Source organism: Eublepharis macularius, chromosome 15 (genome assembly GCF_028583425.1).
Source record: "Eublepharis macularius isolate TG4126 chromosome 15, MPM_Emac_v1.0, whole genome shotgun sequence".
Lineage (NCBI taxonomy): Eukaryota > Metazoa > Chordata > Lepidosauria > Squamata > Eublepharidae > Eublepharis > Eublepharis macularius.
This window is the reverse complement of record NC_072804.1, coordinates 27,045,847-27,187,841: the sequence shown is the minus strand read 5'-3', so window position 1 is coordinate 27,187,841 and position 141,995 is coordinate 27,045,847. Positions and strand designations below refer to the sequence as shown.

The 141,995-nt window shown below is 47.5% G+C and overlaps 3 protein-coding genes and 1 non-coding gene across 5 annotated transcripts; 2 read left to right on the top strand and 2 right to left on the bottom strand.

Annotated features, from left to right (window-relative positions):
* The first annotated feature begins 70,203 nt into the window (after nt 1-70,203).
* Nucleotides 70,204-76,960, top strand: RAB42 (RAB42, member RAS oncogene family). The gene is made up of 2 exons (XM_054999546.1): nt 70,204-70,462; nt 75,017-76,960. The coding sequence occupies exons 1-2, from the start codon at nt 70,242-70,244 to the stop codon at nt 75,438-75,440; spliced, it is 645 nt and encodes a 214-aa protein (XP_054855521.1). The 5' UTR covers nt 70,204-70,241; the 3' UTR covers nt 75,441-76,960.
* A 900-nt stretch (nt 76,961-77,860) lies between these two features.
* On the bottom strand, nt 77,861-90,531 carry TAF12 (TATA-box binding protein associated factor 12). 2 transcript variants are annotated; one of them, XM_054998679.1, is made up of 7 exons: nt 90,282-90,531; nt 87,465-87,552; nt 83,529-83,780; nt 80,976-81,053; nt 80,545-80,659; nt 79,454-79,542; nt 77,861-79,064 (listed from the first exon to the last, which is right to left on the bottom strand). In XM_054998679.1, exons 2-7 carry the CDS (start codon nt 87,531-87,533, stop codon nt 79,029-79,031), a joined length of 639 nt encoding a protein of 212 aa, XP_054854654.1. In that variant the 5' UTR covers nt 87,534-87,552; nt 90,282-90,531; the 3' UTR covers nt 77,861-79,028. The 2 variants fall into 2 exon arrangements, with proteins under 2 accessions (XP_054854654.1, XP_054854655.1); XM_054998680.1 differs by lacking the exon at nt 87,465-87,552 and having other exon boundaries at nt 90,282-90,521.
* A 387-nt stretch (nt 90,532-90,918) lies between these two features.
* LOC129343765 (U11 spliceosomal RNA) lies at nt 90,919-91,060 on the top strand. The gene has a single exon (XR_008598340.1). It is a non-coding gene; the product is annotated as a U11 spliceosomal RNA (small nuclear RNA).
* Nucleotides 91,061-93,093: 2,033 nt separating this feature from the next.
* LOC129342910 (discoidin, CUB and LCCL domain-containing protein 1-like) lies at nt 93,094-140,852 on the bottom strand. Its single transcript, XM_054998869.1, has 16 exons — nt 140,847-140,852; nt 139,756-140,086; nt 127,864-128,079; nt 116,721-116,858; nt 112,228-112,279; nt 111,344-111,416; nt 109,845-109,978; nt 109,216-109,253; nt 108,473-108,667; nt 105,634-105,752; nt 105,121-105,301; nt 103,760-103,852; nt 101,627-101,717; nt 100,603-100,640; nt 99,608-99,730; nt 93,094-95,595 (listed from the first exon to the last, which is right to left on the bottom strand). The coding sequence occupies exons 1-16, from the start codon at nt 140,850-140,852 to the stop codon at nt 95,060-95,062; spliced, it is 2,364 nt and encodes a 787-aa protein (XP_054854844.1). The 3' UTR covers nt 93,094-95,059.
* Between the last annotated feature and the right edge of the window lie 1,143 nt (nt 140,853-141,995).

Genomic DNA, 141,995 nt, shown 5'->3' with positions numbered 1-141,995 from the left:
CCGGAATCCCAGCTCGGTTCCGATGAGGAGGAGGTGGAGAGCTTTGGCGGCTACCAGTCGGAGTCCTGGTCCGAACCGTCGCCGGCTGAGGAGCTAGTACCATCTGCGGACTCGCCATTCGAGGACCTCCGCATCTACGCCGACCAGATGGCAAGGATGGCCAAGGTTCTCGAGATGGACATCTCTTCAGCAGCCCCGAAGACCAAGGACAAGCTCCTCAAGCGTATCTATGGGGATAATCCGGCGTCCGTTGGCTTCCCCATGCTCGAGGGTATTGAGGAAATCGTGGAGAAGGTATGGCAGGTGCCCTGTGATCAGCCTCCAACATCCAAGAGGATTGAGCAGCTCTACAAAATCAAGCAGGGCACCTGGCCGGCGTTGGTGAAGCACCCTCCACCTTCCTCCTTGGTCACAGAGGAGTTCAACCCCCGACGATCGGGTCACTCCTCGGTGCCTGCGGATAAAGAGGGCAAGAAGCTGGATGCCATGGGCAGGCGCCAGTACATCGTCGCTTCGCTGGGTCTGAGGATCGCCAACTACCAGACCATCATGGCAGGGTACCAGCTGTACCTCTGGGAGAAGTTGGCGTCCTATACCCGGGACCTCCCTCCTGAGCAGAAGGCTGTGGTGTCCCTGCTGCAGACAGAGGCTGTGAGGCTGTCTAAGCAGCAGATGAACGCTGGGAGCCACGCTGCTGACACTGCTGCTAGAGGGATGGCGTCGGCGGTGGTCCTCAGGCGCCACTCTTGGTTGCGGTCGACGGCCCTGTCCCAAGAGGTGCGTTCCAGGGTGGAGAGCATGCCCTTTGAAGGGGACTCGCTGTTCTCCAAGTCCACCGACGAGACCCTGAAGAAGAAAAAGGAGGACAGACAGACGGCGCGGTCTTTGGGTCTGGCTCCAGCGGACAAGCCCTCCTCCAGGTCACGGTACGCTCCCCGGTCTGGCCCTTACCATTACCAGGGCAGATACCATCAACAGCGGCCGGGCTACCAGCAGTATCCTGCCTACCAGCAGCGGCCTTACCCTCCCGCACAACAGCAGAGGAGGCGTCGGCCCTTCAAGCCTCGTCCGGCACAGCAACCGGCCCAGCAGAAAGATCAGCAGGGCGCCGGGAGGCAGTACTGACGGGTCGCGCCAGCCGTATCCCCGAACTTTTCGGACAGACTTAGTCCACTCCTCTCTGAGTGGGAGTCAATAACATCTGACTCATGGGTCTTAACTATTGTTGAACTGGGATACGGGCTGGAGTTTGTTGAGCTACCTAGATGCAGCTCACCCCTGACAGCTGTCAATAACACTATGGCCGAGCTGGATGCGGAGATCGTGTCGCTCTTGGCCAAGGGTGCTGTGGAAGAATTGCCCTATGAGGACTCTGTGAAGGGTTTCTTCTCTAGGTTCTTCCTGGTCCCTAAGAAGGATGGGGGCTTACGTCCCATTTTAGATCTGAGGGGCCTTAATGCCTTCCTCAAGGTGACCAAATTCAAAATGGTTACGTTGGCGGCTGTGATCGCCTTGCTGAAACAGGGAGATTGGTTTGCGGTTCTTGACTTAAAAGACGCATACTTTCACGTGGGCATACGGAAGGAGCACAGGAAGTACCTGAGCTTTGTTTACCGGCAAAGGGTTTTCCGGTATAAGGTGCTCCCCTTTGGCCTGTCCACTGCCCCACGAGTGTTTACTAAATGTGTGGCCCCTGTGGTTTCCTTCCTACGGGAAGAAGGCTGTACCATCTTTCCGTACCTCGATGACTGGCTCATCGTGGCTGAATCGGAGCCTCGGCTGGTGCAGGACATTGCCTTGGTACTTAGCACTTGCCAACGCCTGGGGCTCCTGGTGAACTTGGAGAAATCCAAGCTGGTGCCCAACTGCAAGGTGTCCTACATTGGTGCACTGTTAGACTCTGTGGAGGGTAAGGCTCTGCTCCCCTTGGAGAGGGCTCGGTCCCTAAGGGGTCTAGTGTCCATGTTTAAAAGGAACCGGTTCCAGTCTGTGCGCACTATCCAGTGCTTACTAGGGCATATGGCAGCGGCCACCTCTGTGGTGCCTTTCGCTAGGCTGCATATGCGCCCTCTCCAGAACTGGTTTGTGCGGAGGTACGATGCTCTGCTGCACCCTCCGTCCCTCAAATTCTCTATCCCGAGGGTCGTCCTCTCCTCCTTGGACTGGTGGCTGTCTGATGACAACTTGTTTAGAGGGACCCCTTTTGGGTATCAACACCATGACATCACGGTTACCACTGATGCCTCTCTGTTGGGATGGGGGGCTTACTGTGGTGATGTGTCTGTGCAAGATGTCTGGTCTGACAGGGAAAAGACCCTCCATATCAATGTGCTTGAACTAAGGGCCATTCGTTTCGCACTTGTGTCTCTTACAGCACTGCTGAGAAATCGTCAGGTCTTGGTGCAGACGGACAACACGACTGCCATGTACTACGTGAATCAGCAGGGGGGCACAGTGTCCATGGCCCTGTGCCGGGAAGCCACACTCACTTGGCAGTGGGCTATCAAGAACGGCGTGTCGCTCCGTGCTATACACGTGGCTGGGTCAGACAATGCCCGGGCGGATGCCCTCAGCAGGGCCCCTTTACTAGACCACGAATGGGAACTGAACGGAGAGTGCGTTGGGCCGATCTTCCAGATGTGGGGTCATCCAGTGATAGACGTGTTCGCCACTGCGGCGACCACCAAAGCCCACACGTTCTGTTCCAGGGCAGGGAGCGACCCCCTCTCTATTGGGGATGCCTTCCAGTTTACGTGGACGCTGGGCTTGCACTACATGTTTCCTCCGTTCCCCTTGATTCCCAGGGTCCTGTGCAAGATAGAGGAGGACGGGACGGACTGCATCCTAGTGGCCCCCTTCTGGCCACGGCAGGTTTGGTTCCCGAAGCTCCTGCGGATGTCCCAACGGACATATGTGAGTCTGCCCCCTCGGCAAGACCTTCTCCTAAACGGGAGCCTAGTCCACCACGATCCCAGGAAGCTGCACCTAACGGCTTGGCGGATCGTTCCTCCCCGATAGGCTTTACTGACGAGGTACAGAGGGTCCTCCTGAATGCTCGTCGGCCATCCACTAGGCGCGCTTATGCGGCCAAGTGGCACAGGTTTGAGCTCTGGGCACTTGCCAGAGGAGTGGTGCCCGAAAGCAGTCACTTGGGGGTTGTGTTCGAGTATTTGTGCCAATTGCGTGGCCTGGGCTTGAAGGTGTCCTCCCTCAAGGTACACTTGGCAGCGATATCAGCTGCTCACGCCCGAGTAGAGGGAGCTACGGTGTTTTCTCACCCACAATCCCGCCAGTTCCTTAAGGGCATGTACAATCTTTACCCACCTGTGTCGGCGCCAGTGCCTCAGTGGTCGCTGTCCTTGGTGCTCTCACGTCTCATGTTGCCTCCATTTGAACCTATGGCTACATGCCCCTTGGATTTGCTATCCTACAAGGTAGCATTCTTGGTGGCCGTCACTTCGGCCAGAAGGGTCAGTGAGCTGTCAGCACTGCGGTCTGACCCTCCCTTTCTTGTGTTTCATCCCAACAAGGTGGTCCTGCGTCCCTGCCTCGGGTTCCTGCCCAAGGTGGTGTCCGCCTTCCACCTCTCGCAGGAGATCTCACTGCCTGCATTCTTTCCTCAACCTTCCTCTAAGGGGGAAAAGGCCCTCCATTCCCTAGACTTGAAGAGGGCCCTGGCCTATTACCTGGATAGGACGAAGGGATTCCGCTCCTGTCCTCACCTGTTTGTATGTTTTGGGACCAAGGACAAGGGTAACAGGGCTTCCTCTCAGACCCTGTCTAGGTGGATTGTGACGGCCATTAGCAAGGCCTATTCCCTGGCAGGGGTGGCTTGCCCGCTTCATGTCAGAGCCCACTCCACGCGGTCCCAAGCATCCTCTTCGGCACTCCTCAGGGGGGTGCCCCTGGTTAACATTTGTAAAGCAGCCACATGGTCCTCTGCAGACACCTTTGTCAGGCATTACGCCGTTGATGTCAATGCGGAGCAGGATGTATCTGTGGCCAAGGCTGTCTTACACTCCCTTTTTTCCTGAGGGAGTTTTGGAATGACTTTCTTGGCGTACCTGTTGGGTACCCTTGAGTGAAAGTGTATATATGTACCTGGGGGTGTGTATATATGTAAATATTGAGTATTTATGTGTCCTTACACAGTATTTTTACATAGATGTATATATGCATATCTATTTATTGTTGTTCTTGTTTGCTTAATAAAATTGTGTTGGACTTCACCCCCGCCTTCCTTATTGTGTGAAGCTTGGTACACTCCCATGTGTGGAGGCACAGAAGAACGAAGATGAAAACAGGGTTAACATACCTGTAACTTATGTTCATCGAGTTCTTCTGTGCTGACACACAACCCTCCCTCCTACCCCGCTGTGAACTCCAATGCACGATTTTGTGATGGCTGTAACGGAAATTGGTGTTTTTAAGGTGTTATGGCTGAAGTGTGTTGGTCAAGCGGCGGCAAGGGAGAACTGAGGGAAGGGGCCGTTGGTCGCTGGAGGATCACGTGACCTCTGAAATTTCAGCAGATATTACCCACACGCTCCTGTAAGAGGGGTTCTTTGGTCTGAGTAGACTGATGGGCATTGTACAGACAATCAAAGCCAGGTGCAACAAGGATGTGACTGAGACATGATGATAGCTGACACCAGACACCACTCACTTGTTGACTTGAGCCCTACTTCCTGTGACCTCACTCTCACATTGGCTGATGGGATCTTGTAATACCCATATACTCCAGTTTCACTGTGGACTCTTTCCCTTGCAGGCCCCATCAAAAGGGGAAGCCCCCCCCCAAAAGGAGAGGGTCTCGATGCCAGGGAACTCTGGGAAATATAATTCAGTGGGATTTCTCCAACAAAAAAAGATCAACAAACTTGATAGGATTCATTAGGGAAAGTCAAGGGACCTAAACTGGTATGAAAACCAAATCAGTTAGTAGTTTGCACAGGCCCTTGGACATTGTGGAGGGGTAGTAATGGTTGGCTTTGACTAGAGCTTTTCTGCCAACTACTGAGCATCTTTGCGATGTAACTGCAGATCGAGGAAGGAACTTAGTTGGAACAAAGCAGATGGAAATGGCCGGCCCCCTTCTAACATACAGTCTCCCCCCAGCCAGCTTGATGCTGCAGATATGTCCTTGGTCATTGTGCAAGTTGGAGAGAGCAGGTGATTTCTACAGCTTTCTCCCAAAACGCTGACTGTTCCTGGGATGTAGCCGTAGTTCCAGAGGAAGGCCCTCCTTGCGGAAGAAGAGAGATCCTGCTATCTATCCTCCATTTCTCCCCTTTGCCACATCATGCTGAGTAACCACAGACTCATCCAGTTTTCCAACCTTTATCTACAGATGCCGCAGTTCCTTCAAGACATGGCCTCGAGTAAAATGCCTAAGAAAGGAAAGCAAGGCCAGAAGAAGACCCCTGTTAAAATCTCAGGGACAAAGAAAAGCCCTTCAGAACAAGCTGCCGACCAGACAGACCTCTGTGATCTGGAGGTAATTCATCTGTATTTCCTTTCCAGAAATGGAACCAGCAGAGATCATAGCTAAATTTATTTTTCAACAGCATCCAAAGAAATGATTGGTCTTTGGATTACACATTTAGTCCTGTAACTCTAATCCTCCTTTAGGAGCTTGTCAAGAGTTCCAGAAAATTCTCAACAACTGAAATTTGGCGGGAAGTGCGTTCCATGAGGCTTCAGTGACCTACGGCATGTATCTTCACTGTTGTGCCCTAGAGGGAACATACATGCTTCTGCCCACTCAGAGCCAAGCTACAAGTGACGCCTTACACAGGTTGCACACTTGTCAGCTTCCCTCAAGTTTGGATGGGAAATGTAGGCGTCCTGGTCTTACAGCTTGGCTCTCCATTACAGCTGCAAGACCAGGATGCCTACATTTCCCATCCAAACTTGAGGGAAGCTGACAAGTGTCCAACCTTCTGCCCAAGTCTCCAATCCTTCTGCCCACTCAGAGCCAAGCTACAAGTGACGCCTTACACAGGTTGCACACTTGTCAGCTTCCCTCAAGTTTGGATGGGAAATGTAGGCGTCCTGGTCTTGGCTCTCCATTACAGCTGCAAGACCAGGATGCCTACATTTCCTATCCAAACTTGAGGGAAGCTAATAAGTGTCCAACCTGTGTCAGGCATCACTTGTAGCTCATCTTTCAGAGTCAGCTTATAGAAAAGCAGGGAGGAGACTTGAACCATTAGGACTGGAAGCAGCCAAAAATACAACTGTCATTTTCCAGGCGCAAAAGGGATGGTGATTTTTTAGAACCTGTAGCCAGGAAATAAGGATAATCCCTGGCCAAAGAAAAAAGAAAGAAGGGATATGGAATGGTAGGGCTAATATTTTTCTCCTCTCTTCCAAAATGATCCACCATTGAAATGTCCTTCCACAGGTTCAGTCAATCCTGAAAAACCAGCCCGTAACGGACGGCAGTGTGACAAGGAAAGCTGCCCAGAAGAACCTGGAGGTGGTCCCGAGACAGTCTGTTGTAAGTTCAAAGCAAAAAGGGGGAGAACTGCTGGCATTTTAGAGGGAACAATCTCAGATGTCTCCTTTTTCTTAAAGAGGAGCCAAAAGAACCACCAGAAGTCACAAGCGCATGTCCCAGGAAGGCTTTATCTTTTTAAAAGATAAGCTACACTAACCTAATTGCCCCCGTAGCCAAAAGAAACACATCGGACCAGACATGAAGCTGACACTAAGATTTCTTCATTACAATCCAAATTGCCCAAAAGATCAAACGCTCCCCCTCTATAATGCAGGATCCCGAAGAGGCTGCCCCCATCCGCTCTGCAAGGCTTTGGGCAACGGACCCTGGCTCCAAGCCCAACAAACCTGAATGCCATGGCTTGCTTTTCCTTGTCTGCACCACACTTGGGCAGAGACACTCCCTCCACTGTCACACCATGCAGAGCGAAGGATTAAGCGTTGAGGAGCAGCCCCAAGCAAGTCCCACCCCCACCCTCTGCGACCACACTGCCTTCGCATCACACACCCATTCTTGCTATCCAACCCACCCCACTCCACTTGGCTGTTCCATGGCTTTGTAACGCAACCACCATACTCGAAATTGAAAGCTCAGAATATCTATGAGTTTGCAAGAACGCTCTAGTCAGCCATGTGCTTTGATTACAGAGCATCTACTTCTTGTCTCTTTCCATTTTAGACAGCCTCTGAAATTTCAGCAGATATTACCCACACGCTCCTGTAAGAGGGGTTCTTTGGTCTGAGTAGACTGATGGGCATTGTACAGACAATCAAAGCCAGGAGCAACAAGGATGTGACTGAGACATGATGATAGCTGACACCAGACATCACTCGCTTGTTGACTTGAGCCCTACTTCCTGTGACCTCACTCTCACATTGGCTGATGGGATCTTGTAATACCCATATACTCCAGTTTCACTGTGGACTCTTTCCCTTGCAGGCCCCATCAAAAGGGGAAGGGCCCCCCCCCAAAAGGAGAGGGTCTCGATGCCAGGGAACTCTGGGAAATATAATTCAGTGGGATTTCTCCAACAAAAAAAGATCAACAAACTTGATAGGATTCATTAGGGAAAGTCAAGGGACCTAAACTGGTATGAAAACCAAATCAGTTAGTAGTTTGCACAGGCCCTTGGACATTGTGGAGGGCTAGCAATGGTTGGCTTTGACTAGAGCTTTTCTGCCAACTACTGAGCATCTTTGCGATGTAACTGCAGATCGAGGAAGGAACTTAGTTGGAACAAAGCAGATGGAAATGGCCAGCCCCCTTCTAACATACAGTCTCCCCCCAGCCAGCTTGATACTGCAGATATGTCCTTGGTCATTGTGCAAGTTGGAGAGAGCAGGTGATTTCTACAGCTTTCTCCCAAAACGCTGACTGTTCCTGGGATGTAGCCGTAGTTCCAAAGGAAGGCCCACCTTGCGGAAGAAGAGAGATCCTGCTATCTATCCTCCATTTCTCCCCTTTGCCACATCATGCTGAGTAACCACAGACTCATCCAGTTTTCCAACCTTTATCTACAGGTGCCGCAGTTCCTTCAAGACATGGCCTCGAGTAAAACGCCTAAGAAAGGAAAGCAAGGCCAGAAGAAGACCCCTGTTAAAATCTCAGGGACAAAGAAAACCCCTTCAGAACAAGCTGCCGACCAGACAGACCTCTGTGATCTGGAGGTAATTCATCTGTATTTCCTTTCCAGAAATGGAACCAGCAGAGATCATAGCTAAATTTATTTTTCAACAGCATCCAAAGAAATGATTGGTCTTTGGATTACACATTTAGTCCTGTAACTCTAATCCTCCTTTAGGAGCTTGTCAAGAGTTCCAGAAAATTCTCAACAACTGAAATTTGGCGGGAAGTGCATTCCATGAGGCTTCAGTGACCTACGGCATGTATCTTCACTGTTGTGCCCTAGAGGGAACATACGTGCTTCTGCCCACTCAGAACCAAGCTACAAGTGACGCCTTACACAGGTTGCACACTTGTCAGCTTCCCTCAAGTTTGGGTGGGAAATGTAGGCGTCCTGGTCTTACAGCTTGGCTCTCCATTACAGCTGCAAGACCAGGACGCCTACATTTCCCATTCAAACTTGAGGGAAGCTGTCAAATGTCCAACCTTCTGCCCAAGTCTCCAATCCTTCTGCCCACTCAGAGCCAAGCTACAAGTGACACCTTACACAGGTTGCACACTTGTCAGCTTCCCTCAAGTTTGGATGGGAAATGTAGGCATCCTGGTCTTGGCTCTCCATTACAGCTGCAAGACCAGGCTCTCCATTACAGCTGCAATTCATCTGTATTTCCTTTCCAGAAATGGAACCAGCAGAGATCATAGCTAAATTTATTTTTCAACAGCATCCAAAGAAATGATTGGTCTTTGGATTACACATTTAGTCCTGTAACTCTAATCCTCCTTTAGTAGCTTGTCAAGAGTTCCAGAAAATTCTCAGCAACTGAAATTTGGCGGGAAGTGCATTCCATGGGGCTTCAGTGATCTGGGAAATATAATTCAGTGGGATTTCTCCAACAAAGAAATGTCAACAAACTTGATAGGATTCATTAGGGAAAGCCAAGGATCCTAAAGTGGTTTGAAAACCAAATCAATTAGTAGTTCGCACAGGCCCTTGGACAATGTGGAGGGGTAGAAATGGTCGGCTTTGACTAGAGCTTTTTACCATCTACTTAGCATCTTTGTGATGTAACTGCAGATCCAGAGGTAGGAACTTAGTTGGAACAAAGCAGATGGAAATGGCCGGACCCTTCTAACATACAGTCTACCCCCAGCCACCTGGATACTGCAGATATGTCCTTGGTCATTGTGCAAGTTGGAGAGAGAAGGTGAATTCTACAGCTTTCTCCCAAAACGCTGAGTGTTCCTGGGATGTAGCTGTAGTTCCAGAGGAAGACCCTCGTTGCGGAAGTAGAAAGATCCTTTGGTCTATCCTCCATTACTCCCCTTTGCTACATGCTGAGTACACACAGATTCAACCAGGTTTCCAACCTTCATCCACAGATTCCACTGTTCCTAGAAAACCTGTTCCAAAATGAACCGGCTAAGAAAGGAAAGCGCGGCCAGAAGAAGACCCTTGTTAAAATCTCAGGGACAAAGAAAAGCCCTTCAGGACAAGCTGCTGACCAGACAGACCTCTTGGATCTGGAGGTAATTCATCTTTATTTCCTTTCCAGAAACGGAGGAACCAGCACAGATCACAGCTGATTTTATTTTTGAACAGCATCCAAAGACACTATTGGTCTTTGGATTACACATTTACTCCTGTGACTCTAATCATCCTCCAGTAGCTTGTCAAGAATTCAAGAAAATTCTCAGCAACTGACATTTGGTGGGAAGTACATTCCATGGGGCTTCAGTGATCTGGGAAATATAATTCAGTGGGATTTCTCCAACAAAGAAAGCTCAGCAAACTTGATAGGATTCATTAGGGAAAGCCAAGGATCCTAAACTGGTATGAAAACCAAATCAGTTAGTACTTTGCACAGGCCGTTTGACATTGTGGAGGGGTAGCAATGGTTGGCTGTAACTAGAGCTTTTTGCCAACTACTGAGCATCTTTGTGATGTAACTGCAGATCCAGAGGTAGGAACTTAGTTGGAACAAAGCAGATGGAAATGGCCGGACCCTTCTAACCTACATTCTCCCCCCAGCCACCTTGATACTGCAGATATGTCCTTGGTCATTGTGCAAGCTGGAGAGAGCACTTGACTACTACAGCTTTCTCCCAAAATGCTGAGTTTTTCTGGGATGTAGCTGTAGTTCCAGAGGAAGGCCCTCCTTGCAGAAGTAGAGAGATCCTTTGGTCTATCCTCCATTACTCCCCTTTGCTATGTGCTGAGTACACACAGATTCAACCAGTTTTCCAACCTTCATCCACAGGTTCCACTGTTCCTAGAAAACCTGTTCCAAAATGAACCGGCTAAGAAAGGAAAGCGCGGCCAGAAGCAGACCCCTGTTAAAATCTCAGGGACAAAGAAAAGCCTTTCAAAACAAGCTCTGGAGGTAATTCATCTTTATTTCCTTTACAGAAACGGCGGAACCTGCAGAGATCGCAGCGGAGTTTATTTTTGAATAGCATCCAAAGACACTATTGGTCTTTGGAGGACACATTTAGTCCTGTGACTCTAATCATCCTCCAGTAGCTTGTCAAGAGTTCCAGAAAATTCTCAGCGACTGACATTTGGTGGGAAGTGCATTCCATGAGGCTTCAGTGACCTACAGCGTGTATCTTCACTGTTGTGCCCTAGAGGGAACATACCTGCTTCTGCCCACTCAGAGCCAAGCTACAAGTGACGCCTTACACAGGTTGCACACTTGTCAGCTTCCCTCAAGTTTGGATGGGAAATGTAGGCGTCCTGGTCTTACAGCTTGGCTCTCCATTACAGCTGCAAGACCAGGATGCCTACATTTCCCATCCAAACTTGAGGAAAGCTGACAAGTGTCCAACCTGTGTCAGGCGTCACTTGTAGCTCGTCTCTCAGAGAGTCAGTTTATAGTAAAGCAGGGAGGAGACTTGAACCGTTAGGACTGGAAGCAGCCAAAAATAGAACTGTCATTTTCCAGGCACAAAAGGGATGGTGATTTTTCAGAACCTGTAGCCAGGAAATAAGGATAATCCCTGGCCAAAGAAAAAAGAAAGAAGGGATACGGAATGGTAGGGCTAATATTTTTCTCCTCTCTTCCAAAATGATCCACCATTCAAATGTCCTTCCACAGGTTCAGTCAATCCTGAAAAACCAGCCAGTAACGGATGGCAGTGTGACAACGAAAGCTGCCCAGAAGAATGTGGGGGTGGTCCCGGGACCATCTGTTGTAAGTTCAAAGCAAAAAGGGGGAGAACTGTTGGCATTTTGGAGGGAACAATCTCAGATGTTGGTTGTTGGGGGTTTTCCGGGCTGTATTGCCGTGGTCTTGGCATTGTAGTTCCTGACGTTTCGCCAGCAGCTGTGTCTGGCATCTTCAGAGGTGTAGCACCAAAAGACAGAGACAGAGTTCTCTGTCTTTTGGTGCTACACCTCTGAAGATGCCAGCCACAGCTGCTGGCGAAACGTCAGGAACTACAATGCCAAGACCACCGCAATACAGCCTGGAAAACCCCCAACAACCATCGTTCTCCGGCCGTGAAAGCCTTCGACAATACAATCTCAGATGTCTCCTTTTTCTTAAAGAGGAGCCAAAAGAACCACCAGAAGTCACAAGCGCATGTCCCAGGAAGGCTTTATCTTTTTAAAAGATAAGCTATACTAACCTTGGCCGTTTCCAGATGGCTTACCTGCCTCTGGAACGTTGCGCCATGTTGCAGGGAAAACGTGAAATATCGCATTTTCTCGCGCGAGTTTTGCGCAACGTCGTGCAAAACTCGCATGAGAAAACGCGATATTTCGCATTTTCCCCGCAACGTGGCGCAACGTTCCGGAGGCAGGTAAGTCATCTGGAAACGGCCCTAATTGCCCCCATAGCCAAAAGAAACATTTCAGACCAAACATGAAGCTGACACTAAGATTTCTTCATTACAATCCAAATTGCCCAAAAGATCAAACGCTCCCCCCCTATAATGCAGGATCCCGAAGAGGCTGCCCCCATCCACTCTGCAAGGCTTTGGGCAACGGACCCTGGCTCCAAGCCCAACAACCCTGAATGCCATGGCTTGCTTTTCCTCGTCTGCACCACACTTGGGCAGTGACACTCCCTCCACTGTCACACCATGCAGAACGAAGGATTAAGCGTTGAGGAGCAGCCCCAAGCAAGTCCCATCCCCACCCTCTGCAACCACACTGCCGTCGCATCACGCACCCATTCTTGCTATCCAACCCACCCCAGCCCACTTGGCTGTTCCATGGCTTTGTAACACAACCACCATACTGAAAATAGAAAGAAAACTCAGAATATCTATGAGTTTGCAAGAACGCTCTAGTCAGTCATGTGCTTTGATTACAGAGCATCTACTTCCTGGCTCCTTTCATTTTAGACAGTCTCTGAAATTTCAGCAGACATTTCCGACATGATTTCATGCATATATCCCAACCTTGAAGTCCAGAAAGTTGCCCCCAGCATGAGAGTCCATATTTTGCCCCTTCCTATCAGGAAATGAGGGGAAGCATGAAGCTCTAATCTGCCTTCTTTTTCTTCTAGAGACCCAAGGAAACAAAGATGGGTGGTGGAAAAAAGAAAGCAAAAAACCCATACAGAGCACCCAGATCGCCTCAGCCACCGAGTCCCCCATTTCAACCCCCATTGTTACCTCGACAGCCATCTCCCGTACACCTTTTCCTGAAATGGTCCCCCATTAGCCCAAGACTCCAATCCCCAGTTCCCGCAGCTCCCCCAAGATCTGACCATATCCTCGGTCCATCCCCCCGACACTACTCAGCACCGATACATAATCGCAGTTCGTGCTCACTAACACCACCACCTACCAAGATCAGACGGACTAGCTGAAGGGGATGGCTTCGTTGAAATCCTTCTTGTTCCAGCAGAGTAAGTCCTACTCCTACTGCAGTGCTTGTTTATTGTTGTTGTTGGTATTGTTATTGTTATTATTTATTAATTCTCATTAGGGATAAGGGGAAATGGAAAACAAGTTTCAAAAATACCATACATTCTGCTTGAAACATCACTCTACTTATGTACATTTTCCAGGATTCATCATTTAACTGTGGTAACTAGTAATTACAATATTGCCATCATATAATTACAAAAATCGGGTCCTTATATTTATTTCTCATCCAGTTGTAGAATGGGGTCCATGGTGCAACAAAGTCTTCTTCCATTTGTCCTTTCATTAGTAAAGTCAATTTGTCTAGTTCCGCATTTTCCATAATTTTCATAATCAGCTCCTCCTGCTGGGGTATTGCTGGTCTTTCCCAATAAAACACTAGTAGAATTCTTGCTGCTGTCACTGCCTATATAATAAAATATTTCTGCTTGTTTAAGCCTCTTTCTCAGCAAATTTGCTCCATCTCTGCTAGTGTAACCTGTTTTGTTCAAGGGCAATATCAAATAAATACATTTATCTAATTTGAGAACTGGGAGAGTTCATGTCTATGACAGTGTGATTCCACCTTGTGACACTTGCATTTATAAAATATTACAATGAACAAACTTGAGAAAAAGAACATCTTATTTGGGACAATACAATAATAAAGCATATATAACAACAATCATGTAACAAAACAGGCCTGTTTTACTCAAGCAGACCCAGGTCTCAGTCTTTCTGACTTCTGTATGGTGGTCAGTCCCTTGAATTGCAGCACCTTGTAGCTGTGCTCTATGTTGAGATGCCTTCTGTTCTTCACAGGAGTCCTATAACATTAATACAGAGTTCAGAGAAAGGAGTGTTTCTGAGGAGAGAGTGCTTCTCCCTGCAGCTTCAGGCCCTCCAGTCTCTCAGGGAAAATTATACATATAATATCTATTTCAAATAGTCCCAACAATAATCAAATTACAAACTAACAGCCAATTAATATAAACACAATCTTCCCTTCCAATAATAAGTATAACAAATTCTCATACCTCTAACATTAATAGAGAGTTCATCAAAAGGACAGTTTCTGAGGAGAGAGTGCTTCTCCCTGCAGCTTCAGGCCCTCCAGTCTCTCAGGGAAAATTGCGCCTTTTTTTCCTTATAAGGAATACCCCAACTGTCTATCTCCCTCTAGTGGGCAAGGGTTACACTAGCAGGACCTGTTTTTGATTGTTTGGCAGTGGACCTCTTAGTCGAGAGGTTTCTTGAGGCTTTTTTCCCTGCTGCACGTGCCCTTGGTGTGAGGCCTGCCTCACCCCAGCCTTGCCTACCCGTGCCAAGTCCAGCTTGGAAACTTCCTGGCAATTTAAGGGCAGCACCAAGAGAAGGCGGAATTTGGGGAGGGGAGGGAGCTCAGCAGGGATGCTTCTTTTGTCAGAGAAAGAGAAGTCCTGGAGCACCCACTCTCTGTAGCCGTTCTAGGACTTTCATGTTTCATACTGTGCACTCCACCCTCCAAAGCGCCTTCTCCTCCTGGCCCAGGTTCTCTGTCATCCGGAGATCAAAGACTGACGTGAGGATATAGCCAGTGCAACATTCTTGCACCAATTCCTTTTCCGGAGTTGCAAAGCAGTGCCTGCAATGGCACAATCGATCAGGTCAGGAAGAGTGAATGAATGAGAATTCCTCCTCAAAGTCCGGACCACAGATGATAGCTAAAGCTAGAGCTGTCCTCCTTTCGAGATTTGTAAGATCTGTTCTCGGGCCATCTGCACGGATGAGCCTCCGTGGGGAAGCCCTGAGATTGTCAAGAATGGGACATGGTCACTTAAGATCAAGGATGGCCATGGATAACTTCTCTCATCTAACTTTGACCAAGGAAACTGTCCAAAACTTTAGTGGCAGAGATTTTCCCTTCTGCCTGAAAGAACGTTTCCTTTCCCCCGCTTTCGCCTCCCTGCTGCATAGGAAAACAACAAGCAGTGCAGAGTAGATCCAGTGACTAGAACCAGGGATAGACAGCTTTAAAAGGGGATTCAAAGATTTAATAGTGGATCAGTCTATCAGCGGCTACACAGTAACCAATCTTGAGTAAGAGGGGATCTGGAGGGGAATCTCTGCTAGATCTGGTAGCACTAAGAAAGGAGGTTTTGGCAAGTCTAAAACAAAGTTTATTGCCTTAGAACACACGAATGTAACACTGAAGTCTGCCCCTTTCGAGCACTTCTCAACCACAGAAGCTAAAGAGAACCAAACCCTAAAGGCACAGCTCTCTCCAAAGCTCTGTGTGCATTTCCCTGGGATTAGTGAGCAGGGGGGCTGCTGCCAGTAAGGGGGAGACTTCCTTCTGGGATAGCATGGGACAGGCCAGCCTGCTCTGGAGAAGGACTAAGGAGGGGACATGCCAATTGTTTCCGGGAAGAAGTTCAGTTCAGGTGCATAAGGGAACCTGGACTGGTTTCCCATAGGAGGGCAACCTTGACCTATGTCAAATCGCTTATCGCTTTTTGCCCAGAACTTCCCATTTAGGATGCCTTTCTTTAATAAAGAAAGTTATGAGCTGATCATCGCTCCTCCTTTTGCTTTGTCTATTTTTCAGGGCCATCGTTGAAATAAAAGCTTTAAAAAGTTTGCTGGGGTTCTTTGTACTTTTCACACTCGGTGCCTGATCTGGCAGGTTAGATACTCTGGTGTAAACAGTCTTCCCTTCTTATTCCTGCAGAGCACAAGAAATCAAAGAAGAAGAGCTCTTTTGTTGCTGCAGAAAATCAGCATTGTGCAGCCATTCTGCAGACAAGAATGACTTTCTCGGACCAATGGAGAAGGCAGGCAGGAGAGAGAGAACACACATTTACTCCCTGGAAGACCAATGGGATGAGCAGCATCAGCAGTGCCTGGGGGGTCAAGCAGGAGCGTTTCCATTTCCTCCCCATTTGGAGATCAAACTTTGGGACCTTGGATACTCTGACCTGGTGCCTTTTCACTGTGCCACTAATTCCCCTGCAGTTTCCTCTTCAAAGCTCCATATGCCAGGTGAAGGAAGCAGGGGTGGTGAGGGTGGCCTAATATGACAATAGTTCTGGGTTCAGGAATCAAAGGGAAGCTGGGGGAGAAAGTACTTAGGGGGGAGACAAGGAGAAACAAAGGATTTCCAGCTTCAGTTGTGAACATCCAGGTGGTTCTGGAGATAATTTGTAGGTGGCCTGGAGGTCATTGTAATTCCAGGAGTTATCCAAGCACCATCTGGAGGTTAACACCTCAAGGGGAGCTCTGTCTCCCCTTCGCAGTGTCGGATACCAGCTAATAGTAGCAGGGAAGGTAACAGTTACCAAATGTGCGAAGAGGTCCTGGTTCAGTGATCAAAGGGAAGCTGCGCAAAACTTGCGTGCACCTAAAGCCACCCGATGTGCCCACTCCCATCTCCCCTCTCCAATTCCCACTGTGCTTCCAGCTGGCTGGTGCGCGCCGCTGCTGTCTCCCCTCTCCAACCCCGGCCACCTTCCCTGTATCTCAAGTCGCTCAGCGCGCCCTCCAGCCATCTCAGCTCTCCAGCTGCCGTTGCCTTCCCTGCACCTCAAGCCGCCCAGTGCTCTCTGCTGCAGTCTCCCCTTTCCAACAGCCGCCACCTTCCCTGCACCTCAAGCCGCCTGAGGCACCCCCTGCCATCCTCCCTCTCCAACTCCTGCTGCGCCTCCAACCGCCTGCCGCCCCCCCCCTGTGGTTTCCCATCTCCAACAGCTGCTGCCTTCCCGGCATCTCAAGCCACCCGGGGCAGCCGCTGCCATCTCCCCTCTGCAAAAGCTGCCACTTTTCATATACCTCAAGCCACCCGGGGCGCCTGCTGCCATCTGCCCTCTCCAACTCCCATTGTGCCTCCCACCATTTCCCCTCTCCCAAACCCTCTGCTTTCCCTGCAGCTCAAGTGGACCGGCACGTCTCACTGCCATCCCCCCTCTCCAACCCCCTGCCTGCACTTCAAGCCGCTCTGCACAGACTGCAGCGGTCTCCACTCTCTACCCGCTACTGCCATCCCCCGCACATCAAGCCGCCCAGCATGCCAGCTGCCATCTCCCCTTTTCAACTCAACCCACACCACTTTCCCTGCACCTCAAACAGCAGGGCGCACTCCGCTGTCATCGCCTCTCTCCAACCCCCCCCCCCGTTCCTTGCACCTGAAGCCGCCTGGGGCGCCCCGCTTCCCTCTCCCATTTCCAACTCCATCCACCTTCCCAGCACCTCAAGCTGTTCAGCGCATCCTCTTGCTGTCTCCCCTCTCCAACGCCCGCAGCCTTAACTGTACCTCAAACCGCCTGGTGCACCAGTGCCGTCTCCTGGCGCCCTCCTTGTACCTTAAGCCGCCTGCTGTGCCTGCTGCCACCTCCCCTCTCCAACTCCCACTGCGCTTCCAGCTGCCCGGTGCGTCCCCTCTCCAACCCCCACTACCTTCCCTGTATCTCAAGCCATTCAGCACGCTCTGCAGCCATCTCAAATCTCCAGCTGCCCTTCCCTTCCCTACACCTCAAGCCACCCGGTGCACTCCGCTGCAGTCTCCCCTCTCCAACAGCCGCCACCTTCCCTGCACCTCAAGCCTCCTGAGGCGCCTGCTGCCGACCTCCCTCTCCAACCCTTGCTGCCTTCCCTGCACCTCAAGACGCCTGGGGCAGCGGCTGCCATCTCCCCTCTCCAACCCCCATTGCTTTCCTTGAACCTCAAGCCGCCCGATGCGCACACTGCCATCTCCCCTCTCCGAACCCCGACACCTTCCTTGCACCTCAAGCCACAGGCACATCGCTGCCATCTCTCCTCCCAACTCCAGCCACCTTCCCTGCACCTCAAGTCACCCAGCCTCATGAAGTTGCTGCCCTCTCCCTTATCCAACTGCTGCTTCACCTTCACCGCCTGGTGCACACCAGTGCTGTTTCCCCTCTCTAACATTGTACACCTCCCTCCACCTTAAGCCGCCCGGCGGGCCCGCTGCCCTCTCCCTTCTGCAACCCACACCACGTTCCCAGCACCTCAAGCCGCTCCACACACCCTGCAGCCATCTCTCCTCTCCAGCCACCACTGCCTTCCTTGCACCTTAAGCCGCATTGCCCACCTGCTGCCGTCTCCCCTCTCTAACCCTCACCACCTTCCCTGCACCTCAAACTGCTCCAAAAGTCCAGGAGCAGTCTTTCCTCTCCAGCTGCTGCCCATTTCCCTGCACCTTAAACCACCCAGTGTGGAGGTGTGGAGAGGAAAGGCAGGTATGGAGGTAATGGGGTTTTGGGGAGGGCAGAGAGGCAAGTGGGGTGTGGAGAGGAAAGGCAGGTAGGGAGGGAATGGGGTTTTGGGGAGGGATGAGAGTCAGGTAGGGTGTGGAGAGGAAAGGCAGTTAGACAGGGAATGGGATTTGGGGGAGGACTAAGAGCCAGGTGAGGTGCAGAGAGGAAAGGCAGTTAGGGAGGCAATGGGGTTTAGGAGAGGGGAGAGAGCCAGGGGGGGTGTGGAAAGGAAAGGCAGGGAGGGAGGCAATGGAGGTTTGGGAAAGGGTCAGAGGCAGGTGGGGGTGTGAAGAGTAATGGCAGTGAGGGAGGCAATGGGGTTTTCGGGAGGGTTGAAAGCCAGGTGGGGTGTATAGAGGAAAGGCAGGTAGGGAGGCAATGGAGTTTGGGGGAGGCTGAGAGCGAGGTGGGGTGTAGAAAGGAAAGGCAGGTAGGAAGGCAATGGGGTTTGGGAAGGGGTCAGAGGCAGGTAGGTGTGTGGAGAGTAATGGCAGTTAGGGAGGCAATGGGGTTTTGGGGAGGGCTGAGAGCCAGGTGGGGTGTGGAATGAAAATGGAGGTAGAGAGGCAATGGGGTTTAGGGGAAGGTTGAGAGCCAGTTGGGGTGTAGAGAGAAAAGGCAGTTAGGGAAGCAGTGGGGTTTTGGGGAGGGCTGAGAGCCAGTTGGGGTGTGGAGAGGAAAGGCAGTTAGGGAGGCAATGGGGTTTTGGGGAGGGCTGAGAGCCAGGTCGGGTGTGAAAAGAAAACGCAGTTAGGGAGGGAATGGGTTTTTGGGGAGGGCTGAGAGCCAGGTGGGGTGTGGAATGAAAACGGAGTAAAAAGAGAAACAATGGGGTGTTGGGGGAAGGTTGAGAGCCAGGTGGGGTGTAGAGAGCAAAGGCAGTTAGGGAGGCAATGGGGTGTTGGGGAGGGCTGAGAGCCAAATGGGGTGTAGAGAGGAAAGGCAGTGAGGGAGGCAATGAGGTTTTGGGGAAGGTTGAGAGCCAGGTGGGGTGTAGAGAGGAAAGGAAGTTAGGGAAGCAATGGGGTTTGGGGGAGGACGAAGAGCCAGGTGGGGTGTAGAGAGGAAAGGCAGTTAGGGAGGAAATGGGGATTTGGGGAGGGCTGAGGACCAGGAGGGGTGTAGAGAGGAAAGGCGGGTAGGGAGACAATGGGGTTTTGGGAAGGGTTGAGAGCCAGGTGGGGTGTGGAGAGGAAAGGCAGTTAGAGAGAGAATGGGGTTTGGGGGAGGGCTGAGAGCCAGGTGGGGTATAGAGAGGAAAGGCAGTTAGGGAGGCAATGGGGTTTGGGGGAAGGCTGAGAGCCAGGTTGGGTGTAGACAGTTAAGGCAGTTAGGGAGGCAATGGGATTTTGGGGAGGGCTGAGAGCCAGGTGGGGTGTGGAGAGAAAAAGAAAGTTAGAAAGGCAATGAGGTTTTGGGTACGGCTGAGAGTCAGGAGGGGTGTAGAGAGGAAAGGCAGGTAGGGAGGCAATGGGGTTTGGGGAACGGCTGAGAGCCAGGTGGGTGTAGAGAGGAAAGGCAGTTAGGGAGGCAATGGGTTTTTGGGGAAGGCTGAGTGCCAGGTGCAGTGTAGAGAGGAAAGGCATGTAGGGAGGCAATGGGATTTTGGGGAGGGCTGAGAGCCAGGTGGGGTGAGGAGAGAAAAGGCAGTTAGAGAGGCAATGGGGTATTGGGGAGGGCTGAGAGCCAGGTGGGGTGTAGAGAGGAAAGGCAGGTAGGGAGGCAAAGACGTTTGGGGGAGGGCTGAGAGCCAGGTGGGGTATAGAGAGGAAAGGCAGTTAGGGAAGCAATGGGGTTTGGGGGAAGACTGAGAGCCAGGAGGGGTGTAGAGAGGAAAGGCAGGTAGGAAGGCAATGGGGTTTTGGGAAGGTTTGAGAGCCAGGTGGGGTGTGGAGAGGAAAGGCAGTTAGAGAGACAATGGGGTTTGGGGGAGGGCTGAGAGCCAGGTGGGGTGTAGAGAGGAAAGGCAGTTAGGGAGGCAATGGGGTTTTGGGGAAGGCTGAGAGCCAGGTTGGGTGTAGACAGTTAAGGCAGTTAGGGAGGCAATGGGATTTTGGGGAGGACTGAGAGCCAGGTGGGGTGAGGAGAGAAAAAGCAGTTAGAGAGGCAATGAGGTATTGGTGAGGGCTGAGAGCCAGGAGGGGTGTAGAGAGGAAAGGCAGGTAGGGAGGCAATGGGGTTTGGGGGAGGGCTGAGAGCCAGGTGGGGTTTAGAGAGGAAAGGCAGGTAGGGAGGCAATGAGGTTTGGGGGAGGGCTGAGAGCCAGGTGGGTGTAGAGAGGAAAGGCAGGTAGGGAGGCAATGGGGTTTGGGGGAGGGCTGAGAGCCAGGAGGGGTGTAGAGAGGAAAGGCAGGTAGGGAGGGAATGGGGTTTGGGGAAGGGCTGAGAGCCAGGTGGGTGTAGAGAGGAAAGACAGGTAGGGAGGCAATCGGTTTTTGGGGAAGGCAGAGTGCCAGGTGGGGTGTAGAGAGGAAAGGCAGTTAGGGAAGCAATGGGACTTTGGGGAGGGCTGAGAGCCTGGTGGGGTGAGGAGAGAAATGGCAGTTAGAGAGGCAATGGGGTATTGGGGAGGGCTGAGAGCCAGGTGGGGTGTGGAATGAAAATGGAGGTAGAGAGGCAATGGGGTTTAGGGGAAGGTTGAGAGCCAGGTGGGGTGTAGAGAGAAAAGGCAGTTAGGGAAGCAGTGGGGTTTTGGGGAGGGCTGAGAGCCAGTTGGGGTGTGGAGAGGAAAGGCAGTTAGGGAGGCAATGGGGTTTTGGGGAGGGCTGAGAGCCAGGTCGGGTGTGGAATGTAAACGGAGTAAAAAGAGAGACAATGGGGTGTTGGGGGAAGGTTGAGAGCCAGGTGGGGTGTAGAGAGCAAAGGCAGTTAGGGAGGCAATGGGGTGTTGGGGAGGGCTGAGAGCCAAATGGGGTGTAGAGAGGAAAGGCAGTGAGGGAGGCAATGGGGTTTTGGGGAAGGTTGAGAGCCAGGTGGGGTGTAGAGAGGAAAGGCAGTTAGGGAGGAAATGGGGATTTGGGGAGGGCTGAGAACCAGGAGGGGTGTAGAGAGGAAAGGCGGGTAGGGAGACAATGGGGTTTTGGGAAGGGTTAAGAGCCAGGTGGGGTATAGAGAGGAAAGGCAGTTAGGGAGGCAATGGGGTTTGGGGGAAGGCTGAGAGCCAGGTTGGGTGTAGACAGTTAAGGCAGTTAGGGAGGCAATGGGATTTTGGGGAGGGCTGAGAGCCAGGTGGGGTGTGGAGAGAAAAAGAAAGTTAGAAAGGCAATGAGGTTTTGGGTACGGCTGAGAGCCAGGAGGGGTGTAGAGAGGAAAGGCAGGTAGGGAGGGAATGGGGTTTGGGGAAGGGCTGAGAGCCAGGTGGGTGTAGAGAGGAAAGACAGGTAGGGAGGCAATCGGTTTTTGGGGAAGGCAGAGTGCCAGGTGGGGTGTAGAGAGGAAAGGCAGTTAGGGAAGCAATGGGACTTTGGGGAGGGCTGAGAGCCTGGTGGGGTGAGGAGAGAAATGGCAGTTAGAGAGGCAATGGGGTATTGGGGAGGGCTGAGAGCCAGGTGGGGTGTAGAGAGGCAAGGCAGGTAGGGAGGCAATGAGGTTTGAGGGAGGGCTGAGAGCCAGGTGGGTGTAGATAGGAAAGGCAGTTAGGGAGGCAATGGGGTTTTGGGGAGGGCTGAGAGCCAGGTGGGGTTTAGAGAGGAAAGGCAGTTAGAGAGGCAGTGTGGTTTTAGGGAGGGCTGAGAGCCAAGTGGGGTGTAGAAAGGAAAGGCAAGTAGAGAGGCAAAGGGGTTTGGGGGAGGGCTGAGAGCAAGGTGGGTGTAGAGAGGAAAGGCAGTTAGGGAGGCAATGGGTTTTTGGGGAAGGCTGAGTGCCAGGTGCGGTGTAGAAAGGAAAGGCAGGTAGGGAGGCAATGGGATTTTGGGGAGGGCTGAGAGCCAGGTGGGGTGAGGAGAGAAAAGGCAGTTAGAGAGGCAATGGGGTATTGGGGAGGGCTGAGAGCCAGGTGGGGTGTAGAGAGGAAAGGCAGGTAGGGAGGCAAAGAGGTTTGGGGGAGGGCTGAGAGCCAGGTGGGGTATAGAGAGGAAAGGCAGTTAGGGAAGCAATGGGGTTTGGGGGAAGACTGAGAGCCAGGTGGGGTGTAGAGAGGAAAGGCAGGTAGGGAGGCAATGGGGTTTTGGGAAGGTTTGAGAGCCAGGTGGGGTTCAGAGAGGAAAAGCAGTTAGAGAGACAATGGGGTTTGGGGGAGGGCTGAGAGCCAGGTGGGTGTAGATAGGAAAGGCAGTTAGGGAGGCAATGGGGTTTTGGGGAGGGCTGAGAGCCAGGTGCGATGTAGAGAGGAAAGGCAGTTAGGGAGGCAATGGGGTTTTGGGGCGGGCTGAGAGCCAGGTGGGGTTTAGAGAGGAAAGGCAGTTAGAGAGGCAGTGTGGTTTTAGGGAGGGCTGAGAGCCAAGTGGGGTGTAGAAAGGAAAGGCAAGTAGAGAGGCAAAGGGGTTTGGGGGAGGGCTGAGAGCAAGGTGGGTGTAGATAGGAAAGGCGGTAAGGGAGACAATGGGGTTTGGGGGAGGGCCGAGAGCCAGGTGGGGTGTAGAGAGGAAAGGCAGTTAGGGAGGAAATGGGGTTTGGGGGAAGACTGAGAGCCAGGAGGGGTGTAGAGAGGAAAGGCAGGTAGGAAGGCAATGGGGTTTTGGGAAGGTTTGAGAGCCAGGTGGGGTGTGGAGAGGAAAGGCAGTTAGAGAGACAATGGGGTTTGGGGGAGGGCTGAGAGCCAGGTGGGGTGTGGAGAGGAAAGGCAGTTAGGGAGGCAATGGGGTTTTGGGGAGGGCTGAGAGCCAGGTCGGGTGTGGAATGTAAACGGAGTAAAAAGAGAGACAATGGGGTGTTGGGGGAAGGTTGAGAGCCAGGTGGGGTGTAGAGAGCAAAGGCAGTTAGGGAGGCAATGGGGTGTTGGGGAGGGCTGAGAGCCAAATGGGGTGTAGAGAGGAAAGGCAGTGAGGGAGGCAATGGGGTTTTGGGGAAGGTTGAGAGCCAGGTGGGGTGTAGAGAGGAAAGGCAGTTAGGGAGGAAATGGGGATTTGGGGAGGGCTGAGAACCAGGAGGGGTGTAGAGAGGAAAGGCGGGTAGGGAGACAATGGGGTTTTGGGAAGGGTTAAGAGCCAGGTGGGGTATAGAGAGGAAAGGCAGTTAGGGAGGCAATGGGGTTTGGGGGAAGGCTGAGAGCCAGGTTGGGTGTAGACAGTTAAGGCAGTTAGGGAGGCAATGGGATTTTGGGGAGGGCTGAGAGCCAGGTGGGGTGTGGAGAGAAAAAGAAAGTTAGAAAGGCAATGAGGTTTTGGGTACGGCTGAGAGCCAGGAGGGGTGTAGAGAGGAAAGGCAGGTAGGGAGGGAATGGGGTTTGGGGAAGGGCTGAGAGCCAGGTGGGTGTAGAGAGGAAAGACAGGTAGGGAGGCAATCGGTTTTTGGGGAAGGCAGAGTGCCAGGTGGGGTGTAGAGAGGAAAGGCAGTTAGGGAAGCAATGGGACTTTGGGGAGGGCTGAGAGCCTGGTGGGGTGAGGAGAGAAATGGCAGTTAGAGAGGCAATGGGGTATTGGGGAGGGCTGAGAGCCAGGTGGGGTGTAGAGAGGCAAGGCAGGTAGGGAGGCAATGAGGTTTGAGGGAGGGCTGAGAGCCAGGTGGGTGTAGATAGGAAAGGCAGTTAGGGAGGCAATGGGGTTTTGGGGAGGGCTGAGAGCCAGGTGGGGTTTAGAGAGGAAAGGCAGTTAGAGAGGCAGTGTGGTTTTAGGGAGGGCTGAGAGCCAAGTGGGGTGTAGAAAGGAAAGGCAAGTAGAGAGGCAAAGGGGTTTGGGGGAGGGCTGAGAGCAAGGTGGGTGTAGAGAGGAAAGGCAGTTAGGGAGGCAATGGGTTTTTGGGGAAGGCTGAGTGCCAGGTGCGGTGTAGAAAGGAAAGGCAGGTAGGGAGGCAATGGGATTTTGGGGAGGGCTGAGAGCCAGGTGGGGTGAGGAGAGAAAAGGGAGGGCTGAGAGCAAGGTGGGTTTAGATAGGAAAGGCGGTAAGGGAGGAAATGGGGTTTGGGGGAGGGCTAACAGTCAGGTAGTGTGTAGAGAGGAAAAGCAGTTACGGAGGCAATGGGGTTTGGGGTAAGGCTGGGAGCCAGGTGGGGTGTAGAGGGGAAAGGCAGTTAGGGATGCAATGGGGTTTTGGGGAAGGGTGAGTATCAGCTGAGGTGTAGAGAGGAAAGACAGTGAGGGAGGCAATGGGGTTTTGGGGAGGGCTTAGAGCCACATGGGTTTTGGAGAGATAAGGCAGTTAGAGAGGCAATGGGGCTTTGGGGATTGCTGAGAGGCAGGTGGGGTGTAGAGAGGAAAGGCAGTTAGGGAAAAAATCGGGTTTGGGGGAGGGCTGACAGCCAGGTGGGTTGTAGAGAGGAAAAACAGTTAGGGAGTCAATGGGGTTTGGGGTAAGGCTGAGCACCAGTTGCGGTGTAGAGAGGAAAGGCAGTTAGGGAGGTATTGGAGTTTTGGGGAAGGCATAGAGCCTGGTGGGGTCTAGAGAGGAAAGGCAGTTAGGGAGGCAATGGAGTTTTGAGGAGGGCTGAGAGCCAGGTGGGATGTAGAGAGGAAAGGCAGTTAGGGAGGCAATGGGGTTTGGGGTACAGCTGAGAGCCAGGTGGGGTGTAGAGAGGAATGGCAGTTAGGGAGGCAATGGGGTTTGGGGTACGGCTGAGAGCCAGGTGGGGTGTAGAGAGGAAAGGCAGTTAGGGAGGTTTTGGGGAGGGCTGAGAGCCAGGTGGGGTGTGGAGAGAAAAGGCAGGGACTCAATGGAGCTTTGGGGATAGCTGAGAGCCAGGTCGGGTGTAGAGGGGAAAGGCAGTTAGGGAGGCAATGGAGTTTTGAGTAGGGCTGAGAGCCAGGTGGGATGTAGAGCGGAAAGGCAGTTAGGGAAGCAATGGGGTTTTGGGGAGGGCTGAGAGCCAGGTGGCGTGTGGAGAGGAAAGGCAATTAGGGAGACAATGGGGTTTTGGGGAGGGCTGAGAGCCAGGTGGGGTGTGGAAAGGAAAGGCAGTTAGGGAGGCAATGGGGTTTTAGGGAGGGCTGAGAGCTAGTTGTGGTGTAGAGAAGAAAGCTAGTTAGGGAGGTAATGGTGTTTTAGAGAGGGCTGAGATCCAGGTGGAGTGTCGAGAAGAAAGGCAGTTAGTGAGGCAATGGGGTTTTGGGGAGGGCTGAGAGCCAGGTGGGGTGTGGAAAGGAAAGGCAGTTGGTGAGGCAATGGGGTTTTGGAGAGGGCTGAGTGCCAGGTGGAGTGTAGAGAGGAAAGCCAGTTAGGGAGGCAATGGGGTTTTGGGGAAGGGTGAGAGCCAGGTGGGGTATAGAGAGGAAAGGCAATTAGGGAGGCAATGGGGTTTGGGGAGGGCTGAGAGCCAGGTGGGGTGTAGAGAGCAAAGGCAGTTAGGGAGGCAATGGAGTTTGGGGGAGGGCTGAGAGCCAGTTGGGGTGTAGAGGGGAAAGCCAGTTATGGAGGCAATGTGGTTTGGGGGAGGGCTGAGAGCCAGGTGGGGTGTAGACAGTTAAGGCAGTTAGGGAGGCAATGGGATTTTGGGGAGGGCTGAGAGCCAGGTGGGGTGTGGAGAGAAAAAGAAAGTTAGAAAGGCAATGAGGTTTTGGGTACGGCTGAGAGCCAGGAGGGGTGTAGAGAGGAAAGGCAGGTAGGGAGGGAATGGGGTTTGGGGAAGGGCTGAGAGCCAGGTGGGTGTAGAGAGGAAAGACAGGTAGGGAGGCAATCGGTTTTTGGGGAAGGCAGAGTGCCAGGTGGGGTGTAGAGAGGAAAGGCAGTTAGGGAAGCAATGGGACTTTGGGGAGGGCTGAGAGCCTGGTGGGGTGAGGAGAGAAATGGCAGTTAGAGAGGCAATGGGGTATTGGGGAGGGCTGAGAGCCAGGTGGGGTGTAGAGAGGCAAGGCAGGTAGGGAGGCAATGAGGTTTGAGGGAGGGCTGAGAGCCAGGTGGGTGTAGATAGGAAAGGCAGTTAGGGAGGCAATGGGGTTTTGGGGAGGGCTGAGAGCCAGGTGGGGTTTAGAGAGGAAAGGCAGTTAGAGAGGCAGTGTGGTTTTAGGGAGGGCTGAGAGCCAAGTGGGGTGTAGAAAGGAAAGGCAAGTAGAGAGGCAAAGGGGTTTGGGGGAGGGCTGAGAGCAAGGTGGGTGTAGAGAGGAAAGGCAGTTAGGGAGGCAATGGGTTTTTGGGGAAGGCTGAGTGCCAGGTGCGGTGTAGAAAGGAAAGGCAGGTAGGGAGGCAATGGGATTTTGGGGAGGGCTGAGAGCCAGGTGGGGTGAGGAGAGAAAAGGGAGGGCTGAGAGCAAGGTGGGTTTAGATAGGAAAGGCGGTAAGGGAGGAAATGGGGTTTGGGGGAGGGCTAACAGTCAGGTAGTGTGTAGAGAGGAAAAGCAGTTACGGAGGCAATGGGGTTTGGGGTAAGGCTGGGAGCCAGGTGGGGTGTAGAGGGGAAAGGCAGTTAGGGATGCAATGGGGTTTTGGGGAAGGGTGAGTATCAGCTGAGGTGTAGAGAGGAAAGACAGTGAGGGAGGCAATGGGGTTTTGGGGAGGGCTTAGAGCCACATGGGTTTTGGAGAGATAAGGCAGTTAGAGAGGCAATGGGGCTTTGGGGATTGCTGAGAGGCAGGTGGGGTGTAGAGAGGAAAGGCAGTTAGGGAAAAAATCGGGTTTGGGGGAGGGCTGACAGCCAGGTGGGTTGTAGAGAGGAAAAACAGTTAGGGAGTCAATGGGGTTTGGGGTAAGGCTGAGCACCAGTTGCGGTGTAGAGAGGAAAGGCAGTTAGGGAGGTATTGGAGTTTTGGGGAAGGCATAGAGCCTGGTGGGGTCTAGAGAGGAAAGGCAGTTAGGGAGGCAATGGAGTTTTGAGGAGGGCTGAGAGCCAGGTGGGATGTAGAGAGGAAAGGCAGTTAGGGAGGCAATGGGGTTTGGGGTACAGCTGAGAGCCAGGTGGGGTGTAGAGAGGAATGGCAGTTAGGGAGGCAATGGGGTTTGGGGTACGGCTGAGAGCCAGGTGGGGTGTAGAGAGGAAAGGCAGTTAGGGAGGTTTTGGGGAGGGCTGAGAGCCAGGTGGGGTGTGGAGAGAAAAGGCAGGGACTCAATGGAGCTTTGGGGATAGCTGAGAGCCAGGTCGGGTGTAGAGGGGAAAGGCAGTTAGGGAGGCAATGGAGTTTTGAGTAGGGCTGAGAGCCAGGTGGGATGTAGAGCGGAAAGGCAGTTAGGGAAGCAATGGGGTTTTGGGGAGGGCTGAGAGCCAGGTGGCGTGTGGAGAGGAAAGGCAATTAGGGAGACAATGGGGTTTTGGGGAGGGCTGAGAGCCAGGTGGGGTGTGGAAAGGAAAGGCAGTTAGGGAGGCAATGGGGTTTTAGGGAGGGCTGAGAGCTAGTTGTGGTGTAGAGAAGAAAGCTAGTTAGGGAGGTAATGGTGTTTTAGAGAGGGCTGAGATCCAGGTGGAGTGTCGAGAAGAAAGGCAGTTAGTGAGGCAATGGGGTTTTGGGGAGGGCTGAGAGCCAGGTGGGGTGTGGAAAGGAAAGGCAGTTGGTGAGGCAATGGGGTTTTGGAGAGGGCTGAGTGCCAGGTGGAGTGTAGAGAGGAAAGCCAGTTAGGGAGGCAATGGGGTTTTGGGGAAGGGTGAGAGCCAGGTGGGGTATAGAGAGGAAAGGCAATTAGGGAGGCAATGGGGTTTGGGGAGGGCTGAGAGCCAGGTGGGGTGTAGAGAGCAAAGGCAGTTAGGGAGGCAATGGAGTTTGGGGGAGGGCTGAGAGCCAGTTGGGGTGTAGAGGGGAAAGCCAGTTATGGAGGCAATGTGGTTTGGGGGAGGGCTGAGAGCCAGGTGGGGTGTGGAATGAAAACGGATTTAGAGAGGCAATGGGGTTTGGGTGAAGGTTGAGAGCCAGGAGAGTTGTAGAGAAAAAAAAAAAAGGAGAGTTGTAGAGAGGAAAGGCAGTTAGGGAGGCAATGGGGTTCTGGGGAAGGTTGAGAGCCAGGTGGGTTGTATAGAGGAAAGGCAGTTAGGGAGGCAATGGGGTTTTGGGGAGGGCTGACAGCCAGATGGGGTGTAGAGAGGAAAGGCTCTGTGGAAAAGAAACGCAGTTAGGGAGGGAATGGGTTTTTGGAGAGGGCTGAGAGCCAGGTGGAGTGTGGAATGAAAACGGATTTAGAGAGGCAATGGGGTTTTCGGGAAGGTTGAGAGCCAGTTGGGGTGTAGAGAAGAAAGCTAGTTAGGGAGGCAATGGTGTGGAAAGGAAAGGCAGTTGGGAAGGAAATGGGTTTTTGGCGAGGGCTGAGAGCCAGGTGGAGTGTAGAGAGAGAGGAAAGCCAGTTAGTGAGGCAATGGGGTTTTTGGGAGGGGAATGAGAGGAAAGGCACTTAGGGAGGCAATGGGGTTTGGGGGAGGGCTGAGAGCCAGGTGGGGTGTAGAGAGGAAAGCCAGTTGGTGAGGCAATGGGGTTTTTTCGAGAGCGCTAGGAGCCAGGTGGGGTGTGGAATGAAAACGGATTTAGAGAGGCAGTGGGGTTTGGGGGAAGGTTGAGAGCCAGGTGGGGTGTACAGAGCAAAGGCAGTTAGAAAGGCAATGGGGTTTTGGGGAAGGTTGAGAGCCAGGTGCCGTGTAGAGAGGAAAGGCAGGGAGGTTTAGGGGAGGGCTCAGAGCCAAGTGGGGTGTGGAGAAAAAGGGAAGTTAGAGAGGCAATGGGATTTTGGATAGGGCTGAGAGCCATGTGGGATGTAGGGAGGAAAGGCCGTTAGGGAGGTAATGGGGTTTTGGGGAGGGCTGAGAGCCAGCTGGGGTGTAGAGAGGAAAGCTAGTTAGGGAGGCAATGGGGTTTTGGGGAGGGCTGAGAGCCAGGTGGAGTGTGGAGACGAAAAGCAGTTAGTGTGGCAATGGGGTTTTGGGGAGGGCTGTGAGCCAGGTGGGGTGTGGAGAAGAATGGCAGTTAGGGAGGCAATGGGGTTTTGGGGAGGGCTGAGAGCCAGGTGTGGTGTGGAAAGGAAAGGCAGTTAGGGAGGGAATGAGGTTTTGGGAAGGACTGAGAGACAGTTGGGGTGTAGAGAGGAAAGCCAGTTAGGGAGGCAATGGGGTTTTGGGGAGGGCTGAGAGCCAGGTGGGGTGTGGAAAGGAAAGGCAGTTAGGGAGGCAATGGGGTTTTAGGGAGGGCTGAGAGCCAGTTGGGGTGTAGAGAAGAAAGCTAGTTAGGGAGGCAATGGTGTTTTGGGGAGGCCTGAGATCCAGGTGGGGTGTCGAGAAGAAAGGCAGTTAGTGAGGCAATGGGGTTTTGGGGAGGGCTGAGAGCCCGGTGGGGTTTGAAAAGGAAAGGCAGTTAGTGAGGCAATTGGGTTTTGGGGAGGGCTGAGAGCCCGGTGGGGTGTGGAATGATAACGGATTTAGAGAGGCAATGGGGTTTGGGTGAAGGTTGAGAGCCAGGAGGGTTGTAGAGAGGAAAGGCAGTTAGGGAGGCAATGGGGTTCTGGGGAAGGTTGAGAGCCAGGTGGGTTGTATAGAGGAAAGGCAGTTAGGGAGGCAATGGGGTTTGGGGGAGGGGTGAGAGCCTGGTGGGGAGTTGAGAGGAAAGGCACTTATGGAGGCAATGGGATTTGGGGGAGGGCTGAGAGCCAGCTGGGGAGTTGAGAGGAAAGGCACTTAGGGAGGCAATGGGGTTTGGGGGAGGGCTGAGAGCCAGGTGGGGTGTAGAGAGGAAAGCCAGTTGGTGAGGCAATGGGGTTTTGGAGAGCGCTGGGAGCCAGGTGGGGTGTGGAATCAAAACGGATTTAGAGAGGCAATGGGGTTTTGGGGAAGGTTGAGAGCCAGGTGGGGTGTACAGAGCAAAGGAAGTTAGGGAGGCAATGGGCTATTGGGGAGGGCTGAGAGCCAGGTGGGGTGTAGAGAGGAAAGGCAGTTAGGAAGGCAATGGGGTTTTGGGGTGGGCTTAGAGCCAGGTGCCGTGTAGAGAGGAAAGGCAGGGAGGTTTAGGGGAGGGCTGAGAGCCAAGTGGGGTGTGGAGAAAAAGGGAAGTTAGAGAGGCAATGGGGTTTTGGGTAGGGCTGAGAGCCATGTGGGATGTAGGGAGGAAAGGCAGTTAGGGAGGTAATGGGGTTTTGGGGAGGGCTGAGAGCCAGGTGGGGTGTAGAGAGGAAAGCTAGTTAGGGAGGCAATGTGGTTTGGGGGAGGGCTGAGAGCCAGGTTGAGTGTAGAGAGGAAAGCCAGTTAGTGAGGCAATGGGGTTTTGGGGAGGACTGAGAGACAGTTGGGGTGTAGAGAGGAAAGCCAGTTAGTGTGGCAATGGGGTTTAGGGGAGGGCTGCGAGCCAGGTGGGGTGTGGAGAAGAATGGCAGTTAGGGAGGCAATGGGGTTTGCGGGAGGGCTGAGAGCCCGGTGGGGTGTGGAGAAGCAAGGCAGTTAGGGAGGCAATGGGGATTTCGGGAGGGCTGAGAGCCAGGTGGCGTGTGGAGAAGAAAGCCAATTAGGGAGACAATGGGGTTTTCGGGAGGGCTGAGAGCCAGGTGGGTTGTGGAAAGAAAGGCAGTTAGGGAGGTAATAGGGTTTTGGGGAGGGCTGAGAGCCAGGTGGGGTGTAGAGAGGAAAGCTAGTTAGGGAGGCAATGGGGTTTTGGAGAGGGCTGAGAGCCTGGTGGGGAGTTGAGAGGAAAGGCACTTATGGAGGCAATGGGATTTGGGGGAGGGCTGAGAGCCAGCTGGGGAGTTGAGAGGAAAGGCACTTAGGGAGGCAATGGGGTTTGGGGGAGGGCTGAGAGCCAGGTGGGGTGTAGAGAGGAAAGCCAGTTGGTGAGGCAATGGGGTTTTGGAGAGCGCTGGGAGCCAGGTGGGGTGTGGAATGAAAACGGATTTAGAGAGGCAATGGGGTTTTGGGGAAGGTTGAGAGCCAGGTGGGGTGTACAGAGCAAAGGAAGTTAGGGAGGCAATGGGCTATTGGGGAGGGCTGAGAGCCAGGTGGGGTGTAGAGAGGAAAGGCAGTTAGGAAGGCAATGGGGTTTTGGGGTGGGCTTAGAGCCAGGTGCCGTGTAGAGAGGAAAGGCAGGGAGGTTTAGGGGAGGGCTGAGAGCCAAGTGGGGTGTGGAGAAAAAGGGAAGTTAGAGAGGCAATGGGGTTTTGGGTAGGGCTGAGAGCCATGTGGGATGTAGGGAGGAAAGGCAGTTAGGGAGGTAATGGGGTTTTGGGGAGGGCTGAGAGCCAGGTGGGGTGTGAAGAAGAAAGGCAGTTAGTGAGGCAATGTGGTTTGGGGGAGGGCTGAGAGCCAGGTGGAGTGTAGAGAGGAAAGCCAGTTAGTGAGGCAATGGGGTTTTGGGGAGGACTGAGAGACAGTTGGGGTGTGGAGAAGCAAGGCAGTTAGGGAGGCAATGGGGATTTCGGGAGGGCTGAGAGCCAGGTGGCGTGTGGAGAGGAAAGCCAATTAGGGAGACAATGGGGTTTTCGGGAGGGCTGAGAGCCAGGTGGGTTGTGGAAAGAAAAGGCAGTTAGGGAGGTAATAGGGTTTTGGGGAGGGCTGAGAGCCAGGTGGGTTGTAGAGAGGAAAGCTAGTTAGGGAGGCAATGGGGTTTTGGAGAGGGCTGAGAGCCAAGTGGGCTGTGAAGAAGAAAGGCAGTTAGTGAGGCAATGGGGTTTTGGGGAGGGCTGAGAGCCAGGTGGGGTGTGGAAAGGAAAGGCAGTTAGGGAGGCAATGGGGTTTTGGGGAGGGCTGAGAGCCAGGTGTGGTGTGGAAAGGAAAGGCATCGAGGGAGGCAATGGGGGTTTGGGAAGGGGTCAGAGTCAGGTGGCGATTTGGAGAGGAAAGGCAGTTAGGGAGGCAATGGTGTTTTGTGGAGGGCTGAGATCCAGGTATGGTTCTGAGAAGACTGCAATTTTATTAGCTGACTCTGATGTTAACATATCCCACAAAATGGCTTCATATTCCCAGGCTGCAAAAAAATACGGGCTAGTGCTGTGTTTAAGGGGTAACATTTATATTGTACATTGGGGTTTTATATTGTCTTTACTGTATTAACTGTTTATACTTTTATTGTTGTATATGAATTTCAAAACAGGAAATGATTTAATGGCTGTATCTATTTTTAAATTTTACTGTTTTGACCATGTATCTAGTTTTAAATTTTAATACTTTTGACCATTTCACTCAAATTTATTCAAGCTTGTGTTTCTGTTTTGTTTGTTGTTTGTGATTTGTAATGGCCTATGGCTGAATACAATAAACTTTCTACTATATTGACCTGTTAAGAAAAATTCATAAGCCTGGTGGGGTGTGGAGAGGAAAGGCAGGGAGGGAGGCAGTGGGGGTTTGGGAAGAGGTCAGAGGCAGGTGGGCGTGTGGAGAATAATGGTAGTTAGGGAGGCAATGGGGTTTTGGGGAGGGCTGAGAGCCAGGTGGGGTGTGGAGAGGAAAGGCATTTAGGGAGGCAAGGGGTTCTGGGGAGGGCTGAGAGCCAGGTGGGGAGGGCTGAGAGCCAGGTGGGGTGTGGAAAGGAAAGGCAGGGAGTGAGGCAACGGGGCTTTGAATCGGAAAGCGGAGCGCCGCATCTCCATGGGCCTTGCAGGGCGGTGGTGCTCCGCTCGCGCCGCCTTTTCCCAGGCCTGAGGAGGTGTAGCACCGCTGCCCTGCGAGGCCCCTGGAGCCGCGGCGCACCACTCTCCTCAGACCCAGGGCGAGATGCTCCGAGAGGAGCGCTGCCACCCTGCGAGGCCCTGGGCCTTTGCAGTGCAGCACGCCCGGCTCCGGCAGGCCTGACACGGCAGCAAGCGCTTCACCCTCGCTACGTTGCCCCGTCCCTGCCGAAAGCGGCGTGGCTTGGCTCTGGCGGGGGTCAGAGGGCGACAGGCTTCTCTCCCGCCGTGCCTCCCCTGAGGCTTGCTGGCACACTGCCCTTGCCACCCTTCCCATGCCGCTGCCACCGGCCTCCGCCCTCCAACTGCGCTGCGAACCCCGCGGCAGCTAGCGGCTCCCTCCGAAAGCGGCCTTCCTTCCGCACTTTTATGTTGGTGCGCCCCGCGCAGGCACACCAGCATCAATGTGAGTCGTGGGGCACATGCTAAGGGAATTATATAGTAGGATTCCGGGGGATCTCCATCTGCCACCTGGAGGTTCAGAACTGAAGTGGAGCGAGATCTCTTCCATGGTTCAGATACCAGCTAATGGTGGCAGTGATTCGGAGGGTTACTTAAGGTGTCAACAGATCCCAATTCAGTGATCAAAGGGTAACAGGGGCAGGAAGTATTTAGTGGGCAAACCAGGAGGAACCAAGGGTTTCCAGGGCCGATTCCAGACGGCCCTCCCCATCCCGAAACGTCGCGCGTCGTCGCGCGGAAAACGCGAAATACGTTTTCTCGTGCGAGTTTTGTGCGATGTCGCACAAAACTCGCGCGAGAAAACGTGGTATTTCGCGTTTTCCGCGCAATGACGTGCGACGTTTTGGGATGGGGAGGGCCGTCTGGAATCAGCCCAGCTTGAATTGTGAGCATCCAGGGGGTGGCTAGAGAATTCCAGGAACAAAAACGGACCTTCTGCTGCCACAGATCACATCCAGAGAGAAAATGGCTGCTCTGGAGGATGGACTGTACTGCAGATTAACCTGCTGATCTCTAAGCCCTCAAACGCCAACCCCTTCAGGCTTCACCCCAAATCCTCAGGCATTTCCTAACCTGAAACAGACCACCCTATTGCCAACCTTTCGGATGGAACTACCTGGAGATTTGGGAGTGGGGCTGGGGCCTGAGGAGGTCAAGGCTTAAGGAGGGGGTTCATTGCAGCAGGCTATAATGCCATCTAGTCTACCCACAAAAAGAGCCATTTTCTTCAGGGGAGCTGACCTCTGTGGCCTGGATAATGTATATAACTAATAACAAACCTGGGCCGATTCCAGATGACTAACCTTAAGGCGCTTCATGCCGCCCTCTTCCGGATCGCGATGGGGAAAATGCGAAATATCGCGTTTCCTCGCGCGAGTTTTACGTGTCGTTGTGCAAAACTCGCTGGGCGGCTGGAGGCACAGCAGGAGTTGGAGAGGGGAGATGGCAGTGGGCGTACTGGGCAGCTTGAGGTGCAAGGAAGGCGGCAGCTGGAGAGGGGAGACGGCTGCTGGGCACGCAGAGTGGCTAGACGTGCAGGGAGGTTGCCGGGGTTGGAGAGGGGAGATGGCTGCAGGCAGACGGGGCAGTTTGAGGTGCAAGGAAGGCACCAGCTGGATAGGGGAGATAGCTGCAGGGTGCGTGGAGTGGCTTGAGGTGCAGGGAGGGTGGTGGTGGGGGGTTGAGAGGGGAGACGACTGCGGGTGGCTTGAGATGCAGAGCGGCTTGAGATGCAGGGAAGGCGGCGAAGTTTGGAGAGGGGAAACGGCTGCGGGCTCGTGGAGCGGCATAAGGTGCAGGGAAGGAAGTGGGTGTTGGAGAGGTGAGATGGCAGCGGAGCGCCCCAGGTGGTTTCAGGTGTAGGGAAGGTGGCGGCTTTTGAAGAGGGGAGAGGGGAAACGGCAGCGGCAGCCCCGGGTGGCTTTAGGTGCTAGGAAGGCAGCAGCTGTTGGAGACGGGGAAACCACAGCGGGGTACACCAGGTGGTTGGAGGCGCAGCAGGAGTTGGAGAGGGGAGGTGGCAGCAGGTGCCTCAGGCGGCTTGAGGTGCAGGGAAGGTGGCGGCTGTTGGAGAGGGGAGACTGCAGCGCAGCGCATGGGGCAGCTTGAGGTGCAGGGAAGGCAACCACGGCTGGAGAGTTAAGACGGCTGGAGGGTGCGCTGAGCAGCTTGAGATACAGGGAAAGTGGTGGGGGTTGAAGAGGGGAGACAGCAGGGACCCGCACCAGCCAGCTGGAGGCACACTGGGTGTTGGAGAGGGCAGATGGCAGCAGGCTTCCCGGGCGGCTTGAGGTGCATCTAAGGTGTCAGCTTTTGTAGAGGGGAGATGGCAGCAGCTGCCCCGGGTGGCTTGAGGTGCAGGGAAGGCAGCAAGGGTTGGAGTGGGAAGACGGCAGCTGCCGCCCGAGCCGCTTGAGATGCAGGGAAGGCAGCAGCTGTTGGAGAGGGGAAACCACAGCGGGGTGCGCAGGGTGATTGGAGGCGCAGCAGGAGTTGGAGAGGGAGGATGGCAGGGGGCGCCTCAGGCGGCTTGAGGTGCAGGGAAGGTGGCAGCTGTTGGAGAGGGGAGACTGCAGCAGAGAGCACTGGGTGGCTTGAGGTGCAGGGAAGGTGGCCGGGGTTGGAGAGGGGAGACAGCAGCGGCACGCACCAGCCAGCTGGAAGCACAGTGGGAGTTGGAGAGGGGAGACAGCAGCGGGCACCTTGAGCGGCTTGAGGTGCAAGGCAGCAAGAGTTGGAGAGAGGAGACGGCAGTGGGCATGTTGGGTGGCTTGAGATGCAGGGAAGGTGTCAGGGTTTGGAGAGGGGAGATGGCAGCGTGTGCACTGGGCGGAGGTCAGAGAGGGGAGACAGCAGCAAGCTCGCCAGGCGACTTGTGGTGCAAGGAAGGTGGTGGGTGTTAGAAGGGGGAGCGTCCACAGTGTGCGCCTCACGGCTTGAGGTGCAGGGAATGCGGCGGGGGTTGGAGAGGGTTACTTAAGGTGCCAACAGATCCTAGTTCAGTGATCAAAGTGAAGCCATGGAAGGAAGTACTTCGTGGGCAAACCAGGAGGAACCCAGGGTTTCCAGCTTGACTTTTGAACATCCACTGGTGGCTGGAGAATTCCAGGAATGAAGGGGGTCATAGGGTTTACAGAGTGTCTGCCTTAACATATCGTAGTGGTAGCTATGAAGCCCTTATTGCAAGAGATCAATTGTCCGTTTTAAGAAAAATACTTGCTTACCCTGACCTCATTCCCTAATAAAAGGAAAGGCTTTCCTTGGTCCTCCAGGGGGAATCACTGTGACTCTGCAAACTGCCAATTAATACAGCAGGTCATCTTTCCGATTGCACTGCCAGAGCCAGACCTGTTCCGGTTGTCATCAGGTGCCATTCTTGTCTCATGCCTGCAGCCCTAGCTCCCAATCGTCTCAGATCTTCTTGCTTCCACCCCTCATAAGGCCATAAAAAAATTCAAAGATGATAAAGTCACTGCCATGTCCTTGGGGTATAAACTTTCTTTCACCTGATCCAAAGAGAAGCAGACCTCCTTCTTGGCCTTATGCTCCTTAGAATTGCTACCCTCAGTATGGTTTCACCAACCTCACTGCTCTTCTCCAAGTGCTCGTCCCTCTTCCTTCTCCTCTTCCTCTCAATCTCCTAGGAAGTTTTTCAAGAGCAAGCCAAGGGACAGCCCTTGCTCCCCTAAGCCAGGACCCTCCACAAAGGTTTTTGACAACCTGTCTCCCCTCATCCTCAGACAGCCCAGTTTCCAATCACTAGGAATAGGAGCAATCTCTCAAGAGCCATGGACTCTCTCGACTTCAAGGCATACTGTATGGAGTTCAAATTAGTTCCCCCGAACTTTCCACCCTCACCGATCTGCCTTCTCCTCCCCCCTCCTCTGCTTTTTGCAGAAGTTCAGTCTTTGCTGTCAAAAGATGCCATAAAGGAGATTCCGCCTCCTTTTTTTGACAGCATTTTCTCTCATTACGTTCTCGAGAACAAAATAGTCAAGGGGTTCCCACCCTCTCTTGGACCTTCCAGCATTAAATCAGTTGACAGTTTCAAAAAGTTTTGTATGTTGTCCTCAGAGATGTTCTTCCATTACTCAGTGTTCATTCTTGGTTTGTTACTGTGGACCTTCCAGCATTAAATCAGTTGACAGTTTCAAAAAGTTTTGTATGTTGTCCTCAGAGATGTTCTTCCATTACTCAGTGTTCATTCTTGGTTTGTTACTGTGGACCTTCCAGCATTAAATCAGTTGACAGTTTCAAAAAGTTTTGTATGTTGTCCTCAGAGATGTTCTTCCATTACTCAGTGTTCATTCTTGGTTTGTTACTGTGGACCTTCCAGCATTAAATCAGTTGACAGTTTCAAAAAGTTTTGTATGTTGTCCTCAGAGATGTTCTTCCATTACTCAGTGTTCATTCTTGGTTTGTTACTGTGGACCTTCCAGCATTATATCAGTTGACAGTTTCAAAAAGTTTTGTATGTTGTCCTCAGAGATGTTCTTCTATTGCTCAATGTTCATTCTTGGTTTGTTACTGTGAATTTACAAGACATTTATTTTCATGTTTCAATAAATAAAGAGGTCATGTTAGATAAATGCTGGAAATGTAAAAAGCATGAAGGATCATTGTATCATATGTGGTGAACATGTGAAATAGCCAGACAGTTCTGGGGAGATATTATAGAAGTAATAAATGAGATATTGCAGATTCAAATAAAGAAGAACCCAGAACTATTGCTATTGAACTTAAGCATGGAAGATGTTCCTACTCAATACCGAACATTACTATTTTATATGACGACAGCAGCAAGACTTTTATATGTGCAAAAATGGAAGGTACAAGAAATACCAATTATTGAAGATTGGATGCATAAATTGCTGTACATGGCAGAAATGGATAAAATGACAAGGAAGCTGAGAGATCAGAATCCAGTGAAATTTTTTACGGACTGGGGAAGATTGAAAACATATTTAGAAAAGAAGTGGGACGTAAAGGGGGAATTATGGCAATTTGAAAATTATTAGAATGGATTTGTTATTAGAAGAGATAGTCTTACAATATGAAGTGAAGTATTAGCTAATTGTTAGCCCAAATGTAAGTGGACTTAGAGTTAACAGATATTGTTAGAATTACTAATGTAGATATTTTATCCGACTGTTAGTTAGTTTAAATTTAAATATATGTGGAGCTAATATATAGTAATAGATAATAGATTTTAAGTTTATAACAATATTTTTGAAGTTAATAGATAGGGCTTAGTTGAATAAAAGAGCAAGTAAACATGAGATAAGGAGTTATAGAAAAAGGGGACAGATTGGGAATAGATTAGGCTATAGGGTTGGAAAGCTGTTGGAAGTCTTGGAAAAGGTGGGGGAAGGGTGGGGGAAAGTATAATGAGATGCTATTTGAAAGTTGTATATTAATATTCTCACCTAATAAAAATTTTCTTAAAAAAATAAATAAATAAAGAGGTCATAAAGTTCCCTGGTTTCCATTGTGGGGCAGTACATGGTCATCCCGTTCGGTCTCACCTCTGCCCCCAGAGTATTCATGAAATGTATGGCAATTATCAGACACATCAGAGAGAAAGGCTGCCCAATTTTCCCATATTGCAACGACTGGCTTTACTAGCACAGTTTGGGGAGGAACATCTTCACCACATGTCTGTAGTACTCCACCTGCTGGTCTCCAGGTAAATCTAAAGAAATCATCTCGTACACCACAGCAAAATGGGCAGTTCTAGACTCCCCAGTTCACCAAGTTTCTCCCACTCAAGACAGGGGCCATTTCCACACGGCTTACCTCTGCCCGTAATGACCCGGTAGATTGCGCAAAAAATGCAGAAGAATGCGTTTCTCATGCGAGATTTGCGCGACGTCACGTCGAGACGCCTTCTTTACCTTCACAAGGTCCTGGGCTGCAGATTCAAACAAGCAAATTGCATACAACAACTGTTAGGTTTTAGGGCATTCCTGACTCTCATGCCCTTTATGGCAAACAAAGACCACCCAATTTGAAACTAGTTTGTCAGGACCTTCCATCCTCAGATTCACAGCCCGTACAAGCGGCTTTCCACCCCCAGATCCATTCTCCAGTCTCTACACTGGTGGACCAAGCAGCAAAATCTCATGATGGACACCCGATTTGGCTCCACCCTCCCACCCACCCACCCTACAAGTGTCGCTGAACGCAGATGATTCTCTGACAGGATGGAGGGCTTATATGGATGAAGTCCAAGTTTAAGAGAACTTGACCCCAGAGGAAGCTTTTCTCCACATCAGTGTATTTGAATGAAGGGGAATCAAGTATGCCTGGCAGGTGTATCTCTCCCTAGTCTGCGGCAAGCATGTTCAAATCTGCTCTGCGAGTATAGTGTCCATGCACTGTCTAAACAGATAAGAAGCACAGTATCTCTGTTTCTTTGCTCCTCCTTATTTGAGAGTGGGCAATTCAGCAGTAGGTGACCCTAAAAGCTATTCACATAGCAGGTCAGGAGAATTTTCTAGCAAATGGCTTCAGCCACTCCAAAAGGTGCAATTATAAATAGTCCATCCAGTCCACATTTCTCCATTTTAGAGAGAGTCCTCTCTCTCTAAGTGGATTAGGTTCTCCAACTGGATTTCTGAACCAGATATCAACCATGCGACATTCTCCTTATTGTCTTCCACTACTTGTTTGCTTTGATACAAGATCAGCTTAAAAGAACCAAGAGGGCCCGATTCAGTCCAGTTTTGGGCCCAAATTGGCCCACTGCAGAATACAAGAGTGCACCCCAGGAGGTGCATTCCCTTGCTTCCCCCCCCCCCTCGCTGGCCAGGCAAGCGGGAGCACGGGGAGGAGGGTGGGAGTGGGGGGATTCCCTCCCCCATGTAGCGGAGGACTGGCAACCCTATTGAGAAGTCTGCTTCCTGAGAATCCCAGTTTGTAGTTTATTTTGAAAATGCTGAAAATGCTAGCTATTCTGGCTGGCAAAGTATAGGCCTATTGAGGGTCGGCTTGGTCACCCGAAGCTCCCTCCCCTTACTGTTTCCAGCTGACTCTAAGGTAGTGCACTAAAGAAGTTCTATTTAGCCCATCTTGCATCCAGGTAGCAGAAACACGGGTGCGGGTTGGCTTGGGCAGGCCTTGTCTGATGTGGGCATGCCTTGTGAAAATTCATCAGAGAATGAAGTGGCAAGTGAACAAAGTCACTGTGATGTAGAGGCTGCAACTGCCAATTGAACTGAAAATGAAGGTGCAGCTCCAATGGTCAGGAGCGGCGCTTGGATTTTCGGTGGCCGCAGCCAGCCGGTGGGCTGGGCGCGCGCACACATGCACGCGCATGCACAGACCAGCCTGTGTGATGACATCACATGTGACATCATCACGGGGCGCACCCCCCCACTACCCCAATTGCTGCAGTGGGTGGCTGGGACGGGGCGCAGGTGGCCTCCCAGCTCTCCCGCTCGGTTGCTCTGCACCGCCCCAGACACCTGCCCACAGCTGCTGCGCCCGGCTGGGGCTGTGTGCTGGTGGCGGCGGCAGCACAGGGTGGGAGGGCTGGGAGGCTGCAGCTCTGTGGTGTGTGCTCCCGCCCCCAGCGCCTCCTCTGGCACGCCCTCCGGTGCCCTGCGCCCTGAGACAACTGTCTACCTGGTCTCAATGGGCGCGCCAGCCCTGCCTATGGTGAACAACCAAGCTAATTGGGAGATTCATCCACTTGGATCTCCCTGCTCCTCAGGGGATGGAAGGGGAGAGGAAAGGGAAGGGGAGAAATAGAGAGAGCCAATGAGCCCCCTCTCCAAGCTTCCCAACCATGCCCATCTTTTCCTGGTTATCCTTCTGATTTTCTGAAACCTCAGTTTATGTATTGGTCAAGCTTCTATCACAAACAAGGCTCCTGAAGTCTGCATTGTCACTGGTTGTTTAGTGCCAGCAGCAGCCAATCATAATAATAAAGACCAATCACTAAGCTGTAAATACGTTACAATGTATATAGCTGACGTAAACAAGGGTTTCTAGTTAGGTGATTCTTATCGGGTGTTAACAAAGCTGGGGGCATGGTTTGAGGGGTTGAAGTGTATAAATATTTGCAGCTTGCCCCGTGTTTCAGTGATGTTCCTGCTGAATAAAGAGCTTGTTGAAATCACCTTAGAGTCTGAACCCACTACTTAGCACTCAGGCATGTTGATTTCAAACATAAAACACTTATACACCAATGATGACGGGGCACACCCATTGTGGAAATGGCTTGTGACATTCTTAACACTCAGTGAAATGGAAGCCTGTCCCAGGCATGATTGGGCTCCACCCCTCTTATTTTGTCTGTTAGTTGTTTGCACCGAAGAGGGTGTGTGGTCCCTTTGGTCCATAAGCCTGGTGCCTCTGAGCATGTGCAGAGTCTCTCCTTTTATATACAGACACACAAACACACATATAGGAAGTTTCCTGAAAAAGTAATTTATGGTTCAAATTCCTTTATGCATTTGCAGAGGGCTTCTCCCAAAGTCACACACAAGGTAAACTTTTTTTTCCATTCTGTAAACTGCCCCAGGGCAGTTCACAATATCTCTGAGAATATGCAGACTGACTTTATCCTAACTATTCTTCCCCCTGGGAAAAACTGGATTCTTATTTATACTCACAAAATCTTCTGGGATTTGGAGGCCTAAATTCCAATTCCTTCTTATCCAAGAAGCTTCCTTGGCCAGTCATTTAACACCTACTTCAGAGGGTTGTTGTACAGACAGACTGGGAACAGGTGCAAGGACGGCCTTCTAGGTTGCTTTGAGGTCTGGGAGAGAAGGGTGGGGGGAGTGGATAGATAGGTAAATGGCTTGAACCAAAATATCGACAAGAGCATTATCTCCATATCTCTTTAGAGTTCAGATTAAAGTCTAGCCAACCAAAAGATTAGGCGGGGGCATTTTTCTGGCCCTGTATTTATTAAGTATCAGGTTCCAGATTGTAGAATGAAAGCTGCTGCTTTTTTCACTTCTGATTGCTTTTGTCAATCTGAGCCTTGCATTCCCCTCGGAGTCTCCCTAAACAAGACATTTTACATGGGGACGCTCAAGGGTAGGGAGATGCAATGTTAGCCAGGAAGAGTAGTTTCAAAAGACAGAGCTGGCAGAGATTGCTCCTCAATGGGTTTGTTAATTTCATCTTCCCCTCTCTGAAAGGGAGGTGAAATTGATAGAGCCTTCCCAGAGGTGAAGATGAAATTTACAAGCTCTCTGAGGAGCGATCTCCGCTGGCTCTGTCTTTTTAAACTATACTACCTGGCTAACATTGCATCTCTCTAAACCTGAAGATGTCTTGTGTAGACTCTCAGTTTAGCTTTGCCGTCTTCATTCATTCATTTGTTCTTTCATCCATTCACGTAGATCATTGTTACTTTGGTAACAGATCAATGGTGCAGAGACATGGGAACAGGAATTAAAATGGGCCTAGGATATTTAAGAATGTGATGCCTAATAATGCTGAAATCAGAGATGCGTGCACGTGCATGAGTGTCAAGTGGCATCACGTTGCAGCCAACTTATGGCAACCTCATAGGGTTTTCAAGGCAAGAGGCGAACAGAGGTGGTTTGCCATTGCCTGCCTTTGCACAGACTTCCTTGGTGGTCTTCCGTCCAAAAATATCAAGATGGGTGTTGGCTGCGTAGGTGGTGGATAGGGAATCCCCAGCTCCCACCTTCCACTCCCACCTCCGGTCACCTGGCCGGCAAAGGGGGAACGATCCTCCCGGGGTGCGGTCCCAATCTGTGCACCATGCTCCCATGTACCGCAGCAGCCAGATTCAGACCAAATTGGACTGCTCTGGAGTGCAGCAGTGGCCAAATCTGGCTGTTGCAGAGTACAGGAACACTCCAAGGCCTCTCATGCTGTCCAGCAGCACTCCCATGCACCGCAGCAGCCCAATTCAGCCCCCTGCAAAGTATGGGAGCACTATCAAGGGCTGCACGTGGCCTGCACGATGACATCACTTCCCTGAAGTGACATACACACAATAGGAACACTAAAGTTAAGTGTCAGACCTCCCAGCTCCCGCCCGTGGGGTAGAGGGACCTGTCAACCTAGTGGTGGGATTACCATATAGTTAAAGAATACTGGTGCTATATGTAGAATAATAATAATACAAACAATAATGATGAAGCCATTCAATTTCTTCATTGACAGTATGGAAAGATTTCCAAAAAGCAATGAACCCGACATCTAAGACAGCAAATTTATTATAGCAGCCAGGATTATAAATTGCTACCTTTTGCCAAAGAGGGAGGTCAGAGTGGGTAAGACCAAGGGGATCTCGTTATTGGATGAGTTTTCAAGATTTCAATCACACATCAACAAAGGGATTCAGAAAAGTCTCAGATACAGGTCCTTTCTTGTTCAGGGTTGGTCCCCTTTCAATGGGTTTTGGAAGAAGAAATGTCCTGTAGAGATTGTCAAGGAAGGAGTTTGAAACTTGACACAGATTAAAAAGAAATCTCTGAGAGCCAAGCTACAAGTGACGCCTGACACATAGGTTGAACGCTTGTCAGCTTCCCTCAAGTTTTGATGGGAAATGTAGGCGTTCTGGTCTTGCAGCTTGGGACTCCATTTAATTGAAGTTTACAGAGCAGCAGTCTATGGAAGGGAGAACATGCAGTCAGGAGGGGAGTGCAGGCATTAGACTCTCACCGGGCGCCCCCCTTCCCCTCCGGTGAGTGTGAGTGGGGGGTTTCTGTAAACTTCAATTAAATGGAGAGTCAAGCTGTAAGACCAGGACGCCTACATTTCCCATCAAAACTTGAGGGAAGCTGACAAGTGTTCAACCTGTGTGTCAGGCATCACTTGTAGCTTTGCTCTGGGTCACGGAGATCACTTTAAGGCCTTTAGGTAATGGTAGTTGTTTGTGTGTGCCTAAGAGGTATGGATGGGGTTTTGTCGCTGTAGTGAAATGTAGGCTGTCTAGATACCCCCGATTCAATATAATGTCTCTCATTTCTTAGGTTTTCTGTGCCTGTTCCTTCCTAGACCTCCAAGGTGATCTTCTTTGTACTTGTTGAACTCATGTGCTTTGCGGCGGAATGGGCGCTGGCTCTCAGTCCGGGCAACTGAGCTGCTGTCAATGGCCTGCACGCCCCGCTATCCGCCTCCCACCATCCCTGGTGGGCGTGGCTCACACTCTCCGTCACTGCCACCACTCACTGCTTTGTACACCGCCTGACTGAGGGGCAGTGAGACCCCTCTGGCTGAATTTCCTTACTGGGAAATGAATTGCCCAATCTTTGGTTGGGCCCTGGAGAACTGGCAACCCACCAAGGTCTGGCCTGATCAGTTTCTCCCGGGCTCCCTCCCTTCTTGTAGCATGCCAAGTGGGGGAGGTTATGTAGTCAGAGCACCACAAGGTTCTTTATATTCAAAAAGTGTAATTTAATAACTATATACAGAGCACTTGCACACAAAGCAGGTAAAGGAACAACACATAGGGGTAGCCCCCCCCCCCCTTTTCAGAACCCCTAGGGCAGAAAATCAAACTGAAGAGAACCGCCATCTACTTTCCCTACCACACTGTTCCCTACTCTACCTTAAGGGGCTGGGGGTCTCAGGGAAGGTTCCCCCTTCCTTTCCTTTCTGCTGCCTCCCAGGCCCTCCACATTTAGGGCCCAGGCACCCGGGTTTCGCCCAGCAGCAGGAGCCTCTCCTTCTTCAACCAAGAAGGTGACTAACTCCCCCTCAGGATGGGCTGGGTATTTCTATTCAGGCTCCACCCCTTATTTTTCCCGCACTTCCTTGGCCCTGAGGCAGCTGGGAGTTGTAGTCCAGGAAGAAGGGCATCCCACACCAAGACTCCTGCAGGCCCCTCCCTGGCCCCACAGCCCACCAAACCTCATGGGGAACATTCCCTTTTTCTTAAGACAGATCAACTGCAACCAGCGCTCATCTCACCCTTGGTAACCATTTCGTTACATGCTTAATGGAGGATTTCTCCCTATGAAAGGGAGGGATTACTTCTCTTCCTGCCTTAAACTACAGGAAAGTTCAAGGCTCAGGAGTGGCCCTTCCCATTTTGGAAGGGAAATGGTAGCCAATCCTGCGAAAGAAGGCAGGGATCTGGAGAGAGACCTCTGCTAAATCTGGTAGCTGTAAGAAACGAGGCTTTGACCAATTTGAATCCAGAACAAAATGTATTGTCTTAGAACATACCAATGTAACCCTGGAGTCTGCCCCTTTCGAGCCCTTGTCAACCACAGAAGCTAAAGAGGTCCAAACCAGCTTCCTTAAAGGCAATGCACCATTACCGAGACACAATGCCCTCTTCAAAGCTCTGTGTGCTTTTCCTTGGGATTAGTAATCAGGGGGGCTGCTGCCAGTAAGGGGAAGCCCTCCAGGTGGGGTAGCACGGGACAGGCTGCCAATGCTCTGGAGAAGGACTAAGAAGGGGTGTGTAAAGTTTTTCAGCAAAGAAGTTTGGTTCAGGTGCTTAAAGGAAGCTTGACTGGTTTCCATTAGCACAGCAACCTTAACCTCCGTCAACATGCTTATCACTTTTTGCCCAAGAACCTCCCATTTGGGATTCCATTCTTTTCACGAAGAGAGTTATGACCTGTTCTTTGCTACTCCATTTGCCCTGTCTATTTTGAGGGCCACCATTCATATAAAGCCTTTAAAATGTTTGCTGGTGTTCTTCGTACATCTCAGACTCAGAGCCAAGCTACAAGTGACGATTGACACTTGCCTGGCAAGTGAACAGACCCACGTGTATTCCTCCCTCTTCACTTGCCCTCCACTTGCGCTCCACTTGATTTGGGCAGCTCCCATGGCAGATTGGAGGACTTGAAGAGAGCATCGTTGGCAGAGTGGAGGGCCTGACCCTGGAGCTTCCAAATCCTAACTGTAAACTGCTTTCTTTATTGTTTGGACATGGTCAAAGTGATGAACTGAGGGAAAGAAGCGATTTTTTTTTCAAAGTAAAATTGTGTTGCTGCTTAATAGGCTGGCTGTTTGTGAGAGGCTGTGGGCATGAGAAGGAAGTTGTGTAACTCCCTCAGGTCACATGCAGTCCTATCCATGTGGGGGGGGGGGTAGAAAAGCTGATCAGATAGGGCCTGAAGGTCACTAAGGGAGAAAAAACAAAGGAGAAAAGTTCCACTCTGAACCAGGTTTATCTATTTTCAGCCTGGACGGCTACTTGGGGTCCCCTCCCCCTTTCCTTGTAGAGGGTGGGAGCAAAAACTGCTTACGATTTCTTTCTTCTCCAGCTGCTCCCTTCTAGACTTGCTCTTTGCAATATTAAGCTCATAGCACTCACACGAGGAACATGTTCTTAATGCAAGTAGTTAAACGGTAGCATTCGCTGCCACGGGATGTAGTGAGGGCAATATGCACAGAAGGCCTAGAAGAAGATTAGACGCATTCGTGGAGGAGAAATACAAAAATGGCTTCTAGACATGGTGACTTTGTCCAGAGGTAGTCAAGCTCTGAATACCGGAGCTAGGAAGCGCCTTCAGGGCAAGTTGGGCTTGGCTTCTATGCCTTGTTCATCGACCCTGCGGGGGAAATGGATGCTGGACAAAAGGGATCTTCTCTGGTCTGAGCCAACAGGGCTTTTCTGACTCCTTAGAGGTCTACATGGCTGCATCCAAAATTCTCTTCCAGATTAAATAAGAATTGAAAAAAGGCTAATGACAAAAACTGCAAGGGATTCAAGTAGCAGAGGATTTAAACTTTGGTTCCTGTGGAATTGGTATAATGCAACACCGGAGGATAATGAGAAGTAGCAGGAGCCGGTCAGCAGCAGAACAAATTCCAAGAACAATAGACGTTTTGTTCAGTGAAATTTTGGCTGCTCATCATAAACTGCAGTTGTTTGGGGAACTGATCTGAGGAGGCAAGCCAGCTCCTCCTGGATTTGCATCTGTTCTGAGCTTCCCGCCTCCTTCACCTTTGTGCACTATCAAAATCTGATACATAGGATTGTTTGTTGGGCAAAACAGGAGAAGTTGTGGGTGGGGCAGAGGGGTTATCACTTTGAGGGTGGAGACCTGATCCAATCAAAATCTCCTGCCAGGCTCACTTGGAAAGCTGCATGGTCTCAGTCTGTAGCCCCACGCAATGGCTTTGCCTCCTGCAAGAGTGGAACCCCCTAAAATGGAGACCACGCTTGCAACGGCTGCAGCCTGCAACCTGAATGGTAACTGGCACTACCAATTCCGCATCATCCTGTTGGGCGATGCCACCGTGGGTAAAACATCTCTGGTGAGGAGCTACACGGAAAGGTGCTTCCTGCCGGATCCATGCCCCACCGTGGGTGTGGAGTTCTACAGCAAAATGATGGAGCTACCACCGGGCATCAAGGTGAAGCTACAACTGTGGGACACAGCTGGTCAAGAAAGGTTCAGGTAAGAGGAGACAAAACCACCACCCCTCCGTGGCACCAGACTGCTGCAACAGTAGTTCTGGGTCCTTTGACTTTGCTATGCCCTTTTCTTTTTTTAGGATATAGACTGTTGGTGTATGTTTTTATTGTCATGTTGTTTTATCTATAAGATGCAATATACAAACATATCGTTACAATTTCCAACTTTTTCTAACATATCCAAATTGTACTTAATACAAATAAACTATTTACATCATTTCTATTCTTATTGTCCTCATTGTGTATATATATATATTATTTACTATAAAACTTAGAAGAAAAAATAATACAGAATAATTAAAACTATATTTATTTAACTTTATAAGCTTAAAGTTGTTCAATATGTTTTAAGGGGGTTGAATATTATTGACTGTAATGAACTCAAAAAAGGAGAGCCATTTTTCTAGAAAATTTGTTGAGTTAGGAAAGTTTACTGCTTGGTATATTTTATCATTTTTCTGTTCTAGTATGAAGTGGTCCCAGATTTAAAGACCTGTTGGGAGGGTTATGTGATTTCCATTTAGCTGCAATTACACTTTTAGCTGTGACTAGTAGATTGTTTATGAGGTCATGTCTGATTTGGGGAATTAATAAGTCGTTCCATTGATTGAGGAATATTGTTTCCGGTTTGAAGGGTATTTCATATCCTGTTATGTCTGTCTTGTATTTGGCTTATCACTTCTTTCCAAAAATGTTCTGTGTTTTGGCATCTCCACCAGTAATGAACAAACATGCCAACTTCACTGCATCTTTTCCAGCAAAGTAAGGAATTTGTTGATGAAATCACTGACAGTTTTCTAGGGGTGAGATACCGGCTGCTTCCACACACGTTGGATAATCCACTTTCAATACTCTTTAGTGAACATTTGAAACTGATTTTCCATGTGTGGAACAAAAAAATCCACTTCAAAAGGATTGCAAAAGTGCATTGAAAGTGCATTATTCAACGTGTGTGGAAACGGCCACCATCTGGTTATTATTTTGTATGTGTCATGCCTTCTTTGAGGGCTTTCCCTTTAAAGTTAGCAATTACAACTGATCTCGCATCCAGACTACAAGAATCATTTTCCCTGAAGGAAATGGTAGCTTCAGTAGGTGGTCTCATCATATCCATGTTGATCTCTTTCCATTCTCTGCAATCTCCAACTTTCCCAGGCACTACCCCAAAATCTCCAGGAATTTCCCAGGATAGAGGTGGCAACCCTATCACCTTCTCTCTCCACCCCATGAACTAAGTAGTACAAATCCATCATCTTGCCCTGCAAGGCATCTCTGCCCACCCAACCATGATATACTGGGGTTTTCCATCTCTATATTAAAATAGCTCGTCTCGTTCCTTTAATCCCACCATGGTGAAACAGCAGGGATTCTAAGTGATCCCCCCTCACCCCACCCCCCAGTCCCTACATGAATTACCTCCACTTTTTACTTCCATGCTCTGGTTGCCTCCAAACCTTGTTTTATTTTTAAATTTTCTCTTTCATCCATTATAGTCAGCTCTTTAATTCTGGTCATTCTTAAATAATAATCTTTGCATCCTCTTAAGGATCTCAGGGCTGTGTATGGGGATTCTTCCATTTCATCCTTAAAACAACCCTGTGAGGTAGGTTAGTCTGAGAGAGTTAGAGTGCAGTCCTGAGCAGATTGCATCCTTACAACAGCCCTATGAGGTTGTTTAGGCTGAGAAAGTTAAGGGGCAGTCTTAAGCAGAATTATACCCCTCGTCTTAGGATTTCTTTGTTGCCACATTTACTTGAAAGAAAGACAACCCTGAATGTAAAATGACCCCTTAAAAATTATACATACACAAAACAATTATTATTTGACATGACTGTCGCTTGTATTCAAATTTAAGACAGCCTCCTGTAGTTTATTTAACTTCATTTATACCTCCACCTTTCTTTCCAATGTTTTAAGGTGGCTTACATCATTCCCCCTCCTCCATTTTATCCACACAACAACCTTGTGAAGTACGGGTCAAGCTACAAGTGACGAATGACATTTGCCTGGCAAGTGAACAGACTCACGTGTATTCCTCCCAGTTCACTTGCCATTCACTTGCTCTCCACTTGATCAAATGGAGAGCAAGTGAATGGCAAGTGGAGAGGGAGGAATACACATGAGTCTGTTCACTTGCCAGGCAAGTGTCATTCATCACGTGTAACTTGACCCTAAGTTACGCTGAGAGAGAGCAACTGCCCCAAGGTCACCCAGTAAGCTTCCATGGTAGAGTGAGGATTTGAACCTGGGTCTCCCAGATCCTAGACCAACATTCTGCTATACCAAATTGGTTTATTTATATACTACTTTCCCACAAAAAGACCCAAGGTGTTTTACAACACAATAAAATATAAAATCAATACAAGGCAAGTGTGGTGGAGAGTGCCCTCAAGTCATAGCTGATTTATGGCGACCCCTGGTGGGGTTTTTGTGGCAAGAGACTAACAGAGGTGGTTTGCCATTGCCTGCCTCTGCAACTCTGGTCTTCATTGGAGGTCTCCCATCCAATTATTAACCAAGGCTGATCCTGCTTAGCTTCTGCTAGCCTGGGCTATTCAGGTCAGGCAAGTAAGATAAATTGAAAAATCAAGATAACCATAAATATAAATACATTACAATAGGGATCAATAACATAACAAAAATGAATAAAATACAATATCCCACATAAATAAAATACAGTATTCCAAAGAGGGACTGAGCATGTGACTGTCCCAAGGTCACCCAGTGAACTTTCAGACTTAGCAAAGATTCCAATCCAGGATTCAATGGTTCGAGTCCAACATACTGCCCCCAAACAATCTAAATTTAATAATATTAAAGTCCCATTGAAATTAATGATACTAGTTAGCTGTAATTAATGAAAGCCCCATTTGTTTCAGTGGGAATAAGTGCAGTTAACTTAGACTGCATGTCCCCCTGCTGTGCCACTGGCTTTTAATGAGGTGGTGTGTTGTACAGATGGGCCTCTTTAGAAGGAATGCAAAGGTTGGAAGAGACCTCCTCATCCAAAGGTTCCTGTCACATCTGCGAGGAAGCAGCCCCAGCTATCTGCTGCAGGCCTGTGACTAGAAGCATAAGAAGGATAGAATCATAGACTTGGAAGGGATCTCCAGGGTCATCTAGTCCAACCCCCGGCACAATTCAGGAAATTCACAACAACCTCAGAATAACAGAGGCAAAGGAGCGGCCTGGGTCAGAACTGCACTTTCTAGACACAAGGGTGCTTTTCACTGATTACACAGAGGTGGGGAGTGTTTGGAGCAGAAAATGAATAGGTGGGAGGGGTTTTTTTTTACACCCCCCTCATCCCACTTTTCCATTCTACACTGTTCCACGCCACTCCTAGGCCATGGGAACTCCCTGTTTACTACCTAATATGTAGATCTGCTCTTGAACTTGCTGCCATCACAGCAAATTCCAGAGGACTCCCAAGCAAAGAGCATTTAAGGTCTTTAAGGTGTCACATCTTCGTTATTTTAGGTCAGGATACTGAGAATCACCTGATCGCATGTTGCAAAGTTGCAAATGATGACAGGCTGCAACTTTCCTCCTGCAAACAGCCACAGTGTGGTATAGTGGTTAGAGTATTGATCTGGGAGGCTCAAATCCCCACTTGGTCACGGAAGCTTGCTGGGTACCTTGGCCCAGTCACACACCCTTAGCCTAACCTACCTCTCAAGGTTGTTGCAAGAATAAAATGGAAGGAGGGGAGAACATCAACTGCTTTGGGTCCCCATTGCGGAGAAAGGCAGGTTTTAAATGAAGTAAATAAAACAAAGAATTGCCTAGAAGTAACAGGCGCTCACTTGTATAGAAGCCTGTCCCAGCAGACGTGTAGAAGAATCACTCCGTACAAGAACATTTTCACCCACAGCATTCAGGCTTCTTATGAAGTGCACTCTGACTCATTCGAATGTGCTACCTGACTCCTCCATTTTGCTGCAACAAACCAGTCGCATCTGGAATTTTCACCCCCAAGAATCTCCTTGTCTCTCTCTGGATCTGTAGACCCCGAAAGGCAGCTATAACACTCGCACACCAGAGATGAGATTCATTCTTTTGATCTTTCCTTTGGTTGTCGGTGGATCCCAGGAAAAAAGGCCAGGAAAAAAGAAACGGGTTGGCATCAGAAGGTGGGAGACTCAGGGGCCACGCAGAATAGTGGGAAGGGAGCACACTTTGCATGTGTTTACATGGTGCTGTGGGTGGTAGAAGGTGCCCTCAAGTCATAGCTGACTTATGACGACCTCTGATGGGGTTTTCATGGCAAGATGCTAATAGAGCTGGTTTGCCATTGCACGGCCCTGCAGCCCTGGTCTCCGCTGGAGGTCTCCCTTCCAAGTACTGAGCAAGGCCAACCCTGCTTAGCTTCCGAGGTCTTGAGCAGATCAGGCCTGCCTGGGCCACCAAGGTCAGGGTGTGGGTTTACATCGATACACACAAATGCATGTAGGTACATAATACCTGGATATAATTCATGTCTTAGTGCAAAGTATCAGATATTAGCTGGGCAGGATCAGGAAAGCAACCTGTCTTTAAAAATGTCATTCTATGTAACTTTGCAAGTCATTCCAGCCTGAACACTATGCGCTCCAGTAACTCCAGTCGCGTCTGCAACTGACGCTTGTCCTCTCATCCTCAAAAGCTTACGCCAGCATAAAAAGTTCTGAAAGGGTGCCACCAAAGTACTATTTATTTTTGCTGCGAGCCACAGACTCAGCCAGGTATTCTTCTGGAATTGTTTTCTCAAGCAAAGAGGAGTAATTGCTGTTGAGCTTTGTGTTGTGTGACTGGGATGAATGTTGTGCAGAGTCAGCGGGGTGGAGGTTGAAGGTTAATCAGCTTTGGTTTCTTGTCTGTCTTTTAAGAAAATCTCCAGAGAAAGGGATCTCCCCCCAGGGGCCAGATCCCTGATGCGCTGGTATTGAAGATCACCGTCGCTGTTTGGAACAGGCACTGCTTTTAATGATCTCAACAGGAAGGCAACCCAGTCAGCTTTTGTTCCTGCAAATACCCTTACTCTATGCAAATAGTAAAGAGTCCAGTAGCACCTTTAAAACTAACCAACTGTCTACTGCAGAGGAGTTAGCTGTGTTAGTCTGTAGTAGGAAAATCAAAAAGAGTCCAGTAGCACCTTTAAGACCAACCAACTTTATTGTAGCATAAGCTTTTGAGAATCACAGTTCTCTTTGTCAGATGCGGGATTCTCGAAACTGTGATTCTCGAAAGCTTATGCTACAATAAAGTTGGTTAGTCTTAAAGGTGCTACTGGACTCTTTTTGATTTTGCAACTGTCTACTGGACTCTTTACTGTTCTGCTACTCCAGAGACTAACACGGCTAACTCCTCTGGGTCTATGCAAATAAAGGCATTCTGTTCTGACCAACCCTTCTTTGAAGAAGTTTCTGTTATCTTGTTATGGGTGGGGTGCAGCGTGATTCATACTCCCTGGCATGTATCTTATGCAGAAATTTAAATCAGAGGTGGGCTGCCTTCACTCTTATGCAATCTACATTTTCTGGGCCTGATCTACTATTGTAATGCAAGTCTCATTGTAACCAAAGTTTCTTAACAGTTGAGGTGGAATTCTAACTTAGGAAAGACAGGTCCCCACAGGTTGTATGAAGCTACCACTATAAATATGCCACAATCCAGAGTGCCATAAACACAAAACAAAAATTGGAAATAAGTGCAGAACCAATAACTTCGTAAAAGAAAAAAAATTAAAAACTAAATCGAAGTTTTCTAAACATTTCTATTGTTTTTCTGTTAACGCAACACAAGTGAGAAATTTAATGGGACTTCAAGATAATAGTAACTAGGTATACTAGCCCTAGTTATACTAAAAGTGTAACTAATCGCTGGCTGTATTCACATATCCAACAAGCCAAAGAACGCAGCTCATTTGCTGTGCTTCCTTCCTCCTCCATTCATGGGCGAACCGCACCTGATAGCGTTCTGCTTTTAGGAAACCTTCAGTTAAATTAATTCACCACGATGTCTGAATGTAGATACCTGAGCAAACTGGAGTTTGTTTTGGCCCCACAAACTGGGATTCTAAACATTGTTCTTCCGTTTTAGAATCCCAGTTTCCAATTCATCCAAGCGTTGCTGTGACGCATTCAAACGTCGCAGTGATTGAAGGCTTCCTGAACCAAGAAAATTTCAGTTGTGCTCTAGGTGCAAAAGGAAGCAGGAGGGAGTGCGCAAGCACGGCACGCAAGCTGTTCCTTCGCCCAGAGATTTGTTATAATGTCTGAATTCAGCCCATGTTAAACCATACCATTTACACACTCTTACTGGATCAAAGCCAGGGGCCTCTAATCCAGCATTGCTTGTAACAATGCTAGGAACGAGCTAGATGTCCATTTGAAATTGAGCCGATCCTGATCCAGCCTTCTCCCTATCCTTGGTTTAAACATGCGCATGTAGCACACTATAAACCACATGCCATCAGTGGCTTCAGTCAAATGGCAACACCTTGAATCAGGCATTAATAATAATAATAATAATAATAACAACATTCAATTTATATACCGCCCTTCAGGACAACTTAATGCCCACTCAGAGCAGTTTACAAAGTATGTCATTATTATCCCCACAACAATCACCCTGTGAGGCAGGTGGAGCTGAGAGAGCTCTTAGAGAGCTGTGACTGTCTCAAGGTCACCCAGCTGTTTTCAAGTGGAGGAGTGGGGAATCAAACCCGGCTCTCCAGATTAGAGTCCTGGGCTCTTAACCACTACATCAAACTGGCTCTCATTAGGAGGACTTGATTCCTTTTACAGGTCTTTTTAACAGTGCAGAGGTGTGTGTGTGTTATGTGCTATCAAGTTGCCTCCAACCTCGGGTGATCTTATCAATGAGAGACCTCCAAAACATCCTATCATTAACAGACTTGCTCAGATCCTGCAAACTGGAGGATGTGGCTTCTTTGATTGAGTCAAGCTATCTAATTCTGAGTCTTCCTCTTTTCCTACTGCCTTCCACTTTTCCTAGCATTATTGACTTTTCCAGAGAATCTTGTCTTCTCATGATGTGACCGAAGTATGATAGTCTTTCGTGGTTTTCTGACTGAAAATGTCCTGAGTCAGTCCACATTAGTTCACTCACATCCAACGCAATGTTTAAATGTTCCATTTCTTGTTTTATGATTTCTAGCTTACTTGGTTTCATACTTCTCACGTTTCATGTTCCTATTATGTGTGTCACACAGCTTTGAATGTATTTATTCTTTGTCTTTACTTATTTATTTACTTCATTTATATCTCACAATGGGGATACAAAGTGCCTTACATTAGTCTCCTCACCTCTAGTTTATCTTCACAACAACCCTGTAAGGTAGGTTAGGCTGAGAGTGAGTGACTGTTCCAAGACCATACAGCTTAGCAGAGTGGGGACTTGAACCTGGGTCTCCTAGATCCTAGGACAACACTCTAACCACTGCACCACACTGGCTTTCACTGGTCTTTAAGAGAACAAGCTCCCCAATCTTCTCACTAAATGGCTGCCTCAAGGAAATGAACTGAATGTCTGTTAACCTTTAAAATGCAGAGATTTTTACCTACCCGGGAGTGATTATCACAAGATTGCATGTCCTGTCTGCGGGGGGAAGTGCCATCAATTTCATAACTGACTTATGGTGATTTCTATTGAGGTTTTCAAATCAAGAGACTAACAGAGGTGCTTTGCCATTGCCTGCCTGTGCATAACAACCCTGTTCTTCTTTGGAGGTCGCCCGTTCAGTTACTAACCAAGGACAACCCTCCTTAGCTTTTGACAAAATCAGGCTTGCCTGGGCTATCCAGGCCAGGGCATGCCTTGTTGAGATAGTCTATATTACTTGGCATTTGTGGAGTCTGTATGCCATTAATGCTCTAGCTGAGGATAACACTTGGGAGTAAGATGTCCAAGCTATGATTATTCATTTAATATATGCCTGCCTTTCTCTTGAGCATTTCAGGACCCTGGGCGAGTTGGAATTTCTTTCTATGAGGGCATCTCCCTGCAAGGACTCCATTGAACATGCAGGGCTGGATAACACTCACCTATCACATTTTTATCTTCCTCTTACTCCAAAGAGCTCAGTGCAGTATACATATTCTTTCCCTGCTCCCTTTTTCATCACATGTAGTTTACCCTGTCAAGTAGATTAGGCCAAGAGTGACTGGCCTAAGATCACTCAGTGAGCGTCATCATGGCAGAATGGAGGCTGGAACCCAGCTTTCTCCTGTCTGACTCATTGTACATTGCGCCTCACTTGGCTGGATTAGAATTCCTAACTGTGGTTGCTTCCACACACGTTGGATAATCCACTTTCAATACTCTTTAGTGAACATTTGGAATTGCTTTTTCCATGTGTGGAACAAAAAATCCACTTCCAAAGTGCTAAAGTGCCAAAGTGCTAAAGTGCATTGAAAGTGCATTATTCAACGTGTGTGGAAATGGCCTCCTTTTCTGCTATGTGTAATATGATCTACCCCGCAGTTAAAGAACCCAGAAAGGAAATGGCTGAAGTAGGAATGTCTGCTGTGATCTATTGTTGTTCAGTGCCAATGGGTTCCATGTTGCCCCAGAATCTCATGTGGATACTTTGCTGCAGAACAATGCCTGGAGATGGATCTTTTATATTAGGACAAATGGCTTAAACCAAGGCTCTATGATCTCTAGAAAGCAAGTCTGATTGACTGTTTTTGCTTTTGTTGCTAGGTCCATCACCAGGTCTTTCTATCGGAATGCGGTGGGTGTGTTCTTGGTCTTTGATATGACCAACCGGAGATCCTTCGAGAACATCTTTGAGTGGCACAACGAAGTGACCACTTGCCATATAATGGAGAAAGTCATTTTTCTCCTGATTGGCCACAAAAGTGACCTTCAGTCAGAGTGCAAAGTCTCCATTGAGGAAGCTGAAGGGATGGCCACTTGTCTAGGAACTCGCTTCATTCGAACCTCAGCAAAGGACAATATCAATGTGGATTTGGCTTTTGACACCATGACCAACGCAATCTACGAGGCTCTGAAAAACAAAGAGATTGACCTACAGGAAGGATGGGAAGGCATCAAGGTCATTCGTAGAATGTCAACCAGCAGTCGCTGGAAGAAAAGGAGGAAGCAGAAGCCAGAAGAGAAATGTCAGTGTTAACAAGGTCACAGATGGGGATATGATTGGGAGAAACAGTCCTTTTGAGGTTCAGCAACCTCCGAGGGTTTTTTTGCATCCTGGTCCCTGTCAGGCCTTGACAAATTTTCTTTGACTCTAGGAGCCAACCCAAAAATTGAGAAGCCAGACCCATTTTTCAGCCTTCAGGGTTTTGTATTTGAATAACTATATTTCTAATTATTGCTACCACAAAATCTAATCCTAAACTCTTCAGTTTCTCATAATTTTAAGCTGTAACACAATTATATAAATAAATATAGAGAAACCATGTTTATCATCCCCAGAATAAAAAGTTAGCATTCAACCCTAACCCAGCTTCTCCCCAATTTTTCATAACTTCACTGTTGCTTTAAAAATCTGTTTAATTGAATATCAGTCTAATAAACAATTGGTTAAGAAATTAATTCATCTACCACCACTTAATGGTGTAAAATTAACATATAAACAACAATAACAAGAACTTCATGCACATGTATTTCTATGTCATACAGCTAAACATATTCTGATGTGACTTGATATGTTTGTACTTCTGCTGAGGATCACTGAAAAAGATAATGATACAAATTGTTGTTGGATTTAATAGGTGCTTAAGGTTGACAGGCCTGTCATGGCAACCAGCAGGGATGGCTGGGGGGAGATGCAGCTGTAAGATATAATGTGATATCACTTCCAGGAACATTCCAGAAGTGAGATCACACCTGTCTAGGAAATACCAGAAACTCTATAGTAAAATCATAGAGTTTTTAGCAATTCTTAGAGAGGACTGACATCACACTATTAGCCAGATGGCTATCTTTAGAAAAATTCTCCTTCTACTGCACCAAGTGCCAGTGGGAAACAAGAGTAACCTATGTCACAGTGAAATTTCTAGGTGCTATGGTGATTTGGGGCCTGGGAAGTGTCAAGCCCACCTGAGGTAACAAGCTACAGAGAGCCAACTGGCTTGGGGAACCTGATAGGGACTCCCAGTGTAGTTTCAATGCCCTTCCAACTTGATCCAGAGGGAGTGGAGTCATGGTTGCTCTTTGGTTCTGAGGATTGGCAGGGGGTCCTGCCGTAGCAGAGGATGCTGCAGTAGAAGCAAAAGAAAGGAGATGTTGCGTTAATGTTGTAAAATGTCCAACAGATCTGAACAGTTTCATAGTCTGAAAATGCCACTGACGATGGACTCTGAGTGGTGACAAATCCCTGCCAATACCCACTTTAATATCTGGGCATATTCACCACAAAGATCAGGGCCATCTCACTCCCCGTCTCCCCTCACAGCTAAAGAAAAGGTGAGCTGTCTTGGTTCCTGGTGATGTTTCCTGGGCCGTCGTCACACGGGCTTTTATTTAGCGCTAAAATGGTGCTATTTCCCAGCAAACACCCACCTTATTCCAACACTGTAGCGATTTTCTCTCTTCTGCTTTGTGCTTGATAGTCACGCTATTTTGTGCCTCGGTGTGAATGCCTCACATCGATGTATTTCACCTGGCAACGTCCTATGCCCTCCCTTCAATCCCAGAATCCATTTCTTCCTGCAACTCCCCTTTTTTTTATTTTATTATGTCCTTATAACGCCATAACGACATAACACAATGCAAACTTTCTGCTGAAGTAAAAATGACTCAATCGCCATGGCAGAGTCTTCAGCGATGGGGATCACGTCAGACAGGGAGTTTTCTGCGGGCAAAGGGCTGTTTATATAATTTCAAAGTTGGAAAAACAAAAAGGTCATAATGTTTTGCTCTAACGGAATGTTTATATGCTGTTATTCCGTTATAGCGGAATTAAACGCCAGAATAATAAAAAAAATGTGGAGGAGCTGCTTCTGTGCGGTTAGAGAGAACAGAACAGAGTGCTTCGGTGTGGACAGCTGGTAGCGCGAAGAGCCGTTAGGTGACCCAAAGAAACGTTACTGTGCCGATAACAGGTAGAACGCTATATGCTGTAAATTTAACGGAAGAGATGCCCGTGTGACGACGGCCCTGGTGTCAATTTGCTTCTTCCACAGAGCAAAGAGCTTTGTTTTCCTGAATTAAAGTTAACATGGCTGGTAAACGTAGTAATTTAGGTTAATAAATAAGCTGGGAGGCTCAGATTTCTATGTTGACAGAGTTTTACCTCAGGACAAAGGTACAGAAATAAAAAATAGCATCTTTCACTTGAATTGTGGTAATCTCTAGCGATCAGTTTCTGCTCCACTTTTTGCTTGATATCTTTGGATTTTATATTAAACTATATCCATCACTTTTCGTAAATTTTGTTTTTGGTGCATTCACAGTATTTGTATGTCTGGTAGTAAAATGTACTCAAGACAGCTATAAAAGAAACCTCTCAGCGGCCTAAGTTGACCCCTGGCAGGCACATCAAATCCATAGGAAGCCTGGAAACCCAGCAGTTGGGAAGCTTGGCCTCTGCAGTTCATTTACCCTTTTAAAAATCATATTGAACAAGCAGGGGACCTGCAAGTAGTGGGGAGCATCTGGTTTTTCCTCTTTCCTGTCTCTGGAAGCCCCAATATCCTGTCCCCTTTTCCTGCTTCCTTCTGTTTCCAACCTACCCACCCACCCCACATACACACACCACCACCACCACCACCTTCCCCTCTTTTCTATCCCCTGGCAGCCTCACCCTGTGAAAACTCAGTTGCCTAGTCATGGCTGAGCAGGGCCCAGTTGCATGGTGGGGAATCTGCAAGGACTTGAGCAGAGTACCTTGCTGGATCTCCTGTGTCCCCTGTTTCCTCCTGGCAAGCCCCCATATCCCCAGCTTTCTCTGCTTCCTTCGCTCTGTCTCACTCACCAACTAAACAACTTTTTATCTGCTTCCCATCTGCAGTCATATTTATTTACTTCATGTATATCCCACCTTTCTCCCCCATGGGGTCCTAAAGCATCTTACACCATTCTTTTCTCTTCCATTTTATCCTCAAACTACCCAGTGAAGTGTGTTAGGCTGGGAGTGCGTGATGGTCCAAAGTCACCAAGTGAGCTTCCGTAGCAGAGTGGGGATTTGAACTGGGTTTTCCAGATCCTAGTCCAAACCTGCCAAGGTCCCCTTACCCTCCTGGCAGGAGGTGAGGGACCTGGCACTTACCAGGGATGATCCTCTCCCCTCTTTATCATCACAAGTAGTTCACCCTGTCAAGTAGATTAGGCCAAGAGTGATTGGCCTAAGATCACCCAGTGAGCATCATGGAGACAAGAAACCATCTTTCTTATTGTGTACTGCACACCTCACTTGGCAGTGCCAGAACTTCTAACTCCAATTTAGGCCCCTGTAAAGTGCAGAAGCATGCCCGCTGCCAGGCATAATGGCATCTCTTGAGGAAGTGATGTCATCACATTTAGTGGGAGTGTGCCCACTGTGTGCCGGCCTTGGGAGGATTTTTGCCTCCCAGGCCTTCCCTCCCACCCCTCCACCCCCGCCAGGTGAATGGTGGTGGCAGGCAGAGTCTGGGAGCGAGAGATCCACTGGGGGTCTGGCAGCCCTGCTGTAATCACCTACACCACACTGGCTTTTAATAACAACAACATTCCGTTTATATACCATCCTTCAGGGTGGCTTAACACCCACTCAGAGCGGTTTACAAAGTATGTTATTATTATCCCCACAACAACAAACACCCTGTGAGGTAGATGGGGCTGAGAGAGCTCCTAGAGGCCATGACTGACCCAAGGTCACCCAGCTGGCTTCAAGTGGAGGTGTGGGGAATCAAACCCAGCTCTCCAGATTAGAGTCCTGCGCTCTTAACCCGTACACCAAACTGGCTTTTGTGATGATGGCTGCTGTTGAACAGTAGCAAGCAGCCAGGCCTTGGTAAGTCATGCAAGTTGGGTGGTAGCAAGTAGCCTGGTGGTTGCTGCTGACCCTGGCCCTAAGGAGTCCTTCCTCAAAGGCCAAAACAACTCTGGAAAGGCTCTGTCCTCTCCCTCTCTTTTACTAGCAGAAATCAAGGCTTGAATACTGGCAATACTTTGGCGGTTGCCTAGCAGTGGCCACTGAGGGCATCTTTTCCCTAAAGTTTTAGGTTCTGCTTTTCTATTATTTGGGGTGGGGGGTGGGGTGGCCTGCCAATCTATTTTTTTTTAAGATTTCAGATTTTTCTGCAAACCTGGCTAATTTTCCAGAAAGTTCTGAATTGTCTGTTCATGGCTCTGCTCTCCAGGTTTAAGTATCCAGAGATTTGGCCATGTTGAGAATTAAATATATTTATGCTGATCGCCATAATAAGAACATGCTGTCAAGTTGCAGCTGACTCATGGTCACTGCAGTTCTGGGCAAGACATAAGCTTAGGTGGTTTGCCATTGCCTATCTCCACATAGCAACCACGTCCTCCTTGGTGGTCTCCCATCTAAGTACTAACCATGACCATTCAGGCTGCTAGATTATTGCCATATTGTATAGTTAAATAGCTAGCTAGTTTATACCAATTACAAAAGCAGCAAGCTAGGCCACCCACTGACACAGAAGGGGGAATTACATACTTGGGAGTTTTGTTATGAATTTTGCAACCATTACAGTCATAAAAAGTAGAAATTTGGTTTAAACAAAAAAAAGTATGATGGCAGAAATTCTGAAGAGTCCTGCATCTAATAGTACATACATTCTGTGTTTGTTCTACCACTTGGTGTGGGATGATGTCTGCTGTCATAATCTGTTTTGTTTAAATCAAGTTTCTAGTTCTTACGACCACACACATTGCACGATTCATGCACACCACAGAATTCAGCTTTTCTTGACATTTGGTTACTTAGCAGAAGTTTTCAAACATCACTTTCATCCTTGTGGCCCAATCCTGCAACCAGGGCTCATTTCGAGGGGGAACGCGCCGGAACACAGTTCCGGCAGTTCCCCAAAGCGGTCACATGTCAGGTGGCCCTGCCCACCTGACTCTCAGCCATTTTGGGCCCATTTCGTCCTGGATTGGGGCTGAAACTGCCCGGATCGGGCTTCTGACGGGTGGTGGATCACTTTCCTGTTCAGCAGCAGCCCAATCCTGGGCCGTTTCCAGACGGCTTACCTGCCTCTGGAACGTTGCGCCATCTTGTGGGGAAACCGCGAAATATCGCGTTTTCTCACGCGAGTTTTGCGCGAGATATTTCGCGTTTTCCCCGCAAGATGGCGCAACATTTCGGAGGCAGGTAAGCCGTCTGGAAACGGCCCTGACCATTTTGGGCCCCTTTTTGGCCATTTTCAGCCCTTTTTTGCCATTTTGGGCCCAATTTCAGCCCTGAATGGCCTGGACTGGGTCCAAAGCAGCCAGGATAGGTGATGTCAGGGGGTGTGGCATATGCAAATCAGTTATGCCAATAACACATTTCTGGTGATGTCAAGGAGCGTGGCATATGCTGATATGCTAATGAGTTATTCTAATGAGTTCCTCCAGCTCTTTTTCTACAAAATGACCCCTGCCTGCAACTAACTATAACTAGAGAAGGTAGTGGTTCAGTGAGGTTATTCTAGTCTCTGGGCTTCAGTGGCCTTGGTGGGTTACCTTGAGATGCTAATGTATGCTTCAAATGCAAAGCTACAGCTTGTTCCAGTCCCCACCCTGCCCCCAGTCCTTGAAGGAAGAGGCATTTAGGACTTCTGCTCCACAGTCTGGACATAGGGGGTCAACTAATCCGTTTTCTAAGAAATGACTGGTTTCCCTTCCTTTTCTCTGATTGCACTGTCAGGGTGGGTTTTTCCCCTTCATCGGGGTGTTCTTTCCCACGCACTGAAAGAAACAGAAGAGTGATAATTTTTTTAACTTATCTGTGCCTTTGAGGAAAAGAAACTTGCTGTGCCGTGGCTTGAAGACTTCTGCAACATCATGCTTGCAACCAATTTTAACTGGCAGTTTCCAGCTGTTTTTCTTTTCTTTTCTTGGTTCCTCAGAAGGCAGATTCTCTCAATGCTGTCTGTAATTATACCAATGAGAGTGCCGGCTGCCCCCTCTCCTGCGAGGCAAGCAAATGGCGTGAGCGCCTGCGCTGCCCTTTGCCTGCCCTGCGGGACGGGGTGCGCGGCAAGCTGGCTGCCCCCTGTCCCGCGGGGCAAGCAAAAGACAGCGCGGCTGCCCATGCTGCCGCCTGCGCGCTCCAGCAGCTGGGAGCTGCTCCCGGCGCCCCCTCCCTGGTGGCGCCCGGGGGCAGACTACCCCCTGCCCCCCCTAGATCCGGCCCTGTGTGTAAATCAGACCAGAGACGAGTGCTGAGAGCACTTCAGAAGCCAGCACTTCTATAACCGTCAACCCTGATGGGTTGCCAACAGTTGCAATGCCACATAGTTAATATCAACAAGACCTTCAATGAGGTAACAGGGAAGCTTCGTCAAAGAAAGGGTGAGAATTAACAACTGGGTTCCCAGAATTAGTAATTTATTTTGGCTCATGTAATGATTTTGTTTAAAGCTTGTCTTGGACCATTATTACAACTCCTCCGTACGGCACCTTAACCTTTTGCCTCAGGAGGACCTTTGTCACAAATAATATACCTTTTTTCTTCACACACGTCGCTTCAGGTGCTCTCTACTTCACCCGGGCTTTTACCTCAAGAACACCTTTCATTGGGAGTTTGAATCTCACTGCGAACATCACCTGTGGCATTTTGCCCCCTGTGTGTGACCTTTTCTCTGCCACCAAAGGCTTTTACCTTCTATCTCTTCTGTTTAACTGGTATTATAGGAAGGATTTGCTATGGGTGATAGTATACCAGTTTGGTGTAGTGGTTAAGAGCACGGGACTCTAATCTGGAGAGCCGGGTTTGATTCCCCACTCCTCCGCTTGAAGCCAGCTGGGTGACCTTGGTTCCGTCACGGCACTCTCAGAGCTCTCTCAGCCCCACCCACTTCACAGGGTGTTTTGTTGTGAGGATAATGATAACATACTTTGTAAACCGCTCTCAGTGGGTGTTAAGTCATCCTGAAGGGTGGTATATAAATCTGTTGTTGTTGTTGTTGTTATAGTATGACAGACAGGTCAGTGCATGTGAGGATAAAAAGGATCCTTTTTTGCTTAATCAGAAGTAGAATCTATTTATAAGTTTAAGAATCTATTTATAAGTACGTAAGCATTATGGTTGCAGATAAGAAAATATATTTATTTTATTAAAACAATAAGGGAATACAGAAAGAGAAAGGGGAAAGAGACAAGCAAGACAAATATGAAACTGTGTGCTACAAGGATTATTAAAATACAGAGTACAAAAATCATAACCTTTATAGATATTAGAATAATAATTAAGCCTATTTAGTGTATATTTTTCCAAATAAACAACACGTACAAAATTCAAACCTATTTCTACTCCTTATTTAAAATAAAATAAAAAGCTCATTTTTTCATTATTACTCCATCTTATCATGACCTTTTCTTAATAATAACAATAACAATTATCAACAATAAACAATGCTTATTACTTAATATAATGTATATTACTTGATATAATTGCCATAACCTTTAAGATTGTTAAGGTAAAGTAATATTGGGAATTCTGACCTGTTTCTACTCCTTATCTTAAAAAACAAAAAAAAATCCTTATTTCCCCATATTTATCATCACTTTTATTTATGTATTACTTAACAATAACAATGTTGACTTTTTGCCCTGGTTGCAGAGTCTTGATAAGCATATTGGTTTCAGGTCCATAAGCTTGATGGTTTCAAAAAATAGTTGTATCTTCTTAAAGGTATATTCACAGACCCAGTCACCCAAGAGTATTTTCCACACAGATCTTCACTAACAGAATAAACACTCCTCTCAGCCACACAGACAGATTCATTCAGGCCTTTTCACACGGTTTGCCTGACCTAGACAGAATAAGCTCTCTCTGAGATACACAAGACTGATCCAGGCCCACACAGATTGTTTGACTTAGAAGAAATAACTTGCTCCTAGATACACACAGACGGCTCAGGCTCCACAGAGACTGCCTGACCTAGCCAGAGTAAACTCTTTCCCTCAGTACTCTGACTAAAAACTGTGGTCCGCTCTGCCCCCAAAGGTACCCCTACCATGCAATCACAGCATGTGTCCCTCACACAGCCAAGGCAGCCCCCCTCCCTCTCACATCAGAGGCCTGCATTTAGACTTTCAAATATTCAAATCCACCACATGCAGAACATTACAGCTAGGGTTGCCAGCTCCAAGTTGGGAAATTCCTGGAGATCTGAGGAGTGAAACCTGGAGAAACCTGGAGAAAGTGGGGTTTGGGGAGGGAAAGGCCCTTGGCATGGCATAATTCCATAGAGACCATCCCCCAAAGCAGCCATTTTCTCCAGGTGAACTGATCTCTGTGGCCTGGAGACCAGTTGTTATTCTGGGAGATCTCCAGCCACTACCTGGAGGCTGGCAGTCCTAATTACAGCTCATCTACCCTTTGACTGTCAGCAGCGGCAGCGGGGTCTGCATCTGTGTCTTCCAAGAGCTGGCACCCCTAGTTGTTAAGAATAAGGTCAGCTCCTGTCACAGGCGTCCTAAGGGGAGGAACTCTCTCTCTCCTCCTCTTACCACCAATTTCTTCAGTTGTCCTAAGCTTGTATTAAGTACCACTGAACTGCTGGCTGGGTTGAGGCCTATTCTTAGGAAGGAAGGAAGGAGGCAGAGGTTGTCAGGCAACCAGAGAATCCCTCGACTATCAGGAAGCAGTTGTGCAGACCATTTTACCAGCCACCTAGCGAATGCTCCATGAAGTAGAAACCTGGCCACGTGAAGAGAGAAGACAGAAGAGCAGCAGCCCCAAAGGTTTGTCTACACTTCTAAATTGTCCAATGCGCTTTGTTCCCTTCTGACCCATCTTGCTCTCTTATGGAGATACTGTGGAGGAGGACAAGCACCGATTTCTCTCTCTTTCCCTCTTGGGATTATTTGTGTAAATTTTTAGATTGGGTTGCTAGCCCCACGGTGGGGCTTGGAGTTCTTCTGGGATTACAACTGATCTCCAAACTACAGATATCAGTTCCCCTGGAGAAAATGGCTGCTTTAGAGGGTGGACTATGCAGTATTATACCCCACTGAGGTCTCTTCCTTTCCCAAACCCCACAGCCAAATTCCCAGTAATCTTACAACCCAGCAGGGCTTTTTTTCAGGGGGAATGGAGTTCCGGCACCTCTTGAAAATACTCGGCAATAGTGCTTGAAAATAATATGATTTCAAAGAATCCCATGTGTTTCTTCCTCATTTTCCTCTTGAGAGTTCCGCCATCTCTTTTCCCAGAACCCCCCCCCCTGCAACCCAGAGTTGGCAATCCTAATTGGAACCCAGAGACCTGTGCTACAAGGAGAAGTGCATTCCTTGGGCAGGAGACTTCTCCTGATGCAAGATGCTGTCCAGATAGTGGAACTGATCTGCTTTGTCCAATCCATTATTATTTAATATTACTTGCTATTTGTGTTTGTTTATATTATACAACCAGGAACTCATAAGAACTTGCAGGGGACATTTCATTGCCCCTCCCTCACTATTATTCTTCTGCCTTTCTCTTCTGTGAAAGCTCCCCGGCCTCTCCCTTTTCCTGCCTCCTCTCCTTCCCACCTTGGGTTGACAGGTGTCCATTCCCCCCCCCCCCAAACAGTCCTTTTTTGGCCAGATTGTCCAGAGGAAACAAAGCTGGGGATCCCAGGTTCCCCAGTGGGAGTGGGGGATCACCAGCTCTCACTTTCTGCCCCCTGCCACCATTCACCTGGCCAGTGGGGATGGAGAAGGTGGGGGAATAGGCCTCCCAGAAACACTTCTGGGGCAGCGTGATGACATCACTTTGTCATCATGCAGGGGCTGGGATGCGCCCACACTTCACAGCGGGCCGATTGGGGCCCATTCTCCTTCCCATCTGCTGCATGGCATGTGCCTCTACTCGCCCAACTGCCCAACTTAACACGCACCTGGGCAGTGGTCAGCAAACCACCCCACCTGGCCTCTTGCACTTCAGTGATGACATCATGGAAGTGACATCATCACACTGGGCTGGGACTGTGCACACGGGTGAAGAATAAAAGAAAGGTAAGTATCAGAGCCCCCATCCAATTTGGGGAAGAAAGCCATCTAGCAACTCTATTTCCACCCATGGGCTAATCTGCCATACCCCCCTTCTATTTTTCCTGCTTCCCTACCCCTGGCAATCTCTCCCTAGGAAAAGTCTGGTCTAATTGCACAGTGTTGGCTGCCAGGTCTGGCCCAGTTGCATGGTAGGGAGCGTGGGAGTGCTTCCAGGAGGGCCCTGGAGAGCTCCTGTGCTTCACAGCAGGCCAATTTAGCCCCCAAATGGGCCCAGTTCGCCCCCAAATGGGTCGGATTCAGCCCACTGCAGAGCGAGGAACCACTCCCAGAGGCAGCACAATGTCCTGTGGCACAATGCCTTTCTTGGAAGTGATGTCGTTGCACAGCCCAGGAGCAGCACAACAACAGCGGGTGCTGAGTCTTCCACCTCCCGCTGGGAGGGTTAGGGGACCTGGCAACCCTAGCTAGAGTTCCCAGGTGCCCATTGGTGGCAGGCAAACTCCTGGGGATTTGCCCCCTCACCTCTGCCAGCGATCAGTGGAAGGTGGCAACCCCTTCTGAGGTCGCCCGCCACTGGCAGGCACCCTGGGAACATGCATGGTGCGTGTGCTCCCAGGGAGTGGGGCATGGCGATATCACTTCCAGAAGTGACATTGTCATGCCAGCTGCAAGAGCATTCCTGCGCTTTGTTTGGGGCCAATTTGGGCCCTAAGTGGGCTGAATCAGGAGCGCTCCCACAGTGACTTCATTGTGCAAGTGCCAGGGCATGCGCATGCACTTTGCACATGTGAACAGCCACACAACCAACACGAGGTAAATGCCAGCCCCTCTCTTCCCGCTGGGGGGGTATAGCGACCTGGCAACCCAGGGGAACCCATAAGGTCTTGCGAGGGGTACCTCAGTTTCCCTTGTATCCTCTTTCTCATGCTATTTCCTCCTGACAGCCCCCTGTAACTTCACCTATCCTTGCTTCCTTCTCTCCTTCCCAACCACCAACCAACCTATGTTTTATCTCCCTCCCCCCATATTCAGCTATTTTTATTATTTATTTCATGCACACCCTGCCTTTCTTTGCAATGGAGACCCAAAGTGGCTTTCATCATTCTTCTTTTGATTTTGTCCTCACAACAACTCTGTGGGCAGGGGCAGACTGGGAGTGGAAAACTCTGGACAAGGACCCCTCCTCCATCAGCCTTGGCCTTGCCCCACCCCCCCCAAGAAGAGATGGAGACAGGAAGAGGCAGTATGCCTGATACTTCCCACCAGGGCTCATTTTGAGGGGGAATGCACAGGAACACAGTTCTGGTAGTTCTCCAAAGAGGTCACATGTCAGGTGACCCCCGCCCACCTGATTATCGGCCTTTTGGGGCCCGTTTTGGCAAGGATCAGGGCCGAAATTGCCCGATTTGAGCCCAAAATGGCCAGGATCGGGCCCAAAGCAGCCAGGATTGGTCCCAAAATGGCCAGGATCAGGCCTCTGACAGGTGGTGGATCACTCTCTCGTTCAGCAGTGGCCCAATCCTGACCATTTTGGGCCCCTTTTTGGCCATTTTCAGCCTCTTTTTGCCATTTTGGGCCCAAGTTCAGCCCTGAATGGCCAGGATTGAGTCCAAAACAGCCAGGATAGGTGATGTCAAGGGGCGTGGCATATGCAAACGAGTTATGCTAATGAGTTCCTGCAGTTCTTTTTCTATGAAATGACCCCTGCTTCCCACTCTACCAAAGTGGGAGAGAGATAAGGAAGAAGGAAGAGGAAACCTGCCTAACCCATTGGCTGGTTGCCACCAGCCCACTAAGAAGCAGAGTTCCCGCCAGCAGCTCTTGTGCAGAGGAAAAAAAATTTAAGGCCAGCATGGTGTTCACCATTATGTCATTTCTGGGGAAAACCTAAAAGTGATGTAAGGTAGCTTTTCACCAGAAACGGTGTTTTAGGGAAGTAGCAGCACACGCAACATCACGATCCCTGAGATATCTGCCTCCAAATCTCCATTTCACATTACCTACTTCTGCCCAAGATGCTGGAGAGTTAAAGTAGGTGATGCTGACCTTGGCACCCCAATGGGTTGGCTCAACATAAGGCAGGTTAATGTGTGTATTTAGGGGAGGAAAGTCAGTCACAGGTTCAGTCTGTGACACCTCCTTTTAAATGATCAAGTAATGGGGGACGTGAAGGACTTCAGCCTGCGACCCTGGAAGCTACTGCCTGTCCAATACTGACCTCGATAGGCCAAGGGTTTGACTCAGGTCAGGTAGTTTCATGTACTCATATGACAGAGAAAACATCACCTGATATTTTTCTGCTCTTTCAGAAAAGCACCAACAGCAATCTTATCACCAACTTTCTGCATTCTTTTTGCTCTGCTCTGAAGTGAACGTAAATCTAAGTTACTTTTCAGGTCACATTCCTAAAAAAAAATGTTGAAAGAAAATATCTTAAAACACCTGAAGTTTGGGTGAAAATTTAGCATTTCCCTTGCAAATTAGAGAGGGATTTTTCAAAAGGAAGTGCTATTAAGGGCCCCAGGAGGGGCAGCCTTCAGAACTCTCCTGCTTTTGCCTCTTTCACGCTGAAGATAAAAACCAGCTAGGTGAGGTAACGTAGTTAATGCTCCAGTAAGTCATCCAAACACAGCCATTTGAATTTGCCTTGTACTAACGGCCAGGCTAGAAGTGACAAATTACACTTGAATGACAAGTGAACAGACTCACATGTATTCCTCCCTGTTCACTTGCCCTCCACGCAATTGCATGGAGCGCAAGTGGAGCGCAAGTGAACAGGGAGGAATACATGTGAGTCCGTTCACTTGCCATTCAAGTGTAATTCGTCCCTTCTAGCTTGGCCCTATGTCACACCATTAGCCACCTCCTCGGAGTGGCAGCAGTTTTCCAGGGTCTCAGGTGGAAAAAACGCCTTCCCCCCAAATGTTAATTGGAGATGCCAGAAGTTGAACCTGGGGCTGTCTGCATGCAAAACATACTAGAACACCACTCAGCACAGTTTCAGAATCTTGGGCAAGAAAAAAAGAATTTTTCCCAACACAAGATTCTATAGCTGGAAATTCCAGAGATGGAACGCGAGACCTGCGGCACACACACTTACCACTGAGCCACAAATGTACGATCTCCGCCCTCCCACCCTGGCCCTGGCTGAGATTTCAACAGGATTTGAGGAAAGAACTTCCCAAGCACCATCTTCCCCACCGAATTTAATCAGTCTGATCTTTTCATTCATAAGGATGAGGTTTTCCCTCCCTAGGATTAAAAAAAAAACCCACACATATACCACCTATCACATTTATATTTTGCTATTTCTTCCAGGAACTCAGCAGTATACATGGTTCCCCTTTCCCTCACAGTAACCCTGTGAGGTAGGCTAGACTGAGAGGTCATCCAGTGCACTTCTTGGCAGTGGGGAGATTCAGTTCCAGCATTAGATCCACCCACCACCGCACCACACTGGCTCTGATGTGCTTTATTAAGAAGGGGAGTTTTCCTCACGAAAGCCAGGCAAACGTTTTCCAAGCATATAGTCTCAAGGATATTATTCTTCCCCAAGAGGAGGAAGGGTGCTCACAGTGAAATGTAGGTGAAATGTGCTCTCTCTTCCTAGCTTTCTCCTTCCTTAAACACTGCACAATCAGGGTGGGGCTGAACAGGGTGAGTACGAACATCCCAGCTGGCCTAGCAGCTGCCTGCCCGAACATGGAATAAAATGGCTTTCGGCCCCAGGCTGTTGCTGGGAACGGCTGTTTCTCCAACACGCCCCAGCCAGTAGGATTCCACTTCTGCCACAGCTCACTTTCTACACTTGCTGGGGCTGAACCATCTTTCTTGGGGGGGGAGTGGCTGTGGTTTGCATTTGATCTCACTGTGATGAGCTGTTCTGCACCTTCCTTTTCCCAGCTCCCAAATGGAAGCAGATTCTGTCTGGCATTACCAATTCCGGATTATCATGCTGGGTGATTCCACCGTGGGCAAGTCCTCTCTCCTGAAGCGCTATGCTGAAGGGGTCTTCCTGGAGTCCACAAGCCAAACGGTCGGGGTGGATTTCTACGTTCATTTTTTGGAGGTCAAACCTGGCCTGTGCATCAAGCTACAGTTTTGGGATACAGCTGGACAAGAGCGGTTCAGGTGGGTTTGGAACAAATGTGTGTATGTGTGTGTGTGTGTGTTTTAACCAATGGTAATATGGACTCCAGAGATGCCAACCGGCTTAGTCAGCTCTTGGAAGCTTTCGAATTCCACTCAGCCCTGATTCATGCAAGAGAACAAGATATCCAAATGGGCTCTTGTTTCAGATTGGGGTGTTTGTCTGTCTCACTTTTTTAAAAAAATGCTTCTCCACATAAGAACCCCCCCCCCACTGCAACAAACACACCAGGAAGAAAGGCTCTAGCTGCATGGTGCTAGTTTTCCAATTACAGGGAATAATTAAAGTAGGAAAATGTTATCTTTCACCCTGTCTGAAGTGCTAGAGTCTATTCTATCATTTCAAAACAGCATATGTTATACTAGGCCTGAGGTGGAAATTTGGTGGTAGAATGTTGTGGCTGTAAAATTATTTACCTGCTTCATTTATACCCCACCTTTTCCCCCAATAGGCAACCAAAGCAGCTTATATCATTCTCCTCCAATTTATCCTCACGATAACTCTGTGAGGTAGGTTAAGCTAGGGATTTGAACCTGGCTCTTCCAGATCCTAGTCTGACACTCTGACCACTACACCATTCTGGCTCTCTACAGGAGAAATGCTTCAAACTGCATACAAGATTAGAATATTCTTTTGCTTAAAATAAGCTCCATGTAAATCGAAAACTAGCACAATGAGAAATGTTTATCCCCATTCCTTTCATTAGCTGTTCAAGTTTTCTATTTGCAGAGATTTTTTTCTTTAACATACCAACACATTCTAAAATGTTATCTCCCATGACTTCTCCTAGCAGTCTAAAGTGGTGAAGTTCATGCCACCATCTCAGAGCTAAAACACATGAGATGAATTACACAAGGATGCTCTAGTGAAGAATGTTGCAATCAGGGGTCATTTCATAGAAAAAGAGCTGGAGGAACTCATTAGCATATGCCATGCCTCTTGACATCACCAGAAGTGTGTCATTAGCATAACTGATTTGCATATGCCACACTTCCTGACGTCACCTATCCTGGCTGTTTTGCACCCAATCCTGGCCATTCAGGGCCAAAATTGGGCCCAAAATGGCAAAAAGGGGCTGAAAATGGCTGAAAAGGGGCCCAAAATGGGCAGGATCGGGCCGCTGCTGAGTGGGAAAGTGATCCACCACACGTCAGAGGCCCAATCCTGGCCATTTCAGGACCAATCCAGGCTGAAACAGGCCCAAAATGGCTGAGAGTCAGGTGGGTGGGGCCACCTGTCATGTGACCTCTTTGGGGAACTGCTGGAACACATTCCCCCTCAAAATGAGCCCTGGTTGCAATGTTAGCCAGGAAGCTGAGTTTTAAAAGATAAATTGGAAGGCTTTGTCAATTTCCCCTCTCTACAGAGCCACCAAGATGGCTCCTCAGAGGGCTTGTTTATTTCATCTTTACCTCCCAGAAGAGGAGGTGAAACTGACAGAGCCTTCCTGGAGGCCAAGATGAAATAAACAAACTCTCTAAGGAGGCATCTTGGTGGCTCTGTAGAGAGGGGACATTGACCAAGCCTTCTGATCTGTCTTTTAGAACTCGGCTTCCCAGCTAACATTGCGACTCCCTTCACTTGACCATCCTCGTGTAATTCGTCTTGTGTGTTTTAGCTCTCAGATCTTTGCCACCTCAATCCATTTCTCCTGAACATGTGACCCCATCACTGTGGAGATTGTAGGAAAAGTCTACTCCTCCCATCGTCAGGGTGGATAAAGTAGGCAGGTCTGTGGAAAGTGGATGCAAGATGGATGGGTCAGAAAATCCATCTGAAGATTTTGGGAGTCAGACAGCCTGAGGACTTCACTAATAAATTGCCTAGGGGCTGCCCTCAATAACATTTACACACAATTTATTCAATGGGCAGAAAGGTAGCGGCTATCTGCCTGTCACCAGCAAGTCTGCCTCCTGGTTTGCTTTGACTGAACTGTAACAGCATCATGTAGTACTCAGAAACACTGAATTGCTCAGTGGAAACAAGCCAGCATGGAATATTGATAAACAGCACACATTTGATACAGATGTGAGAAGTCTGTTTTGCTGATAAAAAGCCTCAGGCAGGGAAGCAAGGAAAAGACATATACTACTGAAAGCAAAGGGGGTAGGACCAAGACTGAAAGATGAGAGAGCAGCATGTAGAGGAGTGAAGAAGTGGAGAACTAGGGGATGACCAGGGAGAGGAGGCAGAGAAAAACAGCATGGGATCAACCAAAGCTGCAATTCACGTTGGACTTAGGCCTGGTCTACCTGTGCAGCAAAATGAGCTTCTAGAATCGTGAAATGATCAGTTGTGCCACTGGAGACTGCAGGTGGGAAATGCTATATTTAAATGCTCCTCATGCATCAGAAAGCAAGATTTTATTTCAGTCTCCTCCTCCCTGCTCTGCTAGCTTTCTTCTTGCAAGATTTTCCAGAGGGGAGAATTAAAAATTGTGATCCCCGTAGTCTGAAATAACAAAGCCCATTTTACCTTCTCAGGACTCTGAGAACTCTTTTACCTTCTCATTCTGCTGCATGGGTTGAAAAGGCCTTAGCAGCCCCTATCTGTTTGGCAGGGACTCCATTGTATGAGTTTAGAAAGACCTCCCAGCCTGACTCATGCAAAAGGGCACAGGTAGCCAGGTAGGGTGACTCACTTAAACATTTTTTTCCAGTGAGTCCAAACTGGCTAAAGAAGTGTGATTCCCTCGCCTTGAAGGTTGGTGAGAACTCAAAACACATCTTGCTTGTGAATAGCACTGGCCGTCTGGAACTTACTGCCTAGAGAAACCCACTTAACGGCTTCTTTCCAACTTCCATTTGCTACCTTGTCAAAACACGGCCGTTTTGTGAGGCTAGTTTAGCTGATTTCCTGCTAGAATGTGGTATTTTGTGCTCTTTTAAAATACTTTTTATTCAGTTGGCTTGTCTATTGCTTGGTATATGCAGATAGAAATGCATTTTTCATAAATAAAGTATTAGCTGTATGTGTGCAGATATACATGATCAAACTTCCATCTGCATCCACCTTGGGGTGCCGCATTTTAAGACACATGTAGACAAATTGTAATGGCTTTGGAGGAGGCTAACAAAAATGGTTGGGGGTCTGGAAAACAAATCCTCTGAGGAAACATTGAAGTGATTGGGACTGTTTAGCCAGGAGAAAAGCGAGGTGAGACATGATCTCCCTCATCAAATACCTGAAACCCCCTAACAATATGAGTGCTTTCACAATGGTGCCCATTACACAGGGGGATGCAGTAGGCTCTACTCCTATGGAGATCTTCAACCAGAGGCCACACAGCCATCTGTCAGGGGATATACTAGCTTTTGAGCAGGGGATTGGATCATATGGCCTCTTCCAGTTTTTGGTCCTTTGGCAGCTTATGAACCTTCCTCATATAAAAATGACCATCTTGGCTGTGTATACAAGACTAAATCCTCCCATAGTTACCTATCCACCAGTTAAGATCAGCTTCCAAGCCCTGCTTCACATCCCCCATCTTCTGAAATAAGGTGGGTGATGGACTCATAGAGGAAGCAGTTGGTTCTTTGATTGTGGAACGCCTGCCCTGAAAAAGTTTGCCTGCTCCCAAACTGTTATCTTTTAGGTGATAGATGAAGGCGTTTTTATTTAGCTGGGCCTTTCTGTTGTTTTATTGTGGTGTTATGGATCTGAAGCAAAAATCTTTTTAAAGGCAGAAATGGTTATTTACTGCTATTACGTTTACTATTTGTATGCTAGTATCTATTGTTCTATTATTTCATACTTTTTTCATTCATTTTTAAAATCAATATTAACTGAGAGCCAACGTGATGTAGTGATTAATGTCAGCCTATGACCTGTAAGACCCAAGCCTGGCGGGTGACCTTGGGCCAGCCATTCCCACTCTTTCAGCCTCTGTCACAGAGTTACTGTGACGATAGAGATGAGAATAACAGAAGCCACTTTGGGTCACCATTGAAGAGAAAGCCAGGGTATAAATGAAGCAACTAAATAAAGCAAAATATTTTTAAACTGCAATAAACTCGCTATATTGCAAAGCAGCAAATACATAGCCAATGAGGCATAATAGATAAGAGAACTGGAGTTAGGCCAGAGGAGGCAGGCAGAGGTCAAATCCCACTCGACCCTGAAGCTCACCAGTCAGGTGACTTGGGCTGGTCAACTTAACTTACCTCCACTGGCTCCTGTAAAGATAAACAAGTGGGTAGAACCACATGTGCTTAGGGTTGATTTTCAGGAAGCAAAAGGTCACAGATGGGGACCCCAGCCCCAACCTACAAACTTCATCAGTTAAACATTACTTGTGTGTCTTCCACTCTGGTTTGGATGGCTGCAGAATAAAGAAGGAGCTTTATCCTTGCTATTACTCCAAGAGAAACAGTTCAGGGGACTACATGGCTCATTTGGGGATGACTCTGTCACACAAAAAACAGCCCTTTGCCTACTCCCTTGATGGATAAAAATTTAAAACAAGACGGTTATTTTTATGGAGACACAACTGAGAATATAGATCCTTAACCAGAGGTTCCTTTCTTATGCCGTAGATCTGTGACGCGTTCATATTACCGCAACTCAGCAGGCGGAGTGCTGATGTTCGACTTGACCAACCGAGCATCTTTTGAGAGCATCAGGAAGTGGCACCAAGAAGTGATGGAGACCATCAAGCCTTATCACATGGTCTTTGTGCTGGTTGGCCACAAGAGTGACCTGGAGGCTGAACGCAAGGTTGGACGGAAAGAGGCTGAGAAACTGGCTTCTTCGCTGGAGGCAAAGTACATAGAAACATCAGCAAAGACCAGCCAGAATGTGGAAGAGGCTTTCCAGATACTAACCTCAGAGATCTACGAAGCACTGAAAAGTGGGAAGATGAGACCAAACGAACAGTGGGACGGGGTGAAATGCAAATTACCACCTGATGCACAACCTAAGGTGCAGGAAGAAGGGAGGAAGAAGAAATGCTCATGCTAGCAACAGACAAACATTTCTGGGAAACCACGCAGGAGTCCCAGGAGACCATTTTACAGTGCCACTGCCTATTTCTATCGAAACCAACAACAGTTGTGGACAGTGTCCATCCTAAGATCCTCAATTTCTTGTCAATAATCCAGGATTTGGGAGAGTAACACCCCAAGCAAAAAACCAGAACATTAATCTGATTAACATTTGGGTGTGACAATGACTGCAGTGTCACTCCTGGGCATATTGCACACCTCTGGAAATATGCTGCGTTTGCTCTTGAGCCACCCCATGAAGTGCCTTCACCTGTCCCAACTAGTTTGCGTCTATCCTGCTGGGTTGAAATATGTGCAGCTGTTATAGGCTCCTTACCTCTAAGAAGCATGCGATTTCCCCATCCTTCCCAGAACACCAACCTAATTTCAGAACATCCTTTTCATTAACAGATCGTAACACATCCAACTTCCCTGGGTTTAACTTCTGGCCAGCAGGTAGCAGAGCAAACATATGGCAAAGTCTTTGGCTTGCCACATATCAGAACAGAATCCTTCCAAGTCTCCTGCTTGCTGTCCAAGAATTAAGGCTAGACTATCATTCCTGTGCCTAGAAATAAATTATCATCAGCTTTCTAAACAGGACTCTCAGATAAAGGTCAATGCCATTTCACTGTTACGTCTCTGCCTTCGTTGTTTTTAAGGAGATATTTGTCTTAATATTAAATAGGATAAGGACAAGGATTGTTATGAAGCACCGCAGAACCAGGAGCATTTTAGGCATTCCTAGCTGAGCTGGCTCTAAAAATCTTATTTACAGCCTAAACAAATGATAAAAGAAGCATCTTTTCCTCTATTTGGACGTGGCTATGACTAGCTGTTCCCAAAGCAAAACCTTTAGAACTGACAGCTGGCCCCTGCTTAGTTGTCAGGTAAGATATCCCCTTGCCAGTTATCTGAATTGCTGTGCTGTTGGAAATCCCCATTATTAAGCAAACATTCTTACTGTATTTGCAGCCATGGCAGCATGAAAACAGGGAACGACCATTATAGGGAATACACTAGGTTGTAAAATAACAACAGAGGTGGAGTCGTCCTAGATTCACCTTTCCCACAGCACTACCTTTATCTCCACTAGAAATATATTAGGAGTCCTAGGGCCCATGTGGATTTTCAAACCGGGTTGGGGGAGGGGGGCTTGAATTTCCCAGCTCATTGCAACCCCCTCAACCCCCCAGTCTGTAACTTCTGGGAGACAGGTGTTAATAAGGGACTGCAGGAGGGACAGGAAACACAAGGTGTGTCTGATATATTATGCCGGCCATTGGTTGAATACAACCTTCTGTAGCATTTTCAAATCAATACTACAAAGGGGCTACCAGCTGAGTGGAGCTATTCGTTCAGAAACCAAGATTCTCTGCCCAGTCACATGGGAGTAAACAGCACCACTGCATACCTGTAGGATCAGGTTGCATGACACAAGTACTATACGTTAGGCAGTGTATTTTTGCATTAAAAATCTGTATTCTACAATGTAAATTGTGTTTATCTCTACAATGTATGCAGTTTGTGGGGAATGTCTTGAAAACTAATGGGAGCCCTGCCAGAAATCCCATCTTAAAACTTCACCAGTATCTCTGTCCTCATCTAGATCGCACAGGCTAGTCAAATCTCAGAAAGCTAAGAGCACTTGAGCATCCTCGTGTAATTCATCTCGTGTGGTTTAGCTCTTAGACAAGGGGCTCGAGCCCTGGTTTTCAATAGATGAAAATATAGTTAACATTGAATAGGTTACCATCATTCTGAAGTTTTTCTTTTTTGTCTTTTGCTTTTGGGATGGAAATCATCTCTTTAACTTCAGCACCATTTTAAGTGCACACGGCCGCTCCCGAAGAAATGTATTGCACCATACCCACAGAACTCTACATGGATCAGATCAGGTGGGCCTCAAACTGAGTTTTACACTAGCACTACAATTAGGATGAGAGTTTTGCCAGCTTCCTAAAAGTGAATGCAGGTAGGAAGAGAGAAACATTTCCATACACCACTCTGTGCAACAACTGCCACCTAACAGATATGCACTCAATGGGAAGGCACAGCCAGCTCCCACTGGAGGGACACGGGGGCAATCGCTGGTGATTGCAACCCTGTAGATAAATATCATAGAGGAAGCAGAACAAGGAAGATGGAAAAGTTTGGATGCAAAGGCTCAGCAGGACTGCTCTTGCAAGCAAGACCCAGAGTCTTAAAAACAAAGCATGGACCAGCATGGAGAGTTCTCTCCTGCAGGGACATTCACTGTTGCTTATGCTACAAAGACCAATGCGGCAAGCTTGGTCTTTATAGCACTGATAGCAATTTCTTATTCAAGCATTAAATGCTCCTGGAAAGCACTGTGGCAAAATTCATGCAAAAATAAGTCTTGGCTTGAGTTCCAGACAGCATGCTAGTACATTTATTACCGTAGATTCAACTAATGGAGAACTTGCATGAAAAAAAAGAAACAAACTCTCAGGCCTGTTGCAGCTGCCACTGGAAGGCAGAAGGCAGAGCTCACCCACAACAGAACCTCAGCTACAGAAGATGTAAAAACCAGTCATTCAGCAGCTGAGCATCTTTCCCCATCATCTCTGATCATTCATAGGGCAGCCCTGGGAGGGTGAAGCACGAAAGGAAAGTCTGAGGATGTGTGTGCAGGGGGGAAAAGGAATTCAAAATGCTGAACAGCTTCCCAGCTATATGAAAATCTGAGGCAGCGGTTTTCTAACCCTATTTTTACACTTGAGTGTACTTCTGATTTGAGATCAAACACTGAGAGAGAAGGTTGGTGGACTGTTTGAAACCATTTCCCACCCTGTTACAGGGGAGATGAACAAGTCACAAAGTGTTGATGGCCCACAACATCCATACAGCCTTGATCTGATTTCTTTGCCAGTAAACAGAAGCTGCTGATTAAAAGGGTGTGTGTTAGGAACTGAACTATCATCCTAGCAGGCCTTTTACCCTATGCCTTATTAAAATTAGATCCTTTGAGATCAAAGCTGCTGTAATACAAAACAAGAGATTCAACTTCCTTGCTGCTGGATGTTCAGCCTCAAAATACGTTTGTTTTGAAAACAATTACGAAGAGAGGCCTCGTTGCTTGCTCCAGCCTGATGCCCTAAGTAATGTGTTTTTCCACAATTGGTGCCAATACTGTAACCTGATTTTAGATTCATAATCGCTTTACTCATAAAACAAATCCAAACATTGACATTACAAAGAGTTAAAGATAAACGAAAACATCTATAGCTGCTTCTAATACTGTTCCCCCAAATACAAAGATTATTTGTCCCTTCGAAAATCCAGGACACCATAAACAGCTTTTGAACGCAGAAAAAAAAAGTTGGGTGTTTCAAGAGACACTGGTGTTCTTTGGGGAAGAGGCAGACAAGGCTAATGGTTTTGGGCAGATCTCCCCTCCAAGTCAGATGTTGCTGCACTATTAAATAGATGCTTCTCTGTAAAGCATAAACCATCCCATGTCGTGGAGATGCTGCATCTCGAAGCAGATTTCTTTTTTCAAGTCCCAGAAGAGCCATTTTTATCTCCCTGCCTTTCCCAGGCATTATTTCTTGGTTGTCTTGCGTATCAGTGCCATCCTCTGAAAAGAGAAAAATGAAAGTGCAAGTGAGGAATATGAGTTCTCAGCAAGACACTTAGGACACCAAAACTAGTCTTCACCTCCTCAATATCCAAATGCCTCTACAGCACCAGCCGTAGCAGTTATCAAGATGTAGCTGGGCTGGAACAGAATGCTGGCTAAATGGGCTTGAACGGTTGTAGTCTCTACCTTGCTTTAGAGTGGGCAGAGGACCTACACCCTGCAGCGCAACGGTACCTTGGATTCTGAACACACTGACGGAGCTTCTCATCTACCCAGAATGGCCTATGTGCCAGTGTCTTCTGGCACACACATGCCTGAACTCCCACCTGAATTTTCAGAATGTATCTTCAGGTCACATGATTAGTCTTTAGATAGTGGATCCTTACCTGTTTATGAGCTTCGGTGGTGCAGGCTTTCTTATATGGCCTGATTTCTTCAGAACCAAAACCAGGGATCCACATATTCCACTGGCGCTCTGTAGCAAAGCAAAGGTGAGAGAAGAGGCAATAAGCAGGTACACAAATAATTGTAGATCAGAGCATCATTCCTCAATTCCTCACTATTTAGGAAGGAAAAAGCCCAAAGCACCTTCAGCTGCCAGGGTTATAAGAACTAAATGAAGTGAGAAACTCAGATTAAAAGTTCATTGTGGCAGAAGCTGGCTTTACATTTAAGTTCATTGCCTTTTTGCAGGACCTGAGAGGTCCCTGTAAGAGATAACGGCTGTTATGTTCCTGGGTTGCAGGGTTGGGCAACATCTCTCTCCGCCCACAGGGGCAAGCAAGGTGAAGGAGGGTTTCTTCTTTAAGCACTATAGCTGTGCAGTGAGAATCACTGTGCTGAAATTCAGTCCCTCAGTGCTGGTGAAGAGGCGTGGAACCATGTAGGAAGGAGCACTGCACCCGTGCTTCCCACCCACATGACCTTCCCCATCCCAGCTGAGCAACAATTGGGGGGGGGGGAAGGTCAAAACCATAAGGGGATTCCACTTACTCCTGCCCTTCAAGAGACAGACAGGGAATAGTCGACATGTGTCTGCACACTCAGGCTGCTCGATCTACAGACTGCAACATCTCTACAAACTAAGGCCCTCTTCCACCTGGATTTTGCCTGGATCCCCAACCCCTCAGGGTTTTCCTTCATCTATTTAAAATGGCACTAGATTCCCCCCTCCATTTTTGCTCTACTTGAAGGAGGAGCCAGGTACCTTCACAACAGTGATCACGCAGAGGCAGTCATTTCCCCCACATGGCCGCTGTCCCCACAAATCTCCTTGTATGCACGCCATGGTTTGCTGCATAGACTGGACTATTGTGTCCACAATGTTTTATGAATGGGATAGAAAGGAAGACTGCAATGGTCTGGAGACACAGCTCGATTCTTCAGGAGGCGCAAATGATCATCACAGAGAGGGACGGCAGGGAGTGCTTGACAGCCAGGTGGCTGTAAATCTTTGCCCTGGCCCAGAGAAGCTTACCGAGGTGCAACTGGACATCTTTCACTTCCAGGGTGTTGGACTTGCGGTGCCGCGCAAGTTGGCAGGCAGCTGTCACTACGCTTTCAATAAAGTCATCCGCAATCTGCAGCAGCATCTGTCAAAAACAGAGGAAGGAAGAAGCCAGGTGCTTTCAGTGGTGGGTTTGAGCAGCAGACATTAGAGGGATGGGCTGACATTTCAACCACAGAAGTTTCTCACTGTACCCAGAAAATTACACCAGTATTAAGAGAAATCTCTGTAATTTCCCACCACAGATACTGCTAATGAGTACATGTTAATAACCTTAATCATCCCATCTGATCAGTACAAACAAAAGACGAACAGTCCAATCCTACCAAGGATGGATTAGTGTGTGTACCAAAGCCTCTGTGATTCCTCAGGACTGACCTCTAATTTTAACAAAGTCCTACCTCCTCTACATCTTCATCCAGTTGCTCATTTGGATCCACCTCTCGGACAAGATCCTGCAGTTTCTTCTTGGTTAATATCTGGAGGGATGGGAGAGATCACAACAGCAGTCATTACATCAATAGGTATACTCAACCCAAGCTATAAAAGATTAAACTGTTCATAAGCAGAAACAACAATTGTTAATGGAAACAACGGATTGTGAAGTAACAAGCAAAGTGAAATATTTGGGAGTTGAACTGACTGCAAAGAATATAGACTTATTCAAAAACAACTATGAAAAACTATGGACTCAGATAGAGAGAGACTTGATCAAATGGAATAGTCTGAACCTGTCATGGTTGGGCAGGATTGCAGCAGTTAAGATGAATGTGTTACCAAGAGTAATGTTTTTGCTACAGACAATACCAATCATCAGAGACTCTAAACAATTTGAAAAATGGCAGAGGAAAATATCAGATTTTGTTTGGGCAGGCAAGAAGCCTCGAGTGAAAGTAAAAGTTTTACAAGATGCAAAGGAAAGAGGCGGAATGCAACTGCCCAACCTGAGACTTTATCATGATGCAATCTGCCTAGTTTGGTTGAAAGAGTGGATGACATTAAAGAACAAGAAACTATTAGCCCTAGAGGGATATAAAAAATTTTTTGGATGGCACGCATACCTATGGCATGACAAAGTAAAGGTCAACTCGATGTTCCTGCACCATTTTGTACGGAGAAGTTTATATACAATCTGGAAGAAGTATAGAATTTACCTACAAGAAGGAACCCCCTTGTGGGTGGTTCCATATGAGGTGATAGATCCGAGAGCTGTTGATAACGAACAACAATGTTTAACGTACAAAGAAATAACTAAAACTGAAGTATCTAAACTTAGAATAAAGACGCAAGAGGAACTATCACCTAATTATGACTGGTTCCAGTATAGACAGATTAGAGACTTATACAATTCGGACTCTGTAAAGGGGGGCATACGAATAGAGAACTCGGAACTAGAGCAGACCCTTCTTAAAGAAGATAAGAAAAGAATATCCAAGGTATACCAAGTACTGTTGAAATGGTATACCGAGGACGAGACAGTTAAAACACAGATGGTGAAATGGGCTATAAATTTTAATAAAGAAATAACAATGGAGGCATGGGAATACTTGTGGAAAACTACAATGAAGACAACGACATGTACTAATATTAAAGAGAACATTTACAAAATGATATATCGTTGGTACATGACACCAAAGAAGATTGCGCTAGGGAATTTGAACACTTCTAATAAATGCTGGAAATGTAAGAAGCATGAGGGCTCCCTCTATCATATGTGGTGGTCATGTGAGGTAGCTAGGCAGTACTGGGGGGAAATAATAAGAGAAATGAGTGAAATTTTACAGTTTCAAATAAATAAGAACCCAGAACTCCTGCTACTAAACTTGGGAATGGAGGGAATTCCAGCCCATCATAGGACATTGATATTTTATATGACAGCAGCAGCCAGACTTTTGTATGCGCAAAAATGGAAAGTACAAGAAGTGCCAACTATTGAAGATTGGATCTACAAATTGCTGTACATGGCAGAAATGGACAAGATGACAAGAAAACTGAGAAATCTGGACTCAGGGCAGTTTAACACAGACTGGGAGAAGCTGAAACAATATCTGGAGAAGAAATGGGAGGTGGGAGGAAAACTGTGGCAGTTTGAGAACTACTGAAGTATAATAAAAGTATAATAGAGGGGGGTGACTTTACCGGGGGAGGAAGAGATAAATGTGAATTTATAAGCAGTTAGATTAACAGATTGATATATATATAGATATATATAGGTTAATAGAATGCACCAAACTGAATGTACAGAAGAGTCAAATTGATTGACTATGTGATGAGCTATATAGAATTACCATAAAAAGATAGAATGAGTAATATATAGAGAATAAGTCAAATTGTTTGATTTAAATGTAAGATTTTTATGGTTTATGATATATAGGTTTATGATATATAGAAATATTTAAAACTGGAAAATGGGATAAATTGTTTATCCAAGATGGAAACAAAGACTTACAGTTTGGGTATATAACAAGAAAAGTAGTTAAGGATGTACTGCTTAATATAATGGAGAATGTATATCTGTTTTAGATAGAGGAATTTAATAGAAGCAAGGGAAAAGGGACAAAGGGTGGGAAAGCTGTTGGAAGTCAACAAAAGGGGGGGAAAGGGAGGGGGTTAGAAATGAAAAATTTGGGGAAAATTGAATGTAATGTAAAAATAACGGATCCTAACCCAATAAAAATTTTTTCAAAAAAAAAAAAAAAAAGATTAAACTGTTCTGTGAGATATATGCACTTTTGATAAAGATAAATGCCAACTAATCCCAGAAAATACGCTAGGAAGACAGGGATTTATTTGGTACAGTACACAAAACAAAAGCCGTCTTCAAACAAAGATTTAGTTACCATTTTAGGTTGCAGGACATCAGGTACACTCAAATGCAACCAACTAATTTAATTCCTCTATATTCCTCCCTCCCCTCCGCCTCTTGCTTCTCCAGTACCTGAAAATGAAGTTACCTGGTTGCTTTCAGGGCTGAGACGCCCCCCGCTGCTAGGAGTCCCAGGCATCTTTGCCACAGTGGTATTGTTTGCCATGGAGCTATGCGGGGGAGTACTAGCGGGCTCTGGCTTGATCGAGGAGAAACTGGATAAATTAATCAAGGTAGATGGACCAAACTGGTTCATAATCTGCTGGGCTTTAGCTTTCAGGTCATAGAGTTTGTCAAGGTCTTGCTTCTTCTTGGGAGTATGAGGGCCCAAGCCAATCAGCTGCAGGAAAAAGCAAAACCTCCATGTTAAAAACAACAAAGAAATGTGTTTAGAAGGTGGGGGAGAAGGTCTAAGATTGTCTACTTTAGGCTCTTCCTGACGTCACATTTTGGAAACATGAGTATTGTTACTCCACCGATGGATCCCAGAAATCCATCCTTAGTCACTCAAACCAAGCATCCAGGGCAACCTCCCCGCTCCAGTATTTGGCTTGCCCCGAAACAAAATGTGAGGTGCCAGTTGATCATCAGCAATTATTAGCTGGCCACTGAAATATGTGGACACCCCCTCTCCTTTGTGCAGTTTTAAGGGAATGAAAAGGATAGTTTCCCCAACATACAGCCAATGCTATCTATTCATTTCAAACAGAATGTCCAGCCATCTTATAGTTTGGCGTTGTCCACACAGGGAACAAATGAGGGTCTGTTCTTACAGTGTAGTGATATATTTTCATTAAACCATGCCACTCATTTGATTTCATTTTAACTCATATGATCTCTCATTTCAGTCACATCCCCCTTATGTACAGTACAGTACAGACAACTGGTTAGATAAAAGATAGCTTCTCACACTTCACAAATGGCTTGGATTCTTTTGGTTTATATGTGAAGATGGTAAGTATCTTCTATGAACAGAGGAACATTTGAACCTCTGGATGAGGTTTTCCAATCCAGGGATACACCTCGTCGGATTAATATGCTCCCTGATTCCCAACACTCCATTTCTGGAATACTCACAATTCCACAGCAACATTACTCTTTGGTTCCGTCCAAAAAATGTTAGACAAAAACTGCTTCAATTGGTTTCAACAAGACCTTGGAATTCAATGGTTTGTCTGGCAAGCTCATAAGCCAGGCCTTGAAAGATTTTCTTTGGCTTGCAGTACCAGCCCAAAATTTTAGGAGCAAGACTTATTTTTCAGCCTCCTGGATTTCAAATTTTAAAGACCACATTTTCCTAATTATTGGTACCACAAAACCTAATCCTAGCTTCTTTTACAGCTTCTTGTGATTTTATTAAAGCAATGTGCCAAAAGTGTTGCAGTATATAAAGAAATAGATATACCTTTGGCTTAAATTAAATTTTAATGAGTCTGGATTAACCTCCTTAATTCGTTCAGCTAAGTGAATGCAATTGAAAAGAAATTACAACTCTGGGTTTGTTCTTTTAGCTTTATGCCGTCTTGGTTTCTTGAGAGCTAAAGAATTAATCAAGCAGCAAACTGGGATACTGGCCTCCAAGATGACAAAGCTTGGGTACATTTCTAACCAGTAGTAGGTAATCACAGCCAAAATTTTGCACTGGTAAACTCTCTCTACACTAGAATATCCTAAATACTGCAGAGCCCTCACTTCGGCTCACTTTAACATTTTGCCCTCCACTCTACCAGAAGGGAGATACTTACATATTTCCTGCTCCCTGCACCTTTGTGTTTGCCAACTGACCACAGTTGAAATAGTGGACAATGGAAACAGAAAATAAATAAATACAGGAATAACGCTGGTTGTCGTCATTGGAACAAAAAGTTAACCTCTGACCTTACCCTAATCTCCCCCCCCCCTCCGTTTCTCTTAATTTCATTCCATTAATACTGAAGCCAGTAAAGAAACCACTTAGTTTAAGAAGTGAATGTAGCCTCTACTGGTAAAGGTTATAAAGTTAACATATAAACCAGCAATGACAAGAACTTCACGCACATGCACATATTCCTGATGTGGACTGATTAGCTTCATACTTCTGAGGATCACCAAGAAACACTTTAATGAAATTATTCTTGAAAATACTAGGTGCCACGATGAAATTTCTAGGTGCGATGGCAACTGGTGCCTGGGATCTGTCAAGCCCTGTAACAGGCGATGAGAAACCAGTTTCCCAACAAAATGGAAATCTAGAAGGGAACTAAAGCACACAGCAGGTGGACCATGTATGAGTCTGATGCTCACGTAGCACTGAACCGTGGTCTGGAGTCAAAGTATTTTCAGAGGTGAACACGACTTACTTCTTTCTGCACCTTAACGTGTAATTCAATCATATGCAATATGGTAATTTCTCTTATTCTGCTCTGCAGCTTTACTCACAATTTTCTCCCAGCGCACACCCTTAATGTATCAACACTCAAACATATACTACCGCAACAAGGTGATCAACATGAAGCATTTTTGATATATTCACTTTGGAAAAAAAAAAGAAAAACGAGGTTTCTGTTAGTGCTAAGCCACCGAAAGCACACACAAAAAAGCTTAGTGGCTCAATCCATGTTACAATCATGCACAATTCTGTTCAACACATTTTGGCAGAAAAATCCATGCTGTATCAGAAAGCCCAGGTCCCGAATTATCACCGCTTTCAAACAAAGACAAATCCCTAGCCTTACAGGAAAATCTATGAAAAATAGCCTGCTCTAAAGGTAAAGGCATAGAGAGTAAAGTGATGTCGGACGGGTGCTCAGGACCAAGACCTAGATGAGGATTCTGTTCCCTGCCCGATCAGTGCATAAACTTGTACTATAGGCGACTGCTTCAAGAGAACACTCCCATTAGCCCGAGAGTCATATCCCCTTCACCTCACTCGCGTGGAGTTACTGTGCAGTGGAAGGGATGGCACGCCAGCAGCATTTCCCTCTTCAAACAGCTGGCAAATGTAGAGAACGAGGATCATCTAATGCATACCTTGGGGACGGCACATTTTCAATCAACACCAACTGAAGTCAATCACTAAAGCTGGATCTTCTATTGTCCCAGTTATATTGTCATTCCCTTATTTATTTTTAACACTTTCCCTTTCTTCTCTTGCCACTTCAAATCTTGTCAAACTTTTTCCCCTCTGCTCTTTCTGCCACGAATCTGTCTTCTGTTGCAGTTCCTGCTTCTGGAATTCTTTTGCACCGTCTCTGCCCTTTTCACTTTCAAAAGTGTCACTTTTTCTTGCAGTCTTTTAAAACCAACTGAACTTTCCCTCTCCATCCTTCAACTCAACTGTTTTCAATTTCTCTCATCCTCCTTCCCTCAATAACCTCAGGAGAAAAGGAGAGGCTGACTGTTAGGCATATGCAGTTGTTTTATGATGTTTATTGTTTCAGATTTCTAGCTTTCTTTGTATGCTGCAGAGTACTAGTTGTGGTTGAGGGGCAAGACTGAAAATAAGCAAATATCAGGATAGGGACTAAGTGTAGTTACTGGGCACTTGTATACAGTGCCTCGTTTCTGGATTAATCATTATAAAGCCAGGTGAAGAATGCATTACTTTCCACTGGACAAGGGCCAACTGTAGAACATTCAATATCCTCCTATATCTTGGCAGAATAAGAATACTGTCATCAAAAAAGGACAGCAAGCCAGGACTTTGACATTTTCCAATAAAACAAAGACAAAGAAAGTCTAATTTACAGGACTAAATATTCTGCAGAGAACTGTTTTATGTCTCCACACTTGCCAGTTAATGCCTTAAATTAACCATTAGGTAGAACATATTCACAAACTACCTCCCAAAGAGGGCAAATGACATTCTGACAAGAATTTTAGAAACTTTACAGTGAAAGGCAAAACATTCTTACGGAATCTCCTTTACCATCATCACACTTCAACCCTGGCAAACAACCAAACCAAACAAGGTTATGCCGGTCAGCAGCTTCTCACAATGATGCTCACATGCCACATCGTGGTGAGTTCAAGCCAGCTTACTTACAGCTATTTGAGTATCTAGATCTTTAATTACATCAGGAACTGCTGTGGGACCAGTAAAAGGAGAGGCCATTGTAGAGGGGGAAATGTTCCTGCAAGTAAACAGTCAGGGTTAACTTATAGACCTTTCCTGCAGCAAAGGCCTGTACCTCTTGCAAGCCATTTTATACTGCTTGTCATACAAGACCAGATGCTTTGAAAGAAGTCCAAGTCACCTACAGTTAAATGGTCCATGAGCATCTGGCCCCTCCTCCCTCCACATGGAACATGATGAATAATTCCATTTATCTGTGATGAATGAATGCAAGCATGCAGTTTAACTGGAGCTTACTTTCCACCCAAAAACTGGGGACTCCAAATCAGGATTAAACTTAGGTGAAGAATTTTAGGAGAAAACCCATTCAAGTTAACCATGAATACAAATTAAGGCACATTGATTAACCGGAACTGGTCTTGAACCATTCATTGTGAACTACCCAGGAAAGGGAGTGGGAAGGAGATGCACACGAGCTTAGCAGAAGCCAGGTACATTTTATTTAACCATGGATAAACTTGACATCAGTACAACCACTACTGTGGGCCAAACTAGATGTGATGGCATCCTTGTATCTGCTACAGGGACGCCACCACCATTTTAAAGTGATTTAAAAATGCCACCAGGTCCTGATTCTGATCAGGCCCACAGAGTGGTGAGCTGATGCACTCATATCCCCCCACCCCTGGTATTTTAAAATCACTTTAAAATTTGTGATGGTCCATTTTGGTAGACATTAGAATGCTGTTGTGTCTAGTTTTGCCCTGTTCTCTAATTAAAACTGAATATATTAAAACAATTGTGAAAGTGATTCAGTTATGTCTTCTTCACCTCCATCTGATTCATGAAACATTTTGCACAGTGCCATTGATCTGAACTGCCATGGCAAAAGATCTTAAGCATATATTATATTTTGCGGTTTGCTCTATCCTCACAGGGCTGTTGTGGTTGCACCCAGCACCTCATATCAGAAATTCTGAATGTGCCCATAAGCTCAAAAAGATTGAGACCCCCGCAGTAAAATGTCAGCATAAATGCAAATAGACCTGTCTTACATGAACCGCATATGGTTCTTGAATGAAATTTTTTAGAAGTAGGCTAGCAGACTGCAGTCAAGAGGGAGAGGGACACTTTGTCATCTGCAAGTACGGACCACTGGCAGGAGTGCATCACCTTTCTTGGAGCAAGAATACTGACTTTATTTACAAGGCTCTTACATACTGCTTTCCACTGTCAACTGAGATACACTGACAAGACCTTAGAACATTGTCAAGCTAATCTCCCTTCTGCACTTCTTTCCCTCAACTTCTCTATCCTCCTTTCATGTATTTTTGCCTTTTGGGTCTTATTTCCATTTACATATAGCACCTTGAGGTCCATGTTTAACTGATATGAGCCATCTAGGATGTCAGTAAACATCACAAGTGATCCCACAACTATTAGATTCCAAACCTGTGTGTGTGTGTTGTCATTTGGAAAAACTGCTGCTCTGAAGCCCATGAACTAGAAATCTTGGAAATTTAGAGCTGTTCCCTGCTGCCAAATGCAAACATTTGTTTTCCAAAATAACTATCACCCTAAATAACTACAGAATATATATAGTTATTGATTTCACCTATTTTTATCCCATATTTTCTTCAAGTTTCTCCTCTTCCTCCACTTCATGCGCACCACTCTGAGGCAGATTAGGCTGAGAATAGGTGACTGGCTCGTGGTCAACTCAGTGTTTCAGGGCACATTGGGAATTTGAACCTGGGTCTCATTGGTCCTAGTGCAAAACTCTAACCACTATGTAACACCTAACACTGTTGTGGTTAGTTTTTTAAAAAGTATCAGGTAGGTAGCCACATTAGATTATGGCAGAAGAACAAAATTCAATTCCAGTAGCAGCTTAAAGAACAACATTTTCTATAATTTCTTCTGAGTCAAAGCACACTTTGTCAAATAAAATGAGAATGAAGATCCACCAATCCTTGTGTGAAGGTCAGAAGGGTGTTACCAAGAAGGTCTAGCTGGAGTCAGGATGTAGAAATACAATGTAAAACAGTACAAGTGATTTGAGATAAAAGATATGCCTATAGGTGAGAAATACAGAAAGTTAGTATCTATAATACAACAATAAGAATCCTATGCCCTTACTGAGGAGGGCGGGGGGAGGAATTGTACTGAACCACATCCTCTGTGTCCTGACTCCAGCTGGCCTTTCTTGATAGCACCACCCCCTTTCTGATCTGGATATAAGAGATAATGGATGTTCAGTCTCATTTGTATTTGAGAAAGTGAGGCCTGACTCATGAAAGCTTGTATTCTGGGAAATTTAGTTGGTCTTGAAGCTGCTACTCTTCTCCATTGTGAACATGATAGGTAGGTAGGAAGCACAATGGAAATAAAGCTAGACCCCAAACCCTACAAGGCTACTAAGCTGCCAGAGAGGAGCTTGTCCGGGCAGGGAGCGGAAGAGTCAAGAGAGGGGTGTTTGCCCAGTTGCCAATTACTGGAAATCCAGGGACAGTGCCAGGGGAGAGTGGAGTTTGGGAAGAGGAGGGAGCTCAGCAGGATGCGATACCACAGTGAAGGTGCCATTTTCTCCAGGGGAGAAGGATCTCTCTAGTCTGGAGATCCGTTGTCATTCCAGGAGAACTGCAGGCCCCACCTGGAGGTTGGCAACTCAATTCTGAAGGCTTCTAGGTTGTCTCAGAGGAGACAGGTGAGCGGCCTCGCCACCCGCCTCCCCTCAGGAACCTTTCCCGACCGGAGTCTCGGCTGCCTTGGGCACTGCTCACTCACCGGCACCGCAGCCGCCTAGCTTGCCATGTCCGCCTCCGACTGCTGCTTTCCTCCCCTCTCACAGCAGCCGACACACAGCACTTCCGGGGTCACGACCCCAACCACCGGCGCAGCCCCTGGAAACGTTTACCCGCGCGCCAAACTTTGCCAACGAATCAGAAGCCGCCTCTCTTTCTGACGGCGCTGCTATTGCTCCTCGAGAGGGAGTGCGCATGCGTACGATCCGAACTTTGGCGCTTTTGCGCCTTGTGTTTATCAGTGTAGCTGTATAGAGAGTGAGTGAAGCGCATTTCCTCGTTCCGCTTCGGCTTCCTAATTCCTCACCGGGATGAGGAAAGCAGTGTCGCAAAAGCTGCTCCTCTCTAATCCCGCCCCTCCCATCCGCTCCTTATCCGGAGAACCAGCGCCGTTACCCAGAATGCGCTGCGAAATTTGCATGTCGCTCGGCGGGGCTCCTGAGCTCCGATCCGCGCCTGCGACCCAGCGTTTGCGGAGAAGTGTGGATACACACTTGGCAAGTGGGTCGGTTCGCGGGTCTCCATGTATTTTATGTCGGTTGTGAAGCGGTCAGAGGTTCACCATGACCTGATAATAAATGGCAGGCAGGTGGGCAGGGACTTCGCTATACTGCTTGTTTAAAAAGGGCTTCTGCTGTGAGTGGCACATAGAAGGGGGCGGCTGCGGCTTTGCCTCTTTTTGTGCGGAATCGCTATCAAGAGATTTCGGAAGCATAATTTTTGCACTCGGGGCAGCTGGTAATCATTTCTTCTGGCTCCCCAATTCTGTAGTTCTTAAAAATAAATTCTGTTCTTTATTAATTACTATATGTTCCGTCCCCACAAACTTAATCTAAATAGAGTCTTCTTCGGGTACTCAATTTCTGCAGTACATGCAAAGCTGAAATATTCAGAAAGGCTTTTTACTCAGCTAAAGGTCACTGTAGTTCAACAAAAAGAGTCCAGTAGTACCTTTAAGACTAACCAACTTTATTGTAGCATAAGCTTTCGAGAATCACAGTTCTCTTCGATGCACTTCAACAGAAACCTTTCAAAAACAGAATCCAAGGGGAAGCTGCTGAATTGGAATTCAGATGTACATTTGACTCAGTCAGGTTTGGGATTGAATAGGGACTATGAATGGTTTTATCATTATCAGAAGTAACTGATCCCATTATCAGAAGCTACTGATTGCATCTACTCCCCCCTCCCCTCTTCACCTATACATCTGACTAGTTTCTTCTTACCCTCCATGCATCTGAAGAAGAGAGCTGTGGTTCTTGAAAGCTTATGCTTCAGTAAAGTTGGTTAGTCTTAAAGGTGCTACTGGACTCTTTACTATTTTTACTCAGATAGATAGACTTTATTGTAGGAAAGGGATCTCAGATGATCTGCTGAGTTAGGAACAGTACACCTCACAACTATGTTGTCTTGGACTCCTGCTACTGCTATGGCTGGACTTGTATCTCTTTACCCTATGGCGTTGTTTATGAAAACGGTCTTGATATTGACTAATCTCACACTATGTAATCCGCCTTGAGTCTCAGTGAGAAAGGTGGACTATAAATGACATAAATAAAAAATAAACACTTTACTAAATTCAAACAAAAGCATGGTACTCTTTATAAATATTAGAGGGATGTGTAGATTACTCCTATTTTTGTGACAGTGAAGCGTTGGCTATATCAGACAAGATAATACTTCTGGAAGGTGTGGACTTAGGAGTAACACTATCTAAACGTTTGGTTTATTTTCTTAAATTCAAAAGGTTCTAAATGTGGTAATGTCAGGATATTCTAAAATGGTTTTAAAAATATTTTTTATTTTTGCAGTATTTAGTGTGGCATTGCTCAAAGCCTAAAAACTTGAAAGCTTACACACTGTTCTGTGTTATTTTTGTTGGTCTTCATATAAGGTAGCTGATGGGTTTCCTTTTTTTGGTTTTGCGGAATGTGAAATAACACAAAACAGTATTAACTTCTTCATTTCTTCACAACTATTAATCAGGCTGATTCCCCCCCCCCCCGCCCCAACACACAATAGTCTGATGAAGAACTTGAGTGCACACTTCAGTTTAGTAGGGTGTTATTTTGGTTGTTCCACATAAAAAGGCAAGCAATCTTTTAGGGAAATAATATATTTTTCAGCTGTTGTGTGACTATAGGAAGGAGTCTTGTGCTGCCTGAGATTTTTATTTTAGCAGCTGTGCATTAGAATAAAAAGTTGCCAATCTTTAGAGTGCCACAAGTCCCCTACTTACTGTTGCAGCAGGTTGACAGAGCAATCCTGTAGACGTTTGCTTAGAAGTAAGCCCTACTATGTTCAACAGTGATTCTTCACAGAAAAGTATGCCTAGGGTTGCACTGTGTCACAGCTACTTCTCTTGGAATTACTGCTATTGTGTATCTGTTTTTCTTGATAGTTGCATTTTACACAATTGCTTTTCACTTTGTATAAATATCTGCCTAGTGAGGACCCACCACATTTATCCGAGGAAGCGGGCTCTAGCCCATGAAGCTTTATGCTAGAATAAGATGGTATAAACAGCGGGGGAGCATTTCTGCGCAGAGTTACTCCATTTCAACAGGCTTAGAACGGGGTAATTCTGCATTGGATCCTGCTGCCACGTAGCGAGACCGCTGCAATGTATTCACATTTGATTCTGTCACTCTTGGGCTCAGTCGGGGCTGGTTGTAGCTTCCTCATGATGGCAAACAATTAGCCCTCCGTATGTTAACCTTTCTGCCGCTTCATCACCAGTTACCTCAACTGCGCTCTGAAATGTAATGAAACACACCTATGGCCTTTTCCTGGAATAATGTTTATTTCTTCATTTGACTTAGTTTATACCCCCCTTTTCTTCCCTATGGGAACCCACAGTGGCTTACATCATTCTCCGCTTCTCCATTTTATCCTCACAACAACCCTGTGAGGTAGGTTAGGCTGAGAGTATGTGACTGGCCTAAAGTATCCCAGCAGGCTTCAATAGCAGGTGGAGATTCGAACCTGGGTCTTCCAGATTCTAGTCTAGCACTCTAACCACGACACCACACTGGGTCTTCTATTATCCTTGCATTTTATTTAGACATCTGTGCCCTGCTTTTCTCCCCAGTGGGGACCCAGAGCCCCTTACAGTATTCTTCTTCACTCCTCCATTCTATCTTCACAACAACATCCTTGTGAGGTAGGTTAGGCTGAGAGAGAACCCAAGGTCACCCTGTGCGTGTCTCTAGCAGAGTAGATAATGAAACCCGAGTATCCCAGATCCTCGTCTGACTCTCTAACCACTGCACCACACTGGCTGCCTGTTTGTGTCCTTTTATGTTTAAAGCTTGGTTTGATTTCGTGCATGAGCTCTAGCTCATGGAAGCGTCTGTCTGAATCACAGCGCGGTCCTCTAAATCTACAGAAGGAACTCTGTTGAGGATTTCACTGTACATATTAATCTTTAAGGTGCTTTATCTTTGCTGCAGCAGACGACTGCATCTACACTTCTGTTTTTCTGCTCTTGTCTTTTCCCACCTGTATCCTGCTCTTCTCTTTTCAAGTTCTCTGCATGTCTTCTGTACTAACTTTGCTTTTGCAGCTGGTTGCTGCTTAAGTTGCAGGCTGCCTGAATGTCTGTGCCCTCCCCTCCTCCCATTTGGGTGCCACCAGATTCTGGGCTGCCTTTGTAAACTTTAAACATTCTGTAATAAAAGTACTCCTTTTCACAAAGCTGTGGAGATCGGTCTGCTTTGATATGCAGTATTTTGAGGGAAAATATGGCTATTCCAATCCCTCCCTGCCCTGGTAACACATGTCGAAGGATTTATTTGTTCCAAAACCTCGCTGCTGGCAATTCCCACTGGCTACTCAGGGTGGCATTTGGGAGGTTCACCCTTGTGCATAACAGCCGTATGAGGAAGGCTAGACTGAAAGCAGGTGACTCTTCATGGCTCCATTAGGATTTGAACCCACCCAGCTCTCCTTGGTTCTAGTCTGACACCCTAACCAGCGTACCACTGTAACTCAACACGGTATGTCAGGTGATGGTATGTCAATCATTGATACATCAATCACATGTCAAAGCGGATGCCTTTTTTGACACAGAGAAAAAACAAAGATTCACCGTTGAGTCTGAAAGCAAAGTGAACCAGGCATGTTGAAAAGAGGAATCTTGCCCACAGCAGGCAGTGGTAAAAAAAGTCTGATTTGGTTTACAAAACGCCTTCAAGTTTTTAATAAGGGAACGTGGACATTAGTGAATGCCGCTGAATCAGGCTTGGCTTTTTCCTTCCACACTGGGAGTGCAGGATCCATTGTGTGTGCAAATATATTATAGATGTCTGTTATTCACCCGAAAATTAACTAGAAGAGCAAAGTCAGGTTATACTACGTACATATACATGTGGTTTCTGCCCCACCCCATCTCTGGGGTCAATTCCCGTGCAGTCTTAAGCATGTATCCTCAGAAGGAAGGCTCACTCAGTTCAACAGGGTGCACAATGGGACGTGAGGACACTTTTCTGCGAGTAAGCCGCGCTGAATAACATGATTCAGTTTCTGAGTACAGCCTCCAATGGAGGTATTTTCTAAAGTCAAGGGAGTGGGTGGGAAATCCCAACCAAATCCACCAGGAGTTCAGGACAAAGACTCCTCCAAAGCAGAGCACGGATGCCAGAAAATCCTGGACTTACTTCCCTTTGCTGGCGAGAGAAACAGCCCTTGGTTGGAGGATCTTCTGCTTGCAAGTGGTGCTCCTGGGCAGATGTGTGGGCACAAGGTCTCTTTCTGTGTGGCTCACAAGGACTCGTGGTAGACATATGCAAGGGGGGAGTCTCTGAGCTGGATGGGGTGCCCTTGCAGAGAGGCAGCCGGCTGTGTAGCAGGGGGTTCACCTCTTGTGCTCAGAGTCCAACCGCCTTGTTGTTCCCTGGGGGTGGCTGTAGCCGAGCCCTCCAGCACACTGCCCTCACCTGCTGCGCCGTCTGGCTTCTCCGCAGGCCGTGGAGCAGGGAAGTCGTATTGCATTTGGGGCTCAGGGCACCCCGGCAACCTCAGTGAGCCTGGCTGGCTTTGGGAGGAGGGAATGACTTTGATGATGCAGAAGTTCTTCCGGAAAGCAGCCCCCTCTGGCTCAGTGGGCTGCTCTACGAATGGCGTGGCATACTCCGGCTCTGGGGGCAAGGGTTCAGCATACTCGTGGTATTTCCCGGGCACGTCATAGTGATTCACCACTAGGGGGAGCGTGTAGCCTTCATCTGGGTCAGGCTTGAATGTGGATGGAACTGTCTGGCTGGTGGAGCTGACTTGGACCACATCCGGCTCGGCATATTCTGCAAAGGGGGAAAAAACTCCCTGAGACAAGATGCAAACCCACCCACGAGAGACACAAAGGCTATATAGGTAGCTGTATGGGTTCTGAGAAAGTCCACAGTCTACCTTGTATATTTTTATCCTGCCTTTCCCCCAAGGAGCTCAGAATGGCATATGATTCTGGTTGTCCCTTCCACATCTTATCCTCACAACCACCCTGCGAAGTAGAGCTGAGAGATGAGTGGCTGGCCCAAACAAGCTTCCTAGCAGAGTGGGGGTTTAAACCCAGATTCTCATCCAACACTCTGACCACTGAACAATACTGCCATTCAATGATATACTGCCTCTGGTGATAGAAGTTGCATTAAACTGCGATATCTAACAGCAATTAAGAGGTCTGTTTTCCTCCATGAATTCAGAGGCAGTGCAGTGTAGTGGTTATAGTAACAGTCTAGTCTGTGGGAGACCTAGGTTCGAATCCCTGCTTTTCCACTGAAACTTGCTGAGAGACCTTGGGCCTGTTCCTTTCTCTCAGGCTAGCCTAACTCACAGTGTTGTTGTGAGGATAAATTTTTATTTACTGTTATTTATAATCTGACTTTCTCCCTGAGACTATACCCTATTGTATTTTTTTAAATATCCCAGTTGTTGATCATATTGCATTACACTGTGTAATCTGCCTTGAGTCTCAGTGAAAAAAGCAGACTATAAATAACGCCAATATATGTATGCACGTATGTATCTGTATGTTCCAGCTGCACTCCCAGTTTCTGCCGGGTACCAACCAAGCCAGAATATTACGTTTGCCAGGCCCCAGAAATCCCTGTGGGTGCCCTGATAGAAACGTTGCTTGTACCAGAGCCACAGAAATCACTCCAGAAAAGGAGGAGAAGCCGGGCTTTCATTCAAGTATATAAGCTTAACTTGCCTAGACCAAACTCTGTCTTACCTCCATGCTAGAACTGATTTCACGCTAGCCCTTTGTATCCATTATATTGTCCAGGCCACCAGTTAAGATCCTCCTGCCAAGCCCTGCTCTCCGTGCCCCTGCCTGCAGAGGTAAGGTGGGTGGTGACCCGAGACGGGGCTTTTGTAGTGGTGGTACCTCGCCCTGCGAATGCCCCCCCTTGAGGCTCAGTTGGTGTCTACTGTGCTATCTTTTAAGCACCAAGCAAAACATTTATTTTATCTATTAGGTTTTTAATATCAGTAATTTAGGATTTGGTGGGAGTGTTTTTACTTGTAAGCCACCTTAAGCAGGTTCCTGGAGAGGCAGCATATAAATAGATCAAGACCGGTAGCCGTGTTAGTCTGTCCGCAGCAGTAGAAAAGAGCAAGAGTCCAGTAGCACCTAGAAGACTAACAAAATTGGTGGCAGGATATGAACTTTTGTGAGCCACGAAGAAGTATTTGAAGAAGTGAGCTGTGACTCACAAAAGCTCCTCCTCTGCCACAAATTTTGTTAGTCTTATACAGGGCTTTTTTTCTGGGAAAAGAGGTGGTGGAACTCAGTGGGTTGCCCTTGGAGAAAATGGTCACATGGCCGGTGGCCCCACCCCTTGATCTCCAAACAATCTAAACTCCCCTCTGTCTGGAGATCAGGGGGCGGGGCCACCGGCCATGTGACCATTTTCAAGAGGTGCCGGAACTCCGTTCCACCGCTTTCCTGCTGAAAAAAAAAGCCCTGGTCTTATAGGTGCTACTGGACTCTTGCTCTTTTCTACAGCGTATAAATAGTTCCCCTTCCTGCAGGGTGCTCCGGCTCACAAGAAGCTACCTTATACAGAGCCAGGCCACTGGACTGCTGAGGTCAGTCTTGTCTCCTCTCACTGGCAGTGGCTCTCCAGGGTCTCCCATTATCTGCTGCTGATCTACCGGAGGTGCTGGGGAGGGAAGCTTGGAGTGCCTGCATGAAACTCAGATGCTCTGCAAATGAAGCTGCCTTCTGTTGAGCCAGGCCATCGGTCAGTCATGTCTATTCTGACCAGCAGCAACTCCCCAGGATTTCAGGGAAAGGTCTTCTCTGTCATCTCCTGCCTGATCCTCTTAACGGGAGATGCCAGGGACTGAATCTGGGATCTTCTACATGCCCAACAGCTATTCTGCCACTGAGCTGCAGCCAATTAATAAGATTTCCCCCTTTCTTATCCTCCCAACAACCCTTTGAGGTAGGTGAGGTTGAGATGGACTAGTCCAGTGAGATGTGTCTTGATAACAGGCCATCCCAATCCAACTCTGACCACTATACTACACTGTCCATGCCATCCTAAGCAGAGTTACTCCAGTCTAACCCCCCCCCCATTGAAATCAAGCTTAGATTGAAGTAACTCTTCTTAGGATTGCACTGTAACTCATTTGACACACGCTCAGCAATTTGACACATCTTGATCCCAGGGGTTCTTCTGATCCATTGCCAAGTCACTGGGCCTTTCCCCAAAGCCCCCCAGCATCCTGGTTCTGCTCTTGGCCGGAATGGTAACACACAGAAGGCAAAAATCAAGTGCAAAACAACAGCTCACCCAACAACAGCACTTGCTGCTATAAATAACAGACGAAGATACTCTAATTAACAAAAGTTACTTTTTCTTTAGAGGGCTCAGTGGCAAAACGTGCTATACACAATTATTTACAAAGTACAAACATGTACCCATAATTCGAAGTCCCAAATACAAACATGAATATCACAACATCCCTTCGAGGTAGTACCATGTTTGTACTTTGTAAATAATTGTGTATAGCACGTTTTGCCACTGAGCCCTCTAAAGAAAAAGTAACTTTTGTTAATTAGAGTATCTTAGTCTGTTATTTATAGCAGCAAGTGCTGTTGTTGGGTGAGCTTGGTCGGAATGGCACAGCCACCAGCCGTTCTGGAACGTGGATGTTTCCTAAAGACTCCGGGCCCCTTTTCCTAACCGCATCATGCTCAGCATCACGGAAAGAAATCGAAGAAGAAAATAATGGGCCGAGTGTTTGTACCCATCTGCGTGGAACAAGTGGAACGAATTTGCTGCTCTGGGGCCGTCCTCAGAAGACGGGAGCTTCTTCTGGACAATGGGCAGCATTGGCCAGAGCTTAATTTATGGGCAAACCAATCCTGTTGCCTGCAGTTAACCTTTTGCCTGCTTCACAAGGAGGAACAAGCAAGTCATTCAAGAATGGCATTTGGGCCTGGACCCCTCCTCTTCCTCCTGCCGCATCCTGGGAGACTGTGGATGTGTTCTGGAGAGCGGGGCTTTTAAATACGCCGACGTAGTCCTGGCTTCTCTGTTTCCGCTCAGCACCTTTCGTTTATCACTGTCTAAAGCAAGGAAGCTCTATTTCTACTGAATAGCTTTAGCCCTTTTCATACGTTTGTAAATTGCATATGATAAATAGCAAGGAATGGTGGGGGGGGGGCTCTTGGACCTTGGCCTACCGCTGAATAAGCAGGTGACAGCTGTGGCCAGGGATCCTTTTTACCAGCTGTGGTATATGCCCTAGTTATATATACACTGTGGTATATGCCCTAGTTAGATCTATATTAGATTACTGCAATGAGCTCTCCATGGGGCTCCCCTTGGAAAATGTCGGGAAACTTCCATTTGTGCAGAATGCAGTGGCCAGGATACTGACTGGAGTTGGTCGTGGGGAACATATCGCTCCAGTCTTGGCTCATCGACACTGGCATCAAATCTGTTTCCATCCACAATTCAAGGTTCTGGTGCTGATTTTCAAAGCCCTGTCTGGTTTGGGACCAACATTCCTGAAGGACCGTCTACTCCCTTCTGAACCCCTGTGGTCAGAGTGTTGGGTGAGAATCTGGGTTTAAATCCCTACCCTGCCAGGAATCTTCGGGGGGCCTGCTTCAAGTGCCCCCACTTTCTGAGCCCAGGTGGGTGGCAGCCCGAGGAAGGGCCTTCTCAGTCATGGCACCGAGTCTCTGGAACTCTCTCCCCCCAGGCTGCTCCTCTGGAATTTGCCTACCGGGATACAGGCAATACTGGGTCGCCTGGTGGCTTTCAGGCATCCTAGGCCAGCACAGTCTTGACCTACCTGGTGACGGAACTCCATCGAGGTCTGCTGAGGCCCCTGCCCCAGGGAACGAGGCCACTTCCGAAGCAGACAGTTGCAGGCTATGTCTGGAGCAGATCTGGCTGGCCTCTGACGTTGGGCAAACTACAGAAGAAGTGAAAGTTGGCAGGAGAAATCAATGAAAGGCCTGAAGCAATTGTGCTTTGGAAAAAGAACCTCAGGGGCTTGCAGTATTTTTGCAATATTAAGGATGAAGACACCCATGGATACACATGTAGCCGCCTTATACTGAACTGGACCATTAGTCCATCAAGGCCCGGTGCTGTGGTGGCTCTCCAAGGTCTCAGGCTTTCACATCACCGCCTGTCCGATCATCTGAAGTGGAGATGCCAGGGACTGAACATGGGGCCTTCTGTGTGCAAAGCAGACGCTTCACCACTGAGGTATGGTCCTCCCCAATGGTTTCAAGTTATTGTTAATAACAACTTCACTGTGAATAGCAACCTCTTCCCAGGAGCAGGAAGGAAGGAAGAGTGCCTCTGAATGCCAGGACCAAAACAAATGGTTAAGAAAAAAGAGCTTTAAGTGTTCTAGAGGAGGACATCGAGATAGGTGTGTGTGTGTGTGTGTGTGTTTGTGTATATATGCCAGTGATACTCAGTGGCTCAGGAGCCGTATGTGCCTCTGACATGCCACCTGTGATTTTTCTGGGCACTGTTCCCCAATGTGGCACCTATTCCATATTCCAGGAAAGTAAGCCTGGTACGCCTTGTCCTTGGCTGGTGGTTCCTACCTTGGAACAGCCACCAAAGTAGGGAGTGGAGGACGGATACGCTGCAAGTCTTACTAAAGCAGCCCAGGGAAGAGGCATTTTTGTTCAGAGAATTAGGGAAAAGCTAACCCTTCCCCCGGGCCTATAGCCCTGATCCATATAGCCTCTCCTCCCACAGTCACTGCTAATGGCCAAATCACACATTTGTTGTTCCAGGTCTCACCTGCGCTGTCGGGTGGTTTACCTTTTATGAGGCCACAGTCCTGATCTACCGCTGTCTTCCTGCCAAGCGAGAGAGAGAGAGAGAAGAATACCAAGTGGGTTTAACACCTGTTGTGGCACAGAGGATTAGGAAACCCCCTCTCCTGTCCCCACTTGCTACAGGGGTACAATATCAAAAAGAGTCCAGTAGCACCTTTAAGACTAACCAATTTTATTGTAGCATAAGCTTTCGAGAATCACGTTCTCTCGAAGAGAACGTGATTCTCAAAAGCTTATGCTACAATAAAATTGGTGCTACTGGACTCTTTTTGATTTTGCTACTACAGACTAACACGGCTAACTCCTCTGGATCTATGACCATAGAGGTACAATATAGTTCTATAGTCCACTCTTTTTTAAAAAACATTGTTGAAGAAAACTTTTTAAAATTTCAGTGTGCAGAAGCCCGCAGGGCTACAGAGCAGCACCCAAACAATTTGCACCAAGGGTGTACCAAAGCATACAATGCCTTGGGCACACCTGCGGCATGAACATGCATTGGCTCTTGATGACTGCCCAATGGTTCTCCATCTTGCAAACATATACCTAAATGGTGTTGGGAGGCAATCTACTTGTGAAAATCTTCATGCGGGAGGGGTGACTGCAGCCTATTTTTAGTACAATGTAGTATCAAAACATTACCACTCCAAGGGGGATACCACAATGCCCTCCTCCCAAGCTGTGCTCTCTGTCCTCTCCTGCAGAGGTGAGGTGGGTAGCAACCAGGGGCTAGGTTTTCTCAATGGTGGCACCTTGCCTTTGGAATGCCCAGCAAGCAAGCAAGCAAGTGCAAGCAAGCAAGCGTCAGGCTCTTTATGGAGACTGGGTTGAATCCTCCTTGCTCCAGATTTGGTATCCCTTTAGATTTGTATCAACAACAGATTCTATGAAGGATACACAGTGCTCCTCGTGAGGTCTCCTCTCTACCAAAGTTGGGTTTGGAGGACATCCCCCGCCCCCCTACCACTGCTGGTCCAAAGGACACAAGGAAGGAAAGATTTACTTACCTCTTCTTAAGGCAGAGGAAAACCAATAGCAGAAGAGCAGAGGAGAAGAGCACAAAGCCCCCTATCAGCAACATCACCAGTACTGGAGGACCTGGGTAAGAAGGGCATCATCAGAGAAAGGAAAGTTCTAGATTTCTACCCTGGGCTATTAAAGTGACATTCAGCAAAAAGAAATCAAGCCTAATATTAAGCCGCTGGCTGATGGCTATCAGTGTATCGCATGTCTCTCTATAAATTAAATTGTCTGGTCCAGGGCTTTTTTTCTGGGAAAAGAGGTGGCAGAACTCAGTGGCGGAACTCAAGACCGCACAATGACGTCACTTTGGGTCAGGTGGAACAAGGGGGGAATTTTTTAAAGTTTAAATTGCCCTCGGCGAAAATGGTCACCACTCTGCGGTGCAGAGGGCAATCTAAACTCCCCTCTGTCTGGAGATCACGGGGCGGGACCACCAGCCATGTGACCATTTTTAAGAGGTGCCGGAACTCCATTCCACCGCGTTCCTTCTGAAAAAAAAAGCCCTGGTCTGGTCTGGTGTGCTGTTCTGATTTCCATTTTTGTTTTACTGCTGAGTGGGGGATCAGATGATCCTATTGCAAAATCAGTGGGCAGTAGTGGATTAAAAGTAAGAACCACAGAGCTAAACCCCTCTTCGGTGGATATGTTTTGCTAAGACACCTGGAAGCAGAGACTTTCTTTGCATTGGAAGCCATGATGTCACGGAATGAGTTTAAATCTCGTGAGAATGTAAAACAGGAACTATTGGTTGGTTTTATAGTGCAAGTTTTTCATGGCTTGTATTGAAACATCTGTTATTTTTGGATCTTTATTTTTTTTTTAAAAAAAAAAATCTGATCAGATTAATTCATTGTATATTCTGCTTCCCAAAGGTCATTAGAAATACTTTTATATATAGAAGTAAAACTGGAAATCATGGAACTCTGTTTGCAGGCTGTGGGATATGGCACAATATCCAGCTGTAGAACAGCTTATTCTTAGTGTAGCTACACCCTCCTTGCTCCACTGAAGTCAATGGGCTTAGATGGGCGTAACTCTGCTTACAATAGCACTGTTGGATTTGTACATTTGCCCGTGTCTGTGCATTGCTAATTCTTGAGTTCTTGAACAATATGGACTCTAGTGAGCCAGTCTGACCCTTGGAAAACAACCATTTGCCATTTAAGATGCTAATAATTGCTTGATTTTGGTTCCCTCTCTGTTGTCATCAGGGTCGTAACCAGCTGAGAACATCGCAGAGGTGAAAGAGCTGTGAGGAAGTGATGCAAAATAGCAGCAAAGAAAAAATGGGGTGTCTGGAGCTGTGAGGCTTGAACTCAGTGCTCCAGGACCTTGTCCAGTGTGTTGTCAGAGCTGCCTACAGACAGAAAGAGAGCTGCCAGAACAAGTTCTCCTACCCCACAACACCCCTCTCAAGATGGCCAACAGATGAACTAAACTGACTGGATGGCCCAATGAGATCTGCTGAGATCAGCTGACTGAAAGGGCCAATAAGAGTGAACCTGAGGGTATAAAGCTGCTATTTTCAGGCTGGGCCCTTCAGTGAGAGAACTGCTGGATGTCGGTATCTGGCCCTGCCTTCTGTTCGGCCTTGATTTGCCCTGGACTCGTCTAATCCTGACAAAGTTTCTGCTAAACTTTGAAGTGCCTCTATATTTCTTGGGTCCTGGCTTCTCCTGGGCCCTGCAGACCTGTGAGCTGTCTGGCCCTGAGGCTACCTGATGTCTGGCCTGACTTGGGACTACTCCACCCTGCTTCACCAGGCCAGGCTGTCAGGCCAGACATGGGCTGTGCACACACTCAGGGCTGGCTTGAGGGTTCAAGGCAAGGGATATGGCTGATGGGAAATACAAATATTTCCTGCCAAACAAGAAAGGGTGCTCACTAGTGTGTGTTTAACTAGACACAGGAGAGAGCATTGCCTTTCTAAGCGAGATGCCGTCATGGGCTTGCAGCAGGTTGTTTAGGTACACTTCGAGACCAGGTAGGAGGACCATTATCCCTGCCAGCATGAGTGATGCTGCCTCCTATGCTTGTCAATTGTGACACGCTGAACACTCCTGCTCTGTCCACTAGGAAAAGCTATTTCTTAGGATTAGAAGTTAGAAAGCGCTTACCTGTTTTCTCAGAATTGATGACAATTCCAGGGTTTGGTGTGAAAACAGCAGGTCTGCTGGTCAGCACAGGGAGCTCCTTGGGGCTACTGCGGACTGCAAAGAAGGGGATTTCATGAGGACTCTTAACCTGCTTTCTCAGACACTCCAGAGTGGGGGATACAGGCTGGACACACAGATAAGCATTTTCACAGCACAGTCTGCATTTTTGCTTGAAGCTGGCACATACAGTGGTTTTGGTTGTTGTCAATAGATCAATTAAATAAACAAAGGTGACACATTTGGTGCTGTACCCATAAAACAATACATTATGCAGTTGGAAAAGATATTTGCACACATTTCTAGTTTAACTTTTTAATTCCAGAAGCTCCCTTTCTCTCTCTTTTGACACTTTCCCAGCGTTGGCCACATACTTTTCTGCCCTACCTTGGCCATCTTAAGGATCAGAAACCTTTTTTTTTGGGGGGGGGTGTCTTCATTGGCCCCATATGGCTCTTTCTGACCAGTACATGCTGAGAGACCTGAGCAAGAACATCTCAACACAGCCATGAATAAAAGAAACTGATTGTGCTCTTTCAAGTTGTTACCAGCTGTGCCAGCATCACGTTGTGGAACAGGGCATACAGCCAGACTGAATTCTGAGTTAATCATCTCAGAGTGTTCCACCAGGACAAGGGGACAGCAATGCTCCTTGCCTTCCTGCACAGAAAATGCATTGTGGGAAAAGTCATTCATTCATTCATTCATTCATTCATTGCCCGCTTTTCTCACTGAGACTCAACATGAATTACATAGTGTAAGTTATAATGATTAATAGCTGGGACATTCGATATGTAAGAAGAGGAAGACTAAGTGCTGTCCCTTACTCAGGTTTCAGAGGGGGACAAATCAAAGAGTTAGAAAGATAGAGAGGCATGGGATCTGTTTAAAAGTTCCCCAAAGAAGTCACATGTCAGGTGGCCCTGCCCAAATGACTCTCAGCCATTTTGGGTCCGTTTCAGCCTGGATTGGGGCTGAAATGGCCCGGATCAGGCTTCTAACGGGTGATGGATCACTCTCCCACTCAGCAGCAGCCCGATCCTGACCATTTTGGGCCCCTTTTTGGCCATTTTCAGACCCTTTTTGCCATTTTGGGCCCAATTTCGGCCCTGAATGGCCAGGATTGGGTCCAAAACAGCCAGGATAGGTGATGCCAGGGGGTGTGACAAGCAAATCAGTTATGCTAATAACACACTTCTGGTGATGGTAATGATGTTAATGGGTTATGCTAATAGGTTATGCTAATGAGTTCCTCCAGCTTTTTTCCTACGAAATGACCCCTGGTTAAGAGTGTCAATTCAAACGAGCAGGTTGCGGCCCCTTACTTCCATTATCGCTGTATGGGCGCATTGCCTTGATGCGTGCCACCTGGCATCCCAATAGCTCCACTTTCAGCGCAATCCTCTGGTTCCAGCTCTGAGGTGTTATGCGCAGGTAACGGGCCAGGATCGGTGGGATGAAGGTGTTGGAGACCTCTTGGTGGCTGTCACTATTTCCTTCAAAGACCTGGGAGGACCAGGAGGAAGAAGAAAGGTTAGAAACTGGCACAGAAAGCTTAATGGTATTTGTTTATCACAGGCCTGGGTGGCCTCAACTTGCCTCAGGGCCATGCAGAGAAGGGATGGGGGGTTAACACTTCAATCTCCATCTCGGTTTCACTATTTGAAACTGGAATCCCTGTTCTGCTGTTAGCATTTTAAAGGGGAAATGTATTTTTAAAGGATAAATTCCCTTCTTTAAAATGTTAAATGCAGAGCAGAGGAGACTGCTTTGAATATTGACTGTTGTTAGCCAGCTCTGTCCCAACAGGACCACTTTCCAATATTTATCAGTCTCACCTTATCCTCACCATCGATGGACTTGTAGACTTTCCAGTTCTTCCCATCACGGCTGAAAAGGACTTGGTAAGATTTTATGTAGTAGTTATATTTATGAGAAGACCCCTTTGTTATAATCCCTGGAACAAGAATATGGTTAAATTTGTATCGAAAAACCGTATGAACCGCTCGTAAGTGAGATGCTTAGAGCTAGCATGATGTAGTGACTAAATTGGGGGGATGTGAATGAACTTGGGCCTGTGAGGGTCTCTTGGCCTTACCCTCCTCACAGGTTGATGTGGAGATTTTAGAAAGAGTTTGGGAGATTGATGGGAAGAACCTGTGCTTGAATTCCAGTGATACAACATGCATTGATACACAAAAAAGGAGCTGCCCTATTATGGCAGCCAAGTGGTCCATCTAAGCAAGCAGAGATGCCAGACACTGAACCATCCCACAGCCCCCTATGCTTTGCCTCTGAACTGCCGCTTCTCCTTAAGGAACCTGGAGGAAGAATTACGGGGACGAGGCTGCCCAGAATGGAAAGGAACAGAATATTGTCAGGAAAATATCATCTCTCCAACACAACACAGGTAAGACCGCAAGGTTTCGGCCTAGGTCCGTTGCTCAGCGCCATCTGGAAAGCTCACGCTTGCAGCAGGAATATTATAATCCAAACTCAATGCAGAATATATTTGTTTCAAAATTACCCTGCCTTTCCACCAAATCTGGCCTTCTGAGCAGTTTACAAAATCCACAACAGTGACCAAAATCAATGAATTAAAACTGCCCTAACCGCAAATCCTCTTAGTGCACCAGGAATCAGTTAACAACAGTAGAGGGGGGGAAATCCCAGAAAGGATAAATCATATTAGTAAGCTCAGAAAGAAGGGAAGAGGGAAAGCGATGGAAATGCCCAAGGTCTGGAGAGCAGACAGCATTTGCCTGGCATCTAAAGATAATGCCAAGATCATTCCAATCATGCCAGGAAAGCGTATCAAGGAAAGGGATTCCAGAACTGGGCCACAGACTTTTAAAAGGTCTGATCTAGACACGGGCCAACAATCGGATTGCTTCACTTTTCCAAAGATGATGCCGAAGTCTTTGGACCAAACCGCATATGATACTGGGGATCCATGACTGGATACTAGACATGTACTGGTATTTTAGCTGCAAATACAGCCAGGTTTGGGGCATGAATTGGGGCTACGGTGTAGGGAAAAGGGCCTAAATGTTCATCACTGTTTCCCTGATCAAAAATGCCCCCACCTATACTGCTTTAAGCCCTGATACGGACAACAAGGCAAGCTTATTATGGATGTCTTTTTCTTTTGCGTACTGGGCTTAAAGCAGCTCGGTAAGGAGGATTTCTGCTAGGGGCAGTAGCACTGGTAAGGGGGAGAGAGATTTATCCCTTTCCCCCCATGCTCGGCACCCTGCTGTAGATTGGTCCCCCCTTATCGTGGGCCACCAGAGCATGCAAATAAGGCTTGCTATCAGGGGTTTTGTGAGGGGCTGGGGCGAGAAGCAAAGAGGGGGCTGGTATGTGTCTTATTGCTCAAGGGGACAACCTTAGGGGGAAGGACTTAGCTTCTGAGCCCTGTTTGTCGGTCCTTCAGTACAGCTGGTTCTGGTTGGCCACTGTGTGAAATCGGATACTGGACTAGACAGAGAGCTGGCTGATCCAGCAGGGCAACTCTTAAGGTTCTTGTGGGTCTCCCTGGCGCTTTTCCTTATAGCTAAAATACAGATGTAGGGAACTGATTACAGATTCCCAGTATTGCTATGGTTGCCAACCTTAGTGTGGGAAATTCCTGGAGAATTTGAGGCGGGAATGCGATGCCGTAGAGTCCATCCTCCAAGGCTTTCGTTTCCTCCCGGAACAATGATCTCTGTAGCCTGGAGATCAGTTGTAATTCCAGCAGAACTCCAGGCCGCACATAGAGGTTGGTAACCGTATTCCCATGTGGGTTCAGGAGAGGCCTAAAGGAGCTGAACATCATTTCTTTTCCTTAGATTTTTAGCTGACAGGAATGTAACCGGGATCTCCACAGCTTTATGTGGGTAGTCCATGGCCATTCAGAACCAGTCCCTGAACAGTTTTCAGGCTTGAATGGGCTTTGAATGTTTCACTCCTATTGCCTTGCCCTGCCAAGCACCAGCCAGGGAGGCAATCAGATAACCCCCTCTTCCCCCCCAGCTGTGCTCCTTTCCTGCATTCCTCTCAGCCTCCAGCCACCCAGCCTCACAAAGCTTCTTTTTTCCTTCTTGCCAATTAACAAGCGCATTCTGAGGTGGCCTCACAAAAGCTGCAATTTCTCCTTGGGCTTCTAGAAAACAACACAAAAAACTGAATTTGCTAGGACATAATATTGGGTTTGTTCAGGGCAACGGCCATGTCTCTGAGGTAACGGAGTCAGCAGAGAAAGGAATCAGGCAGTTGGCAAAGGAAAAGAAGAAAAGACCAAAAAGGAAGGAGAGAATAAAAAGGGGGAAGAGAAGTGTACAGAAAAAAACATTATAGCTTCTGAGTATCATGTTGTTCCTCGGTAAATAAGGATGCAGGCTGATTATTTGGATCGGAACCACGGTGTGAGGGGAATTCTTTTTTAACCCTTTCCCTAAAACAATTTTCCTGATCTGAAAGATCTTGGCAGGCCCGCATATTCACCGATAGAGAGTTCCACCAGGTTGGGGCCAGGACCAAAAAGGCCCTGGCTCTGGCCGAGGCCAGCTTAGCTTCCCTGGGACGCAGGGCCACTCATTTGACTTGAAAAGATGCTGGGTGGATCTAGTCCCAGATCTCATTGTCTTTGAGAAGTTTGTTCGGAAAAGGGAAAAGCTGCTGATACTTACTGACCTGTGATGTTTCTCTTTCCACCCAAATCTACCTCCAGCCACTCTTCCGTGGAGCTCTGATCTGCTGCCCAGGAGATTCCTCCACCGTTGAAAGCAGCATGCTCGGCCGCCCAGGCCTGATTCTCCCCCATGGCATTCTGTTCGTGCCAGAAGGAGGATGCATGGAAGCCGGATGCTTCCAGGACTCCATCGCAGGCTGCAAGAGGAAGCAAAGGCACTTGCATTCTTTCGTCACAACAACTTTGCAATGTAGGCCCAAAGGGTGCGGGGATTTTTTTTTTCTGAGAGATTTTTGGATTGTTGTTGCAAAATGCATGGAAAGGCATCACCGCCAGCAAGGAGCAAATGGCAAAACTAACCTGCCAGTCCAAAGGAGAGACATGCAGCAGCTGATGGGAGGTTTGGCTAAGAGTGAAAAGGATATACTGTAGACAGAGACAGTTTTGTGTAGTGGTTAGAGCATTAGCCTTAGACTAGAGAGGCCTGGGTTTGAACCCCTCCCCCTTGGGTACCACAACACTTGGTATGGTCCCTCCCTCTCCTAACCTACCTTACAAAGTTGTTGTAAGAGAAAAAAAAGCAGGGTTACACTTTACTGGAACTAGCCGCTGCTTGGGTCACAAAGGTTAGTGGGTGAGTTGGGGATTACATCATCCATGAATCCCACCCCCCTTTAGTTGCTCCAAATATTGGCATGATATAAATGGGAGAGAGGAAAGAATTAAAACCCATATAATGACAAACCTTTGTGAAAGATGAGGCGCTTTTCAGATAAGGGTCCCCTGTTTAAAATGAGAAAAAGAGGAGGAGGCTAAAAGGCCTTGGGCAGCAAACTATTCAAGCATCAACCATTTTTCACCTCTCACAGGATTTCTTCCAAATGCCTTCGACGTTCTCAGAATCTTGAGATTTGTGGCCTTTTGCTGTGGACCAGCCGCCTCGGGGATGTTCGTCAGGCGCTTTCCCTTGTCAAGCCAAATCTTTATGCTTTGCTAATTATAAATGAATAGCATTTCCCCGTTTACATTTTTATCGTTATTTAGAAAAGCTTGTGATATTTTATCATTGCTGCTCTTTTTGAGCCTGTTGCTGTTCATCCCACGCCATCATATTTCTGGGTGGCTAATTTTGTTTAATTGTGTTTTTACTTTCTAACTGAGGTAAAACTGCCCGATGGAAAACTGGCCTGCAGCATGCCGGCTCAGGGCATGGAATAAACAAAAAACGTGTCAGTCCCCCATTTATTGTGGATGAGAGTCCCTAAATTTAAACAGGGAACAAAAATTGGGCTAAATTAAATTCAAAGTTAGCCCAATCAAAGAGGGATCCAGAAGTTGCTGTTCAGTTGCTGGTCAACCTAGTTGACTGCTTACCTTTTTGAGTAGAGTCCATTGGCAAAGGATGATTCATACAGCGTGATCCCCTTTGCTTGTGACAAAGTAACCTGTCCTCCCTGTTCATCCAAGACCAGGCCCGCGTGGACAGCAGCTTTGCAGAGAACTGAGGTCTGGAGGGAATTAAGATGAGGCAGTGAATGAAAGCAAAAAATAAGCAGGCATCTTGTGGCACCATGAAGGTTTGCATGCGCTATCCTTTGGACTATGTCTATAGTCTTAGCTTTGGCAGTATGCCAGCTCCCAACGTTCTCTTATCCAAACCAGCCTAGATCCTGGGAGTTTCCTGACTGGAGTAATTAGGCACGCAGTGGCCTGATTTGGATTGGGACCGTGGCATAGGGGGAGGGTGGTTTAAGACTGCCTTCTGGCACCAATTTCCCAACTTCAGACTGTAAGACGAGGAGGACCTTTACACTGTCCCTTCCTTGGGTTTCAGAGGGGGACCATCAAAGAGTTAGAGAGATAGATAGGCGAAGGATCTGTATGTCCTTGCTCTCTACTATTCTGCTACTATCCTTTGATGTGTAAACTGTATTCTCAGGGCCTTCCTTCTCCTTGCACTTCATCTTCCCCTCTTTGTCACTCTCACACTCTTCTCCATCTTGCCACCTTGGGTGGAGGACATGCCATCCTGCCATCCACTGGCATCTTTAGACCAGAGAGATAAATAAAAACCTGTCTCTTCCCTTTCCTATCCTATATGGGGCTCCAACAATAAATGTACCCATATTTCTTTTCTAAAACTTAACCAAGGCTCCAAGTGTAAATTTGTTTTCTCTCCATGCATGCACGCTGCTACGTATGTAGAGCCAAGCTACAAGAGACGAATTACACGAGGACATTCATGTGAAGGGAGTCTCAGTGTTAGCTGGGAAGCTGAGTTTTAAAAGAGATCGGCTTTGTCAATTTCTCCTCTCTACAGAGCCAGGGAAGATGCCTCCTCAGAGGGTTTGTTAATTTCCTCTTTGCCTCCTGAAGGCTCTGTCAGTTTCACCTCCCCTTCTAGGAGGCAAGAGGAAATTAACAAGCCCTCTGAGGAGCAATCTTCCCTGGCTCTGTAGAGAGGGGAAATTGACAAAGCCTTCCCATCTCTTTTAAAACTCAGCTTCCCAGCTAACACTGAGACTCCCTTCACGTGCTCCTCCTCGTGTAATTCGTCTCCTGTAGCTTAGCTCACAGTGAGCTGCTATTTTCCCATATGGGGAAACTTAAAAGTTCAGACATGAATATTTGTATGGTTGCCCCAACGGGGCAAGAAATATCAGTTTCAGATCAAGTCAGTGTCATGGGGAGGAAGGCTTAACCCCTTTCCCCTTGTGCCGCAGTTACGATTTCTGTTTTAGACACAAAAAAGCTGAGACGTCTGATCACAGAACTGCCAGCATCTCGTCATTCCTTTATTAAAGCAGGCCCTGAAGATGCTGCTCAGCAAGCAAAGCGTGATTTGAAAGCACAGTTGACGGTGCCATACTCACATCTCGGTAGCCCTGCTTCACATTGCCCCAGATGTCACCTGTCACTTCCTTGCAGCCTGCGGGACAGTACGCCCTGCAGCAGAATGAAGGAACACAGGGTGAGGGCCTGCTCCCAAGCTGGTCTGTGGAACAGCCAGTGTTTATGTCCGCTTTGCAAGCAGGCTTTCGGGCTTAGGAATGTCACAAAGTGGCTGTATAGCCAGGTTAGGCTTCCTCAAACTGTGATTGCTTCAGGGGTGGGCACCCACATGACACGCCCCCCCCCTCCTGTCTGCCTTCTGCTCCAATGTTTCTGGAACTTGCTTTGTTCCAGTATTTCCAGAAACAAAGTGGATTAGTCGACACATGGGCAGGATAGTGCACTTTCCCAGCCCTCTCCCACCACTCGAAGGCTTTTTAAAAAATCAGTAATGACCAGTAACATTATAGCATTATACCCTGCTACCAATTACATGTGTGTGCATGTGCCACCAAATCGCAACCGACTTATGGTGACCGCAGCTAGGGGCTTTCAAGGCAAATGAGGAGTGGGGAGGGGGGGCTGCCACTGCCTTCCTCTGCAGAGTCTTCCTTGGTGGGCTCCCATCCAAGTACAGACCCTGCTTAGCTTCCAAGGTCTGATGAGACTGGGCTATACCACGCTGTCCTCCCACCACCAATTGTATATCACTACAGTAATATACATACTCAGCCACCCTGTGCCTAAGGCCCCTTTTTTCTATTGATAACTTATTATCAATAGAATCGAAATTTCTGAAAGAAATAAATCTGCTGCTGCACCTGAGTGCCATCCCGTGCCAACTATGAGCTGTGCGCGCGCGCATGGGGAGGCTCCTTCTGTATTTAGAGCCAACCAGGGGAGACTATCCATGGACGCCACTCACCTGATTTGTTCCTTGCTGTAATGGATTCCCTTCTGCAAACAGGAAATCAGATCTAAAAAACAGAGGGCAGGGATAAGGGATTTGTGCGAGTGGGTGGATTGCTACAAATGAGGATCCAGCTAATTTGGAAACTGTCGCCTCCTTTGAAATTACTTCATGGCCTGAAGCCAACGTTAGGAACCAGCCAGAGTTTGTATGTGAGGGATATGAGCCTTGAGAACTGCGGGGCCTTGTGCAGCATGCTAAAATTGACAGTGGAAGTCTTTACCTTCAAGCCAATTGGTCATGATGTCCCAATGTGGGTACTACTTCCCTAGCAACTGGGATTCTTTATCCCAGTTTAATCCTTCTTTGCTGGAGTTTGATTAAAGGTTTCCATGCAAGGTAAGGAGGTGTCCAGTGTACAAGCCTGACAATTAACCAGATTCATGCCTATCACATGAACATGAACAAATACAACTTGGTTCACTACATCTGAATGAAGCCACACTGAAAACTTTTCTAAGAAGATCGCCTTCTCCAGTGCAGAACCCACCCCGCAATCCATTAAAGTTGAAGAGAATTTGTAAAAACTGGTGGCTACATCTTATCTACTACACTTCCTCCAAGAAGCTCAGGGTACACAGTTTTCACCTATCCATTTAAGCCTCCCAACAACTCTGCAAAGTACCTTAGACTGAAGGCCAATTCACAAGCTATAAAGTATTTCTGTCCCCCATGTAGCTGATCTTAAAGTTCCCTGCTTGGACCTTAATTGTTAAGACATGCGTAGCCCCGATTTGGATCATAACCGCAGTGTGGAGGAGGAGGGACTGTGGTACATGGGGAGAGAAAGGTTTCTGATGGCTTTTCCAACAAGGCAAATAGTTGGTTGTTGTGGATTTTCCGGGCTGTACAGCCGTGGTCTTGCCGTTGTAGTTCCTGACGTTTCGCCAGCAGCACCAAAAGACAGAGATCTCTCAGTGTCACAGTGTTTCCACACTGTGACACTGAGATATCTCTGTCTTTTGGTGCTACACCTCTTAAGATGCCAGCCACAGCTGCTGGCGAAACGTCAGGAACTACAACGGCAAGACCACGGCTGTACAGCCCGGAAAATCCACAACAACCATCGTTCTCCGGCCGTGAAAGCCTTCGACAATACAAGGCAAATAGTGTTTCCTCTTTCCCTGTCTCTCACAATCCCAGTCCAAACGGCACCCACGGGCACCTGGAGTATTAAGTTCCATGCCCAGAACTTCAAGTGTGTATCTGATCACAAGGGCCCACGATAATCGCCAAGAACTATGTAATGTATGGATTTGTCCCCTAGTGGGGAGTGTGCTTGGCCCAAGGTCGCCCAGGGAGCTTCTTGGCAGAGTACAGATTTGTATCCAGATCTCCCCAGTCCAAGATCATCACTCTAACCAGTACACGGCCTCTACATCTGTTGTTATGACGGGATAAGAACTGGGGTGGAGCGGGATACCTGACCAGCAACAAATACATTGATAACGGCATAAATGTCCGTATCACATCAGTGAAAAATTGAACACTCTGTTTCGGGAAAGGCAGCGAGTCTACTGAAAGCTACTTAAAAGATCCATGAGAGAGCCAATTCACATAACTGAAAAGTCCTTTCTCTCCATTTGAAACCGTAAAATGCCTGTGGTTTGCCAGGGGTGGGTGGGTGGGGATTATTTAGGGAAATATCTGACAGGCAGAACTATCTTGAACAGAAAACTAGGCAAATACATATCACAGACAGTTTTCCTCCCAATCTTGTGACGTTAAGAGTCCAATGTTTCCCATCAGCCCTATTCAACCCACGGTCCTTTCACAATTTCTCCCACTAATCACAAAGAATAAAGAGGGTGAGTCATGGATGTTTGCGGTGGGAATGTGACCAGGGACTGATCCATCAAAGCAACAAGCTCCAGATGGTCTCTTTGGAATTCTGCCTGCCGTAGTCCAAGCACCAGATTCTCTTCTACTCAAGGGCTTACTCGTGCTCCACTCCGATGTCCTTCAGCTATCTGCCATTGTGCGAGATGTCCCACATCAGTCAAAACCCCCAGCTACCATTCAGGAAAAGTTAAAATGAATTGTTTTGAGGGGTGTGTGTGTGTGTGGGGGGGGGGGGGACTGAAATATTCACATTTACTATTTACACCCCCCCACACACACACACCGAAGTTCATATTCCAGGTTTTAATATCTGGACATTGCAGATGTGAAAGTCTGAAAATTGTCCAGAACTATCCATCTGTTTTGAGGGATAGATGTCAAGTTATAAAATGTACACATTCATATACTCAGATTTGCGAGATAACTTGAAAATTGTAGCTCCCACACATTTTTTTCTAATCTAAACTAATATATATAGAGAGTGTGTGCTTTAAATTGTAAGACTGTGTTTTGAATTTATATGAAATTTTGTTTCAGTTCCATTTTCAATTACCCTTTTTTATCCCACTTTTCCTACAAGGACCTCAGAGCTCTGTACATATGTCTTCTTCCTAATTGTATCTTCACAGTAACCCTGTGAGGTAGGTTAGGCTGAGAGAATTACTGGCCTATGGTCACCCAGTAAGTTTGGTTACAAGTGGGGATTTGAACCCAAATCTAAATTCCAGCCAAACATTCTAACCACTACACTACCTCAGATCTTGCTGCTACGTTATCTTTGAGCACCTTATCCACAAGGTATTTTGTGCTTTTTAAAAATTCTCTGACAGAGAGCCAAATTACATCCTGTGCTCAATCACACAGTTCTCTTCTCCTCCCTCCATTTTTTTTCTTTTAGAAAACATAGCTGCAGATTAAAACACCAGTCTGGTATGAGGAAAGGGCTCTGTAACGCTTTCCCCTCATGTCATTAAAATCTCCTCTCCCCCCCACCCCCCCAAGCTACTTGTTCTGCAAGGGAAAAGATAAAGGTGCCATTTTGAAAAAACATTTTGAGTAGTAATTTTTAGCAGAAAAGCAGCATGAGGTAAAGACTTAAGAAACCCTCCCTGTTTTGCTTTCTCTCTGCTTGCATTTTCTAAAATGCCAGTGTGGTTTAGCGGTTAGTGTGCTGAACTAGGATCTGGAAGGCCCAGGTTCGAATCCCCATTCTGCCATGGAAGCTCTCTGGGTGACCTCGGGCCAGCCATACTCACAGTCTAACCTACCCCACAGCTCTCTGGGTGATGTATTGTCGAAGGCTTTCACGGCCGGAGAACGATAGTTGTTGTGGGTTTTCCGGGCTGTATTGCCGTGGTCTTGGCATTGTAGTTCCTGACGTTTCGCCAGCAGCTGTGGCTGGCATCTTCAGAGGCGTAGCACCAAAAGACAGAGATCTCTCAGTGTCACAGTGTGGAAAAGATGTTGGCAGGTCATTTGTATCTACTCAGGAGGGGTGGGGTTGAGCTGAGTCATCCTGTAAGAGTTTCCCAGGGTGTGGAATGCTAATGGCGGGAGGCTTCACTGTATCCTGAGGAGGTTCTTTTGCATATGGATTGGTGCTTGATGTGCTAATCTTCTCTGCAGGGCTATTGTCGGGTATAGAGTGTTTTGTTACCCTGGTGTTTTTCAGAACTGGAAACCATGCTCTGTTCATTCTTAAGGTTTCTTCTTTCCTGTTGAAGTTTTGCTTATGCTTGTGAATTTCAATGGCTTCCCTGTGCAGTCTGACAAAGTAGTTGGAAGTGTTGTCCAGTATTTTGGTGTCCCGGAATAAGATACTGTGCCTTGTTTGAGTTAGGCTATGTTCAGCCACTGCTGATTTTTCAGGTTGTCCAAGTCTGCAGTGTCTTTCATGTTCTTTTATTCTTGTCTGGATGCTACGCTTTGTGGTCCCGATGTAAACTTGTCCACAGCTGCAGGGTATACGGTATACTCCTGCAGAGGTGAGGGGGTCTCTACTGTCTTTTGCTGATCGTAGCATCAGTTGTATTTTTCGGGTGGGTCTGAATACTGCTTGAAGGTTATGCTTTTTCATCTGATCAGTAATTCCTTTGATATATGGCAAAACCACTTTTCCTGTAGGAGACTGTTTTTCCTTGGCTGTTTGATTCATCCTGGGTTTGATTGCTCTTCGGATTTCATTTCTGGAGTAGCCATTTGCCTGAAGTGCGTGGTTTAGATGATTAATATCCTCAGCTCTCTGGGTGACCTCGGGCCAGTCATACTCACAGTCTAACCTACCCCACAGCTCTCTGGGTGACCTCAGGCCAGTCATACTCACAGTCTAACCTACTCCCCCCCCCAGGAGTTCTGTTCTGTTAAGATCAGGAATCCACCTTCTTCTCTGCCTTGCGGTTATTAAGCATTGTTCTGGACCATGCGTCAGCAACACTTTTGTAGTGGATAAGCAGCAAGAGCAAAATGTGGCTACTGACTGAAGTCAAATGGCCATGCCCTCAAACTGGAGAAATGCAACTGGAGGACACCCGTGCCCTCAGACTGGAGAAACACAACATTCCGTGTCTATCTGATTTCTGTGTGCATAGCAAAAGCATTTTCCCTACCTGGCTGGTTGCCACTGGCATAGGAAAGGAGGAAGCCACGTCCCGAGCGGTGCACCGTGCTGTTGAACAAGATGGTTACTGAGCTAGTGTTCACCACCAAGACCTTGCGGGGTGGGTTTGAGTTACTGCAGTATGGACCTAGGGAAAGAGAGAAAATGGATAGATTCCTATGTCAGGAAACATCTTGGTTGCTGCACCCAATCATAGGCAAAACAGAGGTGGCAGAGGAGAGTGATTCCAAACAGGGACCGTTCTCCATAAAGACGGCATTGCCTTTCACGCATTATCCTCATGATGATATCAGTGAATATTATGCTTTTGAAATCATTTATCTCCTTAATGTTTTCATCATATACGAGGTTCTGTTCGATTAAGATCACTTAATAGTGCTTCTCCTACTTTTCACTGATGTCACTGGAAAAACATGGGCACAGAGCACCACACCAAGGATGGAGCAAGAACAAAATATGATGATGCAATGGGGAAAGAGTTCTTTTACTGAGAGCCAGTTTGGTGTAGTGGTTAAGAGTATGGGACTCTAATCTGGAGAGCGGGGTTTGATTCCCGCCTCCTCCACTTGAAGCCGGCTGGGTGACCTTGGTTCCGTCACGGCACTCTCAGAGCTCTCTCAGCCCCACCCACCTCACAGGGTGTTTTGTTGTGGGGATAATAATAGCATACTTTGTAAACCGCTCTGAGTGGGCATTACGTTGTCTTGAAGGGCGGTATATAAATCAAATGTATTATTATTATTATTATTATTATTATTATTATTATTATTATTCAGATATACTGCCCCCATGCATTTTGCTTATGTTTCTTTGGGGGGGGGTCTGTTTAATAGTATCAGGCAATTCCCACAGCAACCATCTGAAAAACTGCTGCTGTGGCAATGACCTGATACTATTACACAGGACCCCTGAAGAAGTATCAGCAAAATGCTGAATAAAACAACTCTTTTTTCCCCACTGCACCACTATTTTTTGTTCATTGGAGAAATACCTCCTCTTTCAGTCTGAGCCTGATCTTTCCCAAACCTGCTTTCCTACGAACTTTCCAGCAGCGCTTCTAGAGAAGGAAATTAAAATGCAGCTGCAAAATGCGCTGTGGCACCATAAGGGTGGGACTTCGGGGTAAAAATCCTAGGCCCCAGGCACTACGGCTGAGTGGGGTGGAGGGTACATACAAAACCATAGCTAGAAATAGGTGAGCTCCAGCCAGCTAATCTCCACCTTTATTCCTTGTCCCAATTGGATCAGGACCACATCACGAGGGATGAAGGGGCTTCTCCTCACCCCCCCATGTCATTTTCTCATGTTAAAGCTTTTCAAGCATCATATATTTTTCATGCACCTTGCTGTGGTTGGATCGAGTGTTAAAACTGATAGAGATGAACACAGTTGCCCTGGAACAGTTAAGAGAGCAAAGAGAGCCACTGGGTTCCCACAAAGGTGGGAAACTCTCAGTATTCTGTGGCAGCTGGCCAGGCATCTGGGGGGGGGGGAATAAGGAAGGAAAGAAATAAGGAAGAGAAAGACAGTAAAACAAAAAGAAGGAAGGAAGATAAGGTAGCCTTCTAGCAAAGCCTTCACAAATTATTCTAGCCAAGACCCACGGCAGATTACAAACTTTAAAAACAATGCAATGAAAACAATATAAGATGTACAACAAATAACGCAATAAGACAGGTTTACAAAAACAGTAAACGGCAAGACGTGACATATCATAAATGATGTGAAAACTGGATCACAAAAATAAAATAAAAAACCAGCCCAGCAAAAACAAGCTCAAACATACAGCAACGAGTGCAACGAGCGGAACATGCCCTGGATCCGCATGTTTCCTGATGAATCCCCACGGATGCATCATCATTGTCTGCCTGGATGACCTTCCTTCCAGTAAAGACTTGGCTGGGACTTGGGCTGGCCTGGGGGAAGCAAAGGAGGGGGAGAAATGGCTCTTGCATTTTTAGCCGTTTCTTCTTTCCTGCTCTTTGTTCAGCCCTCTGCCATAGCTGGCTGGGGGCATATGACACATCCCGCGCACCAGATGTCACACAAATGTTGCTGACACACGTTTCGGTCAGCAGATGCCATTGCAGGCTGAGGGAGAAAGAATCTGCTCTCCCCCAAACCCAGTGCCAAAATGCGCCATGCCTTAAAGGCAGTGAAACAAACAAATCGGACCCTCCACGTCATCCTGAAAGGACACGTTTGAAAAAGCAGCAATCCCAAGGGAGCCTGTGCATGCATTCCCAACATGCGTGGGTTTGGTGCTCATGAGCCATTGCGCATGGGAAGGTGCAGGGTGGAGCCAGTGTGCTTGTGCCCACCCCCCCTCTGTGCATGTTGGTTTCAACCAAATTATGCCTAGAGAGGTGCCAGGCTCTGCCCCAACCCATTCTCACTGCAGGAGGAGGCAGATTCATTGGAAGAGGCAGCCTTCACAAGAGAAGAAAATCCACCTGTTGCACCTCGAGTTCCTTGCTCCTGCCATAGGATCTTCAGGTGAAGACCATCTGCTTCCCCTCTGACATCTGCTTCATCACCCAAGAGCCTGGGGTTCAGCAGTGGCTCCCACCCAAGAGCCAGAAGTGTGGGCAGATGAAAAGCCTCCCAAGCGGCCCCTTCCACCACCAGTCCTCCCCCACAGTCTCTTCCAAGAACAAAGGAGGTGGAGTGTCATGGATGAAGCCTAGACCAGGTAGAAGAGCACACACCTGGCAGCTCCATCTGGTGCTCTGTTGTAGGACAGCACCGCCTTGCAAGATGTGGGAGTCATATCTGGCTACAGGAAGGGGTGGGGTCCTCAGGGGAACTCTGGCCTTGATGGCTGTCCGTCCTCCACCGTGATAAGCCCTGGACAGCTCCTTGCACCAAACCTCCTGCCATTCACCTCCTACTTCAAGGGTTAACACCCCTCCCCGTTTGGTCTGATCTAGGCTGCCCACCAGAAATTCCACCCCAGTAGATCAGGCAGAGAACGGGACCACAGCTTGTGTACTTGAGAACGGTACCAAAATGCCAGGGAACTGATTTAACAGTGCAAGCCTAAACAGAGTCACACCCTGAAAGTCAATGGGTTTAGAAGGTTGGAACTCTGATTAGTATTGAGCTTCAAAACACTATTCAAACGTAACATGGCATTTACTTGCAGTGTTGCTTTTAATCTCAGTGCTTGCAGGTCTATCCGCGAATTCCAGAAACCTGAACTTCTAGCGGCAGAGAAACACCAGGGGTGCGAGCTGAACCTTGCCTGCTGGAATGCATCAGGAGGATCTATAACTCTGATTAAGGCCATCAGCAGCCACAAACCATGGCTGAGTCAGAGTGAGTGGTTCCCACATCCTCATCTTACCCAAACACCCCTTGGCCAAGAGTTCTAGCCCCCACAATGAATTGTAGAAAGAACAGCCGGCATTTCCTTCAACCTCTCCAAAGAGCCAGTCCTATCCCTGGCCACATACGCCTCCCTTAAACAAACATGTTTGTCTGCATCCCACCCATATGACGCGCCCCTCCCAACTAACTACTGAAAAGCAAACTTCTTTAGCTGTGTAAGAATGCGTAATGGGAAGAACAGATTAAATCCTTTGGCTGATTGCAAAATTTACTAGGAAGTGAAATGTCGCTGGATTATCAGCTTCATCACCCTGAAGTCTTTGGAGGGCTTCTCCGTATGTTACAAAACTGGTACTTGTGAGAGCCCTTGGTGAGAATCCTAATATAGGTATGTGCATGGACTTACATGTATGTTAAATCCTAGTTTCTGATGTGGGTGCTCCCTATTCAAGATGAAACAGGAGAAGCCACTACTAGCAGGAGAGTCTGGCACAGTGGCAAAACATCTGCTTTGCATGCAATCAGTCCCAGGTTCAATCCTTGGCATCTCCAGTTAAAAAGATTGGTAAGCAGGTGATGGGAAAGACCTCTGTCTGAGACTTGGGGAGAGCAACTGCCTATCGAAGTAAACAATACTGACCTTGATAGACCTCGGTCTGACTCATTAGAAGGAACCCTCATGAGTTCATCTGCAACTGACTCCCTGCTCAGAATGTATTAATGAAATTTGACAGCATTTTATTTTATTTATTTATATTTCAATTTATATACCGCCCATCCTCAGGGGCTCTGGGCAGTGAACAGTTTAAAATCGATAAAAACAAGAAAACAACAAAACTAAAATCAATATACAAACAATGAAACAAATTAACAAAGTGCAGTGGTGGGGAGAACCCTCCCCCACCCCAAAGGTGGGAGGCCAACATGGCACCGCCCCCTTCAATCACCGAATGCCTGGTGGAACAGCTCTGTCTTACAGGCCCAGCGGAACGATAATATGTCCCACTGGGCCCAGGTCTCCATTGACAGAGCGTTCCACCAGGCTGGGGCCAGGACTGAAAAGGCCCTGGCCCTGGTTGAAGCGAGGCGGGCTTCCTTAAGGCCGGGGACCACACATAAATATTTATTCGCTGATCGAAGTGGTCTCCGGGGAACGTACAGGGAGAGGCGGTCCAGAAGATATGCCAGTCCCAACCTGCTCAGGGCTTTAAAGGTAAGAACCAACACCTTGAACCTGATTCAGAATTCAACCGGAAGCCAGTGCAGCTGGCGCAGGACAGGTGTGATATGTGACTGGTGTATCTTACGCGCCGCCGCATTCTAGACCAGTTGTAGTTTCCAGATCAGGCCCAGGGGTAGCCCAGCGTAGAGTGAATTACAGTAATCTAGCCTGGAGGTGACCGTTGCATGGATCACTGTAGCCAGGTCCTGGGGTGTCAGGTAGGGGGCAAGTTGCCTGATCTGACGAAGATGGAAAAATGCAGACTTGGCAACCGCCGTGACCTGGGCCTCCATCGATAGGGAGACATCTAGGAGCACACCCAGACTCTTTACCACTGGCGAAGTTGCCAGTGGTGTCCCATCTAGGGCAGGGAGCTGGATCCCAACATCTGGCAGCCCCCATCCCAGCTGCAGGACCTCCATCTTCACCGGGTTCAGTTTCAGCCTGCTCTGTTTCAACCATGCCGTCACAGCCTCCAGAGCTCTGGCCAGATTGTCTGGGGCTGTGTCTGGCCGGCCGTCCATCAACAGAAGAAGCTGGGTGTCATCCATGTATTGATGACAGCCCAGCCCAAACCTCCACACCAACTGGGTAAGGGGGCGCATGTAGATGTTAAATAACATCGGGGAGAGTATCGCCCCTTGGGGAACCCCGCACACCAAGGGGTGACAGGGCGATAGATCTCCCCCGAGCGCCACCCTCTGTCCCCGACCCTGGAGAAAGAAGACCAGCCACTGTAAGGCTGTCCCCCTAATCCCTACGTCGGCAAGGCAGCTGGCCAACAAATCATAGTCAACCGTGTCAAACGCTGCTGTGAGATAAAGTAACACAAGTAGCGCTGACCCGCCTCGATCCAGATGCCTGCGAAGGTCATCTGTGAGGGCAACCAAGGCCGTCTCCGTCCCATGGCCAGGACGGAAGCCAGACTGGAATGGGTCCAGGACTAAAGCATCATTCAGGAATTCCTGCAGTTGTACCGCCACCGCCCGCTCAATCACCTTGCCGAGGAATGGAAGGTTCGACACTGGGTGGTAACTGGATGGGTCGGTGGGGTCCAGAGATGGTTTTTTCGGGAGGGGCTGCACTACCGCCTCCTTTAACGCTCCTGGAAAAACCCCAGAGCTCAGGGAGATGTTAACAATGGCCTCCAAATGGTCCCGTAGCCCCTCTGAGCTGGCCTTCACCAGCCAGGATGGGAAGCCAGAGGACATGTGGTTGGCCTCATCCCCTGCAGGATCCTGTCAACATCGTCCTGAGAGAGCAGCCTGAAATGATCTAATACGGACCCAAAAGACGGCCAAGGGGTCTCCTTACTGTATCAACAGTGGGTGGCAGGCCACGGCCAAGGGACAAGATTTTGCCCGCAAAATAGCTCGCAAAAGCCTCACAGCCAATAGTTGAATTAAGAATTTGGTGGTCTCCCTGAGAGCGGGAGACCAAGGACCGAACTGTTCGAAATAATTGAACCGGGCGTGAGCTAGCAGACGCAATGGAAGTAGCAAAGAAATCCCTCTTTGCTGCTTTCACTGCCACCTCATAGGCTTTCATAAACGTCCTATAAGATGTTCTTGCCTCTTTGTCGCGCCCCCGCGAGGCAATTAAAATTTATGCTTTTTGTGTCAATTGCACGTAAGTGGTGCAGAATGACAAAAGGAATGGTGTAAATGGACCAGGAATGCTCAAATAAAAATGGGTGGTGAAAAAAAAGAGTGACAGCGGCAGCATGCAAAACCTCAAAGAAACAGAACGGGGTGCATAAAATTGTTGCAATATCATCAGAATGGGACAGCTGCCTTTTGAAAAGGGGGAGGAATTGGGTCTGTGCCTTTGGCATGCAGAGTTCACACAGAAACCCAATTAATTGTTTCTGACAATACTTAATTGTGTAGAAGCTGGGCATTGCCCAGACACATAGAAGCTCCTGAGGAATAATCACAGGAGATGTGAAACACAGGGTGTTATTGGCGGAGGAGGAGGGGGGGGAGACTGCCCCTCCCTTCCTAAATTGCCCTTTGGCATTAAATAATAGGTTCAAGCAGTGGTAAAGGGGTGGGGAAGGCTGGTGCACTTTCAGATGTCTCCTAAGACCATTATGAAACTAACAGGACCAAAGGTTCAAGTCTTTCTGCAGATGCTTATGCAACACACAAAAGAGCCCAGTCACTTTGCAGTTGTGCCTTTCAAGCATCCTCCAAAATGTGGGGGTCTGTGTGGAACAAGTAAAGCAGACTGCTGGGTTCTCGGTAAGGATGCTGGCTTGGCTCACGTTCTGTTCACCAGCAGTGAACAGGAAGCCGATTGGGCTGTTGAGCATTTTCAGCAGGTTCCTTTCTGTATATTCAAACCATACAGTAGAATACAATGCTGTCAGCAATATTTCATTCTTGTGCTGGTCTTGCACAGCCAGTGAGATTTCTCCCGCCAGGCCTGTCTTTGCTGCTTGTCACTCAGAGAGTAAATGAATTGTCAGCCAGTGATACTAAATCAAAACAGTACTTTTGAGAATTCACTTAAGTCCCTGTTATTCTTGAGCAGAGCTTTTTTTCAGCTGGAACATGGTGGAACGGAGTTCTGAAACCTCTTGAAAATGGTCACATGGCTGGTGGCCTCCAGCGGTGCAGAGGGCAATCTAAACTCCCCTCTGTCTGGAGATTGCGGGGGCGGGGGCACCAGCCATGTGACCATTTTCTCCTAGGGCAACCCACTGAGTTCTACCACCTCTTTTCCCAGAAAAAAGCCCTGTTCTTGAGGCTATTTTAGCCTTATCAGATTCATACTATACCTCCTCCTCACTTAATTGCCTGACCCAAGCATTATCGACCCTCCAGGAGAACTGAATCCACCTATTATGCAGGTGCAAATACAGCTTTGCAAGAAAGAAGGAAATTAAACTGAAAAGCCACGTCTACTGCACAGCTGGGGAGGTGTCTGGCTACCATTTGAGGCTGCTTACAGCGAACCAAACCAATCAGATGACTGGTTCATGAGCAATGATAGCTGTTGAGCATGGAATGGTTGCTTCTGAACATATTCACCATGAAATTCGTGGCATTCTTATTTCTCACTACCACAAAGTTTAAGAACCATAAGACTAAACAGAGGGTATTAGAGAAGCCCTGTGTCAGCAAATGCTGGCAGATTTGGGAGCAGTGCCTAGAGAGTTTAGAGTTTCAGGAGGATGTGACATCACTTGCAGGTGATATTCTAGGAATTTCCCCTAAGCTCTATGGTAGAGGTGAAGGGAAATTCCTAGAGCATCACCATCGATGCTATTTCATCCCCATTTTTCCTCCTGCTTCACAAATTATTGAGGGTGGGAAACTGTCTGCTTGCAGAAGGCAAGAGGTAAGCCTAGAGAGGCGCATAGCATTGTATGTTAAATGAATGCAAATATAACATTGTGCATTGAATGACACTCAGGAGCAGCTCATAAAAAGGAAAACTGACTCCTGACAGGGAAAAATATCGATGCACACAAAGATGGTAATTCTGACCTTCAGAGATAAGATCCCCCTCTTCACAGTCCTGGTAGGCCCCTTTGCCGCTGAAATGTGGCATAAAATCCCTCATTCCAAACTGTCCCAAGGAGTCTGCCAACTGCATCATTTCCCACAGCAAACGCAACAAAGCCACGCTCAGCAGCAGCAGCCAGAAACTCCTCTCCCTTCCTAGCTGTGCGTGTATCGGGTCATTCCAAGGTCATGCTTGCACAGAACTTCCGTTAGAGAGAACTTCCAGAAAGTCAGCCAAACTTCGCGGAAGGCTGAAAGTTGGCAGAAAGGCACTGGAGCAAGAATCTGCTTTTTGCAGTTCTGCCAGAAGCAGAAGAAACCACATAAATTAGGGGCTGGGGGTGGGAGGAATGAAAAATCCCCCAAAATGTGAAGGCTCTTGGAACTGAAAAAGTGTATCCATTATATGCACCTTTCAGACTGTGACTCAATTACTAGACATATTTTAGTGAGTTGAGTAGGGGAAAACCACTCCCCTCCCCAGCTATTCTAACCCTATGCACACAGATGCAGAGGAGTTAGCCGTGTTAGTCTGTGGTAGCAAAATCAAAAAGAGTCCAGTAGCACCTTTAAGACTAACCAATTTTATTGTAGCATAAGCTTTCGAGAATCAAGTTCTCTTCGTCAGATGCATGTTACAGAAACTGGTCAGATATAGAAGAGGAGGGAGGAGGAGGGGAGGAGAGAGAAGAGGCAATTAGGGCGTGAGAGGGAGGGTGCAACCAAAACATTCCTTTGCTAGTAAATGTAAACATCTCCTTTTGGTGTTGGGGTCAGTTGGAGTTTGCCCTGTTAGTTTGTAGCAGCAAAACCAATTCCAATGCAGTATAAGCCTTCGATAACCACAGCTCTCCCCGCCAGATGCATCTGACAAAGAGAACTGTGATTCATGGAATCTCTGTTAACTGTTTACACACTACTGCACTTTTGCACTTTTGTATAAATTATTATATATTTATTTTTCATTGCTTGTGGTGCTCTCCGGTTTGTGTTTCATGTCTACAAACTAACAGGGCAAACTCCAACTGACCCCAACACCAAAAGGAGATGTTTACATTTACTAGCAAAGGAACGTTTTGGTTGCACCCTCCCTCTCACGCCCTAATTGCCTCTTCTCTCTCCTCCCCTCCTCCTCCCTCCTCTTCTATATCTGACCAGTTTCTGTAACATGCATCTGACGAAGAGAACTTGATTCTCGAAAGCTTATGCTACAATAAAATTGGTTAGTCTTAAAGGTGCTACTGGACTCTTTTTGATTTTGTAACCCTATGCTCTGCACCCTTAAACTCTCTTAGGCATATATCTAAAAACAGGAACGTTTGAGGGTCCAAAGGAATGGTGTGAAAGCTAACTGCTGAAATCCTCCTCTGCATCCCCCCTTCTTTGGAAGTTAGATGGGTATTGACAAGGGACCCCGTTATGCACCATGTTTATCGAATACTCTGTGTTGGGGCAATTCTTTCCCTAGAAAAAGCATCAAACACTCAGTAACAACCCACTTTGGCTTCCACTGTTTCTTCATATAGTACATCAACTAAAATTTATCTCGTCTTGTTAGTATAAAGACTTCCATGTTCTTTTCCTTGTGTGGTCTTTGTCTCATCCTCTCTGCTCTTATTCTACAGACAGGATTCAGAATGTGTGTTCCAGTTTGAACACTGGGGTCATAATTGTGAAGTCTCGGTCTTGCTAAAACCTTGGGATAAGGAGAAGGGTCAATGATATGCCCTAAATAAGGTGCAAGTGAAAAAATGGTTTTTCATTTCTGCACAGGAAATGAGCCGCCCGGAGTAACATTCGAAGATATGTCCCAATCCGTTAAGTTATCCCTCCACCAGAAACGTCATGATCCAAATGCTTTCTCGACTTCTTAGGAAAGATTTAAATGGCTTTTCAGAGGAACTGGACAGGCCTGAGTAGAGCATCAGCTGCCTACTGAGTGGGAGTGGGGAAGCAAAGAGATGATGACCTCTGGAAATGTCTGCCAGGATCTACTTCCATGGAATTGTGCAATGGCCTCTGCCAAGAACGGGAGGTGATGGAGCCGGAGGGGAAAGGGGAGTAGGAAAGTCTTGACAGAGCTAAATATAGGATCAGCAGGGGAGTGGCCTGCAGGACAAAGAGCCACTGAAGTGCCAAGGACCCAGGAATGCCAGAGCTGGGGCATGTGTGAGGGTCTGCATCAGTTCTTTGCCTCTTGCTCCAAATGATAATCGGAGATGGGAAAGAATTATTAGTGCATTGACTGCCAGCCTTCCCGCTTTTTGGTGGGGTGTCTCCTATAGTCTACAGTGTTCCTGTAGTCAGTTCCCCCACTTCGTGCAACTTGTTTTAATTCCGGTTTGGGACAACTATGATGACTCTAGTGTGTCACGGTTACAACCTATACAAGGATCTGTGGATGAACACACACATATTTGTAAGGCCCTTTTTCTCATGCTGAGGACGACTGATTGAGTGCCTGCCATTAACTTGTTGCTGAAGGTGCTTCTTCCCTGCCATTTTATGACACTAATTCTCCTAACCAACCATAGATCCAGATTTAACTGAGACCTGAAGCTCAAACTACATGTGGTGGCAAATGACCCCTCCGGAAAACCCTGGCTATGCCCAATATGATAAAAAGCGAGGGAGTGAGAGGAGTGATTTTCAGAGCCAAAGGTGAGGAAGGGGATCAGAAGGACCACAAAACCAGACTCAAAAGCTGGCTCAGGACTAGTTCAGAACATTTTGCTACCCCAAGGAAAATATGCTTTGCTGGTGACCAGGAGCAAGCTGGGCACATTGAAAGGGTTCAATGTAAGCCAGGGCAAAGAGCAAGCCAAATCTCTGTGGTGTTTTGGCACCCTCATTCGTATTGCTTTGGTTTCTTGGGCAGAGAACAAGCTCCGGGCTGACTGAGCGGGAAAGCTGCTTGGGGGAACAGATACAAGAACAGGAATATGGGTTGTTTCCCCCCACCCCTCACCTTCCCATTGCTAGCGTTTTGAGCATCAAGCTGCCTGTCCCTTGCCACAAGCTTTCCCATTTTGTAATCCTCATGGTTAAGGGGTCAAGGATGTCCTTACCATAGCTGGAGCTATTGAAAGAAAGCAACAGGAAGCCAGATTTGCACTGTTCTGAGGCCTCGATGTCCATGTCTCCAAAGACCAGGGTGAGGTAGCTCCCAATAGCCACGTGGATCCTCCACTCGCAGGATGTGAAGTTGGGGTAGGTCCCAGGATAGTTCTTGGAGGCCAACGTTCCACTGTTAGGCCTCAGCACAGAGGGACCACAGCCATCCCCTGAAAAGTAATAAAGTACGATGAGGCCTACAACCACAACGATGTTCCATGCTTGTCAAATCATAAGCAGCTGAATAAGGTGGTCATGACACGACAAAGTCCTGGGTCAGTAGAATGGGACTATACCACTTCAGAATAAGGGTCAGTCTTACCCGTATGATCCCCGAGATCATTATCACAGTCTCTGCTTCATGAGTTTCTAGCTTTAGTCATGAGGTGAGTGGTCACAAAGAACGGGGGCTTTTCTTACATGATGCTTCATTTGTGGATGGCCCTCTACCTGGTACCAAATCTCTTAACTTTCTGGAGAACCAGCGTGGTAAAGTGGTTAGAGTGTTGGACTAGGGTCTGGGAGACATCTCACACTCCACCCTGGAAGCTCACCTTGGCCCTGTCATACTGTCTCAGCCTAGCCTACTTCACTGGGTTATCACTGTGAGGATAAAATGGAGGAGGGAAGAACAATGTTGTAAACCACTGGGGAGAGGAGCTGGGTGTCAATACATCTGTAATGATTTTAAGTAAATGTGTGCATGTGTCTTTAAATGCTTGGTGTGGTATAGATGAAGAGTGGGGATGAAAGAGAGGGACGAGTGAGTGATATGATTGGTTGATGACTGAGAGGGTGGGCGGAGTGAATGCAGTTTTGGACTGAGAGTGGAGAGAAAAGATTCAGTCAGGGCAAGAGAGGCAAGCTGTGGGCAGCCTGAGCTTGTTTACGTTGTCTGAGAGAAATATAACCTGTGTGGAAACCTGAACTGTGTGTTTGTGAAAGAACATTCAGTCAGGGAAAAGCAGGCAAACTGTGTGCGCGCCTGAGAAAAGGTCTTACTTGTAAATGAGAGAAATTAATCTCAAAAGCAGGCAATCTGTGTGTGAAGCCTGAGATAAGACCTGTGTTACTGGGTTTAAGAAAAGTAATTTTAAGAATTGAGAACTACTCTTTTGAAACCATCAAGTTTTAGAAACCAATACGCTTCTTATAAAAATAAACGTTTACTTTGTTTTTTTTTATATCCCAGAGTATCTGTCATTCCTATATCCCATTCCTTTCCTCAGGGCCACATAAGTACCATGAAAAAGCCTGACCCTTGGGCACGTTACAAAAAGGAGAAATTTAAGTTATTCTGGAATTTAATTCCTGGTGGCAGCAATCTACTAAGAGGGGGCAAGAATAAAAGGCTTAAAGACCAAATCTACCCAAGAGAAAGAAAGGGGTCGTAACAACATCTAATTCTCAACACAGGCAAATCTGTGGATATTTTAACCCAGAGACTAGAGCTGTAAACAGACAACACAGATCTTTCTACAAACAAATACTCAGGTTTTCAGAAAAATCTGAAAAATAAAATAAAATACACAAGGAGGTTGAACACCCGCCCCCCCCCCCCATTAATGGAAGCAGTGCCTGTAGCTTTAAGAAATGAATGCCCTCAGTGGCCATTGCTAGGCAACCTCAAATGTATTCCCCCTGAAGCCTTGGTTTCTGTCAGTAAAAGGGAGTGGAAAGGGCTCTTTCATGGGCTGTTTTGGCCTTTGAAGGAGGACTCAACAGGACCCACATTGGACCCAGAAGCAACAACCAGGTGACTTGATACCACAAGACCTGCATGACCCACTCAGGGCCAGATCGATGGGGGAGCAGGGGGGGTAGTCTGCCCCCGGCGCCACCAAAGAGGGGGCGCCGGGCACAGCTGCCAGCCGCCGGCAGCATGCAGCATGCAGGCGGCAGCGCAAGGGGCTGGGAGGCCACCTGCGCCATTCGCCTGCCCCACAGGGCAGGGGGAGGCCGGCCGGCCCGTCCTGCGGGGCAGGCAAATGGCACAAGTGGCTTCCCAGCCCCCTGCGCTGCTGCCACCAACTCCGCGGCACGCCAGGGCAGCCAGTGACCCACGTGGGCGCGCGCTCCTCTCCGCGTGATGATGTCATCACGCACTGCCCGCCACTAGTCCTTGCGGGTTCACTGTTTTCCTGGGGAGAGGCTGCCAGGGAGAGGGAAGGAGGGAAAGCTGAGGGATGGGGAGCTAAAGATGGGGAGCTAAAGATGGGTTAGCTGCTGGGTGGGAAGGAAGGAAGGCGGAGAAGGATAGAGGCTAGAGGGCCTTTCAGGAAAGATGCAGAGGAAATAGCGGGAGAAGGCGAAAGCCCCTGCTTGTAAGTACCTAAATCAATGAATAAATAATTCTCCCATGCATTTGGAAATTGTTGATTTATTGGTGGATGGATGGTTCTGGATTTTTCTGCAGCTGGTCTTCAGAAATGGGGCATCAGATTTGAAGATTGATATATGACTTTGGTTGAAGTAAGCCTTTGTCTTTGCAAATTTATGTTAATAAATAACGTTAAAATCCAAAAATTGGATTTTTCTTTAGTTAGCAAAGTATATGTCATCACTTTATAAATCCTGGGATGGCAATTATAGCATTATTTTTCCTGTAGAAGAGCAAAACAGGATATCCTGTTCACAGTTCCCTGAGGTATCTGGTTCGTCCATCCCTCTCATTGCCTCTAATAGAGGGGGCTGCTTGGAGGGAAATAAGCATTCAGATTTTTTCTCCCCTTACTCTCACTTACTATACTATACAGACGGAAGATGCAGATGAACAAGATTACATTCCAGAGCTAGAGATTAATCAGGGTTCTGAAGAAAGAAGCAGAGAAAGAAGAAGGTAATCTACTTGGTCAAAGGGATTTTGCAGCTACACGTTTCTAGCTTTGCTGATTTATCTGCTTGTTTTTTAATTGTACAAAATGTTTTTTATCCCAAGGAGATGTAAACTCCGAAAAAGAAAATTTGCTCTGTCTGTATCCAATTGGAATGCAAGAGAAGAACCAATGGAAGATCATGGATAGAAAAAGCAAACAGGCATCTTGCGGCACCCTAAAGACTAAGGGTGGTCCATGAAAACTTACACTTCCATTTTTTAAAAAAATGGTAATTTTCAAGATGTCACAAGACACCTGTTTGGCTGGTTTAAGGTCACCCAGTAAGATTCCATGGCACAACAGGGATCTGAACATGAGTCTCCTAGATTCTGTTCTGACAGTCTAACAACCACAGCATAATAGCTTTCATAACATAAGGGGGGTTATGCAAGCTGCCCATGTATACATGGAAAACGCCCCACCAAGTTATTCCTTCAAGCAAATGAATACTTGCATCTGAGCTCTGAGCGTCACAAGGTATTCACCTCTCTTATACCCTTCTCACCCAGTCGGCTGGGCTGGAAGGGCATAAGAATTTCCCTTCAAACAGGTGAGTGTCCCAGGATACTTAGAGCTCAGATGTTAGGGAGTGCAGCAAAGGGCTCTGTCTCCCAGGCCCTTGACATGCACACTTAGAGCATGCGTTGCACCACGGTTGTGCGAAAAGCAGAGAGGGCACTTGGCACTAACACCCAAGAGGAACAACAAACCTTGATTAATATGGTTTGTCCAGAACCCACGCAGGTATCTCATCTCTACAGACACACACCGAGAGGGGGGAGTGAGCACTGTCCCCAACAGGTAATCGGGCAGAGATCCGGCAGCCTAAGATGGGGTAACTTTGCAGAATGCTGGTCTGTGCATGGGGGGGGGGGGCTGTTGTTAAGGAGTGCTGGTTTGACTACGCCCATTTGTGTCATTTGGAGAGATGTCACTGGCTGCTGCTCCAGGACTGACAGGTGTTGCCAGGGTCGTGAGGGACTCTGGCATGCTTGCCAGGGGTCTGTGCCTGGCCAAGAGGCCTGTGCTGTCTGCCCCTCACAAAGTGTCCATAGGGAGCCAAACAGTCACACCCCATTACACTAGCTGCCGCTTGCTGCCACCAGCACAGCCTTTAGAATTGGGCTGTGAATCTAGTATGATTCTCGTGCTGAGGTTCCAGCAGTTCTGCACTCTTAAGAAAGGATCACTCTGATGTGTGCAGGTCAAGAATACAAGTCACTGCATTTTGGCCAGACCCATTCAGCAGGAAGCATTCATGTTGGTCAGGAGATTGCTGCCGGCTGTATTTTTCAACAGGATGCAGGAAAGACAAAACAGAGCGGATGCTACGGAAAAAGAACACCCTCTCTTGGCTGGGACCAAAACCTCAAAAATACAGACTGACAATTCTTTTCCTGTGGTTGTTGCTAGATGCTTACTGCTTTTTTTTTTAGTGAGCCCACAGATAAATGAATACCTAATTCGTGTGCTTCAGTCCCCAGAAGCTAAGGTCAAGATCATTTTTCCTTTGGCACAATGGGGTCGCTCCATCTGCCCTCTGAGTAGCCTTCCTACAGCCTAGGGAGTTTTCCTCCCACAGAAGAGCCACATATATTAGAGGAAGCTTCTCAGACTTGAGCCAAAAAGGAAAGGTGGAGTATAAATATTTTAATAAATAAACAAGCTTTGCTCAGTGGACTGGTAGGATGGAGTAGGCTCTACCTCAATAGCTTTGGAATCTGGACTGATGTAACCATATCTTGTTGGTAGTATCTCTTTTCTCTGGCACACTAGGTGATTGCCTATGTTTGCCTAGTAGTTGGGCTGACCCTGGGCTGTACCATTTCAGGTATGTGTGGGAGGAGGGCAATGTTTTTAATCTCTCTTATGTAAAAAAAAAACCTCCCTGCAAATTAATATAGCTTATCAGGAACAAAGATTCTAGTCTAGCTTTCCACTTGCAGGATCTAATGAATGTAAAGTGCTATACAAGTTTCTTGGTTGTTTTTGCTGCGACAGTGATGGTGGCCATCCTTCTGGAATGAGTCAGCAGAACAAAGGGGTACTGAAGGGCAGGGGTGAAAAAGGGTCATGAAAAAGGGACTTTCTTTCATTCTGAAGCAGCAGCAAAGCAAGGGTCACAAAAAAGGGGGGAAAGTTCCCTATAGTGCCTGCACAGCCAAGTGAGTACTTGGCACCCCCACATGGAGTATGTAGTGAATAGTGATAGATGTTACAATTCTTTTCTATTTTCTATATTACCAAGTTAAGGACTTGGTAATGTGTGGACTTGACTGAAGAGCACATGATTTTAGTTAGCATCTGAAGCAAGGTTGAGAAACTGCTGATCAAGGTATTTTGGTTGCTCTTTATGCTAAAATGATTTTAACTGGTCTCTCATTTTGATAGTATTTATCTATCATCTATAGACCCAGCAATGATCTTCTTTTTTCCCCTCCAAATGCAAAGACAAAGTGGGCTCAGTCTTCTGGGGTACTAGACCGCATTTCACTTTAGCTTTTGTTGGCTTGGTGCTTGGTCTGTTTGCTTTGCTGTTCACTGTTGTTTCATTATTTGTTGTGTGAATGTCTTCCTTAGTACTGGAGCTGAGGACGATTCTAAGAGCCAAGCTACAAGTGATGCCTGACACAGGTCGGACACTTGTCAGCTTCCCTCAGGTTTCGATGGGAAATGTAGGCAGCTTGGTGGAATATTGGACAAGTTACAGTTGAAAAGTCCATTGGACAGCAGTCAGAGAGCCAAACTGCAAGACCAGGATGCCTACATTTCCCATCAAAACTTGAGGGAAGCTGAAAAGTGTCCAACCTGTGTCAGGCATCACTTGTAGCTTGGCTCTAAGACTTCCACTTCCAGGGTTCTATCAGGGGCTTGACTGAATCCTTCCCATTGACTGGGTAACCATTTTTATCGTGCCCTTCCTCTACAAAGTTCAGTACATGTTTCTGTTGTCCTTGTTTTGTCTTCACAACGTCCCTGAGAGGTAGGTTAGGTCGACCAATTGAAAGGGTGACTGGCCTAAGGTCACCCAGCAGGCACTACAGTGGGGTAGGAAGTTGGATCTGGAGCTCCCAGATCCTTTTCTGACTGAGCAATCCTAAACAGGAATACTCACATTTTTTCAATGGAGCTTGATCCCAGGAAAGTGTTCTTAGGGTTGTACTATAATACTCTCCAAGCACTCCACCACAACTCTCAACTAGAGATGGGCACAAACTGGGGAAAAAATGAACCCTGCAGATCATGGTTCATCACATTTCACGAACCACGAACTTTCACAAACCTGGCTGGGTTTGCAAACCAGTTTGTTTGGTTCGTGAAAACATCACATCCAGGTCAGCAAGTCATCACTTCCAGGTCAACAGAAGGCCACTTCCAGGTCAGCAGAAGGTCTGCAGGAAGACCATCCCCAGTTGTCTAGGAAACTGATTGATAGGCTCCAGGCTGTCTGCAGTGACGAACCAAAAAACGAACCAAACAAACCAGGCTAAAGTTTGTGGCGCTTCATTGGAAATGGGCTCTGATGAACCGCTGGTTCGCGAACCGGCCCGGTACATCACAAACTTTGGTTCGTATTTTGGTTCATGGCCATCTCTACTCTCAACATCCCTGAAGCATATTCAGTCCTCCATCAGCCCATTGTTAGCTTTGTTTGTTTTCCATATTTTGATTAATTTCTAACATCATGTTTTTCTGTCTACTTGGGGGGTGGGTGGGAAATCCTCCAGTTGTATGTGGGATTGCCAGCTCCAGCTTGGGAAGTTCCTAGAGGTTTAAGAGTGGAGCCTGGGGAGGGTGACGTTTGGTAAGGGGATGTGATATCACTCTAGGACTTCTGTACACTGTAGAGACTTCTGTACATTTCCTCCAGGGAAACTGATCTCTGGCCTGGAGACACCAGCTGTACTCTGGGAGAACTCCAGACCCCACCATGAGGTTGGCAACTCCAGTTCCCTGTTGAAACCTCTAGTTTGGCTGTGGATATGCTTTTTTCTCTGCTTGACGTGATTTTAAGACTTAGAATGAGTGATTCATGGGAGCAGTTCCGCCTATTCAGCCTGTCATGTGAGAGAGCTGAAGGACAGCTCTGAAAATTCAGCGTCCAACACTGCAAAGGAACCTACAGAGGCCGCAGCAGAGAGGAACAAGTAAAGAGGCCTGTCCCAAGGACTGAAAACTGAAAGCTTGAAAGATCTGGCCAGCTGTTAACCCTAATCTCTCTACATCCTCTTAGTGTGACCATCTAGAATCAAACCTCAAGGGAATACCATCCTGGGACTCAGGCTCCACAGCAAAACTCAGTTGATCCTCATGTCATTTCCCCTGAAGACCTGGGGATGATAAAACCTTACTGTAGGGTATTAACAGTGCTGTCCTATGCCCTTCTAACCCCACTGACTTCACTGGACATAGAAAGGTGCAACTCTGCTTAGGACTGCACTGTAAGGCACTGGGCTGTAAGGTTCCTCTGTGCAGCGCTGGGGCTGAGACTTCCAGACTGGGCTAAAAGCTACACCTGCCTTACACAGAGTAGACCACTAGCCTACATGGCTCAAGACTGTCCAGTTTTGATTGGCCTTAGGCAGAGAAAGGTCTTACCTACCAACTGGACACCCAAGATCCTTAGGTGGAGCTGTCAGACTTTTAACCTGGGACCTTTTGTATCACCACAGAGCCATTTTGGAGTCGGTGGGTGGGAATAGTAGGAGTTTCCCCCTCCCATGATTTCTCACAGGACCCCAGCTTGTAATAATAATGCACATCTTTCATTCATAATAATAATGGATAACACTCTGTATATTATACTATGCCATAATGTTCATCATAGAAATAAACTTGATCAGTTGCAAGGGTTATAGCGAAAATAAAGCTTTCTCATGGGAACAAGTGGCTCTACTCGGAAGGCTCATATTATATTCAATGGGGTTTTCTCCCACGACTGCAGCCTATGTATATTGAACCAGTGATGCAAAGTCTGTTTTGTTTTTAATGTTCCTGGCATTGCAATTTGATGCACTTGAGTTCCTTTAATGCTGCTTTTTATTGCTGCTGTCCTGGTGTGTTTTCGATATGATTCTTTTTTCTCCCCAAATATATGGGAAAGTCTTTGAATGTCCTGCCCCCATAGGAATGAATGAAAGGCAGCAAAATGATCTTTTAAGTCAATAAGCAATAAAGACAACATCCTTCCTGGCTTTATTAAGTCTTCCATGGAACTGGAAATCCCTCGTAGGCCCATTGCTAAAAAAAATGGTATCAGAAAATCTGGGAGCAATATTTGATGGGTAGGATTATGCACAATCCGTTTTTTTGGGAACTTGCATATGGTAATCCCTTTATTCGAATATGATAGAAATATGGAAACCAGTTTTAGATGTTTTAAATGCCAAAGAAGTAATCCCCCCAATGCAACAAAGTTTAAATGCTTGTTTATTGTAATTCTTGGGTTTTTAACAATTTGCCACGAGTTGTTTTGATCATTTCTTTTATGGTTTAATTTTATTCCCGTTCTTGTTTGTATTTTATGGTTTTATCATTTCTTGTATTAAATCTTTTTCTTCTTTATTAAAAAAAAGTCTTCCATGGAACTTAAAAAGGATGCATCCTTTTGCCAACAGGGCTTGGGCCAGGAAGAGCAGCGTATTTGGCCATGTGGCTTTTTTCGTGCACATATCTGCAAAGACGGGTGGCCAGAATGCTATGATTCCATTTCTGTTTTAGTTTTAATGTGTGCATGTACCTTAATAACAGACAGTTGGGATATACGCTTTCTACCTAAATAAAAGAGACATCCTGTTAAACAAGCGTTACTCTAGCTTTCATCATACGGGCGTGCAAAAGAAATATAGATCAAGAGAACTGTGAAAAAGAAAGGATCAGAGATAACCTTAAAATGCCTTGTAATACTGGAGCCAGAAGGGTGTAGTGGTTAAAGCACTGGGCTAAGATCTGGGAGGATCAGGTCTGATTCTCCACTCTGCCCTGGAAGATCATTGGATAGCCTTGGGCCACTCTCTCTCTCTCTCTCTCAACCTAGCCTATCTCACAGGGGTGATGTTGCAAAAATAAAATGGAGGGGGAGAGGACAATGCTGTAGGCTACTTTGGGGGGGAGTACAAATAAACAGGGCTTTTTTTCTGGGAAAAGAGGTGGTGGAACTCAGTGGGTTGCCCTTGGAGAAAATGGTCACATGGCTGGTGCCCCCCCCCCCCATCTCCAGACAGAGGGGAGTTTAGATTGCCCTACACGCCGCCGAGCAGCGCAGAAGGCAATCTCAACTCCCCTCTGTCTGGAGATCAGGAGGTGGGGCCACCAGCCATGTGACCATTTTCAAGAGGTTCCAGAACTCCGTTCCCCCATGTTCCTCCTGAAAAAAGCCCTGCAAATAAATAATTATTAATGCATAGGGAAATACTTATCTGTGCACATATATTTAAGAGCATAAACCCAACTGCATATTTTAAATATGGCAGGAAAAATCCAGCTGTTCAACATAGAGGAGTGGCAGAGGTGTGGATCGGAACTGCCAGAAAGGTGGGCTTATGCATCATTCCCCCATCATCATAACCCTTCTTCCACAGCAAGTGAGAAGAGAATGCTACTAATCATCTTACTTCAACCTATCAATGCAATGGCATCAGAAGCTTAAGAACTCTTTGCAAACCAGGACTTTAAAAAACGAACAACAGTATGGAAAATCTTTTAGATTCTCGGGAAGAAAAAAGTGAGCAATTATTAACAATGAAACAAAAGGCTAACGTGGAAGCCCCTCATGATGGTGTGTGTGTGTTTCAGGTTAGCAATAACTAGCATTGCATTTAGAGGTACCAGCTGAGAACATCTCAAAAGCACAGGCATGCTGGAAAACACATGAAGGCTGAAATACAATTTTAAATGAGCTTTCCTGTACGGCCAGTTCAGAACCTCAAGAGAAACTCAGCTGAAACTGCTGGTCTGCAAACCAAAAGTAGGTAGTGCGCTCCAAAATAGTTGAACATTGCAGTCCTAAGCAAAGGTAGGTCTTTCTAAATCCATTTAACTCAATGGGTTTACAAGAGTGTAACTCTGCTTAGGATTGCACTGTAAGTGGCCTGTTTCGCTTGGTGAATGGTTACTTTGAGTTGTCCCAAAGCCGATATATTGGAGCATAAACTTTCATATGGACACAGCAAATTGGTTAATCTTTAAAGGTGCCACTGTGGGGGGGGGGGGGCTGCAACATGCTTAAAGCATCTGACGAAGTGAGCTCTTACTTACAAATATTCATGCTGGAATAAATGCCGTCAGTGTGCAAGAAGCCACGGCGCTCTGGTTTTCTTTTGCCTCTACAGATGTTTAAGGCTGGAACCCCCTTGAGGCAGTCTCTGCTAACATTTACCTCTGAGTAAACATGCAGGATTGAGTTGCTGTGCCTCCTTAAAGACTAACAACATTTATCCAGTGTAAGGTTTTGTGAGTCAGATCCCACTTCCTCAGATAGAAAACAGAAAATAAAACCATTTAGGTCATTTTTTAAAAGTTGCAGAAGGGAAGGCAGAAAGGGGGAGGAGTTGAGCAAAGAGAGACCTGGTAGCATAAATCAGGCCAGCATCAAAGTTCCAGATAAATTGGTATCCAGCAGGGCTTTTTTTCTGGGAAAAGCGGTGGTGGAACTAAGTGGGTTGCCCTCGGAGAAAATGGTCACATGGCTGGTGGCCCCGCCCCCTGATCTCCAGACAGAGGGGAGTTGAGATTGCCCTTCTCACTTGCCAAACTCCCCTCTGTCTGGAGATCAGGGGGCGGGGCCACCAGCCATGTGACCATTTTCAAGAGGTGCCGGAACTCCGTTCCGCTGCGTTCCAGCTGAAAAAAGCCCTGGTATCCAGAATTTTTTTGAATAGTGAACAGATAATATAAAAATTTCTTCAGTACATTCAACATACTGCTGCTGTTCTTTGTATTTACCCTGTCCCCAAAGTAGCCGCCAGATAATGGCAGGGTAGTTATGAATAGAACCTGATGGGTATTCAGCGCCTGCAGATATGGATGTCTCCTGTGGACGTGGCTCGGAAACGTGACATTCAGCTGGATCTTGGCATGCCAGAATTACTTGCCTGCCTATTGGCTTGAGCTTTCACTGGGTTTTGGCGGGGAGGAGGGAGTGATATCCGGGGCCAGCGATTTGCAGCAAAAATAAACAGGAGTCTTTGGGCATTTTAACAAGCAAAAGAGCCAGCCTGGTATAGTGGTTACAGAGTCAGACTACACCTAACAAAACCCTGTTCGAATCCCCATTCCACCAGGTGAGTCAGCCATTTAAGCCTAGCCTACCTTGCAGGGCTGTTTTTGTTATGAGGATAAATTGAAGAGGGAACAATGTTATTGCCCCTTTGGGTCCCACTGGGGAGAAAGTGTCAATACCCAAATAAATACAGACCGTAAGGATTAACCAGATTTTCTTCCTCTATAAGGGCAGTTTCACGCAGGTAGCCCTGTAAGTCTGCAGTAGGACATTAGGATTCGAGTCCAGTAAGACCAAGAAGATCTCCCGGGCATGAGCTTTCCAGAGTCAGAGCTCCCATCTTCAGATACTTGAGCATCCTTAGAGAGCTCTGACTCAAAAATTCATACCTTGAAGATCTTTTTATATATCCTTATTTTTTAAAACAAAACGGGGATACAGAAAGGGAAAAAAGAGGGAACGGGGGCAAAAATCCAGAAACAGAATTTAAAACGCGCATTACAAGGACTATCCAAACTGTGATAAACACGTAACATTTAAAATACGAATTTCAGGAGCTCGTACCCTGCAAATGGTGTTGGTCTTGCTGGACTCGAATCCTGCTCCCTAAACTTCCCTGCGCACTCCTCGGCGTAGCCTAGACGGAGAGAACTCAGCCCAGGACTGCGCCGAAGGGCCCCCCCGAAGGCAGACGCGGCCCTTCCCTTCCCTTCCCTTCGCGCCCAGCCGCCCCGCGCCGCGCTCCTTACCCGTCTGGCCGCCGGCCGGGCAGAAGCGCAGCGGCCCGAGCAGCAGGAGCAGCGCCGGCGCGCCGAGTCCGCGGCGCATCCTGGACGGCGCCCGCGGCAGCCCCGCGCAGCTCACCCGCTCGCGCCCCGCCGCGCCGCCGCCTGCCCAGCGCCCGTCCCCGCGACCCGATTGGCTGCGCCGGCCGAGCCTTCCTCGGGCGCTGGCCCCGCCCGCGCCCCGAGCTCTCCCGCGGCTCGCTGCCCTATTATGGAAGAGGCGCCCGAAGAACCGGGACTGGGCCCGGGGGCGGGGAGGCTCAGCCCCTGGCGACGGCGCGGGAGCGAGGCGGAGCTGGGGGAGGCCAAAGTGGGCGCTGCGGCAGCCCCGAGGTTTAGCGGATCTTGCAGCTGGGAACGATCGACGGAGAACTCCCCCCGCCGCCTGTTCTCCGCAATTTAATCTTTTTAAAAACTTCATTTATATCCCACCTCTTTCTCCCCAGTGGGGAACTAAAGCGGCTGACATCCTTGTATTTTATCCTCACAACAACCCTGCGAGGCAGGGCAGACTGAGAGTATGCGACTGGACCAAGTTCACCCAGCCGGTGTCCATGGCAGAGCGGGGATTCGAACCTGGGACTCCAGGGCCTAGTCCGACACTAACCATTTCATCATTCTGGCTGTCCTAGAGCTCAAAGGCGCGCCCAGAAGGTGCTGGCCAGGACAGGAAGAAAGACTTCTTTACCCAGTGAACCTATGACACTACCCGCTCGAATTTAGGCAAGGGCCCCTGGCTCACGGAACAGCCTCTGCTTTGCACCGGAGTTCGGTCCCCGGCAAACCAACTGGGTCCCATGCGAGTATCTGTGCCACTGATTAGAGCGTTTTCTCCCTGAGGCAAGGCGATGCAACGCAAAAGCCCTTGGTGCGCAGTTGCATTGTTCGCAAGCTCCTTCTCCTTCTGCTGAACATCTGTAATGTGAAGCCTTCAGCACCGAGCTGCATCTTAATGGGCACAGCGGGACAGAAATTCTAGATCCAGCCCATTTAGGGTTCAGTAGGCCAAAATCAGCACGTGGAATGGTATCCATAAGGCTGCAGAAAGTCAATACCGACATCTGCGCCTCCTTTTAACGTACCTGCGTTTGCTGGAATCAGGGCGATAGACGTGAACACAAACCTTAGATGCGAATCAGGCTGTTTTGTAAAACAGATATACCTGCTTCCAGAGATCCCTTTCATTGAATTTGGTATTTGGTAGAATCTATTTAAATAGCCTTTTTAAAAAAAAATTGGCGAGCAGAGCGATATTTTTTGTAAACCAAAGTTTTGACTCCGGGGCTCGGCGTGCCAGGAGGCCTTTGGCGCCATCCAGCGGCTACGAAATTTGTCACAATAAATGTCTCTGATAATAACCCAGACATGTATCCTTACCAGGGTACAGAGTTTATCCTGCCATAGTGAGTGGGCTACTTGGAAAGAAAAGATGAGATACAATAAACTTGCATGTTGAGTTTAATTTCATTTGATTTCTGTCTACTCTAGACAGAAAAATTTTGTTATTTTACTTTTGGCATAACGCTTTTATTGTGATGGCTTTCCTGCTCACGGTGATGAAATGGTTTCATAATATTATACTAGTTGTAGATGCTTCAAAATACACATCCTGCTTTTTTAAAAGTATGCATATTTAGAGCAAATACTGAGGTCTTTTACTTGACATTGCAAAATGGGGATGTATGGATTAAGAAACACCAGGGATTTATCTTTCATTTATTTATGTCATTTATAGTCCAGTTTTTTCACTGAGACTCAAGGCAGATTACACAGTGTGAGATTAGTAGAGTCAATATCAAGGATAATTTCATAAACAATGCCATAGGGTAAATAAACACAAGTTTACTAAGATATAGCATTGACAAGAATCCTATATAGAGTTGAAGAAATGCTGAAATAGAACATAAGTTATTCGAGGACTGACATAGGAGTACGTATTTAAAACAACAGATAGTATGTAAGGCAACACAGTGGTGATGTGCTTGATTAATGGGGCAACCCTGCAACTTTTTACCATCTGGCGGGGAGGGGGAAGTGATATTTGAAAGATGGAGAAAACATGCCCGTGTTAGAGAAGGTTTTGACTGTACAACATAGGACTGTATAGAAACTGTTGGTAGTTGGGCTGTCCTACAGTGCAGTCCTAAGAACACTGGCCAGCGCCACTGCATAGACGTCAGTAGGATTTGAGTTTAAGATTGCAC

Excerpts from the sequence above, each read along its gene's own strand:
- RAB42 (XM_054999546.1), top strand. The coding sequence starts at position 70,242 with ATGGAAGCAGATTCTGTCTGGCATTACCAATTCCGGATTATCATGCTG. Across the intron at positions 70,463-75,016 it reads GCTGGACAAGAGCGGTTCAG|ATCTGTGACGCGTTCATATT; the intron begins GTGGGTTTGGAA and ends CTTATGCCGTAG.
- TAF12 (XM_054998679.1), bottom strand. The coding sequence starts at position 87,533 with ATGGCCTCTCCTTTTACTGGTCCCACAGCAGTTCCTGATGTAATTAAA. Across the intron at positions 80,660-80,975 it reads TGGATGAAGATGTAGAGGAG|ATGCTGCTGCAGATTGCGGA; the intron begins GTAGGACTTTGT and ends TGTTTTTGACAG. Across the intron at positions 79,543-80,544 it reads AGATGTCCAGTTGCACCTCG|AGCGCCAGTGGAATATGTGG; the intron begins GTAAGCTTCTCT and ends GCTTTGCTACAG.
- LOC129342910 (XM_054998869.1), bottom strand. Across the intron at positions 128,080-139,755 it reads CCCGGCCGGCGGCCAGACGG|GGGATGGCTGTGGTCCCTCT; the intron begins GTAAGGAGCGCG and ends ATTACTTTTCAG. Across the intron at positions 100,641-101,626 it reads TTCCTCTGCCTTAAGAAGAG|GAAGACAGCGGTAGATCAGG; the intron begins GTAAGTAAATCT and ends CTCGCTTGGCAG.